The sequence below is a fragment of the Trachurus trachurus genome (assembly GCF_905171665.1).
Source record: "Trachurus trachurus genome assembly, chromosome: 9".
Taxonomy (NCBI): Eukaryota; Metazoa; Chordata; class Actinopteri; order Carangiformes; family Carangidae; genus Trachurus; species Trachurus trachurus.
In genome coordinates this window covers 28,167,771-28,295,052 of record NC_139895.1, presented here as the reverse complement: position 1 = coordinate 28,295,052, position 127,282 = coordinate 28,167,771, and the positions used below count along the sequence as shown (strand labels likewise).

Genomic DNA, 127,282 nt, shown 5'->3' with positions numbered 1-127,282 from the left:
CTGTGGCAGTGCTGTGTGCTCTTGTGTTGTTTTACTATGCAACTGAATGAGTAACATTCTCTGCAGAGTGACCCAGCCCCTTACTACAGTATATTACCTTTATGATTCTGCTGTTTACCATCAAGGCACGAGTCATTTAGTCAAAATAACAAATAACAAACCAAACATAAAACAGCAGTCACTTATTTTCACACTGACTGTATGGGGATTTGACATTGAGCTTGAGATTGCTTTTTCAGCTCAACAATCAACAACCTGGTCCATCAGCAGAGAGTCAAACTATTAGACCGAGCCTGAGGCCACTTGCTGGGGTTTGGAGGAGAACAGGAGCAAAATCTGAACTTTAGAAACTAAGTACTGATTGGAGGTTAAAGATATATTTTAAGTTTGGATTTATCTAGATGAAACATTGGCATGGATCAGATATTAGTCATAGACAGAAAAGGCAGAATTCTTGTTATGTTATAGAGGTGAAAGAAAGCAGGTTCGGTGATATCTTTAATGTGCTGCTCAAAATAGAAGGTATAGGATCAAACGTAACACTTAGCTGACAGGCTAAGAGAGATCAAAAATGTTTCAAATGTATTGACATTTATTGAACAGACTAACTGACTTTTAATCAGAAATATGGATTTGAACAGCCAGCACACTGTAGATCTTTGTTTTTCATTAATGGGGCTTTCAAGCAAAAATGGGAATATATTAGATCAAGCTTGTAAAATATATATATCTATATTTAGCCTGGTTTTCTCTCTTATGCCAGATCCTCAGCATCTTTTCTTGGCTGCAGGTTCATGTGTGTTGGGGGTTCGGTCCTGAGCTGAGTGGAGCTGTGATCAGTGAGACCACTTCTGTGACCATTTGTTGTCAAGAGAGCAGCAGCTTGGCCCGTGTCGATCTGTTGCAGTGTATTATGGGATTTGTAGTGTGAGTGCTATACTGGCAGGCCATTAATAATAGTAAAGTATTACATTTTTTTGCGGGCCACATTACATTGTATTGCGGGCCTTGAGTTTGACATGTGCCTATGATGGGCCGGGTCAATTTTGCCAGAAATAAGGAGCTAAAAGTTTTGAGACATCCAGTTTCATGATCTGGGAGGAATCATCAGCCTGTGTGGCCAATGATTGAGCATAATCAGCATAACAGTAGAAATAAATACCATTGCCATGGATACTTTTGCCAATAGGTGAGAAATAGAGGGAAAAAAAGAGGGCCAAGGACAGAGCCCTGAGTTACACCATACTTCACTACAGAAGTAAAGGTTATAGTGTTAATGTAAGACACACTGTGTTCTGTTCTGTTAAATGTGTTGATGAAAACTACAAAATATACAGTATACTATATAACAGCCTTTTTTCAATGACTAAGACGATGGTTTACCCCACAGGCAGCCCGACAGTATCCAGAGCCCCAAGCATCTTGAGGCCAATCTCATCCCCCATCTTGCCACTGAGGAGCTTTCACTACCTCAGCGACCTCTGCCAGAGTCTCCAGACTCTGCCTCCTCCATCAACCCAGATGATGTGTTGGCCAGGTTCAGGAGATAACTAACTTTAACTAATCCTCTCTAACCCGAGTGTCCAATGATACGACCATGAAGTTTATCTTTGACCTTTGGCCTAAGGTGCTGTGATGCCAAGTACACTTACTGTATGAGCAACCCTATGATTGAACTTTTTTTTCAAGCCCAATAACGCAACACTGCTGTGGTTCAGGAAAGGGAAGCCATTCACCCAGTCATGCCCCTCCAGGTTTCTCCGTCTTTTCCTACATAGTGGAAGTCCCCCCAGCAGAGCCCCTTCAAGGACAGAGGAGAATGGGAGAGCAAAAAGACAGGCACATGTGAGAGTACCCTCCAACTTTGCTGTGGTTGTCCTGTAAGTAATTTTAAGTTGGACTGTAGGCTGTTCACCAGTCACCATGCTCTGAAATGCATGCATTTGAGACTGTTTACTGTTGACAAGCATGTCCCGTTTTTACAAACAGCTTGTCTCAAAGGTCTTTACACAGCATCATACCAATCCTCTGGCCTTAGACCCTCACATCCACTGAGGAAAAACTCCCAAGAAAAAACAGTTGAAAGCTCAGGGTGAGAGACAGAGGAGGGATCCCTCACCCAGGACGGACAGACGTGTAATAGATGTTGTTACAGACAAGAAAACAGTTTACAACATGGAATATGGGATAGTTCAGTCAAGGAAGAGCTGATGAAGGCAGCTTCTGATGGGCGGGCTGGGTCGTATACAGAGCGAGAGCAGGCCAGCTTAATGGGAATACTGGTGTAAATTTAACATCTCTGAGCATATTAGACCCAGCAACACCCCCAGACAAAAACTGGTTCATCCCAAGGACAAGACACCGAGGCACAAGCTGAGCAACGTTATGCATGCTGTGCAGTGCAGTGAGTAGTGCTCAGACCTATATATAGAAGATAACCACTCCAGTGGTGCATGGCACAGTTCAGAAGTGCTGGCTCAGCAGAACAAGATTCAGCTGTGCATCTGCATCTTAAGGACAGGTGACACTCTTTTGAGGATGCTAATGTCCACATTTTTGATAGAGAAGGCTTTTCGTCCTCTCTCGAACCATATATGTCCAACCAGAACAGCCATCATTGATCAGAGGTGTTGCCTAAGACACCAATGATCAGATACCCATTATAGAGCCATTCCCAGGCGGTTTAACCCCCATTCAAACTTTGATTCTAACAACTCACAGATCGAACAACGACTCACTCGCTCCCGTCCAAAGTCCACAGTGTGGTTTTTTCTTTCCCCCAAGCAGATCATCTCCATCTGCTGAGCAGCTCTGTGATGTTTATCCTCAGCAACCTGGCATACAGGGGGTTGTTATGTTTTTCATAAGCAGTTATTCTCTGGAACTTTCCATTTCCCGATCACAAATTCATCACCAGAGTTAAAAACCTTGTTACCTGAACCATGTCTTTTCTCCTGTGTGTTTGTCAGGCCCAGCTGTTTCCAGCCTTTGGTTCTTCTGCTGATCTAACTGAGTCCCTGCTTGTTTCTGTTACTCTGTCCCTAACTAGGGATGTAGTGCTGTCCTGGTTATCACCAGGATCTTACCCTTTTTTTTTCTTCAGGACACGTCATTTTCCTTCTTCTGCCCCTGCTTCCCCCACTCCTTCCTGGAGTCCAATTATAATTTTTTATTCTTCCTCTTCAATCTGTCTGCCTCTCCGTCCTCTTATGAGGAAGGTCCAACTAGAGATTCATAAATTTCCCATGTCAGGAATGGAGCTACTGTGAGTGTGATAGTGGCTGCTATCCCATGCTGATACACCACTCAATGACTGGTATTTTCCATCTTGTTAAATTAAAACTCTCTTTCTCTCTCTCCCTCTCTGTCTCTCTCACACACAGAGACACACACACACACACTCATTTACACACGTACTAGGATTAGGGATTGTGTATGTGTGTGTGGGACAGAGAGCGTATGAGCCCTGAGGCCTATAATCGCTGTTTGATCAACGGCTATTTCACTGACTGTTACTCTTCCTTTGAGTTGTGTTAAGTGTCTGATCTCATTCAAACTGTGGTCAGTCACTGGAAGAGTCACAGGCCAATGGATACAGAACATGAAGGAAATCTTCATGTGAATGGGAGGAAAGTTCAGAATGGCTTGTGATATAGGGGGAATATAATACCACTGTCCAATCAGGACTAGGACCAGGGGAGGAGTGACTGCAGTATTGTTATTGTTTTATTGTATAGTATTGTTCTGAAGCTGGGTGGGTTGATATATTTGGGTTGTTTTCACTGAAGTCAGCTCTCACTGTTTCACTGTTGGTTTTATGCTTCAGTTAAGTTGATAGTCAACTCTTTAACTCTTTGCTTGTAACCATACTAACATTTTGGTTTCCTATAGGTTTCTTGAATCCTGTGAACTTTCCCAGGGAAACAAACTCTTTTCCACATCTGTACACCAGTGCTTTAGTGACTGGTCCTGAATCAGATGTGGTTGGGAGTATGTATGTTTCTACACTTGTTTTTAACTTCTCAACTTTACTGCTGTTTATTCTTAACATAGGTTTTATTTCAATTACGAACCCACATTTCACACATCCACAGGCAATGAAACCACATCAGGATCAGGTTCAGAACAAAGATAAAGAGACTTTTGACTCTGTCTTCATGAAATCTTGAATAGAAATTTCTTCATTTCCTGAATTGTGCTACTTTACAGCATTGAAATACATGAAAATGTTAAAGTACCAGTATGTTCATTTTATCCATATCAGGTTGAACTTGTCCATAATGAATACGGTACCTTTTTTTTCTCTCTTTAACCAAGTCAGGCTCAGACTTCCTGTGGAAATGACTTGAACTATGACTGTTTGAACAATATGTCGTGTTTGATGATTTATTTAGGCTACTGTTCTTCCCTTGATGTATGTATGCATAATTGTAATTTCTCCTTGGGTGTAAATCTTTCATTCTGTGTGTGTGTGTGTGTGTGTGTGTGTAGCATTAAAACAGAAAGCTGACCTTGGTGTTTCCTTGTAGGGAGTGGCACAGATCAGAGGTATATGTGCTGAGGCACTCGGATGGCTTAAAGACACACTGCCTGCACCACCAGCAGTCTGACACTCTATGCGTGTGTGTGACTCCCTCTCGTCACCAGGTATTCCACCAACAGACACATAACTCTAATAACATAGATCAGTATAAGCAGTCTCACTAACTAATGGACTACTGACTGCCAGGTGTGCACTCTGATAGACCTTATGATTTTCTGTTTTCTGTTGCAGTAAACAGTCACCAGTAAAAAAAAAAAAAAAAACGTCAGTTTTTATATTTTTTCATACGAGAAAGTGACGGTTTAGATCAGTTCATCTGTGGACAGTTTATCCAACTGAAGTCTGTTAGGAGATTTGCTCCAACGTTTTGGGAGAAGTGAAGCTCCACCTGTGGGAGCAGCAGGTCGTCTCAGAAGCAGCAGCTGGTCTCCTGAGCTGCGTCGTCATCCTGAGGGAGAAAACAAACCGGGTAACCCACAGGTTTTTAGAGGTTTCAATTTATAAGAGATGTTGGTCTCATTGAAGAAATCTAACAACTGTGGCAGTCACACTCACATTAGTTTGTTTGAATGTAAAGTGAAGCTTCAGGACAGATGAGCAGCCCTGCTTTAGGGCTCTGTATGTACACAAACCACCACATTCACATCAATAAATATTTTTCTTACATGAACCGATCAGTCTACAATCAATTTTATTTTATTAAGTTATATAGCATGGTTACGGTACACAGCAAAGATATTTCACTACTCTAAACCGTCTGTGGTTAGGGCTAGAGGTCATGGGCGCATTGCATTGTGGGACACAGGACACAATGTAGACTGGTCAGATGCATACTGGAGATATTTTCTGAATCAGTACGACATCCGGGAATCTTTCGCATGCAGCAGATTTACTGTAGCTTTTGTTTGCATATACTACATACATTTTGGCCAAATCAGTAGGCTAGGTACTAGCAGCATAGTATGCGGTTTGGAATACAGCCACAGTGTCACAGTATCAGCTGCACTGCTGTGGAGAGTTCCCGCTCCAGCTTGGCTGATGGCTGCAGTCACCCTAACAGCCACAACGGCCGTTGTATCGCTAATGAGTCTTATGTCTTGATCCTGCCCCAAGTTCCTTTAAGACTCAAAATATGTTGTCAGTTTATCCAAATGATGCCCACTTGGAAATTTGCTTGTGAGTTTTTGGAGATGTGTGCACCATAGACTCAGCAGGGAATATCAACAGCAGCTGTCCAGTCCTGCAATGTACAGCTGGTCAGAGCACATCTGCAGTGTTGAAATCTGAAAATTTTTGTAGTTATTCTGAGTAGATGAAGCTAAATAAATAAGTGTTATAGCTCAACCTATGAGCTACTGTACAAAGACACCAACACATTTCAGTTGAGGTGTAATATTGGACTTACTGCTTGTTTCCTGTTGGAATTGTGAGTTTAGTTGAGAACGGTGCAGGTGTGTTGAAGTGAAACCTGCTGATATCAGGAACTCTGCTGCTGTTTGTTGCAACAAGAAGAACTGGTTCCAACTTTGGCACCGGCTCTAAACCAGCCCCAGAACTGATACGGTGGAAAAGAGATGAGTAATGTCACAGAGGCAATGTCCATCTTTACTTGCCCTTTTACTTAGGGCCTACAGTAAGTGCACCAGACGGGGTGAGGATGGTCTATATTGCAAACTTTTCTTCCTCTTAAGTAACAGCTTTTTTGACAGCCTGAACAGAATGAAAACTCACGAAACTTTGCACACACATCAGGCCTCATTAGCACCCCTTGGACCACTCTACAACCCCCCCCCCATATTAGGGGTTATTGTATAGTATTGGATTTGGAGACTTCCTAGGGATTTCATCTGAAGAACGACTTAAGACTTTTGTGATTAAAAGTTGATAAAAGCTTGACTTATCATCAGAGACCGTGGCAGTGCCACTAATTTTGATCATTTGCCATTAAAATCCAAATTGCTCTCATTCCAGTACACATTGTTCAAATGACTCAAAGCCTTCGCTGTTTGATAAGAGTCCTGCCCTGAACGTACATGCAATCACCAAGTTTTACTAAAAGTTCTGCCTTGATCCTTCATGAAACATACTGCATTTTTCCTGATTTTAACATACTCTAGCAGCTTTACTTTTTGGGTGGATAAAAAAATCGAGACGCAATAGAAAACGTCAAGATGCACAAAAAGCATCATGCAGCCAAACTCTAAAACAAACAGGAAGTCCTGTATTTGGATTTGAATGTGCAATTATGGCACAATTTTTGCAACCATATAATTTAACAAACTACTCCTGGCAGTGTCTGTGGTAGCCCTGACATTTTTTTGTCCACTATGAATGCGTGTAAAAGGGTGAATGCGACATACAGTACATTGTAAAGTGCTTTGAGTGGTCCTAGAGACTAAACTAGAAAGGCGCTGTATAAAGTGCAAGTTTACCATTTACCAATAATCCCTGTCCCCCAAAAACATCAGCAACCCATTGCACAAACACCAGTGGTGGTAAATTGCTTCCACAGACCTGTGTGACTCCATACTCTACCTTTGACCCGTATCATTTTGCATACAGGGAAAATATATCCACTGCTGATGCCATCTCCACAGCCCTGCACACTGCTCTGAGCCATCTGGAGCACCACGGACCTCCACCAGGATGCTACTAATTGACTACAGTTCAGCTTTTAATACCATCATCCCTGACATCCTTGTGGACAAACTACTTGCCCTGGATTTCCCCCCTGACTGGATCAAAGACTTTCTCACAAACCGCTCACAGACTGTCAAGCTCATCCACCCCCATGCTCAGCACTGGCTCCCCACAAGGCCAGAGCTGCTGCAACCACACGTGCTGCCATTTTGACGTGCGTCACTGACTTCAATTGCTAGATTAACAGAACAAATTGGGAGAGATTTGTTCCATTTTTCCTGCTCCTGTTTGTTCATGATTGATTCTCATCCTCCTTGTTTGCAAGTAAAATCTACAGTCACATTACTTCCTTCGACATGTCCGTTGGCTGCAGTAGATTGCCCTGCAGCCAGTCAGATGCAGCCCCTGATACAGAGGCTGGGCCTGCGTTGGCTGTGTACCCACACTAGATGGAGGCAGTGTTGTTTTACTGTCAGCTTGGGATGTGGGGCGTGGTGTGATAAGATAAAACACACAGATGGATGAAACCAGTCGCATATTCAGAGCCTGCAGAGTCTCAGTTGTTTTCACAAGGAGCAGACAAAAATGTCAATAGATATCGGTCCTGAGAATGTGCAAAAAAGATTGAGGTAAAACATGCTGTAGCCTATTACTGTAAGGAAAACACAACGTTAAGAAAAACTGAAGAAAAAAAAAAGAAAGTGATCATGGGCCCCTGAAGTGTTGTCAGACCGGTTTTACCAGGATGTTATTGCTGTATGTGCCAGTGTCAGACACCAACAGCAAATGAGGCAGATGGTAAGGAGGAAGCACAAGATCTTGCTTCAAGGTTGCACCATGGTATCAAGAGCAGGGAGGACTGATATAATATTTAGTGATACCCACTGCTCCAACCCCTGTATAAGTGTCGAAATATTTTTTGCATGATTGTTATGGCCACAAGACTTATAGTCAGTGCCGAAAGTAGAGACGTCAGTCATGGTATTTGTTTAAAAAAAAAAAAAAAAAATCTAAATAGGCCTACATTCCATTTGTGAAGACAGAAGATAGTTGTGTGATTTATAGCAGCCCTTATCTTGTCCAACCATGGACATGATGATCTCTGGAGTGGGAGGATCAGAACTAACATATTTTTACTAGCAGAGATATCCATGCCTCTGTTAATGTTTGAGGGTATGCCTGACTCCAAGGTACATGTTTAGAAAACATGGTAGAACATGATGGTAGAACAGTGGCTCAGGACTTCTCCATTTTACAATCAGGTCAATAGAAATGGTATTATTTAATATGGACTCACTCAGATACTCAAATGCAGGATGAGAGTCATGCTCAAGCGCATTGAATATTCTGTAGGAAACCTTATCATGTATTTGTAAAATTGTTGGTAAGTGTAAAATTGTTTTATCATTATACTTGATGTACACCCATTAGGCTTTTTAATCTCCGCAATCAGTTGTGAGGATGCTGCTGGTCTAAGATTGCAGAAAGGAATCCTATTGATTTTCTTGACAAATTCATATGTTTGGATTTCAAAGAAAAAGCTGGCTTCAGAATATGATGAAGTATGAAATTTGTTTTTCTCAAGAAGTGGCTCCTTCAAGTATCAGGTGAGGTGGATTTATTCTATTCTTGGCTCTCTGATGTATTATGTATGCCATCCTTTGGTTAACCATCTTTTTTGTTATCAGACATATAACACTTGAAGTCTTAGGTGACTCAGAGGTTGTGCATGATACATCTGAGGTGAGCTTTGGAGGGCTAGGCCTGCTCTTCAGCCAAGAGTCTGGGCTGCATGTAAAATGAAATACCAACCAGCCTCTCAACAACATTCTGCAGGTCAGACAAGCAGCTGCAGCTGCTGCAGGACTGTGAGGTTCAGGAGGTCATCACACTGGAAAACACCTGAGCCAAAGGAAGTTGCACATGAATTGACTCAATACATTTTATTGTTTATTATTAGTGTTATTGTGAACTACTACCATGATTACTAATAAACTGCTGGGATACATTATCTATCTATCTATCTATCTATCTATCTATCTATCTATCTATCTATCTATCTATCTATCTATCTATCTATCTATCTACGTATCTATCTATCAAACATTAGATTCAGTGAGACGTGCAGCCCAAAATATCCTCAAAATACACATGCGCCACGAAAGTTTGAATAAAAAAATAAATAAAAAGTATAGGCTACTATCTGCCTCAAACGTTTGGTGCGTTACAAGTTTTACACTGGGGTAAGAAAAAAAGTTGTGCAGTCAGAAGCGTTGTCCCGGAGGTGGAGTGTGGCCTTCTAGGGCCGCCGGACATACAGTAGTGGTTGACTACAGCTGTGGTCGTGCTTCCAACTCTGGAGGAAGCTTTTCTTCTTCTATAGGACTGAGAGCTGACAAGACGCTACACTTTCCCACACACCATCTAGTGTCTTCGTGTGGAACAACAACAAGAGAGTCCGGCCCTGAAACCTTTCCTGCGTGTGGACTTTTACTTTGGTCCGGATTCCCACAGCTGTGATTGGACATACTACGTGCATCTGTCGTGGTGGCTGAGCGGCTCGGGCTGTGTTTAGCCTACTGTAGGAGAGCAGCGACCAGGAAGCGGAACTCTCCAGGGCTTTGAGAGCAGCAGTGGGACCGACAGCGGTGCTGCTCGGACGGACCTCCCTCTGCCTGACCGCTGCCTCCAGTGGGCTGTCCGCTCCCAGGAACTGGAGCGACGGGGGGCGGAGAGATGTCTCATTCCAGCGACTAGCCACCGCCGCGCTAACGACCGCTAACCCCACGCCTGGCCCGGGTCTCACTGCGACGACACACACACTACAGCTGTGTGCAGCCGATGAGAAGCAGCAGGATGCCGGTGAAAGGCGCAGGAAGACTGGCTTCTTACCAGAGCAGGAGCGACATCGCCGGAGTGAGTGTCACTGTGTTTGTGTGTGTTTGACGTTGAGTGACGTTACAGCTGGGAACAACTCCGCCATAACGACAACACCTCTGTGCTAATGACTGCTGTTCAACTCTCTCTCTGTTTGTGTGTGAATGCGTGCGTGCGTGCGTGTATGCTCGCGCGCGATTTAAACCTGCAAGATGTGACTGTCCAGTCCAGCCAATGGTGAGCGTGTCAATACACCTGTTGTACTTCAGGAGAGCCAATAGAAAGGCTGTTACAGGAACCAGTGGTCTGACTGGGTGAACTCTGACATTAGTCCAGTGTTGATGGGACCTGCTGTGATTCTGATCCTCACTGACTTCTCTGAGGTTAGGTCACTGGATGTAATCAGACAAGTGTGTGTGTGTGAGAGTGTGTGAGGGGGATATTCAGCCTGTGAACACTGATGCCCTGTTCAGTAGAACTGTGAACATGGAGGAGGATTCTCTGAAGCTGAATTAGATTAAATGAAACAACGACATAACTGTAGCCTACTCATGTTTCTGTGACCACAGTGGACAATTACAACTCTGCTTGTGGGTCAGATTTGACTGGTTGTGTGGTTCTGTGTGTGTGCATCGCACTGAAGCTGCACGTCTGGATGGCTCTGCTCGACAGGAGAGAGATAGGCCTACAGTTTCTCAAATCTTTTCAGTTTAATTGTGATCCTTAATGGGAAATCATGAGGGCTGTGTGTGTGTGTGTGTGTGTGTGTGTGTGTGTGTGTGTGTGTGTGTGCGTGTGTGTGTTATTGCAATTGTGATTGCCTATGAACACGTCACAAAAGACTTACTGCAAGGCAGTGGACTAAAAAAAATGAATTTATGCACACATGCGATGCAGTCACACAGGGTTTTCAAGGTGCAGCACCTGAACCAAAGGAGCAGAAAACGCAAAACAAAACTGTAGTTTTATATGTTCATAAATAAACACAGGTTCAGAGACCTGTAGCAAATCTAAACACATAATAATAGCCCTGTCCAAATTAATACTCCATATGAAATAAGGAGGTTGTTGGTACAGTTTCTAAGCTGAAGGTAAATCAGAAGGTAAATAAAGGAAATAAAGTGAGAACTTTCATGATAAAATCAGACACTAACAGTGACGGACTGCAGATAGCGATTAAGACTGTGGAATGCAATCTAAGCCTAAAACTGTGATCTTTTCAAGAGTTGTTCCAACAGATTTCATACCCTGAGTTGGCTCTGGAGCTGGTTGAAGTGTGTGAACTGAAATGATACATTTTAGTCAAACACTGACAGAATCAGAAGCTTCCATCAATGTATTAGAGTGGAAAACATTTGAAATGTCAATAAAGAGTAAAAAGGTGAAAGCAGTTTAATGTTCAATTGGTTACTTAAAGGGATAGTTCAACATTTTGGCAAATTGGCCCATTGCCATAATCCCTATAGTTTTAGGATTAGGATCTTTACTTTTAATTGTCGGTGCAAGTTATTTTTAGAACGGTGGAGCAGAGCTGCGAGCTGCTCAGAGCTACGCTACGTAGGCTAATGGGATTTCTTGGTTTCCCTCATCAAACTCATTAAATACACAATCCAACAACTCTAAAATGCTCTGGTGGACAAGTTGTGACCTGCACATTCACCACGCTATGAGATAATAACGGAACGTTACGAGACGGAGTTGTTTTCGAGGCAGAGACTGCTTGCTGAAAAACTGTCCCCGACAGGAACGCGCATCAGCGGTTTTGCATGAATTTACCTAAAAAACAACTCCATCTCGTAATGTTCTGTTATTATCTCATAGCGTGGTGAATGTGCAGGTCACAACTTGTCCACGAGAGCGTTTTGGAGTTGTTGGATTGTGTATTTGATGAGTTTGATGAGGGAAACCAAGACATCCCATTAGCCTCTGTAGCGTAGCTCTGAGCAGCTCGCGGCTCTGCTCCGCTGTTCTAAAAATAGCTTGCACCGACAATTAAAGGTAACGAACCTATGACTATAGGGATTATGGTAATGGTCCAATTTGCCAAAATGTTGAACTATCCCTTTAATACATACAGTACAAAAGTGCAGGTGACTTGAGTTGACTGGGAGATGAGGTGAGACAAAGTGTCTGTCCTCAAACTGAACCTGAAGCTTCAGTGCTTTCACTGCTGATCTGAGTACAAAGGAAACAAGTGAGGGAAGTAAATGAACGCTCAGTGAGTTCCTCTCTTCTTGTTCATCAGAAGAGCGTCTCTGTTCCTAAACAAGGTCTAATGTTAGTCAACTCGCATTGTTCATTCATGCTGGAACACCTTCATGTATAATGGAACAAGAAGTCAGTGACAGCTGCCTCCTCTCCTTTCTAACAGAGAGTGTATCATCACACACTCATCAGTGCATCATTGTCACCATCACTGTGTCAAAGACCAGTGGTTCTGAAGTATCATTTCTCCCATGATTCAGTGGGGTCTGTTCATCAGCTCTATTCTGTCCTCTGACGGTTGCAGGGAGCCCGAGTGACCTATTCATAGTAACACAGCTGCTGACAGTGATCAGAGCTCTCACACATATCAAATATAGATGGCTGGCACCGACAGTCAGACACACACTGATGCACCACACTCAGATGTTACATTATTAGCACCTAGTCGAGCATCGGGATGATAATGTTCAGGTTTTGTTGGAATATATTAATAGTTTCATGTCAGTTATAGCTAAATCAGTTACATAACAGTGGAGTGATATATTGCCTTACATGTGATCACAGTGTTTACAACCAGCGGGAGATGAGCTGCCCTCTGGTGGCAGCAGCAGGTTGTTGTCTCAGCACGTTCAGCTCTATTTACCTAACTATAAAAGTGAGGACGTGCTGATTCTACTTTAAGTTGATTCAGTAGAATGTGGCTCATTGAGCTGTCGAATTCAATAATGTTGACTGGTGTTTGCATCACCTTGCTCAATGAAATCTTGCACCCTCAATTATCATAAGTAGCTGCGTCAAGCCTCTGTGACTCCATGTGGAAGTGGGAGGTTGAGCCACGCCCTGTTAGGCCAACACAGCTGTACAGTAATTCCTGGGATAGGAGCAGTGAGAACCACAGAGGCTCAGATAGCTGCTGGGAGTGGCTGGCTGATAAAATTCCTGCCTGTCCGTTTGTATCTCCCTCCCTGTGTGTGTTTACTAGCAGTGCCCCCCGACTGGGGAATAGGTTCAGAGGCCAAGGGGGAGTGCTCTGCTGAAAACCAAGCTAACTTCAGAGAAGACCACATCAACGCAGCTCTGGTGTCTCACTGGTTTGTACATGTGTATGTTAAATTTTGATTATCCCCAAACCCTGACTGATTACTGTGGTTAATTACTGCAGTCGGTTCCCTCCCTCCCTCCCTCCCCCTGTCCTTCCTTCCGTCTTTTCTGTTTCTGTGCCTCCCTGCCTTCCTTGATATCCCACAGAAACATGATCCTTCCCCCTGGAAGTTCCAGCTCACTCCATTTCTTACACTTCTGCAGACAGCTGCAGGTCACTCACCAGGCTGAATGAGTCTCCCACCCTCATCTTTTTCTTTTCTTAGAGCAGTCTACAGTATGCAAACCAATGTGACAGTATGGGAAATAATAAATATGCAGTGATGTTGGTACACAACCATAAAAATGTGAAAGAACACAGTAAACTCAACTCTCCATGCATCCTAGTAACACACTGCATTTTCAAGTTCACCCCCAGACGTTACCACCACACTCATCTGGAAAACAGATTTCCTGTTTGTTAGTGCAACAGTTCCCATGAACAGTCACTGTTTGTGATCAAAACATTTGTCTGACAACATGTCACTCCTCCCTCTGCACCTGTCTCCTGATGTGTCTGGGGGCGGGGCAGAGCTCTCACATACCAGTGCACACAGTACCGTGTGTGCACAGTCATGTGATGTGACATGTTAATTTAGCTGCTACCACAACAACTAGCCATGACGGTTAAGAACCTCATAGTAGTAAATACACTCGTGTTTGCACAGCTCAGAGGCCTCGACCCACTGTTGTTCTCCTGAACAAACCTGTCCCTGCATGGGTTAGGATGGCCATTCAACCACGCTAATCTAGTCCAGATACCATTCTAATATCCAATATGCAGTGGATCCTGGTGGTGTGGGTTAATGAGTAAATGCTCCTGCTGTTTGTCTGGCTCACACACCTGCCTGAACCCTTGGATGAGCCAGAAGAGCACAAAACATTATTTCATACAGAAGTGAGTAAATGTCTCCCTCACTTCTGGTATACAGCTTGACATTGGGCCTGTCCCAGTATGCACACTCATCACACTTTTCTCCAACAACCAAAAGTGCAGCGCGCTTAATTTGCACTTTACACTTCGGTTAAGACCGCATTGGAGCGGTATTTGGCCAAGTAGAATATTTTATATAGCCCACTTTTATCTTATCTCATATTTTTCTGTTTCAGTTTTGTTGTCTTTAGGCTTCGTTTACTTCTACATCTGATCATTTTTGACCTGTTATCTTTATGAATTATCTCTATTGATTATAACTTATGTGAATATTTTTCATCACACTAATCCTGTGTTTTTCTTTTCTCTTTTTTTTTTTTTTTACTTATGGGCTTACACATTTATGATTTGAATCTTGCGCATAGAGACACTTTTGGAGTATACAGTATGAGACTGTGATCCAGCAGCACTGTTTATTAAAACTGTTGCTGTGCTGTTTGTGTGCGTCAGAGTTGTGCTAGTGTGCACAATGGCACTCGGATGACAGGCTGCGCTTGTCAAGTATGTCCTGATTGCTTCTAAATCTCCCCACGCGCTTGGCCACTTAATACATGCTCTCACACTATATGCAAATGTACGTTCCACCAGCAAAACGTCACCGAAGTGTGTAACCAAGCGAACTCGGCCAAGTGTGGAGACATGGGAAAGGCCCATTGTCCATGTAGAGGCACTCTCTGAGGTTGCTCCAGTCCGTAGCTGGTATCTAAAGCCACTCATTGTGGTTGTGTTGTTTCTGATGGGGTCCAGGCCTATGCAGTGCAGCAGAGAACAGAGCGTCCCTGGTTTTCTATACATAGACCCATTTAGTTCTTGATGAAGGCTCTTAGTGTTCTGTTGGTGTTTTACAGTTCCAGGCATTCGAGGGTCCATAAGTGAGGCACTGAGTTGTAGGCTTAGTAGTCAGTCCAGGCACCTGGACCTACAGTCTTCTTGTCTGTTCATGACTCATGCATTGAGTCACGGTCACGGGCCATGCACATTAGCTGCCATGATGTCTGACAGGAGCTTACATGTTGTGCAGGTGATCAGCCTGTGGTTGGATGGAATTGCTCGCTTTGGTTTGTACAATCCCCCAAGATCAGTTGACCATTCAAGATGGATCATATCCATTAGCAGCTGGTTGTGCTGCCAGGCATTCATGGATCAGGTCAGGGCCTGGTGCCGTCCAGCTCTTCATATTTGAGACCCTTTCTTGGAGGTCTGTTACTGTGTTGCCTTGATCTTGGCTTCCAGCCCCTGTCCGTCTCAACAGAGGACATCTCCTTGTGGACCCTGCTGTTCATCTTGTGGCATCACATCACAGTGACCACCGCTTCTAGTGCTGTTCTTGTGATAAGACTGTCAGTTGTTATTGGGGCCTGTTATGCAATCTCGTAATGTCGGGATGATCATATCCCCCCCCCCCCTGACCTGTAGTCCTCTCCCAACCATGTTTAGAATTTGTCTCGTATCTCATTGATCTCCAGTTGTAGTAGCAATTCTCATCAGTAGGATATCTCCAAAATCATCCTGCCAGATTTACAAGTGGCTGTTACTTCTATAAACAGACCATGATTACAAGTTTACATGGGTAAAGTCTCCCTAGAAAAACTTTAAAAAGTGACCTACAGTGTTATTGGTGCATACTGTAACAGCTTTCAGTCTTCTTTAAAATACATACCAGGCATCGCTGTGGCTTCCAATCTGGATACTTGCATTCTGGGAGTAAACAGTCAGCTTTGACACCTTTGCCGGACCTCTTTCTCTTTGTCTGTCAGTGAGTTACAGTAGAACGAGAATGTGAAATTGACTGTTGAATACTTTAAAGACAAGATTGTACTGAAATTTTGAGAGGGCCACGGGGGCCATGCCGGGAGAGACAGACAGACACATGATCATCTTTCTATAAGCACTGATATTGAGGAGCTATAATTACGAAAAAAATGAAAACAGCACCCCCTTTTTCTTTTTTCTTTTTGAGAAGTCTGAGGAAAGGGGCTTGGACTTTTGTCTGTGTATTTTCAAAATGTGGCCTAGAACTATTTTTTCCAGGATCTCCAATCCTACCTTTAAAAACCCATGCTTAGGTCATGCATGCAAAGTTATAAAACATTTCAAAATACACCTGCATTATTTTGTGACTCTATGTGACTCTGTCCAGTCATATATTTTGTCATTGTAGTTTTCTTAAAAGTAATGTTAAAATATCGTCTTGTCTTGTTCTCGTGAACCCAATATCGTTTATCGTCTAGTCTCGTGAGCTGAGTGTATCGTCACACCCCCAATACACACCCTTTATAAACTCAAAATTTCTCCAAAAATGATCATGGTCATTGAACAGGGATTGATCAAAAACTATAATATCTATCGAAACGGGGAGTAGTACACAAATAGACAAGACTACATTTTAGTTTCATAATTATTTGTTTTTTTGTTTTTTTAAGTATATTTTTTGGGGCTTTTTCGCCTTTAATGTACAGGATAGTCGAGAGAGAGACAGGACACGGGAGGCAGAGAGGGGGGGGATGACACGCAGGATAGGGCTGCTCAGCACGGGATTCGAACCGGGGTCACCTGCAGTGAGGAGCCTCAACACATGGGGTGGTGCTCCCACATTTTACAGTTTTAATGACCGGAGCGTTAGATGTTTGAAAAAAGTCCAATAATTTTTTTTACCTCATCCCATTCATTCTCTATGGGGAGTTTTTCGTATTCTGTAGAGAAAAGTAAGAATACTGATCCCGATCCAACCGCACGGTTTGATATATAATTTGTCCAACAACTCGAAGAGTTCCACATCTAAATAAGGTACGGAAGATGAATAATAATTATAAGAAAAAATTCACAGTATAACAATAGTGCCTCGGTGCGTTTGCCCCGTGGCCCTAACAAGACATGACAAGAATATTTTTATTCTGACATGTTCTCCCACTCTTCCTGTGATACGAGCCACTCTAACCTTCTCCCATTGATGCCAATTATAAGCTCAAAAATTGCCAAAAAAGTTTTAAAACTTAAATTGTTGTAAAGCAAAAACATTTAGTGCAATTGTTTTTTTCTGCAACACAAAATGCTTTTCTAAAATGACACAAATGTTTTAAAAAATAAAGAGCATTTTAGTTTGTTAGATGCTGATGCAGCTGTGTTTAAGAGTGACAATGGGAAGGGTTGTTATAACAACAGCAACACCCACTGGTCCTTAATTTACATTTCACACAGACACACATACACCAGCATGACTCACCAGGCCCTAATTTTCATATCACACGCACGCATGCAAACACACACGCACAACTGTGAGAGGACAGACAGGACTCACAGGATTCAACAGAAACACAACATGAGATCATTTTTACAAACCTTAAAATCAAATAAAAATCTCTAAATACTAGTCTTCAACCCTGAACTATGAGCCAAAATAAAGTAATTAAAATAATTTCTTCTACACTGGACATAATGACAACCTTATGTGAAGATTATCATTAATGAGACAAAATAACTGAGAGATAAATCCACATTCCTGAGGCAGACAGTCCGTGACTGCTGAGCTTCATCCACTGTTAATGATGATGATAAAGATCATATCTGATCAGATGAGTTAAAGTGAGGCCAACATGTCTTTGATGTGCCATACACAGTGGTGGTGATCTAGTCCTGGCCTGAGGGCTCAGGGTGTGGTGAGATGAACTCAAAGGGAAAAGGAAGCAGTCTGTAAAACCTCCCTCCCTCTTCCTGTCATTCCAGAGATAACGTTCACTCACAGGATGGACGGACACACACACACAAACAAACCACAAACTGCCTGCATCACTCTGCAAGTTTACTTGATTGTGTCTCTGATACTGAACTGTTTATACCTGCAGTTTATTACTGGCTCAAACAACAAGTAAAGAGGATTTCCCCCAGTCTGGTCAGTCATTAAGATCATGTAAACCAAATTTGCAGTTTCATTTATAAACATATTACAGACCTCCTTCTGAAAACATGTAAAGAAAAAAAAAGAACTATGTTTTACTGAATTGTCAAGATAAACTGTATTTAATTGTTTCTGAGTTGGAGATATTTTGGGTCACTCCTAAAACCAGGAACCAGTGGCACACTCCGTACCCTACTTAGCAGATCCCTCCTCTTACTGTAAGATATAAGAGTACAGAAACATGTAAAGCACCAGCATCAGTACTTTTCCTGCTCCTCCTCAAGTCAGATAGTCAAACCCTTTAAGCATGAAGTTAACTGACAGGGATACAGAGCCGTTCCTGAGGCCGGCTGTGGTTTCAGCTTCAGCAGACACGACCCCGGCGTTCCAGAGGGGAGAAGGCTGCTCAGTTTTTCATGTTTGAAACCTCATTTTATTATATTTGACCACATTGTTATTTATTCAAATTTGGCATGGTGTTTTATGGCAAATTTTTATGTGTGGTGACAAACTTAGAACTCACATATTTTTCAATTTTATGAAATCTGTAATAGCTGAAGATAGCATACTTGTATTAAATGCTTAGTGATCAAAGTTTGATATCCTGAAAAGAATGGTTAGGAGTTTATAGCTGTTATAGCTGTTTATATATTGCAGTTTCTTCTCTCAGTATGTTACTCTCTAGCTGTGTCTCAATTCAGGTGCTGGATCGTTCAGAGGACACAGCCTACGCAGTCGTTACCGTTGGTAAATGGGAAGGTCTATAGCTGCTAGGGTTTTGCTAGTCTAATTAGAGAATTTGTAAGTCTTTCCCTCATTCTCTTATAATAGCAGCACCTTGATGATAGGGTCAGCTGGGCTAAGCTACACCGACAGTGGACCTGTTTATTTGTGTATAAAGGGGGGGAGTTGTCACTCAAGACTATATGTTGAAACAGAAACACATATTGAGGCAGATGTGAATACAGTAGGTGTTCTTATAACCTCACTGAAGACACATGGTCCTGGTCTGCAGGTGTTGTTTCCCTTAAGCGCCTCCTGCAGGACACACTGAGGAGGAGGTGGTTTTCTCCTGACATCAGCATAAGGACACAGGAGACAGTGTCCAGATCTGTCCTGTAATCAGTGTTGTGGCATGTTCACAGAGGAGCGGCTGTGTGTGTGTTTGTGTTTTAGCTTCATGTTCTGACAAGGTTATTAAATTGACCAAGGAGCAAGCAGTTACATAAACACTGTATAGGTTCATGACGCTGAAACACATGTTTAGAGTCTTGTGGTGAACACATGAACGAGTCTGAGCTGTTTTCCCTCACTTGTCTCTGATGAATATGCAACTTTATGAATTGTGTGTGTGTGTGTGTGTGTGTGTGTGTGTGCTGTCAGCAACTGTGCTTCAGTGGAGCAAACTAACACAATTACACTGGTGAGGTTGTCCTACGGAGACACAGCTGTCCTCCTCACCAGCTACACACAGCAGCTCTTTTTATAGCTGTGTAGTGTCAGTGGTGCTTTATGAATTATAAAACAGTGTGAACTCGTCATAGCAGTAAGGTTCAACATGAAACGGTAAAGAAATCAAGTATTATGATAGTGACAAAAGTGATCCAAGTTATCATCAGTATCACCATGTCGTCAAACCTTGCTGAAAATGTTCAAAAGAAGTAAGACGAATGAATATATACATTTAAAAATGAAGCTAGAAAAAGCATTTTTTTTTATGCTGACAAGATTCATGGTTTGGTTCATGTCACAGTTTAGGGGTCACAGTTTTTGATTTGGTTTGTTATGTGTTGTTTTTGTCTTCAGCTCTTCAACTCATCAGGATAGGATATAGATAGAAATAACAATCCAACATTTACAGTTTTAAAGAAATATGTTCTGGACATGTCATGTAAAAACTATCACGCTCTATCCCACACTATCTATCAGGCTATATATTCATTTTATTTTTTATTCAAAGTAAAGATAATGCAACCTCAACATCTATAGGGTTTTCTTGGAAGTTTTTCCTCAGTGGACGTGAAGGTCTAAGGGCAGATGATGTTATGCTGTGTAAAGCCCTTTGAGAGAAACTGTTTGTGTCAATGACATGAAGCTAACTTTTTTGTGTATATATGGTTTAGTCAAATTTAAAAGGGTTAACATTTGAAAATATACTGTATGTATGATTAATTTGCATACATTAGGCCTATTTTTTCAAAATAAAATTGCATCAATAAAATTAAACTTATAGATAGTTCAACATTTTGGCAAATTGACCCATTGCCATAATCCCTATAGTCTTATGAGTAGGTTTGTTACCTTTAATTGTCGGTGCAAGCTATTTTTAGAACGGTGGAGCAGAGCCGCAAACTGCTCAAGAGCTACGCTACGGAGGCTAATGGGATGTCTTGGTTTTCCTCATCAAACTCATCAAATACATGTCTGCATTTTGGTCTTAGACTCTAGCCCTTCTGAACTTCTGCAACTTTTTTGGCCGTACAACACCCATCCCTTGGTCCAACTCAGGTTGCTGCCTTGACTTACTCCTAACAGCTGCTTTTGCAATAGAACTCAGAAAAAAATGTAATTGTTGATTTGTCCCAGCATCTCCTTCTCTTCTCCATCCTCTTCTTCCTCCTCATCTTCCTCCATCCCTGCTTATTTGCTTCCTCTTCTCACTCTGCCTCCAATGCATTTCCTGCTTTGATTGCTCCCTCTTCTTCTTCCCTTTTCTTCTGGTTCATTCTCTTCTTCATCTTCTCCCTCTTTATCCTCTTCTTTATGTGCTTATTCTTCCTCTGCTTCATCTACCTCCTCCTCTTTCTGTGCCTCTCGTTCCTCTGCTCCCCCCTCTGAGTGAGCTGACAGTGATCTGACTGTGAGTGTCATGTCTTGTGTCTGACTCCCTACAGTCTTCTCTGTGGTTGTTGACTCATCTCCCTCTGGACTGTGAGGCCACAGCTCTGATGAGGGATGCAGCAGCGCCTCAGATTTAGTTTGAAAACGAAGCCTCCATTTAAATTGAAGCCTTCTCTCTCATTTTTCCTCCCCCCTCTCTTTGTGCATTGTGGAACAGTGGCTTTAGTTTTCACAATCCTGCTTTACTCTCTCTCTTTTTTTATATAGACATTTTTTGGGGCCATAATTAAAACTGTAACAGTATGAGAGGGACAGGAAGGAAAGGGGGCAGACCTGCAGCAAAGGGCCATGAATCAGATTTAAACCTGGACCACTGCGGTTGGGATAGTCTTCTAAAAAACATTAAGAAACTGACTGACTGAGAGCAGAGATGTAAAACTATATTATATTCAGTCTGTTGCCAGCGTGCTTTAATGCTGTGTAACTGCTGTGGGAGGTCAGTACGTATGTTGCAGTGTCATCTTCTTCTCTTTTCTTAGTTGTAGTGCATTTCTCATCTTGTATCATCTCTGAGGAGCTGTGTTCTTTATTTAGACTGGAAAGATAATGTCTGAAATATTTACAACGTTGGGAGGAACTGTTCCAGTAAAACATGTGGTAAAACAATGGCAGCCATTGTCCTCGGCTTTTAAGAATGATGATGAGCTGAAGGTGGAGGAGTGAATGTTCAGGATTAATGAAACAACAGACCACAGTCATAAACGCCACTGGACCATTTCAAATGGAAGTGAACGGAGTACTGTTTGATCAGAGGGGACAACATTTTGTGGTTAACCAACAACAACTTTACTGTTGGCTGCCATGCTCAACAACAATAACATCAATAGCCAAACATCCCCTCCAGGACCTGCACGATAAAAACACCATAGGGCCCTATAAAATCAGTTTTATTTTTTCCCAAATTCCATTTTTTCCATTGTAATTTTTTGAAATTCCTTCTTTCCCATTTAAATTTTTGGGAATTCGTTTTTTTACCTTTTACTAAGGGTGTGTTTTTAATGTTTATGTCTAAAATGTACACAAATTAAATTGAAATTACTTTAAATTTATTAAGGTAACAAGCAAACAACACTTAATACCTACATACCTTAAAGCTGTACAGAAAAGAAAATTGAATTTGAGCCCACTGTGGGTCTTAACATTAGTGTAATAACTCATCTATCAGACGATGTAGGCCAAACTTTGTGCAAAATTCTATTTTCGAGTAAATCCAGGATGAAAGTGTGGCATTTTATTTGTTTTCCTTACTCGGGTAAACTCGCGGCAACTCGGACAACTCGGCGTGACGAACAGGACAAACGGCCATTTCTGCACACCTTTATAGATATACACACAAGGCTTAAAGGATAGTTTGGGTCTTGTGACATGAATCTATATGGCAATCTGTTCATGAACTTACACTTATAGATATTTATTAAATAATATTTTTTTGAACTGATGCTATTTTTTGAATATATATTTGAAAAAAAAGCATCTCACATACCCCCTGGAGTGCCTTCAAGTACCCCAGTAGCCTACCCTCATTTGAGAACCACTAGGATATTGTGGGCCCTCCAGATGACTCAAGTGTTGTAGTCCAGAGTGATGAGCAGGCTGCTCCACAGATTTAACTGTGCAGTTTTTATCACACTAGAGTCTTTCCCTCTTTCTCTTAGGAATGTCAAAGAAGAAACTATTGATAGATATCACGTGACGTCACACAGCGTTCGCAGCTGGTCACAGCGCCATCTTGGGTACCGACTTCCAAAGGCAGTCTATGGGCTGTGACCTAATACATCCATGGCTGTGACATCAAATCTCACAAAAATAGTGGATAAACCTTTTTTTTATTACATGGCTCTATTCAATGTCGTATTCCGATAATTTATTGATATTTCTGATATTTATTTACATCTTGATTTTGCATTTAACAGTCTGTTATTCCTGTTTAACAGATCGTTGCTAAGTAAAATACACTAGGTAGGGACGCCGCTCTGATCAGCGCAGCACAGAAAAGAGAAACTATCCAGGATATTTACTTTGTTTCATTTTTACCGTCATTAAACAGCTTGGGAGACATGTACGCCAAGGGAGGCTGCCTCACTCTACTGAGTGTGAGCGGCACGTACAGTACGTTCACGTTGCTTTCGTGAATTGTAAACACACAGACGCCCCCTCGGTTTTAGCGTCCAGCAGTTTAGCGGCTAATTCAACAGCAGTGATGGATAACTGTACCGGAGAGGCTCCACAACTTCATGAGCTTCATTTGAGGAATAAACGGCAGCTTTTACCTGACGGGAGACCGACGCCTGAGCTACGGTAGCTAACAGCTAGCAGCTTTTACCTACTTTTTCTCTCTCCCTCCCTCCCTCCCTTTCTTATACACGCACACACACGGCCCAGGTTGTCTGTCATATCTGTTGTAAACCTTGTAATAACAGCTTGTTGAGTACAGTTAACACTATTGTTGCTTCGGTTTGAGTGTGGATTAATAGTTAACGGTTTGTTTAATGTGAGTGGTGGTCATTGCGTCCTGATGAGTTGGGTTTTAATAACAGCTGATAACGTGTAGATGGCGTGGATTGTGATGAGAAGGTGTTGCGCATATTTTAAGACTTATCTGTGCAAACCATTGTGCAAAACCTGTTTGTTGTGCCTTTTTGCGTGATAAGATGATTTGCCGAATTCTTCTTCCATTCCTGCAGCCTTTTGTCTCAATGTTAACGATGGCAAAATGTCCAGATATTTTATTACTTTATGAAAATAAATGTCTGTGAGTTAAAAAAAAAAAAGAAAAAAAGAAAAAAGAAATGGGCTACGCATTTTTGATTTGATTTGGCTTTTCGTGTATTTGGTTAAACACATATAAGTAACAGGAGAGAGACAGTGAGCGAGAGAGAGAGAGAGAGAGAGAGAGAGAGAGAGAGAGAGAGAGAGAGAGAGAGAGAGAGACGAGGAGAGAGAGAGAGAGGTCCACTGGGTGAGCTAGATTAACTTTTAACGGGAGAGAGAGCGGCGCACCGCAAAGCTCGTCCAGCAGAAAGGTGCTGGAGGTGTGTGCTTTCAAGGCAAGGCCATCAAAATGAGAAATATCCATATCCAAACTACATCAGGCAGCAGTCTTCTGGTCAGAGAGGATGTGGCTGCACTGATCTGAATAGAGGTTAACTCAGAGTTCGGTACCCAGCATGGCGGCGGCCAGGTGGAACGCACCGTGACGTCACCTACTGATATCTATCTATAGACGAACATGGTGATCAGTGGGTTTTATGTTCTGTGATAGGGTGCCATTATCATCACTCCATCATCTCCCTTTGTGCTGCAGGAAGCCATCAGATTTACTGCCAGGTAGAGGTACTGTAGAGGTCCAGGATGATGAGCTGGTCTGTTTTGATGACTGATGTAGTCTGGGTTTGTTATTCACATGGTTCAGCAGCAGAACAGAAAGAGAAGTTCTGATCCCCTGTCAGCCTGTAAACTGATGAAACATGAATTGCTTTTAAGTCAGTCTCTCAATAATTCATACATCAGAAGTGCTCAGTAAGACCTCTGAGATTTAACCACATCCTGCCCTCTGTGATAGACATAGAAACAGTAATATGACTATGCACCTTAAGTCTGGTTTATGCAACAACTCCAAGCTGAACTATGCCGGTGCCTCGACCCTTTTGTGCATCTTTCAAAGTTCTGCATCAAGGCAACGCGTTGCTGTGTGATTCACCGCCATGATGATAGGCTAGTGGTCGACCATTCACAGCCCTTGTGGTTTGCCTGGCCTCGTGTGTACACTCTAACAAATGATGTGCTGGCTCAACGTAAAAAAATTGAGGTAACAATTTCCATGGATATTTTTAAGTTATTTCAACTTAGCTAGTATTAAGTACATGCCACAAGACTTCTCTAGTTAGGCCAACTTAATTACTCAAGTACAAGCAACATGATTTCCCTTGCCCTCTACAAGCTTACTTAAGTCAAACCAACTTAATTTTAATTGTGTTAAAATTACCCCTTTTAGTTATTCTAACTTATTTATTTTCATTTCATTCTACTCAGAAATGTCCATGGAAATTGTTACCTCAATTTCTTTTAGTAGTAAGAACTTATTTATCTAAGTCAGAATATATCACACATTGAACTTTCAGTTTGATTAACTGTTTATTCAAAGACAAGTCAGCATCTCACTCTACAGCAACAGGACTGAGTGTATATGATATATAAAAAAAAAAGTAGCATTCATAAAATAAATTAAGAAACTTACAATATAAAATATCCCTTTAAAACAGTCTTTTGAACACAGCATACAATAAATTAGGAAACTTACAATATAAAATAGCCCTTTAAAACAGTCTTTTGAACACAGTCTGAACATTTTGACAGTCATACTCTTGAGACTGATTTTCCCATGAATGTTGACTCCAGGGCAGGCTGACAGTGGTGATCTGTCTTAATTCTTGGTTTATCTAAATAAAAAGAAAAGGCACAAATAAGTACAACATGCTAATTTATACAATTTGCACACAAACTACTGCAAAGAAATGGCAGTGCACACTCATGCTATTCTAACAACTAGCTTATAACTAGTCCTGTGGCATCTCAACAATATTTGTTTGACAACTGCTGACAGAGAAACAGCATCTAGTGGTGAAAAACGATTTCTTGTAGCCTACTAACTGTACTGATAGCTGTTGTGAATAAAACGAGTCAAGATTGTACTCACCAAGCTGTAAAGTTTGCAAATGGGTGTCTCCAACTCTGTGCTCTGGTCACTGGTGTCTTTTCAATCCTGTGCTTCCAACAGGCATGCCGCATGGTTCGCACTAAACATGTACTAGCAGTTAGCCTGTACTCAACTTCTAACAAAATACAGACACAGATTTTTAAGTTGTGCTAACTGAATACACCTCTATGTTAAGTTAAGGCAGAAATATCTGTTCAAAATTCATGTATTATTGAGTTACGGCAATTTTATTTATTTTGATTTAGACCAACTTATCAAATTAAGTTATCAACTCATTATAATGTATATGCATAACAAACTTAATTTTTTAAGCAGAAAAAGCTCTTGATTTTGAGCTATACAAACTAACCCTATGAATCACTTTTTTTGGAAGTGTGCGTCAGGCTGCGACGGGGTTTGCGGCGCTGCAGAGGGCTCTGAGGAGATACGCCGCCAACTTAACGCAGAAGCATAAATCAGCTTTTAGAAATGACATATAACTAGACGTATGTGAAATTGTAAATGTTTTGAATAGAATAAAATAGAATATCCTTTATTGCCATTGTCACATGTACAACGAAAACTAAGCTGCCAAACCAGACAGTGCAACCGTAAATAAAAAGAGACGATAAATTAGCATAAAAAAAAGAATAGCTGGAATAAATAATGTTGATAATAAAATAAAGACAGAAACAAACACATACCATACATTGAGTTCGCTCTGCAGCATCATGGAAGCAGCTCAAACAGGGAGTGACCGGGGTGAAAGGTGTCCTTCATAATGTTCTGTGCTTTTTTTGAGGAACCATGTAGTTCTTCCAGAGTGACGATCTTCTGGGCGGTGTTGATGACCCTCTGGACCGCTTTCCTCTGAGCCACTGTGCAGCTGGTCAACCACACACGCACATACAGTATGATATTATGCTCTCTATGGAGCACGACACCAGCAGTCCCTGTGAGATGTTATTCTTCCTGAGTGAGCACCAGGAAGTAGGCTACAATCTCTGCTGGGCCTTTTTCAGCAGCTCAGAGGTGTTCACGCTGATGATTAGTGGTGAAATGTCAGTTTTCCTCTTCCTGAAGTCAATTATCAGCTCCTTAGTTTTTGAGGTGTTGAGGAGCAGGTTGTTTTCCCTGCACCACTCGGCCAGCTGCTCCACCTCACACAGGTAACACAGAGCACAGAGCAGGGGGCTCAGCACACTGAGGGGAGCCGGTGCTGAGGCTGAGGGCAACTCAAAGAAAAATCTGGGCATTTCTTCAGTTTTTTATGAGAATGAGTGCACTACTGTAGCAGAAGTTAAATGACCTTTAACATTTCAACACTGTTATAGTGCACAGAAAGCCCGGTTGTTTGAATCTGAGTTTGGTTTTGCCAGTTTCCTAATTTTTAAACAAGGGGGAGAAAAAAACTTCTTCGTCCCAGTCACATGTCCAGTTCCACTCTAGTCAAAGTATATTGGAAATGTTTATTCTGATTCTGTTGAGTGAATATAGTCCTCACAAGTGTGGTATAACGCGCGTGTGTGTGAGGGGGGGGGAGAGACAGACAGAGAGAGCAGGAAAAGCAGCAGGCTAGTGTTCAAAGTGATAGACAGAGAGTAGGAGTGTTGACCGCTGTCAAGTCTCTCTGCATCAGCTTGCCGGCTATGTCATCTGGCCTGCGCAAGAAGTGGAGGAGTGCTGTGCGAGCACTTAGGACTCTGCGTGGGACGGGAGCAGGAGGAGGTCCGGGAGGCCCCGTGAGTCTGTTGTTATTTTTAGTCTCTCCTCCCTCCCAGGGCTAGGCTAATCCGCTACAGCACGGGCTAATCCAGATTGGAGGTAGGACAGCGAAGCAGGGAGGTTAAGCAGTGGTGTGTGTAAAGCGCCCGCACTGTGCAGACCATGCTGAGGCAGGATTTCAGCGGTCAGGTCTGTGGTCAGTTTGACAGGGCAGGTGGACGGTGGACACTCCTCTGATGAGTCTTGAGTGGCTGGGGACCGGCTGCTGTGCTGGCTGCAGGCATGTGGAGACCACTAAGATCAGGGCCTCAGATGGCTGCAGGGAAGGGGGAGCCTGCGGTGCTGGAGGGGGTGCCAGGATCCAGCTGAGGGGGTTGGACACCGAACAGCTGAAAGGCAGCCTGGTGGTCCTCTACGCACCTGCTGGGAACTCCTGTCTGCTCCGATTGGTGGGAATTGGATGAATGGTTGGCTGAATGGATGGATATAAATAGCAGAGAGCAGACTGTGCTGATGTATGTGTTGTGTCTGCTGCTTTAAATTCTTCTGTTTAACTGAGTGTGTGTCTGTGAATGTTTTATAGTGTCTTTAATTTATTACATGTTAAGATGAAGTCTTCCATGGTATGAGTTCTAACATCAAGGATTTATACAGTACGCTGGGTTGTGCTGCATCGTTTTCCATTTTATTGAATGTGAACTGACAGTATTTATTTCGGTAGTTTGGTCACGCGACTGTAGCCTAGTTTTCCAGATCCGTCATTATTTCTACTTTACTTGTTCACACTGAACCAAACATAGTTATGATGCTGCTCAGTGTGTGTTTTCATATCGGAGTCACACCAGTGTCTGAGACTGTCCCAGTCCCAGCAGAGGTAGATCCAGTTTGTGACTAATCATTTATCTTAATGGTCCTGATGTTTAGGCTGAAGTCACAGTAAGATGAACTTAACTGAATGTCTGCGCTGGAGTCAGTCGACATCACAGCTGTTAATGCTTTGTGGGTCAGTTCAGATTTGACCAGCACATCTGTCAGTTTATTTTGTTAGTAGATGTTACAGACATTAGTACACACCTTCTTTATAATTTACTCCGACTTATATCTATTTTTAGGTTCCTTACTTTGCGTGTCTGTGTGTGTGTGTGTGTGTGTGTGTGTGTGTGTGTGTGTGTGTGTGTGTGTGTGTGTGTGTGTGTGTGTGTGAGAGAGAAAGAGCGATAGAGCGAGAGAGAGCGAGAGCATGCCAGTATTTGTGAAAAGCTGTGTGTTTCTGTCTTCAAAGTACAGTAAGCGGCTCAAAAACTACCCTCACAGTGAAAGTGTGAACACTAAACTACTGATGTTTTATAAGTCTACACTAGAGCAAGACTACATCCACAATCTAAAACAGGAAATTAACATAAAACTAACAAGTAATAATGAGTGTTAGTCTGAATTCCCTGGGTCATGATGAGCATGTCAGCTGGATGGAGCTGGATGCGACCGCAGCCGGGAGCAGCTCTTCAGTCATGTGTTTCCATACTTGATCTCACTCTGACACTGAATAGGTGAAAGGTGTGGACTTGGTTTGTGTTTGTGAATGTTTGGCGATGCCCACAGGCCAACACTACATCTGTAAATGTTTGTGATTTACTTTACACGACTGGTCAGCCGAGCGTTTGGTGCTGCTGCTCTTTAGTCCTCTGCCTCCTTCACAAGTAATAACATGGTAATAAATAGTGGTAGTAGTGGTATATTTGCTGTACTGGATGTTCAGAGAATTAGAAGTGACACTATCTACAAACAACGAAAAACAACAGCATTTTATAATGAACAAATAATTCAAGTTGAAAATCAAATCTTTATTGACACAATTGTGTAAAATGTGTGTGCTGGATTTGCTGTGAAAAATTGAAATCACAGGTTGATCCAACATGAATTTGATCATGGCAACGTGACTCAACAGTGTTTTTAGCCCCGTGTGCCTGTGTGCCTCCACATAACATCAGAGTATTCTCTGATGATTTAACACATTAGATCTGCCTCCAGAGCTGGAACAGGACATCAGGGAACTCCAGGGCAGTTTGTGTGCAATACTTGGTGGTATTGTAGCACTTATACATAGTGTCCCATGGGTAAATTGGATTTTGGTCAGAGGAACACGAGGGCCAGTCAGTGGCATCAGTGTTAACATCCAGGAAGTGGCTGGCTACACTCTCTGGCCGAGGATGAATCTAGGGGCCGCTGCACCAAAGATTTTGACAGATTGTCAGAAGCATTCTCACCAGGAGCCTGCTGGAGGTTTAGTAGAGATCTGGCAGTGCTCCTGCTGATCCTCCTCACACTAAGAAGCAGATACTGGTCCTGCTGCTGGGTTGGGAGTGTGAGGATGGGTAGTACCTCCTCCATGCTCTTGAACCTGTACTGGGAGACAAAGCAAACCTTCTTGCAGCCGCTCATATGGATATACACAGTTTTGAGGAGTTAGAGTACCTGTGCAATTTCCATTTCGCTAACACAGATGGGACACCAGCAAAACACAAGACAGAATCAGTCAGGATCTTCATTGCATCTGTTCTCACTCTGATTTGCACCAAAGCAGGTTAAATTGATTGGCAATCACTTTTGCTTCCTAAATGGACAGACATATCCCTAGGGTTGAAAGAATGTAAATATAATCTAATACAGTCACTATTTACTCGTGTCTGGTTTAACATCTTTGGCCATTGAGCGTTATAAGGCATAATAAAATGTAGGATGTAATAGGAATACAATATTATTTATTTTCATGTTTAGTATCTGACTGAAATCTTAATGTTGTTTGACCTCCACTGGGTTTGGTCATGTGGTGATGTCAGCTGTTGGTTTACTCTCTAAAAGGAACTCACAAAATGTTCACTATTAAAACACCTGCTCATCACTCATGTATTGCTGTGGTGCTACTCACTGACTCAAAGCAAGGCAAGTTTATTTGTATAGCCCATTTTTCCAAACCGTTTGTCTCAAAGGGCTTTACACAGCATCATAACAACATCCTCTGCCCTTAGACCCTCACATCAGTTATTTTTACAATGATATTGTTTTGCTTCCATTTACATATTTATCAGCATTGTGATCCTCCACAGCAGAAGGCTTAACAATCTGAGCAGGGTTAGGGTTAGTGTCAGTACAGCAATAAGGAGATGGTTCTCTCAAAAGCCGACTGACACACACACACACACGCACACAAACCAGGCCATGCTCTTTACTGGAGGATATGACAGAGAGACAGAAAATTAATGAGTGGAACTTGGGGAAAACATCTCCCCTCGCCCACTCCAACTGCCTCAGTGTTTCCTCCTGCTCTCTGTTGTCACTCATTCATGATTCTTGTTAGGAGCAGATGAAGCTGAGCAGAGCTGCCTAACTCCATCAGCATCATCAAGCTTTGGCACACATACGTGTGTATGTGTGTGAGAGAGAGGGCGAGAGAGAGAGAGAGTAATGAGGTGGTAAAGGATGATTGCAGATGCCTGCTGGAATAGTTGGCTGGTGTGTAATAAAACTGACACACCAGCCCGGCAGTGAGACAGACAGGGCAACATGCAGGCTGCTGTTATTGACATGGTACTGACTGTGCTCCCGCTAAGGTCAGTTCCCACACCCACACATGTTCCTCTTTGTGTGTGTGTGTGTGTTGGTCTGGTAATAGAAAAGGAGAGCTGTGTGTTGCACTAATGGCTCAAAAATTACTTTTGCATTTTGCGAGTGTGCTTGTGTGTCACTGCACCAGGGGTATGCCATTAGGATGAAGAACTGTGTGGAACTGTGTGAAGAATATGTTTATGATAGTGATTCATTAATCCATTGAATAAAATCCACTTGAATGGTGTGACTGGTCTCAGACCTTTGGACCCTGCTGTAGATTATAAACAATGCAGGTGTGAAGAAACTTGTGTTGTATATACTGTAGCAGTGATTTAATTAATTAATTATGTATGGGATAATGCCCGACGAGGTGTCCAATTATCAGGAATTAATGGATACAGAGGCATGTCAAGAAGATTGCTTCTGTGAAGTCTCGCTTGTGTGAACAACCATGAGGTGTAGTAAATGTTTGTAGCTGTTGTGTGAGGTAGTGGTATAGTCTTCATTTCAAGATAGTTTGTGATTTTACTGCCTGTCTGTGTTTGCTTGAAAGTTCCCTGTAAGGTAGTCGTCGGGCAGAGAGAGACTCTTGCCACTTTGTTATTTTGCCTTTCTTATTTTTGGTGGTGATACCTGGGTGTGGGTACGTTTTCTGTGTGGCAGTGGGCCTTGCCTTGGGTCCATTGTTCACTCGCAGAGTTCAACGTTTAAAGAAGCCTCCCGGGAAGCCACCGAAGACTAGCTAATTAACCATATCACAGGGTGCCTCTCTACAACGTCACTCTCTCTACAGCTTTGCACAGCAGCGTAATCACAATCTCTTGTGGGTTGACTCTACCTTTAGTTTTGCTTCGTCTGGATTCTGTGTGTTTAATAGTAACAGTTCTTAAGGTAGCCAGACTGGGTGGAGCTATGAGGGAACAAGGAGGGAGAGAGAGACACACAGACACAAGGCCAAACCCCTTTCGGCCGTGCCCGTAACAGTTACGAAATAAAATGCTGGGTTTCGCAGCAATGAAACAGGAGCGGGGTAGGGGCCGCGGATCTGGTGGAATGCCTCACCCTCCTGTTTTCTCACGGTGCTGGTTTCCTGCATTTCCTCAAATGCTGAGCTGAAGAGACCTTTGGTGGAGGTCATAGGCAGCGCCCATGACCTTGTAACATCTCCACAACAACACTTAGTAACCTACCTCCTCAATGTGGCTGTGTCGTCTACCTCGCTTGTCTGCTGTTTTGCTAACCCTCCTCCAGGCCATGTGCATTTGTTTACAACAAAGCTGGCGAGAATTCAATCGATAGAGTGATAGCACGTTAAATATACGATGTTACAATCCTACGATGTATATCTGTGTAGTTACGGGTTAGGGGGCGTGATTGTGTCGCGGTGCGCAGAGACGAGAGCTGGGACACCAGGGCGGTGGCCCCAATCTTGCAATGTTGGTTTTCAACCAAGAGACACAATAAGCGATATGCAGTTGAAGGCAGAGAGTCTCCATTCTCCGTCGTAACAAGTTAAGCCATATATTAAACCATCACAGTTACTCCAAAGCTGTTTAATTAAGGTCAAAATGTAGTTGAGCTACAAATCCTGCATAGTTCTTCTTTAATGCATAAAACGCTGACATACGACTCCCCAGAGAGTGCATCTGTGAAGTCTTGGAGTGGTTTGACAACTTTATTTATGGACTCTAAAACGTCAAGGTCTTACCAAGTGGGCACAAGATGCCGACATTTCTTGTCTCAACCCAGGACATGGACTATGGCCTTCTCCTATTTGAGAAATCTCTCTATAATGTTTTGGTGAGAACGTCATCTGGTCGGGGACTCTGTTACTAGCTGATGAGTGGGTAGACCAAGCCTGTACTTCAGCCATTTCCTTTCTTTTTTTCCAGTCGTAAGAATAGGCAGACACAGCTTTTTTACAAACCCCAATGGTCCTTCACACCATTCTCTGGAATAAATAAAGAATAGTTACACAATCAAAATACATTTTAGTGGAACATGACATACATTCACAAACTCTTTCACATATGTGCATTTTATTAATGCACACAACTGACACGGCATGTAAACCATTATGATTAATTATGCAAATTTTGTGAAAGTATATGTTGGTTTGATATAATGCATTCACTTCATCATGTTTGAATTAGGCTGTTCATGTCTTTTGCAAATTAGAGAAATCATAGCCATTACACTCTTACCTATAGCATTGTGGAGTCTGTGTCCAAAGCACTGAAGGTTGACCACTTGTCTTGTCTTTCAGAGCTTTGATCATGTTGGTACCACTGTCTGTAGTCATACAGATGAGTCGGTCTTGAGCGAGGTTCTGGGCAATTATTTTGCCTTTGTGATCTTCGTAAGCCGTAAACCAATCTTGTAAACCGCCTGGAGGCCAATGCTTCGCGGAGTCCAGTTGCCGCTAACAAAATGGACCGTTAAACTGATGTAGGGCTGCATTGTTCGGCTGGACCAGAAAAAGATATCTGTAAAAAAAATTCTGTTTTTCCAAGTGTGATTCAGCATTTGTGGATCACCAATCACACACATTCATCGCTTTTCTCAATGACGTAATTTACAACGTGTGTATTTGTCTAGTTTAATCTGTCATAAACAAGAGATTACGGGTTGCTGGGCGTGTTTGTGTCGCGGTGCACAGAGACGAGAGCTGGGACACCGGGGTCACAGCCCCGATCTTGCAAAGTTGGTTTTCAACCAAGAGATGCAATTAGTGACACGCAAATGGAAGGCAGAGAGCCTCCATTCTCCCTTGTACCAAAGTCCTTCTAGGCAAGTCATGCCACTCGGCGGCCATCTTGGCGACGCCTCGAAAAGCCCAAAGAGACCAGACCCCTATCTAAATAAATGGGGGCATGGTCAAATCCACGCTTTAACATGATAGCAGGACGGAAAAAACATATATACACGATCACCGGTGAAATTACAAACCGAAACCAAAAAATCGTCTTGAGTCTGAAGATTTTCCACCAAAAATAAACGCTAGATTTATACAAATGAAATCCGTCTTCATCATCACCTATGGGCTCCTAGTTCTGTGTGGTGGTGACTGTGTCTGCCCCCTGCCCCGCCCCCGCGAGCCCCACTACCGTTAGCTGTCCCTGATGCTGCTGAGTGCTAGCATGTATCTCTCACGGACGTCTGCCTGAGTATGTGGGGGCCTTTAGTGCATTACAATGTTTAATATGAAGCTCTCTGGAGCGCAGAGTAAGTCCTGGATTATCCTCAGAAAAAACACACTGAATTTCTTCCTTATTTGTCAGATGGAACCTACAAAAGTATGTTGCACTAAAAGATTCAACAAAGCCGAACAAACCATTTAAAGCAAGATTATTATTAATTATACTCTATCCAGAGTATAATTAACCCTTCTAGTGTAGGTCTAGTTTAACACCAAGAATTCAACTCTTCTCAATTTGCTGTAGCCATTTATTAAACCATCACAGTTACTCCAAAGCTGTTTAATTAAGGTCAAAATATAGCATAGTTAAGCTTCAAATCCTGCATAGTTCCTCTTTAATGCATGAAATGCTGACATAAGACTCCCCAGAGAGTGCATCTGTGAAGTCTTGGAGTGGTTTGACAGCTTTATTTATGGACTCTAAAACGTCAAGGTCTTGCCAAGTGGGCACAAGATGCCGACATTTCTTGTCTGAACCCAGGACATGGACTATGGCCTTCTCCTATTTGAGAAATCTCTCTATAATCTTTTGGTGAGAACCCCATCTGGTCGGGGACTCTGTTACTAGCTGATGAGTGGGTAGACCAAGCTCAGCCTGTACTTGTCATGTTAACAGAGGGGAAAAAACGTCTCGGTACCTGGGACAGTCAGTCTGTCAGCCTACACAGGGAATCCGCTCTGGGAGGATGCTGGGATTCATAACGGCAACAGCGGAGATGCAGAAGAAAATGTAGATGGAAGTTATGAATGCCTTTTAGGGGTCTGGGTTGGAACGGAGGAGCTCAAACGTATACGGTGTGATTTGAACGGCGAGGATTGATAGCTCACTGCATCCACTACAAAGTTACTGAGCATGGGAGCTCCGACACTTCCATGTTCCACTGTCTCACGTCAGGTGAGGTGGAGAATTGTAAAAACGGCACCATTAACCTCCCGGCGAATCGGTGCTGCACAGCGGGATACGAGGGCGTGTCACACTCCTCCCCAGCTGGAGAAGCCTGCACGTAGGAGGGCTTACTGGGGAATCCAGGGAAATCCTCCTCGTTTCTTCCCAGTACAAACACTTTGGTGTTTTCTCAAGCTTTCCAAGCTACAACCAATCAGGATTTGTCATAATGCTTGTCAGCTGCTTGGTTGGAGGACGGGGCGAAGCCTTTTCCTATCGTAAAGGTCCCTTGCCGACCCCTCTGTGTCCTGAGCTGTCAGCCAGGGGATTGTCTGCTTGGCTGTGGCTTGTTTGCATACCTCGTACAAGTTGTTATCCACCAGAGCAGCTGCTTCGGATTGAGTGGGGAAGGCAGAGTCATCCTCTTCTTCCTCCATGTCATTAATTTCAAAAATGTCAGAACCGGTCTCGCTGTCTGCATCATTGTCCTCTACTTGTCCAAAGATATCTATTAGATTTTCATCAGCATGGTAGAGCAGTGTGCACAGACCTGCGGGTCTGCAAGCGATGCACACTATGCACATAGGATGTGGGTCTCTGCTTGAGACCGTTGCTCCACATGACATAGGGCACCGGCCCTCCTTCTGCCCGGCTCCTGTGGCAGGGGCTACGGGGGCAGACATGCCAACTGGGGAAGAATTGCAGCACTAGGGGTTAGCCTAGCTAGATTTTCTAATCTGATATGGTATTAGCCCATTAATTATAACCGTGTTGTGTGGAGTATAGTCCTCCATTACACGTAAACTATGCTCCGAGTGAAGGTGGCTAACAAGCTAACGTGGCTAACAAGCTAACATTAACACAATCCCATCCATATCTGTCTGTGCCTCGCTAGGCCACGTATCACCTTGGTGGGATGTTTAATAGCAGAAGCAACTGACTCGACTGGATGTACTGAGGGAGCTCTCATAATTTCTCTGAGGAAGAAAGCGAGAATGACCCGGACTGGGCAGTCGACCGTGGCGTGGAGACAGACGTTATTTTAGCTTCCGTAATGTTCTTGCCAGGAACGATTTCTGTAGTGAAACACTGAACGGAGTTAGAAAAAGTCTTGTTAAGGCCCATTTATGCTCAACGTGAAATACGCATATGGATACGGACGGAGCCTTTCGTCCATTTTCTGCGCGTTTCCACAAAGCTTACGGATACGGACCAAACGGAGCAGTACCACCGGAAACCGTGGGGCCAGTGTTGCTGTCACTACCCGACACGTAGCCTAGCTCCAGTGTGGGGCAGAAGAACAGAGCTGCCAAGCGTCACGCTTTGAGTGTGACAGTCACGCAACTTGACCCATTCTCACACCACACGCCATACTTGACATTTGTCACGCTTATATTTCCCCATTCAATACTCTATTTTTTTTTCATGATAATAAACTTTGGTCCCCGCGGCTTGCCGTAGTTGCCGGTGGGGGTTGAGAGTCTTGCCCTATGGTCTTGCCTTACCGGAGGGACTGTGTCAGGCTGGAATAAACTGATGATAAACATGTCGGACAGCTTTTATTTTGAAACGACATGCGGGAAGTTATCTGATGTATCGATGGAACGCAGAAAACTATGATGACAGGCGCCTTGGATAAAGCGCCTGTGTAAAAAAAAATTGTAGCGATTTTTTTTTTTTTTTTGCCGTTAAATACACCCATGTGCCGCGAGCGTTGTAATCTTAACGGTTAATAATCATTTAAAGAGTGTCGGTTATTGGTCAGAAAAAACGTACATTTCGGCTTTATGCTCTGAGCTTCTGTTGCCATGGTTACAAAGTAGCAGTTGAGCCAGCCCAATTGAATCCAATTGAATTGTGCCATGAGAAAAAAATATGACCTCTACCGAGAAATCAGAAGTTTATTGTAAAACTATTGTAAAATAAAATTTGGAAAAATCTGTAACCAGAAAGACTCCCAAGAGAAAGACTACAGGTCGCGTAGGTGACGCCACACACCACATGCCGCGGCGGCTTTGGTGTGGAGCAGTGCGTCTCTGAATGCAGCGGAGACAGCTCCATGACACTACTGTGTAGGCTGACTACCGGTGAGTGCTCGTGGCAGCACAGCTGGTCGTTGAAAACAGCTGTGATAACGTGCTTTCAGGTCCGAGTCTCCAAACCAGAAACGTTTGTAAAAAGTCGCTAGATTTGTCGCTAGTCGCTTTTGACAAAAAAAGTCGCCAAGAGGGTTTGGAAAGTCGCCAGATTTAGCAAGAAAGTCGCCAAGTTGGCAACACTGGCTGTTCATTGTCACTCTTTAAGGACACCCTGCAGCCAATCAGAATTGAGTATTCACCCAGACCATGGTATAAGGTATACGTAATGGTTAATACAGTAGGTCTATACATAGGAATGTTGACAAAACTTTCTAAATCACCACACTTTTAATTTATAACTGCTTAATTTAACAGCTGAATGGATTACAAGGCTCTTGTCTTTGAATTTTCTGACGTGTCACAGGGAATTCTGATTGGCTTAGAAGTGAATGATAAGTTTTTTGGTCAATCAAGGTGTGATGAAGTGGATGATCCCAGTTTTACAGAATTCAGTGTTCATCTCTCCTCCACATCCCCCAGTGTGTTCAATCTGACTCCAATCACAGAGAAAACCTTTTTTTAACTAATACATCCAGCCACCTATGTATTTAACATAACATAACATTAGCAAATGTGTTTTTTTGTTTTTTGATTAAAGTGTGACCCTGATTTTTTTGGTTGGATTCAGATTTTGGCAGGCAGCTGCTGTCCCCTCCAACTGAGAGCCTACTTTCACTCCTGCATACGCCCACTAAGAAAGACAAGGATACGTAACAACATAGTTTTGTGACAGATCCTACCCTTCAGAAACTTGTTTTTATTTTATTTTTTAAAAAAGGAAAGTTACTGTGTAAAAAGTGTTTCTCAAATTAAAGCTACAGTTGGTAAGTTGATGAAAGTGAAGGTAAAGTTTGTGACTTAGTCGGAAATTTCAAGACAATACACCGTCAGGTCCCTCTACGATGTCTGCCATTGTGATGGTTGCTGGTTGCTGTTGAGAGGTTATTGTGGTCTGATCTCAGATCCACCAGCCAATGAGCTTTGGTTTTATGTAACACCTTCAGTTCAGTCTGCAGCCTTGGTGGAGCTGTTATTACCCTGCAACTAAGAACTAAGGCACTAGGCCACTGGACTGGAAGCATGAGACATAAGGCAACTGAGCTAAGGCACTTGGCATTGATGAGTAACATGATCACAGCAGCTTTATTCCTGGTGGATGTGCATGTTTCACGGGTATTAAACTCACATCTGTGATGTGGGACAAGCTTTGTTTTGGTCTCTGTTTCCTATAAGTTTCAAAGATTGGCTGTGGGACGACTAATTAAGTGTCAGTTTTGGGTCCATAACTGTGTATATCCTTACTATGAACTTAGTGGCTGGTGGTGGCTGTTACCAGACCTGGTATGTCTGCTACGTTAGATTGGTGAGATTAATTAACTTTATTCTGCTGTGTCTCCACAGAGCTCGGGGATGGAGGAGATGGTCTGGGAGCAGTACACAGTCACTCTGCAGCGGGTGAGTTCATCTGATCCATCTGACCACCCTCAAGGATCTGGAGCCAAATCATGCACTGAACACTTAGGGCTTAACCTTGATAAGTAATGTTGATATTGAACATCAAATTACAGAGTATTAAATCTGTCAGTATACTGTGTCTGCAATCTTAATCCCTTGGGAAAGTTATACCTGATAAACACAGAACATAAGACTGACTCCAGCAAGAAATAATTTACTCCCTAGTAGCAATATACAAAAATGTTTAAAGCTATAGTGCGTAACTTCTACATGTCTGTAAATATCCAGATTAAGGGGTTAAATGGCTTCAACCTACTCTTTTTTTTCATCTTTGAAATAATATCAAATCCTAGGTCTGTGTCCTATGTGCACATGATTGAATAAACTAAACTAAATCTGTATCATCCTCAGTCCTTCACAGTGTGAAAGTGCTGATAATACAGCCAGCACCAGCCGGTATAAAGGCACTGTGTGTCACCAGAGAAAGGACCAGAGCAAGGTCTCACTCTGTACTGTCATACTGTGCATGGTCACACTGTCCACCACAGTGTCTGTCCAGGTGCAAGGTCAGGGATCTACCATGGAGATACAGATAGTGAAACAACTACCTCTAATCTAGATGACACTACAGAGGGTCATTCACTGCTGTCTGTGCCACATTACTGCAGCGTAAATGAACACACCTCGCCTAAAAATAGACATGCACTGAGCCTCACTAACCCACCCTCAGGCTGCCTCTCCTCACTGAACTCTGTGATCAATGCCCTGTATTGGAATGACCACACCACCACAGAGGACAGCACCACTGATATATCAGGAACTCTCTGATAGAAATTCATTTTATACCAGGGCTGTAGATCAGTCAAAATATTATATAACAAATAATTGCTTGAGTGCTCATTTTTTGCTCATTTTTTAATTAAAGAGATATTTTTTAAATGTTTCATGATGGACAATTCTTATTGCTTTATGCAAATTTAAATATTACAGAAATCTTCACTTCTGCCTCTGAATTTGGCATAGAAAAATACACTCAACTTGATGGTGTGGTCCAAGTGGTAACTCACAGCAGTGATGGTTTAACTTGTTACTGTGAGCTGAGTGATTCATTCATTTGGCCCAGGTAGACACTAAACCTACCAGTGTGAGTTCTACTGTGAACTAAGAAAACCATGAGTCTGCCTGTCCAATGTGTGATAATCAGCTTTCAAAACAAAAATAGAGGGATTAAAGGGAAGTTGCATTTTGAAAGAAATGTATGCTTTAATGATTCTTATGACAATGATAACTATAATTTTCATCAGATTTCTGTAATGAAAATGTAACTTAATCAAACCGCCATCTGCCCCTCCCTCCCCCCTCTGCATGTACCCCTCTCACTGTGCACATGCTCAGAGTCTTCAACAGTTTATGATACAGAAAAGACGCCAGAAAAGACAGCCTTGCTAAATTTAATGAGACTGTTGCAGCTCCGTTATGGCCGAAAAGAACAAGCTTTGTGCGTTCCTGTGCTCTGGAGGCGTGGCTTTGAAGAGAAGTCTGAGGGGCTGAGACTTTTGAATTGTGTATGTTCAAAATATAGCATGCTCAAACCGTTTTTCGAGGATCTCCTACTCTACCTTTAAGAGGTTTTGAAATAAACCTCCTGTGAAACCCAGGAAGTCTCACCATCCATCCATCCATCCATCCATCCATCCATCCATCCATCCATCCATCCATCCATCCATCCATCCATCCATCCATCCATCCATCCATCCATCCATCCATCCATCCATCCATCCATCAGAGATCTATAAGAAATAACTGTGTTCACTTCCTGGCTTCTCTCTCTGCAGGACTTTAAGATGGGTTTTGGAATTGCTGTGTCAGGTGGCCGAGACAACCCCAATGTGGATAATGGTGAGACGTCAATCATCGTGTCAGACGTGCTGCAGGGAGGGCCGGCTGATGGATTACTCTTGTAAGTCTGTCAAACACTGACCATAATCCTCCTCAGTAGAAATACCTCAATGGACTGAGCTGCTGCTGTGTACGGATTAAACTGTCCAATCCACAACTGTACTACTAGAAGTTCCCACTGTTGCTTTAGTGAAGTCCCCCACTTCACTCACACTACATGTAAATGTACCAAAAGTACTTATTCTGCTTGCTAAGGAATGTCTGTACCATGTCTATTCTACAGAAAAGGCCTCAATATCATAATAACATGAACCTCAGATCACTAGTTCAGCATCAGAGTATTCTAGTAAAACGACTAAACAGGGAAACCACGGAATAACACGCATTTCATTATCCCTCAGATTATCTTCTCTTGCTAGCCAGAGGTCAGTCATGGTCAAACACTCTGTCATCTTAGTGGAAGTAAAAAGTGTCACAACAGAAGATTGTAATTGTTTTTTCTTTTGACTGTGACTATATACTGTGACTAGATATTACCTTACATTATTTGTGTATGTTTTTTTTTGTCCAGTGAGAACGATCGTGTCATTCAGGTCAACTCCATCCCCATGGACAATGTGCCTCACTCCTTCGCCGTGCAGTCGCTGCGTAAATGTGGCAAAGTGGCCAAAATAGTGAGTATAACCCACTCTTCTTAGGATTTTCTCAATTGGTATTGGAAAAAAAATCATTGGTAACACTTTACAATAAGTACACGATAAGGGAAGAATTCAGTATTTATTAATGCTTAACTAATGCTTAAAGCCTAACTAATGCTTAATAGTGTGTACTTATTATAGTGTTACCATTTAATTTATTATGTTTGCAAATATATGCTACCAAGCAGCAGTTGTGCTGTTTCTGACTCACAGTTGTGGGTTATCGTAGTACACAACACGTCATAAAAATCCTGCAATTCAGTGTGTGTGAGTGTGTTTGTGTGTGTGTGTGTGTGTTTTAGCATCAGCTGTCTTATATGTTTCTGGACTAATGTGACTGCTGTGCACTGAGCCTGAATCAGTTTATTTGAATCACTAGCTCAGCTGCATCTGCATCAGAAATAGGAACCACTTAGTTTGAAGCCGGTGTCTTTTAATACACATCTCTTGAACTGAGACTGTCTCTGTGGACCTCTGTCTTCTTATAAAAGTGTTGCTTCAGCTCTCATGGGTCTGGTCACATGATAACAGGCCTTGGTCTCCTGTGGGTGGAGGTGGTGTCTTCTGTGATCATACCTGTGGCTGGAGGCAGAGACTCTTGTGATCTGTTCAAAACCTGTAAATAGAGATGGTGTCTCCTCTGTGGAGACCTTCCTGTGCTCTGGCTCTTGGGTGGAGGTGTCTCAAGTGTTTAGACCATTAGGTGGACACGACTGAGTGCACAATAAGAAAGGTTTTGGAAAAGGATGAGGATCCAGAACCTGAGGGTGTAGCTACTGTCACCTAATTGTACATCAGACTTAAATTACAATTACCACATGTATGTAAACACATTCAGTCTGTTCCCTACACAATTTACATTACTTATATTTAAAAATATATGATATACAGAAATGTAGATGTAATAATTAGGGCTGGGACTTTAACACATTAATTACCATTAATTAATTACACAAAAATTAATGCGTTAAAAAAATTAACACATTTTAATCGCGCTTATTAAAAAAAAAATTCAAAATTTTTTTTTTTTCTCAAAATTTTTTTTTTTTTCTCACGTGTGTCTACGTGCGGTGCGCCCGCACGCGAGAGAGGCGGCAGTTTGAGAGGCTGACTGGCAGAGATGAGAGCTGGTGAAACACTAGCATGGTTATTTAAAACACCATCTCTGATCTCTGCCTGCACATAGATACACAGACACGGGCGCACGCTAAATGCGCTATATAGCGCTAATTGCTCAGCTGCAGCGCTATATCTATGACCTGTCACTGTCACAGGTGCAGCTCATCTCATTATGATAGGACTTCACCCTCAGAGCTCTGTCTTCAGACTGTCCTGACCTGTCCCTGAACATCACACAGGGACAACATGGAGCTGCTGTGTGATTGGTTACTGAGTTTTATTAATGTTTACATCAGGCTGAGTTCAACAAATCAGTTTATGCTACTGTGATTTAAGTAGCCTAGTTAAATACTACAGTAATCATCATAGTGTATTGGAAGGAAAGACCATTTAATCTGTATGTATCAAATATCGATTAATGAATTAATGGATAATTTGCATCCCTAGTCTGTTGGTCTTGGTTAAGTACCACCTTGAATGCTTAAGCTTATGTATTCAGTCATTCAATGGTATACTAAAATCCATGTGAAAAAAAATGCTTCTCACTGTTCTCAGGTCAAATATTTATATGCGATTAAAATGCGATTAATTGCGATTAATTAATTACAAAGCCTCTAATTAATTCGATTAATTTTTTTAATCGAGTCACAGCCCTAGTAATAATGTGTGGCTTTGAATATTGCAAAGAAGTGTTGAAGGAGTTAGAGTTCAGGTAGACTGTTTCACTGCCTCATGTCTTCAGAAATAATTTAAATGTTCAAGTCAGGCGATCTCAGCAACTAAATATGTTTTAGCCATGTCAGATCTATAGAATGGGCCAGAGCCAATCAATGACTTAAATTAAGTAAACTTATCACTGGGTTAAATCTTTATCTTTGTGTCTTGCCACAGAAACCGATGGCTTTCATCAACATGCATTCTTAATATATAATAGTATATTTTATATATTATATTACTGATATTTTTAACACATTCTCGTATAGTTTTTAGCATAACATAGAGTTTAGAAATGGAATGAACGGTGAACAGCTGCTCTAACCCTCTAAATCCAAGAATTACTCTGTATTTTTTTATTATTTGACAGACGGTAAAGAGACCTCGAAAGGTGGTTCATTCCACAAAGCAGACCCCGTCCCCGAGCGGAGACAGCTGGGAGTACACCCCCTCCACCCACTACTTCGACACTGACAATGACAACGGCTGGTACCGTAATGAAGGCCGGGACCACGTCGCTGACAACAAAGACTACCTGGACCCTCACTACACGGGGGGACAGGACTACAACCAGAGAGGACGGAGTCGTGGGAGGAGCAAGGAGAGAAGCTCACCCAGCCCAGACAGATCCAGGAGGGAGGGCAGCCGCGACCGGGCCCTGGACACCAGCGCGGACCGCCAGAGGTACCGCAGCCCTGAAGACACCTACCGCGTGGAGGACAAGAACAGGCGTGGAGAAGGAGGAGGAGGAGGAGGAAAAAGAGGGAGATATCGGAGCAGGGACCAGCTTAATGACCACCCTCCATCCCCAGAGTCTTCCAGAGAACTGGAAAAACCTGTCAATGTCCTGCTGGTGAAGAGCAGACCCAGCGAAGGTAACACACACCAACACACAGCTGCCCACTGTTGTGACTAAATATTGTCTGAACATTCCCTTATTTTCTATATTTATTGAACTTTTGACCCCTGACTTTCTCTGTGATCTTCTCTGTGGTCATTGGTCTATTTTAGTCATGCTATAAGCTCTGTGGGTCCAACACTATGGTCTATGTTTGAATATTCAACATCTGTTGGATGAATTATCATGACTCAGTCTGATGGTAACCATTCAGGTGATTCTCTAACAGTTTAACATCATAACAAACATTGTTGTGTTGTGTATTCAGCTCAGTATTAATTAATTGTTCTAAATTAGGCTCAGACTCTTTTTCAAGGATCTTTGCACACAGTTAAATATACACTGAAGCTCTGATACAGTTTGAACATGAAGCTGTACTTTGCGGTTACCAATAATAAAAGTGAAGCGCAGTGGGCTTAAAGTTAAACCCTGTTGTACTCCATAACCTTTAATCTTAAAACAGGGAGCAGGGCCTCTTACCTGACCTCTGACCACCAGGCAGCTGCTGGAACTGAGAGACTATCCCTGGTTTCCTACTGTATCTCTATGTGTGTGGTGAAGACACACATTAACATTACAACCTCTGGACTGTCCCTTCAACAGGGGTGTCAGTGGAAGAGCAGTACTAAACTACGTTATGTCATGTTGTGTTTACATACTGCTTGGATAGTGACTGTGTTGTGTGTTTGTAGAGTATGGGCTTCGTCTGGGGAGTCAGATCTTCATAAAACAGATGACAAGCACGGGTTTGGCTGCAAAGGATGGGAACCTGCAGGAGGGAGACATCATTCTCAAGGTGCTCACACATTCACTCACACCACAGCCTCATCATTATCTAGAGCAGTGGTTCTCAGCAGAGGGTCCTGGGACTCTTGCCTGTCTAGACACCCGGTGGACCAGTAGACTGCTAGAAGAAACCAAACAACAGCACACCTTTGTTTTAGTGTCTGTGTAACTTGTTCAATTTTTTTAAATTATAAACACTGAATATTTGTGTAATAATTGGCCTGGCAATGGGCCAAAAATGTTGAACTATCCCTTTATAGGTAAAATATATCACAACATATTTTGCATGCTTAGTGCTAGTATGGTTGTTTCCTACAAGACCCAACAAAAATCATGACATCTTAAAGGTGTACAGAAAAGAAAATTGAATTTGAGCCCACTTTGGGTCATAAAATTAATGTGATAACTCATCTTTCAGACGTTGTAGGCCAAACTTTGTGCAAAATTCTATTTTTGAGTAAATCCGGGATGAAAGTGTGTATATTTTTTTTCGCATTGGATAATGCAGGCGCACGGATTATACGTCAGCCTGTACACGATTCACCAGCCACTGATATTGGATCCGTCATCCGTCATTCAAACGTCTGAGACATGCACACACACACGGAGCTCGGGCTCGCCCCAAGCTTTGAATATCCCGCCCGCTCGATAACGACCAATCAAATTCGTTTTCCTCACTCGGGTAAACTCGTGTTGCAGCTCGTGACAACTCGGCGCGACAAACAGGACAAACGGCCATTTCTGTACACCTTTAAAATGTTTTTCAGTGAAAATAAAAAAGGGAAGAATGACTAGTCCAATTGAAGTTCTGACTTGTTTCAAGCACAGTATCTGCATATTATTCAGCCCTATCACCATATCGAATCCCTTTAAAAATAACCTTTTTGTCAGGCTCTTGTTGCACATGTGATTGGTTATTGGATTCAAGAGTTCAACCACAAATAGATTTTTACTGGAACAAAGTTAAGATGTCTTCAGACCTGGTTTGAGTATACATGAAATAAAAATAATCATTTCATTTGTGAGATAAACCAATGCACTTTTTACAGCCTCGTGGAGATCTATACAACAACTACACATTGCATGCAACAGATGCACACAACAGTGCAGTGTGTATGTCGGTGTAATAATAGTGGGTGTTTGTGTGTGCAGATCAATGGGACAGTGACAGAGAACCTCTCTTTGCACGATGCTGGGAAGCTGATAGAGAAGTCCAGAGGAAAGCTGCAGCTGGTGGTCCAGAGAGACCACTGCCAGATCCTCGTCCGCATCCCTCCTTTGGCCGACTCTGACTCTGATAATGATGGTGAGTCAATAAGCACGTGACGTGTTAGCAATGAAGCTCATGTGGTGGACGACTATGACCAGGTCTGAAATGTACCTTGTACCATGTACCTTTGGGTCTGTGGATGGGCAGGCCTCAGATCTCAGACCTTAAATCAGATGTAAGACCTCAAAAGTCAAGACCTCAGACCTTAAGACCTTTGACATCAGACTTTAAGACCTAATATCCAAGATCTCATCAGACCTCATGACCACACACATCAGACCTCAGGACGTCAGATCCCAGATGTTAAGACTACAGACCTCAGACCTCAGACCCCAGGACCTCAGACCTCCTGACTGACTACAGTCTGTATGTTTGTGTTACATCATCAAACTCTGATCAGGATCAGCCAGTTACACACACCTGTGTTATATACACTGTTAACAATCAACACAATCATACCAGCTCCTAGCTGTGGAAGTTGAAGTTGGTCACCAGAGCAATTACAGATGTTAAAGGGTCAGTAGAGTTAAGTGTGATTCATGTGATTCAACCAATTAGATTGAAATGGTCGTCCACATTCAGCAGCGTTGGTCCTGGGTTTGACCTGGACCTCACTGTGGCCAGTAGTAACCTTGATGTTTGAATCTGACCAGAAATGGATGGTATTGATGTGAAAGTGCTCATTGAGGAGAGGCAATCCCTGTAATCGCTCAGTGCATCTCTGTCTTTGTTTTCTCTTCCAGATAATATGTCCTACTTTTAGATGAAGGACCCCGACACACAGCATGTGTGACAGTTTGTTGCCTTTCTGTAAAATGACTGTGATACAACCTGACTAAGTTGTAAAACTTTCTCTTTATAGTGCTTTAATCATTAACATTTAATACCATTCATTTTCCTGAATAAACACATTCTAATCCATATATACTTTGAACTGTGTGATTCATTATGTGTAGAAGGTAAATAGAGCCAGAAGAAGAAGTCAGTAAGCTCTTTTGTCTTCTAATATTTTCTGAATGTTGAATCATGGGACAAAGCATGATGGTTTATTAATGTGAATACAAATAGTTGCATGTCAAAACGAGGCTCATTGAATTTTCAGTGTAATAGTTTATTAATGATTTGTCCTAACAGTGTATAACTTACCGTTGTCTGTCCAGGTGGGAAATCTGAACTCTCATCTCTCTGCTGAATTTCTATCTCATGCAGACACACACACACACACTCATACTGACATGACATCTCTCACCTCACTGTCACTGCTGGATCAGTTACAGGTGCTCCTGCAGCCTCCAACACACACTGATGGATCAGGTCTGTAGAGACGCTGATACTCCCTCTAACACCCCATCTTTATTAACATAGATAGACTGTATATTAAGGGAGACTTTGCCTCTTTAATGTCACCTACAGGTTTTTGGAGTACTTGACTCCGCCCCTAACTACCAGCTGATTCACAATTAGGCAAAGAAATGGGGAGTGTGTGTGTAGAGCATGTGGTAAGCACATGCTTACCCACTTGTCACTCTGATATGCAGAACTTAAAACTTAAATAAAATTCAAACGGGTGAGTTATAGAAAAACCCAGCCCTTATACAGTTGACATGAAGGAGGAAAGTAGATGTAGAGATCAAAATCATTTTTTGTAAGCTGCAAATGTTTATTTCTACTGTAAACTTGGGCATATGTGTGATATGTTTCAGAGATAGTGATATAGTTCTCATCATTTTGGACACTGTCGGTGCATATTATTATATTTAGTTATATTGTTAGTACTTTTATGGATTATGAGTATACCTGACAATGGACCTAGCTGGTGCATGGGAATGTACACTGCTTATAGTCATGTGGTACAGAAGAGGGAAAGTGGGACTAACTGAAACCCATCACATTCAGTTCTTTGAAGTTTTTAGTTAAGAGGTGGAAACTGGCATAATAGTGAGATCAGGAAGCTGTGTCTGGTCCAGAAGCTGTTTCCTGGATAATTTACTGACAGTAAAACTGGCAGAGAATAATTTAAATGAAATATTAAATCATTACACGAAATATTGTCCTTCATGATTGCTGAATCGGTGGTCTGTGCACTAACAAACAGCTCTATACAAATACTGTCTCACACCAGAGACGTTCTATATTGAAACCCAATGGTTCTTCACTCCGTAGGTTTAAAGCTCTGTAACCTGAAATCTGAAATCTGGCCGTTCCACAGAATGGAGGATCAGAGGTAGTCCACATCCTGCTGCTGAAAACCAGCGTTTTGACAGGATCAGTGTGTCAGCAGCTGACCCATTTAACACACAACCTTCCTCTGCCAGAATCTCCAGTTTTTAGGAAGGACAAGATATTTAGTCTCTAAATCTCTAAATCTCTACTGTGAAGTCGCCCTACCAGCAGAGCTCTAGATTAGATTGTCATGGATTAATCTTCAGAGTTGCCTTAACAGCGTTACAGCTGTCTGTCTACTGCACCACCACTACACTGTTCAGTCGCTTCAACATTGCGCATTAACATCACAAGAACAACATTAAACTAGCTCTCATCATATTATATAAAATATTATAAAATATATAACTCACTAGCACCAAAACACAGTTTTCACATCCACTGTTGGACTGCATGGAAACAGCATATGAGTCTCCACGGGCAGCAGCAACACAGAGTATTTAGCTATTTATCTGCAAATATGGACACTGGAGGTGGTGGGACAGGTAGAGGAGAGGTCATGGACTCGTTATACAGCAGGTCTTGTAATTGGTTCTGTGGGGTCCTGGAGTGTTTGGTGGAGGACTGACATAGGACTCATTCTGAATGACTGATGCTGATTCAGGTTTGACACATTTTCCTCATATTTCTCCTTCTCTGTCTGTCAAACTCTCTGTCTTTCATTGTCTTCCCAAGTCCCACCCCTCTCTCCTGCCCCCTCCACCCAGCCTGACTCTGATGGATAAAAGCAGCAGAATCAAAGACTCTGCCATCCATGCTTACTTCTGATGATACAATCTCAGGGACTGAATGAGTGTGTTGGTATTTTCCACCAGCTTGTGTTTGGGTTATGAAGCATGTAGAAGCTCCCATGAGGCTAGAGCTGCCCTCAAACCGGTTCTCCACAAAGCTTTTCTTCAGTTCAGTCACGTATCAAGAGCCATATCAAGAGCCTTTTTGAAAACACTTAGTCTCCCCACAGTTGTCTAAACTTACAGGATATAAGTACAGACTCCTGCAACTTTTGCATTTAACTCAATAATGTTTGATGTACATTATGCTCATTATGGGAGCAAACTACACTGCCACACACTTCCAACACCACACAGTCCCTCTGGTGTGGTCTGGGTCTGACAGGGGTCCAGGAGTCCAGAATAGCCTGTTTGACAGCATCTCTACGCCTCAGACAAAGTGCTGGTCAGATTGTTGAGTGCAGCTCTGCAAACAAGTTCCAGCAGACACTTTGTGAAAGTAGATTATGTTCATTTCATCCGTCTCTTGTCCTGAATGTGTATGACTGGCTGATTAGGCCACTTCCTGCTGACTTCCTGTTGACTTCCTGCTGACTTCCTGTTGACTTCTTACTGAATTCCTTCTAACATGCTGCTGGTTCCTTTCCTTTTTCTTTCTTTTTTTTTTTAGCTTTATGAAACTTGTATATTCATAAACAGAGGATACGAACAACCCATTTATTGCAGAGATATACTAAACTTTGTGTGAGCTGACATAAACATTATAATATCATTTAATTTAACCTTGAATTAACTTCTTAAGAATATGGTTTGTTAAACAGGGAATGGATAGCATATTTGTGCATATTGTTCAAAGTTTGGTTTGGGGTTGGCCTATTTTATCTTCATGTCCCATATGGAATTTTTCCATCATTAGAATCACTGATTGATGGGAAAATTCCATCTACATGAAGAAGTGTCTTTGCCCTCCATGCTGCCTTGAAAAAAAAAAATCCATTGTTCTCCTTGTGTAATGTTGAACATCAACCCGAGATATTTTAGTATAAAAACATTGATAAAACAAATGATAAATGATTTCTCCTTCAAGACCACAAAAATATTCACTTTAAATCTGTGTGTGTAAAAACTCTGTAAGTAAATCCTAATGAATCTACTTACTAATATTTTTTATATACAGTTTATAAAAAATACCACCATTAAATAAATATTAATTGACACATTCCTTTCCCGTTGACTTTCTACTAACATCCCGTTGACTTCACACTGATTCCATATGGACTTCCTTTTCACTTTCTGCTGACTTCCTGTTTACTTCACGCTGAATTCTGATTAATTCCTTTGTAATTCTAACTGAAAACTACACATTCATGGACAGTGGTCATCAGGTGGCCTGCAGGTGTGATTATAGCCACCACACTGTGTCGCCAGGCGTTGTTATTTTGTGTTGTTGTTATGTGAAGGAGTTGTTTCTTGGTGGTTTTCATTTGGAGTTGTGAGGCATTAAAACGCGCATGTTCTTTCCACCACTCACACAGGAGTCATCAATTCTAACCAAGACAGAATTATATAACTAGGATTGTAACTGTTCTATACTGGTATCATGGAGGATGATTTTCAATGTTTTTGACTTATATAAGAAGACCAACAGTTTATCTGTCTAAATGTCCTGGTTGTCTTTGTGGATGCAGTGAGTTTGAGTGAAGGCTGCTTTTATCTGGAGGATCTTTGTACTCGTGATTCTGACAAACATCCTCACCCTGTCCTACATGGTAATCAGCTGGTGTCTGGGCTTCCTAAAGCTACCTTTCTTTGGTGGTGGTGGTGGTGCTGGTGGTTGGCTTGCAGTCTGGTTGGTGGGATTCCATCTGAAAGAAGCCTTTGTCTAACTATTGATCTGTGTTTGTTTGTCTGTCTGTGTGTGTGTCTGTCTGCCAGACATGTCAGAGATGGAGTCATACCATTCCTATTCTCCCCCAGAGGAGAGGAGGTCCTGCCAGTCTGACCTGTCCTCCCATTCCTCCATTGATAAAGACAACCCCAGGTAAGAAGACGTCGAGTCAGTACAGGTGAAGATTGACTTGACCTGAAACTCGTCAAAGAAATCAACTGCATTTACAGAAAACTGGTCACGGACATTTTCTTTGAAAGTTAGGAGGTTGATTGGGGACTCTGATTTCTGAAAGGCTGGTTTACGAGACTATGTTCTGGCAAGACTTGACTCAAATGTGACTTCTTAACCTCAGCAGACCAGAGAGTTGTGGTTAAAGTGACTCTGGTCCAGCTAGGCTACTGAAAATGTCTCTTGAAATATCTTACAGGAGCTAAATTCTGCTTCAGGTCCTCACGCCTTTAGGCTCAGTTTAGAGTTGGGTTCAGTTTGTGACTACCTGTCTGTGTGTGTGTATGCAATAGGGAAGAACCCATGACAGCCTTGATGTCAGCCATGGCCTCCCCATTCAGAGTTCCCGAGGAATCTCATGCCTCAGCCGACGCCACCCTCGTTGAGGAGCCTCCAGGTTAGACTTCACCTCAACACACACAAAACACCCCACTACAACTCACCAAGAAATTGCAGTACCGATTTGAAGACCATCCCTTGACCATCCCATCACTTAAATACCACTATACCAGATGTGAAATGTCATGAATGACCAGATGTGTAAAGCTGTTTTAGCTGCTATTTTTTGGGGAGAAGCAGGAACCAGATCTTAGTCCAGTGTTCCCTCACTTTTAGCTCTGTGATTGGTCTCCATCGGCTTCTGAGGGAAAACTACTAAATGCCTCACTATGTTCACCAGCTGCTATCTGACTATGTCCATTAGCTGAGCAGATAGTGAACATGAGAAGATAGTAGTGGGCAGTAGAGGGCAGTAAAAGACAATAGAGAACGGAAGGAGGTAATTGAGGACTGTAGAGGGCAGGGAGGGTAATTTTATTTGTACAGTATAGCCCATTTTTACAAACAGTTTGTCTCAAAGGGCTTTACATGGCGTCATAACAACATCCTCTGTCCTTACACCCTCACATCCACTGAGGAAAAACTCCCAAGAAAGAACAGGAGACACCTCAGGGTGAGAGACAGAGGAGGAGTCCCTCACCCAGGACGGACAGACGTACAAAAACAGTTTTATAGCATTGAATATGCAAAACATGGAAATGTCAACAAGAGTTGACGAAGGCAGTCTGGTGGGAGGAAAGGACAGCAGTGGAAGACAATAGAGGACACTTGCAGGCAGCTCATGAAGCCAAATCAGTGAAGTAAAAGAGGCTGAAAGCTCTGTGCAGCTGAGCTAAAGTAGATTTCTCTTTAGGTTCATGATCACAACATTTCACCTGTTAGTTGCTGCTGGTTCATGATGTGAATGTTCAGTCTGTGCTGCTTCATTCGATCTTTCTAGTAGAGTTTAGATATAAACATTATTACAATGTTTATTACAATTATTCATTGTACTTTAACTTGTACTGTTGTAGCTGGTTCTTTGCAGCTGTGATCACATAACAGTCTGATTCTCACCTACAGTCTCTGTAACCACCACACCCAAGATCCTCCTCCGGCCGGCTCCAGAGGACGAAAAGATTTACGGGTGAGCTTCTCTCTATAAAAGATGCCAATGCTGCCCTCTTACACTTGTGTGTGATCAGCCTCATTCTGTCTATACTGTGTGTTGTGTATAAATAGTATGTGAACCTCTGTGAAATATAGGAACAGACAGGTCACTACAGCATTTTTTATTTTTATTTAACCTTTATTTAACCAGGCAAGCAAATTAAGAACAAAATTCTTATTTTCAAGTGCAGCCTGAGGGGGAAGGGGGAGGGGAGTGCTAAAAGTGAAACAAGGTTAATAAATTACACAGAAAATTTCTATACAATACAGTAGGCTACATACAATATATCAATATAATCAATAAAATACAATACAATACAATGTAATTAATCAATGGGGCATGACAAGAAGCCTGTTAGCAAGTGCAGGAGTCGACTGTGATTTGTAGTAAATTTTGTTTGAAAACAGAGAGAGACGTGAGGACAGAAAGTTTAAGGGTGTTTTGTAAGGTGTTCCAGTCAAAGGCTGCAGCGAACCGGAAGGCACTGCGTCCAAAGTCGGTGCGGACTTTGGGGATGGAGAGGTTGATGAATGCACTGGACCTTAGATTGCGGGCAGGGTGAGAGAGGTGCAGAAGGGAAGAGAGGTAGAGAGGTGTGCATCTAGGGGCTCATGTGTGACCATTGCATAGGCACAAATTGGCAAAGTAGTAGCTCTGTAGGGAGGCTGGTCTCAAACGGCCAGACTGGTTGAGGAGCTTGAACAACTGGAGGAGATCCTTCATATCAAAAGGAGGCCGTTATGGTAGTTTGGGCATCGGATGGACAGAGTGCAGAGGAAACATGCTACAGTGTTGCCCCGTATGCTCAGTGGACCCCGTATGCCCTGGACCGTGTTGCTAATGGTGATGTGGATCTCTCCCTCTGCAGGCCAAACACAGTGATGGTGAATTTCCAGAAGGAAGACAGTGTTGGACTGAGACTGGCAGGAGGAAATGATGCCGGCATCTTCATTGCTGGTGTTCAAGACGGGAGTCCTGCTGAGAAGGAAGGCCTGCGCATCGGGGACCAGATCTTAAAGGTGCAAGTCCAGACACAACTTATATAGAAGCTCAACTTAAAATGCCAACGGGAGTGTTCTAATCATTGTGCCCTTTCTGTTGAAGGTGAACAATGTTGATTTTCAGGGTGTACTGAGAGAAGAAGCAGTGCTCTTCCTGTTAGAGATTCCTAAAGGGGACGTGGTCACCATCCTGGCCCAGAGCAAATCTGATGGTAAGACGTCTCCAGGCACAGTCACATCAATGACACTTCCTTCACACTTTTGTCTCTGATTATACAAACCTTCTTTATTAGTCTACTTGCCAACAATGAGTAACCGGAAATGTTGAGTACCCAAAGTTATATGTTAGAAATATATAGTATGGGTCCCCAGCATTCAGAAACTGTCGGATGCTAACTTATACTGTATATACAGTATAGGGCAATTAGCATAAATTAGCATAATCACCATTTATGGGCAATATTTCAACAACTGCTTGGCTGATCTGGGCAATATTGGAGTGGTTTTAGGGGTTATTGATGATTAATTGATGATCAAAATTCAAAATGGCTGTCTAAACCGGAATTGACCAGATTTGAACCGCCAGTTGGCCAATTTGATGGATTTTAAGCCAAATCTTAAAGGATAATTACCGTTTTTTACAATATGGACCTTATTTCTAGCATAAAATACGATCATTTACTCATTTACCCTATGGGCTGGCAAGTAGACTCTATACTGACCGTTGGTATTTCATCAGGACACATTTTATGCTTTAACACAATATCAACAAAGGGAATGGCGTGCTCGACTCTTAGTATATAAAGATGAACTGGGTGCCGGCTCAAAAATCGAAACAAGAAAAAACTGGAATGTCAGCACTCACAAAATAAACTTGAAACTTTTATTTCAGTGTCTGAAGGATGCGTTTCGCCAAGGGCTGAAACGCATCCTTCAGACACTGCTGTGCGTCTAATAAAAGTTTCTAGTTTATTTTGTGAGTGCTGACATTCCAGATCAGGAGATGAACCCTGGAACCGTTCCTCTCCTACCTCGTGTGATGCCCTTTCATTTTCATTTTATTGTTTTCACTAGTGTCACTTTTAAGACAAACTTTTCTTCAGTTTTATCCCATCTACGTTACCTGATCATCATGAACACACATTTAATGATACCACAAGTACAGTACAAACTGGAGCACCACTTCCTCTGCATTAATCCACCACTGAACATAGTCCCGGCCTGCTTACCTGCTGTTTGTGTGACAAAAACTCCAGTGAGCAGCTGTGATGAGCTTAGGCTTTTAAAAGATTTCCATCTTCAGCGGGGACCGAGCAGTGCTACTGTAGAGCAGGAAGTCAAATACCACTGAGAGAAGGACACTGGTTGTTTGAGTCATTTATAGGATTTGTTCACAGCAAGCCTTCGTCTGGGCCAAAATGTTCTGAGTCAGTAACGAAGGAGAGAAAGGACAGAAGGTGTTCATCCAATGATTCTCTGCCAACTGTCCCACTCACACTTATGTTTCCATGTAATGATAAAGATACCAGCCCCCCTCCCCCCTCCCCCCCAGAGGTTTTCAGGCCAAATGAGGCTGATTTTCAGCCAACCATAACACACGCGCCCACACAGATCTACTCTAGAGCATCAGTCAGAGCGCAATACAAACTGTGCGTGATAATTAGCCAAACAAACTGTGACTAACACTACCATCAGCACAGTCCGTATGCATTTAGACTAACACAACCCTCTGGCTAACGCAAATAACATATACACTACTTTCAAACTTTTGGTCTTTTGAAGTTAGGCGAGGTAAGGCAAGGCAATTTTATTTGTATAGCCTGTTTTTACAAACAGTTTGTCTCAAAGGGCTTTATATGGCATCATAACAACATCCTCTGCCCTTAGGTTACCGTGTGAACATTTGACAACAGAAGCCTAACAGAAGCTTGTACAGAGTATTTGCATCTTACAGACTGGCAAAGATGTGAATTTGTTTTGATTGTCTTTGTCATTGATTGACATGGTCTTTTTACATGTCTTCCAATTATTTACTTTGTCTCCAGTTTACAACGACATCTTGGTGTCAGGGCGGGGAGACTCCTTCTTCATTCGGACACACTTTGAGTATGAGAAGGAGACTCCCCAGTGCTTGGCCTTCAGCCGGGGAGATATCTTCAAGGTGGTGGACACCCTGTATGATGGCAAGCTGGGCAACTGGCTGGCAATCCGTGTTGGCAAGAGCAAACAGCTGCTGGAGAAGGGCATCATCCCAAACAAGAGCAGGTAGGACCAGAGACTGGAGACAGAAAACATGTTGCACACCTAAGTTCATTCAAAGCACAAAGACAGAACTCTCCATCCCCTGATGATAGATTAACCACACCCTCATCATCATCAGTCCCCAATTTATGGAGACCAGGGACAGTTTTTGAATGTCCAGCCTCTGTGATAAAGGTCCACACATGAATTTGAGATGGGGTCAGAAAACAGTGGTAAAAAAGTATCAACCCTGGGACTGACAACAAGTCCACACATTCCCATTCAGCTGAGCTAACTCAGTGAATAGTCATGGACCAGGACAGAGGACAGCTGCTCTCTTTGGACATTTAGTTTCTCTCACATTTACACAGCAGTGATGCTGTGTAGCAATGTGTCTGAGTCCAGCTGCTGACCAGAGAATTACACTACAGCCTGAAGTGATATATGGTCACCACTACACTACATGACTGTGACTCACACATGCAGCAACCTTAGAGGGACATAATGTCTCTTGTGGACCGTGTGTCCAGTGTGTTAGACACTTCTACGTAACCTCAAATACCAAGAGACCAAATAGAATATGAGGTCAGTGTGTAGAGTTCAGTTCAGTGTGTGTGTGTGTTTGTTTCCATTAAAGACTGTAAAATACAAAAGTTGAATGTTTAAAATTAGAAGGAAGACAGATGCACAGCTCAGCAGTAACATTACACTGTGGCAGCTGTTATTACAGAAACAGAATCAGTCTCCAGTGGGAGACATGTCCCACTTCTATGCTGTGGTTTGGCCGCCCACACCATATGTTCACACCAGGAAAAAGTGTGTACGGTAAAATGTCTGCACACCTTCTAGAACAAGGCAAGGCAATTTTATTTGTACAGCCCGTTTTTACAAACAGTTTGTCTCAAAGGGCTTTTACATGTCATCATAACAACATCCTCTGTCCTTAGACTCTCACATCCACTGAGGAAAAACTCCATAGCAAACCCTTTTAACAGGGAAAAATCAGAGAAACCTCAGGGTGAGCAACAGAACAGAGGGGGTGTCACAGAGTGGATTAAAATTAAACAAGAAAATCTAAAAAAAAAAAAAAAAAAGACGGTTCACAGTTGTCCGAACAATGCAAAGATTAGCAAATGGACATATTTAAGGCAGGTTTGACCAGGACCAATCACAGGTCTCCTAGGTACAGGGACAGACTCATAGACAGTGTTTCTGTACTTTTATTCTGCATCACTGAACTGCTGCTGTTTGACATATGTTAAAATGACTGTCACCATCATTCTCACTACGGCTCAGGCTTATTTCAGACTCTATTTAACAGGAAAGTCTTCAGTTCAGGTCTGTGTCAAACAGCTGAGTGGGTTCTACAGCCTGGTGGCCACAGTCTAATGTCTGAAGAGTACAGTCCATTCTCGTCCTCAGCTGGGCATACAAATGAACATGTGATAATGAGTGAGTGAGTGACAGGTGTCTGTCTCCCTATCAGAGCGGAGCAGATGTCCAGCGTGCAGAGTTCTCACAAAGCTGTGGTGGGCGATCGGGCCGACTTCTGGAGGCTGCGAGGTCAACGCTCAGTGAAGAGGAAAGACCTGAGGAAGGGCAGGGACAACACCATCAGTCAGACTCTGGCCACCCGCTTCCCAGCATATGAGCGAGTGGTGCTCAGAGAGGGTGGGTGATCCATGGTGGTGTCTCAGTATCAGGTTCCACAGACCCTCCTCAGGGGTCTCGGAGTTCAGGGCACCACATATAGGAGATGTAGAGGAGAGTTATGTAGTTGTTGTTGTGAGTGATTCATGGCGAAAGGTTTTTCTGTTGTAAGATTATAAATGATCAATTATTCTTTGGATTCATGACATTTGAAACCATTGTTGTATGTCTTTGGCCACCTCAATGATATACTGCATAAGCCTGACTAATATTATTATGCTATTTAAAGGGATAATTCAACATTTTGGCAAATTGGCCCATTGCCATAATCCCTACAGTTGTAGGAGTAGGTTCGTTACCTTTAATTGTCGGTGCAAGCTATTTTTAGAACGGCGGAGCAGAGCCGTGAGCTGCTCAGAGCTACGCTACGGAGGCTAATGGGATTTCCTGGTTTCTCTCATCAAACTCATCAAATACACAATCCAACAACTCCAAAACGCTCTGGTGGACAAGTTGTGACCTGCACATTCACCACGCTATGAGATAATAATGGAACGTTACGAGATGGAGTTGTTTTCGAGGTAAATGCAGAGACTGCTTGCTGAAAAACTGTCCCTGACGGGAATGCGCATCAGCTCTTTTGCATGAATTTACCTCTAAAACAACTCTGTCTGGTAACGTTGTGTTATCATCTCATAGCGTTGTGAATGTGCAGGTCATAACTTGTCCACCAGAGCGTTTTGGAGTTGTTGGATTGTGTATTTGATGAGTTTGATGAGGGAAACCAAGAAATCCCATGAGCCTCCGTAGCGTAGCTCTGAGCAGCTCACGGCTCTGCTCCGCCGTTCTAAAAATAGTTTACACCGACAATTAAAGGTAATGAACCTCCTCATAAGACTATACTTATGGCAATGGGCCAATTTGCCAAAATGTTGAACTATCCCTTTAAGCTATTCACGGGAATATGGTTCAGTTACAAACTGTGATCTGTGAGCAGCAGCATTGTAACTAACTTTGTATCATTGCAGCTGGTTTTCGGCGTCCTGTGGTTCTGTTTGGGCCAATCGCTGACGCTGCCAATGAGAGACTGGCCACTGAGATGCCCGACCTGTTCGTTGTTGCCAGTGAGTCTCTTGTTCTCTTCCTGTGTTTGTTGTCTATGTGTCTTTGCCTTGTGCGGTGTGTGAATGACTTCTCATTGTTTGTCTCTGTCAGAAACCGAACCTAAAGATGCTGGTTCTGAGAAGTCCTCAGGTGTGGTCCGTCTGAACACCATTCGACAAATCATAGAGCAGGTACACACACACGCTGATGGTGTCTCCTTCCCTGATCTGAAATAATCTGGATAAAATGAATCCTCTATCATATGATCCACACCATCACTAGGGCTGGGACGATATGCTTTTCTCCCGATTCGATCCTTCTACGATCTTTTGGATGCCTATTCGATTTAAATTTCAATTCTACGATATTGCCGATTTTCTCAATTTTTAGTCTGCATTTTTAACACCAGTGAAACAGTTGAATGATTATGATTGTCTACAGACTATTCCAGGAACCATATTTCCCCAAAAAATACACATCACATCAGTTTTTAAGATTTATTCAGCAGCAATATGTATGTTTACTCTCTTTTCAAAAGCCTGGACTGCATAAAAGAGGTAAAAATAAAAGTATACATACAGTATACAAAAAACAGGCTTCTGAAACCTTTCTGACAAAATGAGATATAGACTGAGGCAAACTGCTACATTTTAACATTTATCTGCACACAAATACTGTAGGAGCCTATAAATGAACATACTCCATTATAAAGTGAACTTAAACCCTTTTCAAAACCTGGACTCTCTGTGTGTAAAAAAAAATGCACATTGCACAATAAAAAAATAAAAAAAATCGAATTTTGAAAAAAGAACTCGATTTAAAATTTGCCAAAAAAAATATTGCGATACTTATGTGAATCGATTTTTTCTCCCACCCCTAACCATCGCCCTGTGTTCCTGCTCCACACAGGATAAACACGCCCTGCTTGATGTGACTCCCAAGGCGGTGGACACCCTGAACTACACCCAGTGGTATCCCATCGTCATCTTCCTCAACCCGGACAGCAAGCACGGCATCAAGGCCATGAGACAGAGGATCATTCCCAGCTCCAACCGCAGTGCACGCAAGTTGTACGAGCAGGCTGTCAAACTGAGGAAGACCTGCTGCCACTTATTCACTGGTACAGTCACACACACACAGTCAGGTGCAACATAACGCACAAGCTGGTCATTTACTTCATTGAAGTTTCTTTGCTGAGTTTGGATGAATTTCTCATCCAGCCACCATCAACCTGAATTCATCCAATGATGCCTGGTACGGCAGCATCAAAGACTCAGTCAGAGAGCAGCAGATGCAAGCTGTGTGGGTCTCTGATGGCAAGGTAACATTCATACACACACACTCACACACACTCATACACACACTAATTATTATTAGTGAACTGAGGAACTGTGATTCTGAAGGACATTTGTAAGGATAGATGTCTGTGGATTGATATTTACATTGTGTTGCCTTTCACAACTTAATATGTCGCTGTAGATTCAACTGTACATTTCAACTGTGTGACGCTGGTGTGGTTTCACTCTTCTCAGATTAGGCTTCATGCATGTCATTAGAATGGGTCAAGGATGTTACTTCTGATATAACATGATCCAACTACCCAGACTAAAAGACCAGGGAACCTGAGGGCTTGAACCTGGGTTCCTGTTTTATTTTCATTTTTTTTATATATATATACATTCAGCTTCTGTGATTACATGTTAAGTATGTTGACTTCACAGCTTCACTCCAGGAATGTCTATGTATGAGCACATGTATGAGTCCAGTTCATAATGTCCACTCAGCTGACACTGGGTCAGTCTGGTCCAGCTGTCCTGAGGCTGGATCAGTCCTGATTCAGCTGGATACAGATTGTCATAATGTTTGATCCCTGTTTGATCAGTGGCTGTAATTGCACTAACACCACCTGAGACCGGTTGAACATTAGAGTTCACTTATGCCCAAGGCATAAGTGAACTAAGCACCTGCTTGGGTCCCCGTGACTATTGGGGGGGCCCCCAAAAGGCAAGTAACCTTTTTAAATTGTAGTGCGTAACTTTTGTAGATCCTTTGTAGATCCTTAGAGAAACACTGCGTAATTACAAAAAACTTAAATTATTGTTGCATTTCAAATTGTTGTTGCACTTTTCTGTTGCAGTATACTGTATTTAAAACCAAAAATGTTAAAAAGCAGATGATGTGTTTACAGTAAATGCATTGTCTATTGGTTTATTTTGTATCCCAGTACCAGTTTGAAGATTAAATGTAAATCAACCCCAGGCTGCACTTTTAGCTGAATTTGGTGCCATTTCAGAATAAAAACCATAGATGGGTAAACCTGCCAGGATATGATGATTCGTAATGACAGAGTAAAAAATGAAATAGTATTATTGGCAGTAATAGAGGGCACCAAAATAAAGATTTTGCTTAGGGCCCCATGGAGGCTTGGGCCGGCCCTGCATTAGAGTCTTGGTGGAGGTCAGGACTGGTGGATCAGACTGAGCCAGCTTTATGGTGTTCCTTATAAACTGGACTTCATAACTATTGTTGTGGGCTGACTGCCCCTCTGTCTTCCTGCTGCCTGTGTGTGCACAATACTCAGTGTTCTTCTACTTCTTGCTACTAGTTCTCTACAGCTTGGCTTTGTCTCTTCTTCTTTTCTCTCGTTGCTATCCGTCTGTCCATCCTTCCTTCCTGTACACCCAAGATCCATCATGTGTCTCTTCTAGCTGGAGGGAGTAGAGACTGATCTGGACTGCCAAGACGTGGAGCGTCTGTCCTTTCTGTCCGCCATGTCTGCAGACTACCTCAGCATGGACAGCCGGCTGACCTCGGACCTGGACGACACGGCCGACGAGGGCGGGGCTTACACTGACAACGAGCCAGATGTGGAGACAGTTCACATCTCCGCCATCAGTCGTTCATCTGAACCTGTCACAGCTGAGGAGGTCTCACACACACACACACACACACACACACACACACACACACACACACACACACACACACACACACACACACACACACACACATACACATACACACACACCACACACACACACACATAAAGAGTGAGAGAGCAATTAACACTGGTTTAACAACTGGTGCTGGACTGGAAACAGGCTAACAAGATTAGATGAAGTCTTAAAGTAGAAACCATGTGTGCCAGATAAATGTAATGAAATATTAACTAATACAGGTTTATTATTATGATATAAAGAAAGAGACTTTATTATTAAAACCACAAAAGTTTTTGTGCTTTAGAACATATTAGACAACAGAAATTGAACCATTAGAAAACCATTAGAAATTAGAAAACTTAAAAAAAAAAATCAGCTTTGAAATTCCCTCTGTGTAAAAAGATGTTGAACAGGATTAACAGATCAATATAAAATTAACAGAGCAACTTATTTTAAAAGAACTGAGAGCAACAACAGACCCATGTTGGATCACTTGTTTCTGTCCCATGTGACAATCAACTGTTCAGTCCCAGCGTAGTACAGTCTTGTTGATTTTAAGTTAAAACATAAAAAACAAAACACTGAACTTTCATTAACTACATGAACAGAATGTGTGTGTGCTGAGGGAAAACATGTGTGCTTGTGTTGAACTGTGGGCACTTTTATTAGAACAGTTGCAAGGAAAAACAATGGATGTGCACATTCTATGGGTGGAAGAAGTTTTTTTCTGTTTCCTTCAAGTTTTTTGCGAGAAGACTTTTGTTTTTGAAGAAGTGGTTGCTTGTGTCCCATGTTTGCCAGCAGCAGCAGCAGCAGCAACAGTGGCAAGACACATAAGGAAGGTTAATAGAACCTATTGCTTTACGTTGTTAGGAACGGTCAGTGGGAATTGTGTGTTACTGACTGATTGAAGAGAGGAAACTTCTAACTTTATCACTCACTGACTGATCTCAGTGCAATAAGGAGCTAGGACAAAAAATCCCCAGTAGTTTCTGAGAAGGCTAATCCTGGCTTACCTGGAAAGTGAAAAAGTCTTAGGATTCAAGGATGCAGGATCATACTGTAGGTGCTTTTGGCCACTAAGCTACATCTACAAACAGGGAGGGCCCTGGTTCTGTGTAAAACATCATGTATTGTCCTGGTAGCCGAAGATAAATGACTACCGGTACTGACTGGAGGCCATAACATTGCATAAAATTGAAGATCCTGGAGCAGCTCCTCTCTGTTTTCTAAGGGCCAGAGGTTGAACAAGCACTAGACCCCTGTAGTTTACATGAGTTTATGTTTGGGTGGATGATGTCATTTATATGTGCTACTGGGCCCATTCTTTCTTATTTGAGCCAGGTGGTTCAGCAAGGCAAGGCAAGTATTTGTATGGTCCATTATTTTTTACAAACATTTCAAACTGTGAGAATTATGTTCTTTCACTTCTCAAGAGCATTTACCACCAATCCCCCATCTTTAAAGACAGGCTCAAAGGGATGCTGGTGGATCCCTGCTTCACATAGTGGATTGTAGATTAACAGAGAAGACGACCACAGTAGACCACCATGTATCGTTGGCTGACTCAGGCTAATCCAATTGATTTTAAGGAGACTGACAAAAGGAGATTAGTACATGGTGTTTCTCCAGTGTCATCACGGAGGTATAGCATCTTCCTGCACACACGCACACACACAGAGACTGCAGTTTCAGGACCAGGTGGTTTTTACGACAGCACTGCATTTTGTCAGATGGATGGACAATTGGTGTGAGCATGACAGCTATAATAATAAGTTCGTCAGTCGAGCCATCTACAAAATTTATATCACAATTTTATAATCTAATCTGATGCTTTTTCTTCATATTAGCAACATTAAAACTAAATTACACACACAGGCAGGCAAATCTGAATTAAATTAGTATGAACATTAGATTATTTTAATCTGCTGCTGTGCCTCACTTTCTGTTCTATCAATATAAAACATGATCTCATCAGTTTTGTCAATGCAGTCACTGAAGTGATCTCATGCATACAGATTTGTTTCAATCCTCCTGTTGCTCACATTCTGTAAGTAAGATCAGTTTATATAGTGATGTGACATCAGACTGGGAGAGGAATTGGGCCTGGGTGGTATTTAGCCAGTTTTCACTGGATCTCCAGAAGAAGAAGAAGAAGCAGTCTACTTCAATAGACCAGTGTTGAAATGACAACAAGTACATGTTTGCAAAGAGTGCATATACCAAAGTAATACACACATCTCGCTCTCTGTCTCTCTGACTCTCTGTGTGTGTGTCTCTCTCTCTCTGTTTGTCTGTCTCTATCAAAACTAATCTTCATGTCCAATTCTGTCTACAGGAGACTTTATGTTGATATATGAGGTAACTAAAGGTACATATTACTGGCAGCTTGATTATAACATGGTGGTGAAATTAGCTGGTCAGGTCTATGTAGGATTTTCACTCCCCTTCCTCACTGGCTCAAATGGCTTAGGACAGTGATTCCCAAACGGTGTGCCGTGGCCCCCTGGTGGGCCGTGAAAGTTTTGCAGGTGGGCCAAAATCATTTTCAAAATAGTATGATTTTTGTTGATTAAAAAAAAAGATATCTTCCATATCGCCCATCGAACCAAACTGTGGATTAGTGAACTGTCCACCCTGAACTCATCTTCCCACACTGAAGACATTCTCTGGTTTCTTCAGGATTCAGTCAGGATGCTCCCTGAACTGGCAGATTGGAGCTTCCTGCTGCTTTCAGTTCAGTCCTGAATGTTTTGTCTTTATCATTAAGATAAAAAGAGTGCTCTGAGAACGCATTATTTGGACTCTGTATTGTTTATTGTTAAGTTTGGGAACCGCTGTCTTAGATTAGACTGAGGTCAGTGCATTTTTAACTGTGTGTGTGTGTGTGTTTGTGTGTGTGTGTGTTTTTGTGTGTGCGCATAGATCTTGCGTAGGTACAGTCCAGACATCAGGAGTCGAATGAAGAAGATTAGCAGCCGTGAAGTCCTCAACAGATCCAGTCCTGTGTCTTTTCCAGACAACAAGGTGAGACACCAAGCTCTGTTTAGAGACTGTACATACACTGGGAATCTCTCTGGGCTTTGGACTGTGTCTGATCCATAGTGTTGAAGAAGCTGGAGAGATGGTTAATGTCTGACATTGTCTGGTCTGAATTATATTTCTGGTAATGTTCCAGATGACAAAGACACTGTGTGTCAGGGGCCTTTAGGCCAGGCAAGTCCATCCAAACACCTTATTAGCATTATCATTGCTCAACCCTTTTTTTGCGCTTAATGGGCTATTTGGTCACCCAGTAGTGGACTGGATACAGTTGACCACCCAGTGCAGTTGGTGTGACTCAAACCTCATACACATCAACTATAGCCTTGGTATTTGAGTGTGCTCATGAACGCAACACCAGGAGGATGACTCATTTACTGTATTTTCATTGCTGTTCATCCCGTGTTATAAAGGCAAACATAGTAGCCTCATTATAAAAGAAACCTGAAAATACTTCAGCGTACTTTCAGCTACAGACTTCATTCAAACTTGAAAACGTTCACAACATTTTCAGCTATTCAGCCGTTATTCAGATGACAGTTTAAAACTTAAGATAACCTTTGAGCCAGAGCCATGGCTGAGACCCGGACTCCTCTGATATTTCTTCAGTTACAGTAATCTACCTCTGACCCTCTTGCAACACATTCCAATTTAAGAAAGTCATTAGTTAAGAAACAAACTGTTTTGTGCAACAGAAGAATTTAAACATTGATCTGAAGAGTGAAACTCATGTTGTAGAACGGCCTGTCTCTGTCACTGTCAGTCTGAGCTCAGCACTCTGGTGGTTTCCCTCCCTGCTCAGGTGAAGCTCTCTCTGAGGGACGAGCCGGTCTTTGTGTCCGGAGCCATCAACCCACAGCACCATCCCCGCCAACAGCATCCTGCACCACCGAGTTCCAGCCGGAGTTACGACTCTCCGTCCAGCAGCAGCCCAGCCAGCAGCAACAACGACCCCCCACCGCCTATATCCCATTCGGCCGTCCTGCCCAGCCCGTCGCCCCCTCCTCTAATTCACCACTTCAGCTCCTTCAACAAACTGCGGCCGCTCAGAGCATTACAGCCCCCCGCTGCACCCATGGAGACGACGGTTCACCCACTCGTGGTCCCACCAGGTGTGGTGCCCAGCAAGCAGCAGGAGGAGGTGGCCAGTGACGGTCCTGCCGATGACCCGTCCATGAGGTCCTTCCTGGGGAAGATCAAGGCCTTTGAAAAGATGGATCACTTCGCCCGAGCCCACAGGATACTAGAGTTGCAGGAGGCACAGAACGCCAGGGTGGGTACATCCACAGGACTGTTATGTATTCAGACAGGAAAGATGTTTGTTTGAATCCCAGTGATCACAGGGTTTAATCAGTCTCCTGTGTTTCCAGCTGGAAATTGCTCAGAAACATCCAGACATCTACGCTGTTCCTCTGAAAACAGCCAAGCTGGACCACAGTCGCCCTCAGCCTATCGGGTAGGTTCTCTCTAATTCATCTAGACAAAAAATAAATCCTGCACATCGTTCTTATCACTTTCAAATTTCACTTGTCCCAACCACAATACATTGCTGTCTGTTGATTGGCTAAAACGACATATACATTTTTATTTGCATATCAAGCAGAGAAGTGAGATCTGATCACACCAAAATTCAGGCGTGAACAGACATACAAAGAGCTGACCACTTGTGATCTCATAACAGAAGACTCAGGTGAAGCATGTCTGGACAGGCTTTCTCAGAAAGCCAAATACAGTCATACAAATAAATGTAGATATATAAATATGAACAAAAGATTTGTAGTAATTAGGTGAATGTTTGTGATAGATGTGGAAGTGATGGCAAAGCAAGGCAAGGCAATTTTATTTGTGTAGCCCATTTTTACAAACAGTTTGTCTCAAAGGGCTTTACATAGCATTATAACAACATCCTCTGTCCTTAGACCCTCACATCCACTGAGGAAAAACTCCCAGGAAAAAACTGGAGAAACCTCAGGGTGAGAGACAGAGGAGGGGCCCCTCACCCAGGACGGACAGACATGCAATAGATGTTGTATACAGACAAGAAAACAGTTTATAACACAGAATGTGGGAGACATAGAAATGTTAACAAGAGCTGATGGTCTGAGTAAAAAAAAAAACAGTTGGTTAAAATCCTAATTTTGTATGTAGTCAGCCTGGAAACACTCCACAGACACCAACCTGACCTCCATCCTCACCCTCCTGCTCACTGCTAACACACCCCATGATGACAGTCATCAGAGAACCTCTACAGTAGGTGGACATTTGAATTGTGCCTAAAATCTAGGTGTGCAATGAAACAGGAGGGGAGAGAGGACATACCGTTGCAGAGCCCATGTGTTGCTCACAAGAGTCTTAGAGACACAGTCATGCAGTCTCTGTTACTGTTTCTGAATGCGTCAAACTGAAAGAACACAGACTTGTTGAGGCTGATAGAAGAACTGGAGGTAATAGGACTCAGTGCACCTTGTGTCATCTGTGTTTTTCCAGCTCCAGCTCCAGCTCCCACCCTGAAGCGAAGAACCCTCTGCCCTCCACAGAGGAATGTCCCTTCTACCAGCCAGAGGAGGAGGCAGTACCAGGATACTACACCACCGCCTCCCAGCAGTACCAGGACACGGAGCTGTAGGTGTCTGCACCGAGCCTCGTGGACAGACATGTACACGTGCTGCACATGCAGTCGACCTATACACTCACCATTCCATCATGCCCTGCACAAGTCAGCTGCTGACTGCACTGACTGCTGCTTCTTTTTCTTTGAGGAGCTGGATCTGAACCGTTCATGTGGATGGGAACACGCCTGTCTTCACTTTCCTTTCTTTGGAATGGTCAAATGATCAGGAACCACTTATTTTCTTGCCTATGCAACTCCTCAGTTATTGCACAGCAACTGAAACCTATAGCCACGAGTCCTGTCCTCAAACCTCAATGTGCTTTATCACACACCTCTTCCCATCTTTTATCAATCCATACATACATACAGTATATATACCTGTGTACACACACACACACACACACACACATAAACATACATATGGTGGTGTTGGAAAGTGCTCACTCCTGTATCTCCCAAAGTTCACCAAGACTGAGATCAAGAGACTGTGAAAGTTACACAACATGATTCACCAGTGTGACCTGTGGGTGGAGACACTCTCACCAAGAAGACACTCGTCTCTAACGGGACTAGAGGTACTACACCAACTAAATGCCTATGGACAGACCTGGTGTGGACATATGACCTCAGAGAATACGGTGAAAGAAGACTCATCTGACGTCACTTTGTTCCACATCTCTGTAAATTAGACACAACTGATGTGTGCGTGTGTGTGTGTGCATGCGTGCGTGAGTGAGAGTGTGAGTGAGTGAGTGTGTGTCTGTCTGCGTGCGTAAGTATTTATACTCTGTCTTTGCATTCCTTCCTATATGATGATGTCTGTATAAACAGTATATATCTCTATATATTCTCTGTAGTTACACTGGAATTTGTTACAGTTTTTTGAAGTGCCTTTTACTTTCTTAGTCCCATGAAGTTTGGGTTGTCTTTTGTCCGCCCCTCAGCCACCCAGCTGGACTAAAATCTCTGCTGCTGTCAAAGGTAAACCAGGGAACCAGTCACACCAAAACCTTAATGCTGTCCCCACATGCTCTACTCTACTACAACACGTCACACACCCCTCTGCCAGTCTAGTCTCCCAAGTGTGAAGAGCCAGTCCAGTCCAGAATAATGTCTATGAATACTCTCAAATGTTAAACTGAGTTTATACAGTTTACCGCGCAGGCCCTGTCACTCCAGCATGAACCCACATGTCAGTCGATACAGTTGTACAAATGTGTCCTCAGTCCTGTTAGCGACCATGCCGACCAGCTTGCTAAACTGAACTAGTGAGTAAACCAGCTGGTTAGAAAGTTAGTGCGTAGAGCATTTGTGTCCGACTTCCATGTTTCTGGCTATGGACAGCAGGATTGTTTTCACCATATAGTAGTTAAGCAATAAAATGACAGCTCAGCTCGGATTCCCTTTTCAAAGTAGCTACTCCACAACCCCGAGTGGACCAACAACAGCAGCCTATAGATACAGCAGCAGCTCCTACACTGGAAAAACTTTCAAAATCTTTCCAAGAATATTTGTCTTATTTCTTGTCAAAATGTCACATTTCTAGTCAAAACTACTCTCTTTCCACTTATATAATAAGACTCCTAACCTAAAAAGTAACTTGTTTTTAGATCATTTTCAGTTTGTTTCGAACAAATTTTTACTTAAAACAAGAAGAAAAATCTGCCAGTGAAAGCAAGTTTTTTTGTGCGTGTAATATAAGAAAGAAAAACTTGCTCCACTATTAGATTTTCCTCCTTATTTCAAGTGAAAGTATGCTTGAAAGAAGTAAAAAAAAAAAAAAAAAAGTGCCTAAAAACAAGCTACTTTTTATGTGACGAGTCATATTTTAAGTCGAATTAGATTTGTTTTGACTAGAAATAAGACTGGTAATCACCAACTTATGCTTTTATCCTCCCATCCCATCTCACACACACCAGAGTGCAGTGGGCCAGAGTTGACTCATCTCTACATCATCAGTGATGATCATCAACATCAACAGTGTGGTGTGTGGTTCATGACAGCAGCACTCACTAGCAGACATGATGAGTAGTTCCAGTGATATTCACATGTCTGTGTAAATCAATAAATGCATCTTTGTATGACCAAGCAGAGAAACTCTTGAGCTGCTGATTTCTTCCATCTGCAGCTGAACCTGGAGCAGCTCTGCAGACAGATGAAGGGCTGTAGGTGATATAGATGTTCCAACCTCAGAAACGACTTGTGTTCAGCTTTATAACACAACATTCAGGTGAAAACCATCCTTTCCAGTTCATTGACAGTCTATGGATGACAGGGTAGCAGCAGTGTCATTCCTCTTGTCTTAGCTGAATGAAGACACCTGTGTTGGTGGACGGGGCCTGTATCAGTCAGAATTATGCACAGTGAGCTGATGGTCGCCCAGTGCCTCAAGCCATTGATTAGTTTATCATTGCATCTTCATGTGCAGCATAGATTACTGACAGTTGTCTGAATGGCACCACACCTAAATGGCAAGACAAGCTGGTTTTATTTGTACAGCCCATTTTTACAAACAGTTTGTCTCAAAGGTCTTTACACAGCATGATAACAACATACTCTGTCCTTAGACCCTCACATTCACTGAGGAAAAACTCCCAAGAAAAAACAGTTGAAAGCTCAGGGTGAGAGACAGAGGAGGGATCCCTCACCCAGGACGGACAGACGTGACCTAGATGTTGTATACAGACAAGAAAACCTAAATTCTGACAAACCCGTTTCCATCCAGTTCTTCTGCCTTCGTTACACATTGTATTGTCCCTCACTGAGTGCATTAATCTCCCTCTCTCTAGCTTGAAATGAGACCATGTATCTATTGTGTATTCAGTTAATCCAGGTATAAAAGCTGTGATGACTTCAAAATGCACAGTCCTGTACTTATTGGCCCTGTTTGACTGTCTGATGTTAGATATGGGGCAGAGGTGGGCAACTAGTGTCACTGCAGCTGAGGGCTGAGGCTGGTGGTCACATCATGTGGACTCATTGTATTATTGTCTCAGTCGGCGGACATTAGAGTGAACATGCTTTGTGTTCCTCTGCTGCTTCTTTTTGTTGGAGAGAGCTGAGAGCCCCCATGTTTTTTTTGGGGGGTGCACAGAGATGCCATTATAATTATATGTTGAACCCCAAAATCATCCATGTGTGTCAGTGTGATTTCTACTGGAAACCAATTTTTCAGTTATTGTTTCTAGATAAGATAAGATGTAATCATATTATAAAGGAAAATGACATTAAGTTATATTAAGTCTGCATGCTGGCTTGTGCCCTTAGCATATGCATTGTAACATGTGAGTTTATGGGGACTGGCTCACCTTTTGGAGCCAGTCCAGAAGGTTTTAGTACTTCAGTGATGGCTTCACTTTTCATCCTTGCAGGTTGCCACTTGGTTAGCACACGCTGCTGCTCCACTAACTGGTGTGACTGGCCCTCTCTCAGGTTTGCTCTGGTCTCAGTGGTCTCTGGTGTGATGGGCTCCAGAAACCACCTGCCTGTCAGTCTGCTGAGTCAGAGAGCTGAAGACTGACTCTCTGAGTTTCTTTCTGCAGGTGTCCATTCAGCCATTCAGCCGGCTGTCACTGCCTATAACACAGTTGCATTTAGTATTTTTAATTATTATTTTTAGTTTAAATATATATATGTATATATATGTGTGTGTGTGTGTGTATATATATATATATATACACACATATATATATTTATTCTTCTGTGCCATACAGTTAAACATAAATCAACCATCACAGATCCACTACAGTTCACTTTTATTTGTACAGAGCCAAATCACGACATAATTACCTCAAGGCACTTTACAGAGTCAGCCCAGGACCAACCAAGAAATCCACCATGAGCATTTGAGCATTTACGAGGATGAGCGTATGAGAATTATCAACTGTCATTCAGATGTGAAAATCTCTCATGTGACTGGACAGAGTTACTGTCTCAACCTGAAGGTCAAAGGTTAAACGGCTGATGAGCGGGTCATCTCCATTACTTGTGGTCATAGTCATAGCAATAAATTTTACTCTTTACTTCCACATGAATTACCAAGTATTAATAGTTTCAGTGGGAACAGGTGTGATGTACAACACTGTGCTGAGACAGAGGAGTGTCTGAACTGTGTCTGCTATGTAATAACCCTACAACACCAAATAAAATAAAGTCTTAACCACATCTTCATTTATTGTGATTATTGACAATGTGATTGGCTAAAACTTGTTTTCTGAGGTCACTGTGACCTTGACCTCTGACCACAAATATCAGTTTGTTCTCAATTTTTTCTTTTTTTTCCAAAGATGAAGTGACCACCATCCATCCCCAGGTCGGATGGTGGTCACTTCATCTTTGAGATCCAGGTGAAGGAGTTTGGGAGATAAATTGTGTCCACAGGCAGGGGTGTTTTTTCCTTAACTTAGAGACCCTAGCAATCAGAGAAAAGTCTCTTAAAATGCTCCGTATCATTCCTGTGGCAAGCCGTCACTCGCTGGACATTTATTTTGTTTTTTTTTGTTTGTCTGTTGTGATCAGCATTATTTTTATGTTATCTACACAATGTATTATATATATACTGTATATATGTTATGTATTGAATTCTTCAGCCATAAAAAGTTTGTTTAATGAATCTGATTTTCTTGTCTAACACATCAACTGCTGTTATCTGGTAGCTGTTTGGTGTTTTCCTAGATTCCTAAAACTGATCAGAATTTCACTCCCCCGCCTGATTGATGCCATTCTTGAAATCAGGGTTGCTCTCATTTTTAATTCAACTGTTTCTCCAAATATAGTCCAGTCATTTTATGAAAAAAGGTTGAACAAATTGCAACTTTAAAACTTGTAATACATTTTTTGTTTGTCTTATTGTAAGTAATCAACTGAATAATTTTCATGGAGATATCTAAAGGTTAAAGATTTTACCCTATTCATGTGAGAAAAATAATTAATAGACGTATTAATGGGCTATATTTTGGTCTTCTTCGAAACTTTTCCCTAATGGGATTCTTCGGGGCTTTTTTTTCCCTCACTCAGGACATGTTGAGGTTACAAAATCAGTTAAGTTTGCTTCTGTTGCAATTTATTCAAGGTTGACCCCCAATTTGGCTTAAAATTACTGGACTAATACTGTTGGTCCTCCCTTCCCATTCTTGTTGCCTTCAGTGCATTCCTTCAAATCTCATTATTCAGTAACTGTTGTGTTATTCAAACTAGACTTTGTTTTGTAAACATGTGGAATAGGCATTTATATATGATAACCCTTCTTTAAAACAATAACACAGAATGTACATCTTTAATGCATTACAGCTGTTTATTCAAATATTCATATTATCAATAAGACATGATTAAGAACCATACAAACCATAAAAAGAGTAGAAGATTTTAAAACACACAGTTGTGAGAAATACTGTTAGTTTGTGATCCAGTAGATCAGCACTATGTTGCACATTAATTGACCCTCCATCAGCCTGCCAAGATGCAATTAACTAGACCACAACAATGCTCCGAAAAAACTAAAATGATGACTATACTGCTGCCTTGTGATCCTTTTGTCAGGTTGCTTCTGATTTAACACATGTTTTTCAGAGATCCTAAACACTTTATTTTACAATTGTGGTCCTGACCCAGGGTCAGTTCCAGGGTTTACCAGTATAATCCAGATCATTTCCTGCAAAGTGCACAGTGTAGAATACATTAACTCATTGAGTGCCAGACCTTTTATAAAAAGGTCAGTGCCAGGTGCCAGCGTTTTGGGGCATTCTGAGTAATATGTCAAGACCCAGAGAGTATTTTGTACTATGACTCTGAAAACACCAAACAGCTCAAAGGAAAGAGGAGACTCTCTATTTAACTAGGGAAAAACCATTTGTTTGTACCTTGTTCCATTCTTGATTTATCTTAAGTTGAATAGAGCCTGGTTGCACCAAAAAGACCACTTTTTTTCTAGAAAGCTGAGAAAAATGCATTTTTGTGAAAGAGAGTCTCTCAAGAAAAATATTGATTTATCCGTTTTAATTTTGGCTTCAAAAATATGTAAGACATCTGAAAATTTCATTTCACATGTTTTTTTCACCCCCCCCCCCCCAAAAAAAAAAAAAAAAAAAGACTAAACAAAAAACAACAACAACAACAACAACAACAACTAAAATACAACAACTACGAGCAGTTGCTGCCTCTCCTACGCCCCCCTCCCCCTCCCCCTCTCCCTCCACCCCCTCCCCCTCCTCCCCTCTCCTGCTTCTCCTCCTGCTGCTTTCCCTCGTCTCTGAAGGAGGGAGGGAGACGTCGTGGCGTCTTCAGCCTCTGTGCTGGACGCGGCCGCGGCAGCGACGCACCGCGCTGATCTCTCGGTTCATCGTCACGTCGGTTAGACAGCAACTGGTGAAACTGACTCCGCGATCCGCTTCGGCATTTTGGTGCTGATCATCTAGATCAGTTTACTTTTCCTGCCTCCTCTGATCACTTCATGCTGGAGCTATGCTAATAGCATCGGTGGCTAAGCTTCTGCAGCTCCACGTTACACTTGTTCCAGGCTCTGCACGTCGTTTTTCTCTAGAAATAGAAACTTTTTTCCGACTTTTTTATCTCTGTACCGATCGCGCTCGTCTTCTCCTTCTTCTTCACTTCTTGTTCTGATCTACAGTCTTCTTCGTTCTACACATCCCAGAAGCCCCAAAATTACTCACAGTGTGCGCGAGAGCGTCCCCATTTACCAGCCGCAGAAAAGTGCATTTGACGTCTATGAACGTCAATGGCACTCAAGCGTTGGATTTTGATTGACGTCCATAGACGTCAATGGCACTCAATGAGTTAAATGACCTTACTGCTTGGCAGACAGTGCGAGGGTGACTGAAGTTACATTTACAAACAAACTTTCATAGAACAGTGCAACTAGCCCATGCAGCTCAGCTAAGAGCTATAGAAGGATTTCACTGGTTAACAGTTAAAGTTTCCTAGGCCAAACAGTGATGATCAGTGGATGCGACTCCAGTCCCACTGCAGAACTGCACTTGGTGAGAGTTCATTGACTTAAAAGACACAGTATGAAACAAATTGTTCATTAATATGTATTATGCTTAGAGAACATGTGGGTAAGAGGTTTTTTGGCAACAAATAAAAACACTGAACTCAACAAAGGTAACAGACTTAATAACAGTATGAAGTTCAAGAGGAGACAAGCTTCTTTTTCTGGCACAGACAATATGGAATCATTCAAATCATTGTGGCATTTACATATTTTTCATGTCATACTTTCTCTAATGTTTCCTAATCAGTCAAAATGCAAAATATGCAACAAATATTATGTAAATTACATTTCTTTTAAAACATATATAAATATGAATGGAGGGGAGCATTGGAGGGATGTTTCAGCAGGGGAAACCATGCTAGAAAGAACTCCTACTCACCCTAACAGTGATATCGTATGATGAAACTCTGCTGTGTTTTGTTAGGCTCAAATTAACTTCTTTAGTTTGTAAAGATGTCAGCACCTGGAGGCAGAAAGAGGCTAATACTGTATATACTGAGTGGCATTTGCTTGGTGAAGTGGGGAATAGCAGACAGACCTCCTGCTTCACTGCTGTGGAGCATTCTGGGATGTGGACTCCTGAGAAGCTTGTGCAGTTCCCGAAGTAAAGTCCTGAGAGAGCAGCTGCTCCAGCGGACACAGGAACACCAGCATCACTGTTATGTTATCACTAGAACCGGCTGCCTTAGCATGACTCACCAGGTGCTGAGCCACTCTCAGCCCAGGCTTCTCCTCAAACTGTGGAGCGCCTTCCTCAGGCTCACCAGTCTGCTGGAGAGCATCCAAGACCAGATCTGGGACCATGGAAGGCTTGACCGCATCGAAGAAGCCGTCACATGCCAATAAAACATAGTCTTCATCTCCACACAGCTGGATTGTTGAGCTGTCTGCATCTCCAGACACATACGGCTTCTGATCAAAGTCGCCTGGAGAAATGAGGTGTGGTTAGCAGCTGCAGCTGATACACCAGATCAGATTGGTCTAAATCAATACACCAGGTAAAATGTTGCTCATGACTGAAGTATTGGTCAGTAAGGCACAAGAATAACACATACACATGTACAGCGTGTCACATCAATACCCGTCCGGGTTGCTCACCGCGCTATTTATCAGTTCCCACTCATACTACTGCATACCATCCCCCCTGTATCCCCACTTATATTAATAATTAACATGAAGGAATTAACACATTATTCTACATTACATTCAGTATTGGAAATTCAATGATATATGTTGAATACCTTGAGAGCATCTCAAGGCCCACTTGAAAATCTCAAAAATATTGGCAGCTCACATCTGACCAAAAGGCAAAACAATGCCCTCACAGAGCACTTTTTCTTTAAATGGTAAAGATCAATCATTCAGGGTTGAAAGGGTGGCTTGACTCTTATTTTTTTTTATTTCACTCTAATTCTACCTGTTGCCACCCATTTTGATAATCCAGATTTTTGTCATGGTCTTTTAATGCTCAAACTGAAATAGCACACAAGTGTACAAAGTGGTCTGATGACCATAACATAAACATCCTAAAATTGGCTCATCAAAGTGATAAGTGCTGGTTTGTGTAGAATGTGTATGGAAGAAAATATTAATTGATCCCTAATACATCTGGGTTTTCCCTGTCTCCTGTTAAAGCAGAAGTAAGTGATCCGGTCGTTTTGGCTAACTTCTTGTCAGCCGATCACTTACAGCCCTTAGTCAACATGAGGGTGAGTAGATAATGAGCGAAATATCATTCTAGGGTGAACTATCCCTTTAAGTAAGTTGTATGTCTCTTGGTAATTAAACTGCATGTGTGACCCAGTAGGACCCCTAAATGTAAACACCTTGTGTGACCCCCCTCCTGCCACAGCTGTGTGTTCACTCTGCATCAGTCTCTTGTCATGCACCTGCTCTGTGACACTGGGCTCAACGTTCACCGGATTACTAATAAACTCTGGAACTATGGACTTTAGTGAATGTTCTACAACATGTAGAGACCATGTTAATCATGATGGTTTGTTAGAGACTTACCAATAGCTCTCGACACAGCATAAGTGCCATTAACACGCCAGCAACCCATGAATGTGATGCAGCCACCAAGATCTTCAATTCTTTGTTTCTCATCCTGGAGGACAAAAGAGACAAAAGAGACAGAGCTGAACAGCTGATCACCTTCCTACCACTGACAACACTGACTGCAATGTTCATCACATTTTTATTCCATATGCGACAGACATGTTGGGCTGCAACACATACTGATTCCACAGCCAGTATGTGTGTGTGTGTGTGTATGTGCGTGTGTGCGTGACATCCTTACTTCTCTCTCTGGTTTGTGGGGGTCCATGAGAGTTACGTCCTGTCCTTTAGTGACCAGCATTGCTTGAGAGTCTCCGAGCCAGGCTATGGTCAGCTCTTGACCCTGGATGAGCACAGCCACACCTGTAGAACCACTCCGCAGACGCTACAACAACACAACACACACTCTGCTTACATGTCTTTAAGTCAAAGGAAAAATTACAAAGTGAAAACTGCAAATGCTGAAGAAAGACACAAGAATAATCTGTTAGACTAAATTAGGCAGACACATTAATAAGAGGAAGGTTCAGTTACATTTTTCTAGAAATTCACTTGAAATTTCATTTTAAAATTCAAGTTAAAAATTAATTATAGAATAATTAACGGGTAAATAGCTATATTTGTATGTATTTAGAGTTAGAGTTGACTGAATGACTGAATGTTCTGTTTCTTTAAGGGTTGCCACTAATGATTAATTTCCTGATGAATTATCTGCTGCCTATTAGTTGATTAATTCAGATTCAGACTATAACATTTTCTCAAACACTTATACATTCAGCAGCAGACAACTTTCATGACGGCATGAGATGATTTTTCAGCAACAAGGACGACACATATTTTTTTTTAAAAGAAGCTCTGCTTACTAATGAACAAATCGCGTGAAGTAATCCTTCACATGTGTGACTAATCTCATGCTTCTGTCTGTTATCCCAGACCAGCTGTTTGTGAAGAACAGGCTATACAAATACACTTGTCTTGTAATCATTCCAGTGTGTGTAATTGCTGCTGTGTGCTGAACCCAGAGCTGCTGTAGTAGCCTACCTCTCTCTTGGCTTTTCTTCTGAACATGTCGTCTGTCTGTTTGAAGGCAGCTTTAAAGGCCGCGGCTGCGTCGCTCTGAAGTGTTTCCTGTTGGCTCAGAGCAACATGGAGGTGAGTGGCAGCGTAGTTGGCAGCATCCACTCCTCCATGTCCATCAAACACAGCAAAATAGGCACGCTGGACTCCGTCCTGGACCATTGTAGAAGAGAGAGAGAGAAAGATCAGATATACTGAATTCATTATCATGAAATCTTGGAAACAGTAGCAACACAAGGAGACCAATGAAAGCCTTGTACCTGGATTCCAAACAGCTGATTAAACTCAGCCAGGGCCATGTGTCTGTCCTCCATCTTTCTCCTTGTGTTCTTGATGGCATGAACAAAGCACTGGTGTAACTGGGAGGGGCAGGGGGGGGGCTTGGGGAGGCTCTGATGCCATGCCAGTCCTACATCTATGAGCTTATTGAGGAAGAGTCGTTGGACTGCTTCTGACTGAAGCACTGATGGAAAAAAAAAACAGAAATACACAAGGAATAAATGAAATGTCACTTGGTTCATGAATTGGGGACCAATTCAATTCAATTTGTTAGTTGCACAGTTGTGCCATAGGATCATGATGACGGTGATCCACAATCATCAGAATGATTGTGGATCAAGCCTTTCTAAATGTCAATATCATAGAGAAGTATTTGAATATAGTAAGACTACTAGCCTAGGTAGAAGTACTCTCCATATGCACCAGCTGCAACTGCCTCTGAGTAAAAACCCTACAATACAAATGCCCACATGTCACAGATGTAAAACACTCACAGGTAACTCTCTGTTCTTCATCCTGGGCGACCTCAGTCTCTTCAGGGCACTGGAAAGGTGAAAGGTCATTCTGCAGCAGCTGGGACAAGGCAGCGTGGCACAGGGCGGCACTGAGGCCTGCAGGAGCAGCCCTGAACCAACACACAAGCAACAACACCGTCTCACCAAACAGCTAAATGGCACACAGCTGCTGTACATGCAGAGTTTACAGAGAAACAAGACTCTTCAAACACAAATATGACTGAAAGCAGCTGCACATTTACACTGAAGCTGCTTACTTCACATGTAACTGAGATCAACTTGTCATTTCCTTCATAGCAGGACATGTTGGTGCAGGGAGGACTGGGCCCACAGAAACAGGAAGTGGACACAACAATGGAGAGAGAGAGTCTTTCCTTCAGATGAACAATGTGAGCAAGAAGAGTTAGTTAACTTTAGCTGAGCTTGAATGTTCAGTCATAGAGACTAATTATAACACACACATATGTAATTGTATACACACAGACACACACGTTGCACCCTGGAATCTGGTGGAGCCACTCTCTCAGTTTGGAGGTTACAATGAACACTATTATGTTCCATTCATAAATCATTCTGATGGAACTCATAATGAAGTGGTACTCAATTATTAGCTATCTGAATACATAGCAGAGACATCAGCATATTAAAGAAGATACCTACTAATAGAGCTTGCTGCAGAGAAGACTCTGACGCTTAATTACATTCATTTCATTCTTTGATTGCAAGAGTTGATAATTAAATGAAGACTAATGAAGTTCTACGATCCATAATGAGAAAGGCAGGATGAGCTTTTGATGGAATGTAACATAAAAGTTTTATTGTATCTTATGATATTGCAGATTTCAGGTGGTGCTGACCAGATGGAAGCACTGTTTGTCTTGTTGTGTGTTGCGTTGAATGTTGTGTTGCTATAACTCTTCTCTCTCCTACAGGCCTGTAATACATGGAATAGTCTGTGTCCCTCTCCGTGCCGGTCTCACCTGGCAGCCAGCAGCCTCAGGCCCAGCTCCAGGCTCTCTCCTTGAAGCTCCCCCTCGGTGACTCTGCAGCTCATGGGGCTGACAGGCAACGGGCTGCCTTCCTCCAGAGCAGCTGGGAACTCCTCCACAAATCTACCCAAGAAACTCCTGGCCTCCTCCTCCTCCATCCCGCTAGCTGTGGCTGCAGTTTGCTCTTAGGCGAGGTCAGGGCCCAAAGGTCACAGGTGGAGACTGAAGAGGGCAGAGAATTTGAATTACCAGTGGTAAGAAATCAAATCAACATTATAAGATTATCATTGTATATAGCCTATGCCTGGCCTTCGCTGTAATCCAAACCCTGCAACACTGAGCATTCAATGTCAAGCATTTCTCTAATCCAGCCAAAAGGTTTACCAAGCAGAGAGAACTGAAAACTAGTGACGTCATGAGATGTTCAGGTTTTGAGGTTTGTGTGGAATGTGGCTGGATCATTTCATACATCCTGTATTTGATATGTGAGGCCTTAATTCTCGTCTGTATCACATGACTGTGTGCATAGGACCTTCATGACAAGAGATTAAGTTATAGTTGCTGGATTATAATAGTGATGGACACTGGTGATTGTAATTTCAACGGATTAGCCAAGGTATGGACAAGACTGATAGGCTACCTGATGAGCATAGTTGTGTAACATTACCATAAATGCTTTATTTAACTATACTTAAGGATGTGTTGATTGTTTAAAATAAAATAAAAAAATATCTACAAAATCATGGTTTCCCGTGTACTGATACTTCATAAAACACTAATGTTTGCATTGGTGTATTTCACATTCTGGCCAGTAGATGTTGCTCTGTCATCATGAGGCATCATGAACCCAGCCTTTCCTCAGCCTCTGTGCAGGAACAGTGGAGTCTCGTGGAGCTTTAATTATCTCACTAAACTGAGAGTCTATCATCACACTGTCTGCTCGGACTAGGACTCAACATGGTGTTGGTTGTGTTAAATCATATTTAGTTGAGCTGTTCTTGTCAAACCTGCGGAGTTCCGACATGACCAGTACATTGTAGGGTTGTGTCTTAGCAGCAGGCTAGCTGAAAGCTTCTTCCACCACATGATGCAGTAACAGACTTTATGTGTCAGGTTTTAACTTGAAAGCCAAAACAGTGAGTCGGGTTTGTTTCTTGTCAGTCTGACTGGGCCCAACTTTACCAGACATGAAGCAACACAACTTAGCATCCGGCCGAACAGTGTGTGTGTGTGTGTGTGGCTGCTGGGAGGTGTCCCGTCTTCATTAGACAAAGATAATGTACGATACACACACACACGTACACACGTTTGATGGATCAACATGTACAGACCGGTACACACACTGATTTGACACAGTCTGGTACGGGTGAAGGAGGTTCCCGCAGTCCACATCACTCAGCTTCAGAGTTTTACTATGTTTTGTAGCTACTTTGTTTTCGCAGATAGTTATTTCATGCACACATCGTAAACGGTCTGCTGCTGGTTTCCACTGTTACGGGCGATTCCACCAAAAGAGTGCCATTTATGTCCCCAGCATATTAAATGTATAAAAACATATATTAATATAATATAAATTGCATTTAATTGATAAACTAATCACCATACACATGAATCACTGTAGAAATTAAAGATATATAATTTTTAATTACTATAAAAAGGCTTTCAAAGCACTGAAACATAGCCTTTGTTGCATGTCCCCAGAGCCAAACGCTATAGTTTACCACAATGCATAATGACTAAAATCCTTCTAAAATCTCATTTTTTTTGCATATTAGTGTGACTTTATATTATATCTACACTTATATAAAAAATTTTAAATTAAAACTTAATTATATTTTGGTTAAAATTCACATTTTAGTCCCGTCCCCAGGTTTTCACTCAGTGCTGTTACCGAACACATTCTACACTCTAAAAGTTTTGGACCATTCCACCAGTGACATGTTCTGCTGGAAGTGACATCATTTAGGTCTTTTGAAAGTCATGGGAAAACCAAAATTAAATTCTGTAATTTATTTTTCCTGAAATTGAATGATATTGTAGCTATGTCAGGGTCCGTCACTCTTAAAACTCATTCCTGTTACCAAAATTATCTCTAGACAGTGTTTGTTGATATCAAAAGTAAAATATTCAGTTAAATCCTAAGAATGTGCTCTGTGTGCTCAAGCTATTAGTATAGATGCTATTTGGCTAGATTTCACACAATTGCTGATTTTATGCTAAAAACTCATTGCTGTTACCCTCATTGCTGTTACTTTTTCTTCAAAAATGCAATGATAAAAGCAGCAATAAATTAAATATAGTAGCCTGAGATTGACCACTACTCATTTTGAATGAGTAAATGTGTATATTTAAAAATTCTATACTGAAATGGAATGAAAAATTAAGTTTAATTTTTAAGAGTTACAATGAGCAAATGGCACTCTTTTGGCGGAATGACCCTTACACTCAGTCAGCCGAGAAAACCCACTCATTCCTGTCTGGATGTGTTGAATCTTGACAAGCCCCAGGGCGGTTCATAGAGCCGTGTAGGTTAGCACAGTCCCGGCTACACGACGTAGCCTACACACAACTGAAAATACGACGAGACAAAAAGTACAAAATAATTAAATAATGAACACACACACACGCACACAAACCTGCGCTGGTTGGCCCGGATGGTAGAGAGGCTGTCCGGTAATAAATAAACAATGTAGACTAGTAATAATGTTGCGCGAGCTGCAGTGCGCTACACCCTATTGGACCTTTTTCCTGTACGTCATCATACTTCCGCCCTCTTTCCGCTGTGGCTTTAAAGGGCTGTACCATAGCTTTACATGGTCATACCAACCATAGACATACTGTATACCACACTTAGGAAATCACTATAGAGGATTGTATTGCTAGTAGTACTATGTCTATCCTGACATTGATGATGTTCAAGATTTTTTTTAATGAGGAAATATCAGGAAACTACATAAAACTATTATCAGATAATGAAAAATGCTTTGTGCCCAAATGCCCAAAGTATTCAGTTTCTAGACTGTCATCTAAACACCTGGAACCATTGAATATGGAGCATCATTTGTTTATTATTGGTGATTCATGTTTGTCTATGAACATTATAATGAGCTATTGACAAAAATAACATGAGTACATTTAAAACATGAAATTTCAATATGGAAAGTAATAAAACCTAATACAGTATGGAAGAGCATCAGCAGAAATAATCCACTTGAAAGCTGAAGTTGGAAAGCATAAAGTGGACTGAACATGAAAAATGAAACTGTTAAATCAACAGGCTGTGGAGGAGGACATTTGTTGGGCCCCAAGGAAGTTGTGGACCACTGCTCAGAGACTCACACAATAGAAGAAGGACTTGACCCTGGGGAGAACATCCCTAAGACTTACCATGGACCAGCCTCATCTGTTCCAGCCGTCTGCTCCACAGAAAATCACCCAGAAGCCTCTTGTTTCCAGTGAGGTGAATGATCCATTGCTTTTCCTGCTACATTCCACATAGGAATGTAGATCCTATCTATTCAATTAATTAATCAATCAATCGATATATTCATTAATTGTGGTCTGTACTCCTGTCATGTGGGTGGACATGTTTAATCTTTTTTGTCTGAATTAACATGCAGACAGGAAACATTTTGTAATGTTTTGCAATCAAATGTGTGAACACACCTTCATGTTCTTTCAAACAAGTAACAAGATTTACTATCCACAGACGTTATACAAAGTATGCTGCCAGGGCCGCCATTTTGTCTTTTGGTTTTTTAGGATTGCCGCGGCGTCCTCTGCCTCGTCCTCGTCCTCCTCGTCCTCGACCTCCACACCGATGCAAGAACCTCATGGTGGCGTGTTTCAGCTCCACCAGATCCTGGAACACGTTATCACAGAAAACACAGCCGGTGTGTTGGGTCTCGCCGGCGGGAAGCGGAGTGCGCGTCTTGTTGAAGTCAACTGCGACCAGAGAGGCCTCACAGGTGTCGCAGGTCTCCTGAGCAACCTGTGGGAAGAGAGGAACCTCAGAAACAGGATATAGCATCTTGCCAACTGTAATAACCCTTTTCAACCCAAATTAGAGGGCATAAGCACTTTCTAATGTTGGTAAACCTGCTAATTCACCGTCGGGTTTGTTTCTGGGTGTTAACATCAGTGCTGATAAGAGTCAGTAACAACTTGTGCAGACTAATTTGAGCGGGAAGAAAGGAATGTGGCCACAGAGAGTCCAGACCACCTCCCAATGTCCAGATCTCAGAGAAGTCCTGAAAGGTCCTGGAAGTGTTCACACCTGTAGCTGACAACATGTGATCGGATCATTAGAGACAGATTAACAGGGGCTCGGGGACAGCCCCTGTTGTCATTGCTTGGATGACAGAGATAATGTGGGCTGTATCAGGAACAAGCAGGAAGAGTACCGGAATTTGACAAGAACTGCTTTTTAGGAGATGGTCGATAGTGTCGGAGGACTTGTGGGGGGGGGTGTTCAGTAAACTGGACTGATCCCTTTACACTGACGACATCTAGCAGGAGGGGCAGAACGCAGTGCATGTGCACCATGTGCAGTGAAATGGTGCACATGTGCATGCACATCTGTCAGTCAGCAGTGGCCACTGTCCTACAGTCTATGTTTTCCATGTCATTCCATATCCCATGTTATAAACTGTTTTCTTGTCTGTATACAACATCTATTGCACGTCTGCCCGTCCTGGGTGATCCAGTTTTTCCCTGTTACGGGTTTCTGTGGATGTGAGGGTCTAAGGACAGAGGATGTTGTTATGATGCTGTGTAAAGCCCTTTGAGACAAACTGTTTGTAAAAATGGGCTATACTAATAAAATCGCCTTGCCTTGTTTGAGCAGCAGTTTGTCTGGTTAAAAAACAGCTGCTGCTGTGATTGACAGGAGTCTGGACTCACTGAAGACTGTTGTTGAGAGACACATGTGATGTAAGACGCAGGACGTCTCACTGTGATGCAGGACTGAGAGGTTCAGGATCAGGCTGCACAACATTATGATTCATTATCAACTACTGTTGTTCCTAATGAGCTGCTGGGGGGAAAGGAAGGCTGTTTTCTTACCTGCACTCTGTGTGCATGTTCAAAGAAGTGTACCACCACGTTGCATTTATTACAGGCCATCCTCCATTTTGGCCCAGAGGTGGGATCCAGCACTAAGACCCCACTCTCACACTCCACACACTGTCCGATGCCCAGAGCGTTGAGAGAGTGCTGACAGGACAGATGGGTGCACTCGTTGCAGCCCATACCTGAGGAGGAGAGAGATTCAAAGACTGTCAAAAGAAAATAGCTGCAAATGTGAATTGTGCTTTTCATTGATTTACTAGTGTTACTGGGCACCAGCTCATTATGCAGGTGACTCACTGACATTCAATTCATGTGACATTCGGCATAGGCTCCACCCAGCAACACCACATTATGCTTTCGGGGTGCGAGGCTCCAGCTGTGCCACTGTCCAACAACCACAAGATTTACTGAGTTCATGTGTTGGTCCTGTACCTTTTTTCATGTCCCTGAAGGGGGGGTTGCTGTAGCAGTAAGGGCACAGGGGGTAGCTCTTGCCCCGGGCCCCAGAGGTCCACAGGACAAGCTCAAACTCGTCCAGTGGACAGCGCAGCTCCTTGTACAGCTTGATGGCTCCATTCTGTGGAAGACTGTAGGTCTCGTCACAGTGGGAGCAGTGCAGTCTGCTGGGCTTGGCCTGCAGATACATGTTAGAGTCAGACATAACTAATTATTCACTTCTTTTAGTATTTATTATTACTGATACTACATATAATAAGTAGTTGTAGTTTATTTGATCTTGTGCACAAATTGTTACAGTCAGGCATCAATCAACACTCGATAATGCATTCATTAATTCAAATGTAATTCAGAACATAACTACATATTATCATTATTATTTATTACAGACACTATTGTAGCTCTGTAACTGCATAAAGAGAAAGGAAACTATTGATTTGCAGTAATATGATGCCATGGTGGATCAGTTCAGAGTGCTGTACAGTTCACACTACACAACTTGCTGACTTGAGATTGCTTTGAAGTCGTAAAGAGTTCATAGCACATGACTGAGCGGCAACACAGGCTCTTTCTCCCCTCATTATCCCGTGTCCTGCACTCTGATTGGTTGTTGCTGTTCAGCAACTGGGCCAGATATAAAGTTAGATATCTAGTTAGTATATGCAACAAGTCGGTGAGCCTCAATAATCACATCTTTGAAGTCTGAGTTATGAGTGCACACATATGAAATAGTTTTTTTTTACCAATCAACTGCCAGACAAATTCAACCTGGAGCTGTATTTTCATAATATTTTAGGTCTAAAAAAAAAAAAAAAAAAGAATCTGAAGATTTTCTTTTAAATTGCTCCTGTTCTGCAGCAGTTCTGCATATCCGTTTGTTGATAAAACAAACGGGAGCTTCAGACGACCTGTACATAGTTAGCCGTCAACTTGACTCTCACACAAGACTTGGCGAGTTTGCGAGACTTTGTATTCCAGCTCCGTTTACAAACATGTCGTCTTTCTTGAAGTGAACAAACCCCTCTGTGTATGTTTGAAGACATCTGACACTGTCTGTGGAAAAAAAAAGTGGTTTTGTGGGATGTTAACAGCCCAAACAACGTAAGATCTGTCCGCTCCCATTCTATGCTGCTGTGTTGATGCAGGGACAGACACAACTACTGCAAAACAGGAGACATTAAAAGAGAAAATCTTCAGATTGATTCTTTTGGACCTAAAATATCAAGAAGCTATACCCAGGTTGAATTAATACATGGAAGTCTTAAAGAGACGGAGTGTGCAGACTTTCTACAGCCAAAAGCACCAGCATGTGACTTCCAATACACGTGCTGGACACTGTCTACTGACCACTGACACTGACAAGGTTCCTTGAAACTGTAATGAGGCAAACTGACTGTGTGCACATCCCCCTCCTGCACATGGAGCACCAGAACACGCCACTTAGCAGCGATACACGACCCACTACGACATACATGACCTAATACGTTGGCGGTGACCAAAAGATCTGCAACCTAATGTTTCATTCATGAGCTGAAAAGTGGTTCTTTCATCAGGTGGAAATGGTAATACAGTTTGTCTGCTGAACTTTGAAGGCCAGGGCTGCAGTCAGACATCATGTGGTTCAGAATGGAACATGAGCTGGGCCTTGATGATTTAAAAGTTAAACCTTAAAAACTACATATGAGCAAAGTATCCTGCTGCCCATTGGTATACCACAGAGAAATAGCCCATTTCCAGGCCACCCCCAAAGAACAGAAGAAATTATCTTTGACCCAAAGGCAGTGAGAGTTCATGACCTGGTGGTGGTCATAGAAAACTGATCACATTGATTATCTATGTTGTAAATTTGGCCAAAGACTTCACTTCCTCAGAAGACACGGTCTGTTTGGTGTCCAAAAGACAATGAAGGCTTTCTATAACGCTGTTTCAGCAGTCTCTGAGGATATGGTATGGGGGTGTGGTTTGGCACTCTCCGTTTCTTATGCCTTACCTTATTCAATTGGTTGCTATAGGCACCATCCAATCTTGTGCATTTTTTTCCACCTCCATAATTGTGTTTGCCATCTCAGCTAATTCAGGGACATATAAAATAAAACACCTATCCCTACAGCTGTCACTATAAGTCTCGTTTAAACTGTTATTTTATGACTATTATTTTCGTCTTTTGTCTTTGTAGCTGATGACTACTCTCAAGGCAATCAAAGCAGCAGTCACAAAATGATCTACAAAAGCTGGGCTTGTCTTTTGACCATGCTGCTGACCTGAATGTACTTCATGAAGCGGTGGCACTTGCCACAGCGGGACAGCGGCTTTCCTGTGGCAGCGATGGGGGAAAAGGAGACCTCCATCAACTCATCCATGCCTATAAGAGAAAGTGGAGGTGAGAGTTACATAGGAATGAACCAAGCAGTATCATGTTTAAATGATATGTCCCTCAGTTTATTTAGTGTTATGACTGTGCTAGAAACCCCTTTAAACTTTTAACCCTTTCCTTTATTTCCTTTTGCATTTCCTTCCACCTTGCTACTGAATTCTCATGCATCCTTGTAACTGCCGTTATCATCCTGCATTTTTACCGTTTTTGCTCACTTCCATTAGTATGTGTCTAAAAGCTGTATACAACATGTCTAAAAGCCTCTAGGCAAAAGTGGATGATGGTGGAACCACGGTGGCCCGGGCATACTCAGTGCTCAGGTCCTAAATACATTGTTAACAAGGTCATCATGAGTTGGATTTAAGCTTGTGACACTGTGCTGGACGTGTGAACTCACCAGCAATGGAATCCACAAAGAAGTGAAACTTCCTCTTGAAGATATCCAGAGCATGCTGCAGGACCTGTTGGAAGTTAGCTTTGCCCAGGGAAATAAGGTTCAGTTGCTTCTCTACAGCGCTGCGAATGGTGGGCAGGACCAACTCTGAATCTGCACAATACAAATAGAGCCTGTTACTGGTAATGCATTACTATGCTAAAAAAAACACACACCTGTTTGAAGTCACTCTAATATTGTGACTCATATTGTACATCAGTGAATACCACTGGTCCCATGTTCAGTTGACATTGATTTAACAATGTTCCAGACACCTACAGTACAAATAATACATTTCAAAGAATGTAAAGCAATAAAGGGTAGATTACCTATCTTGTGATACCCGTGTACGAGGACAATGCCCAGGTTGGTGGGCTTCAACTTGCGGCCACTCTCTATGGTAACATAGTTCCTCTGACAGATGTTGTTGATGTGGACAGGGATGCTGGCATCGGTTCCTGGTGTGGGGGGGGGGGGGGGGGGGGGCACAAATCATAAGTGCCGATTCTCTCCAAATGCAGATCTTAACTGTAGCAAGTAATGAACTCTGACTCAATAATCTACATTTCCAATAATACACATGACTACAGTAAGGGCCTGATTCAATAAAGGTTTGCATGTGTATCTGCATAGACTTGTTTCTTCTTTGCTGTTTTTTTTTTTTTTACATTCCCGGGCCACCTTTGTAACCATGGTAACCCTGGGTTTAATGTAACAAAGTTTCAAACGGTCTTCGAGACTCACTATGAACAACCTGATTCCTGTCTTCAAACATTTTCAGTTACACAAAATAACCAGCAATTATATCCAAAAAGCAGCTCTAGGGTATACCAATGCCATGTTTCTCCATAAGAGTGATGAGTTCGGCCTCTGTGAGGTAGTCTGGAGGACAGGTCTGCTTTTCCACCAACTTGATCTCATCTACTGTGAAAGAGTCTCCATGCTCACATTCTGGCATGACCTCTTCCAGAGCGATGCTCTGCCAGGGCATCAGCGCTGTGAACCCTGGTGAAGAAAGTACAGAAAGAAGAAAACACTGATTAACCTGCACTTTCCTGTTCAATGTTTTTCACTTCAAAAGTCATAATAGGGCACCAAACAATACAAAAGTCTATGGGGGATTATTCTCACATTATGATGTAATTTCACAATAGCGTCATAATTTCCCATATATGTTTTAAATGGAACCCAAATCAGACCATCAAACAAGGACAGCAGGCTGCAAATACACTACACACACACACACACACACACACACACACACACACACACACACATATAAGCTGAACTGCTGCACACAGTGAACAATATTCAAATGTTTATTCAAATTTAAAAAGGAGCGGAATTCAACATTTCATTTTTAAAGTCTTAACCTGGTCTACATAAATGTAGACTAGATTACACTACAATTCCACTTGCATGCAAAAATGATCTAAATGAAAATGTAATTTTATGAGCAGGGCCTGAGCAGGGGAGAAAGTATGTGAAAATGAAAATGAAAATGTGCTTACTGAATTTGTTTGAATGTGACTGTACCTGGTGATATAGGTGTTTTGCCACTACATGAGAAACCCTCTGGTCCGATGGTGAACTCTATGGTGGTCTGTAGGTACTTGCAGTCCTGACTGATAGTGGCAATGAAATGCCGTGTAATATATTCGTACAGTCGCCAGCCATCGCTGCCTGTTGAACAGCAGGAGAAGATTTGGATTAATGGTTGTACATTACATGGTCTGTGCATGAATCTTGCAGTCTGGGTATGTCACATAGAGCGTGAGGGGTTGTTGGTATGAATTCAAGATTGTCCACAATCATTGTTACAGCTCAAATGTTTCCCTAAATTCTCCCATCCAGAGAAATCTGTGATTTTAATCATGGCAACGCTCAGTGTCATGTGTTTGTCTTTTATCTTATTCTAAGCCACAGACACTAGTATGTTCAAGTCCATCAGTGATCACAGAGTTGCCTATTCGTTACCTGTTTGCTGTCAGAGTAGTTATTCATTACCTACTATCCATTATCTAATGAGTTACTTGACCCACCCAGTTCCGCTTCTGAGGCAGCGCGTGTGGGAGTGATAGGTGGATGGTCTCCAGCATCACTTCCTTTCCTAGGTTGGTTTATTCCAGTGGAAAGCAGAGATTTCACCTGATGAAGAAGCAAATTACATTTTTTTATAAAGAGATTTTAAAAGTGCATCCACACTCTGCCTGCCTAGGAGCAGAGGTCTATTGAATTTGTAAATGTATGCATACACAAGGCATTTATTCATGTGTCCTTGACCCCAGAGTGGCCCTCACCTCTTCTCCCCATATGGAACTGTTGGCCTGCTGCTTTAGTGTCCCTTTCAGATCAAAGTTGGTTGGGTAGTGGGTTGTCTCCGTGCGTGGGTAGCTGATGTAGCCCTGTGTATACAGGCGCTCTGCAATCTGCATGGTATGCTGAGGGCCCATGCCTAAAATACAAAACATGTGAATTATTTATTTTATTTTTGCACATTCACAAAACTAGGACATATTATGTCTTGATCATTGTAATGGTTAAAGGAGCTATATGTAAGAAATGTATGGCAAATAGAATAGAATCACCCAATATGTCACCAGAGACTAAGGGATCATGTTAATTTGAAATACTGATCTAACTGACAACAATAGGGCCAAGCTATGGAGTAGAGAGCCAGGGCTGACGGCAAAAGCCAGAAGTTTACGGCGCTGGTTCCAGGAAAAGAAAGTGAATGGGATTTTTGCATTGCATTTTGGATTCTGTCAAAAAATCAGCTCTATGACTAACACAAGTTTATGGTACTTAATAGGTTTGTTCAGCGAGATAATCTTCACATATGAACACCTTTTATACCGTATCTGAAGCTTAATGCGATGGCCAGAAGTAAAAAGCTAACGTTAGGCTGTAACGGACTACTACACAGTCACTAAGCTTTCCACTAATTTCAGCTGCTTTATTTTTAAAAACATTGTCTAATGGGGAAATGGGACTGTTTTTACTTGTTGAAGAGCCATAAATAACATTAAATAACCTCCATAAGAACACTCTGGCCTGTGGGAGTGAGTGATGATGTTTAATGTCCCCGACAGGGTTTGTAGTCGTATTGAGCAACTTGTTATCAACTGCCTTTTTTACCAGACGTAAAAGCTTCAACATTCACCAGTAGGGTATTTACTGATGTGTTTTATGTCCTAGAACAAAACCTGAAACTCGTTTAAGCTTTTGTTAACCACAGACCTGATCTGAGGGATTTTACCAAAATCCCATTCAGAAAACGTATGGACTTTTAGATGAGGGCACCAGAAATGCTAAAAGCGCTGACAGAGTTCAGGGTTTACTGGCAGACTCTATTTGCAAGCCAGGTAGCATGTTGCTTTGGGCTGGAGCGTGGCTGCATTGAAAGTTATGGATTTGTGCGCACAAAAGATGCAACATTTAAACATCCCCTTTATACATATCAACGTTATTCACTAAATTACATAGAGGATATAACATAAGTTCATAGCATTTCTAATTATGGTTTTATTCAGACCTCATCACTTGAGGGAAGTTGTTATCACTGCTACTGTAAGTGGTAATCACACACTTAGAAGGAGATGCGCTACAGAGCACTACTCAGTTGTTTGCTTTCTACTACTATACTGACCACTAGACAATACATGTGTACATCCCAAATATCACAAATGAGGAGAGAGGAAGTGATGCTGATGTTGGTGTAAATGTACCTAAAGCAGAGCTAGCCACTCGTAACATCTCCACTGTGTTCAAGGCCTGGGGCCTCTGTTTGGTCTTCTCTTTCTTAGTCATTGACTCCACCTGTAGAGTGAGGTATTACACATGTCATGTCAAATTTGAATCAATCTGGTGCGACATTACAAATGTTGTAATCATATATATTCTGTGGTAATGAATTAGGATGCGGACACACTGACATACTGATATATCAGTGACTCCCTAGAGTCTATTTATCATCAAATAGGTGGCCACTTGGTTTGGTTACAACTAGTTCTAGCACTTCTGATCATCTAAAATACTAAAATAATTATCGGCCTCAGGAATGTCAGTGCCAATGTCAGTCAGGCTGTATATTCTTATATTTCAATGAACCATTATATCTAATGCAAATACTTAAGTAATCAGTCGTTAAATTGATGGCATTCTACAATGCACTATAGTTGACATTCATGTTAATAATACTGACCATGGTTAGTGTGCTTGGCATATTTAGGTTTTATGTTCTTACCTTGGCCTCCCTGGATGTCTTGGTCAGATTGACAAACATCTGACCCACCTCTCGGTCAAAGACCCTCACCCTGTTCCAGTCCAGTGTCAGTGAGCAGTCCTTGCCTTTGAACACCTGACAAAAACACAATATGTCTGTCAACACAGCAAGAAGGAGGAAATGACTGAAATGGTTTCAGGCAGCATCTGAGATTTACCTTTGCCTGGATGATCCAGTAAGTCTCTGGTTTGAAGGACTGGATCTTGTCGTGGCGTTCCACACAGAAGCCAAGCGTGGGGGTCTGGCATGGTCCGAAAGAGATCAAGGAGGAGTCCAGATTGCCGTATTTGCCCTGAAAATACTTCGTCTGGAACCTGTAAAATATTTGACCACCAAAGGTCAGGCTTTCATTTTTAGATGAGCATTATTACCTTAGAACAAAGACCCTCACTCTCAACCCTTAACTCATTAGGCAACAGAAAATCTACCACATATAACTCCATAGAGAATCTTATCAACAAACGAGACTGGGTCAAAACCTGACCAGGCCATATAATCAACAATTTAAAATGAGGATGTTGTTGGAAACTGTTGTGGAACCGACAGTAACACTACCAACATCAGCTGGTTTGAGTCTACTGTCAGCTGGGTTCAGCTCTTTATCTGTTATCTTATTCATACGGGACTTTAATACAGCTAAACTGCAATGAAGCTGTTCTCATTGACATGTTTTTTCGACTGACACATGGGTCCTTAGGACATTAACGTCCAAGCTGCTGCTATGCCGCTAAAGTCTCAGCTTCATTTACATCCACTTATAAGGTCCCTGTGGAAAAGTTCAGATTAAGTGGCATTTTTTTAGATACTTGATGTTTTCTGTAATTCTTTGTATAGCACATCAATATATAAATATGGATGAAACATGATTGCAAATCAAGTTTCCTCTAACATTCACACACATTACACTATTCTGTGGTACTGTGCCTCCAACACAATCCAACCCCATCTAATTGTATTAACAAAATCAACTAATTTATACTTGAAATGTAATTATTTTAACAGACCATGCCAAAGCCAGTGTATGGCTGCAGAAATACTGTACCGGGTGAAAGCACAGCCAACGCGCAGATCCAGCTCCTGTCGCGCATCCACTGACAGCGCTTCGTTGCGGTTGGGCTCTCCCAGGCAGTTCATGGCGTTCCAGATATCAGTGTCAGTAATGGAACTGAATTTGGCTCGGAAAACACTCTGCCCAATCACACTCCCCATGTTCATCACTGGCTCGATGATATCCAATACCTTGGAGGCAAGAGAAACATGACTGAAGGAAAGAAGCATTTCCTGATCAAGTTTGAGGGGGGTCTGGTTAACATTCTAGGACTCAATCAAATCCTGATCGTGACGTTTTGTTTGGTGTTCGATGACGCAATGATTTAAAATGAAAGTTGACATTTAGACGTCTTGAGGCGAGATGAAATGCAGCATGTTTTTTTTTAAGTATATTTTTGGCTTTTACGCCTGCGTTGAGGACTGTATGTAGCCTTTAACCACTGCGCCACGCACCGCCCCAAATGCAGCATGTTTACTGCCATCTCATGTGCTCAACCGATTTAAAGATTGCGATTGGGGTAAATGCAAAAACGCTATCCACACATAGATCAAATATTAATTCCATATGTACATGGGGGTTGAATTACCTCAAAACAGATGTTCTCGCCTTCTTTATCACAGTCCAACCATAAAACCACATAGTCACAGCCCCGTGCCTCAACCTAGACACAAAAAAATGAGTAATCAGCAAAGATATTAGACGATACATCTTGATCCCACAATAAAGACATCCATCCATCCATCCATCAAAACCAAATGCTGGGTCAACCCTAAACCTTGCCTGGAGGAATTTGACCATGTTGAGTTTGGGGGTGGCTTCTTTCTTTTCCGTGGGAGCTTTGCTAAAGAGTTCTGCAGGGTCCACCTTGTCCCAGTTGTTGTATTTTCCTTGAAAAAAAAAAAAGATTTTAGAAGAAAAGAAGATTAAAAAATTTTTGTATGAAAAATCCATGAAATCCAAATCACGAGTTTGGGAATTGTAGAGGTTGAAACCATATCAAAATGTACATGTTGACAAACAAAAAGTGATGTCACAGAGTATATGCATAGTTGCTGTACATCACTGATGCCCAAATCATGGATTTTAGAGTTAACCTTATGATCATTTGTACTACACTAAGCAATAAATGGTAAGCTCCATGCAATGTATTATAATACAGTTCAATAAAACACAAACATGTCCTTATTGTCTCTATGGTGGTGTTAATAGTGTTTTTAATGAAAATTTGGTAAAGAGACGTTTTAATCTCAAAGAGAATGCTACCTACCAATGAAATCCAGACTCATCACATGTCCACAAACAGAAGTCATCCTAAAGCGTACACTTTGGCCCTGGAAGCTGCCAGTGTATTCATGCACTGAGCATGCTCCATTAAGCCCCTTGCGACTGCTGCAGGTTCCTAAAAAGCCAACAAGAGGTTACATGTCATTAGTAAATGCAGCTATTTTTGTTTAAATCACAGGACACAAGGGTGTTCAACATCTCAATTCCCCTCTTTGTAATAAAGCTCAAGAAATTACATTGGTCTAAACATACATGACCAATAGACACATTTAATACTGGTCAAGATCCAGCTTGATCTTACACAGAAGAGTTGCATTGCATGTGTACTTCTTTTTCTCAGATCAGTGAGCTAAACAAATGCTCTCACATCGACTGTTTATAAAAATGCATATCGACTTTGGGTCTGGAAAATGAAGCCAATGCAGAAGACTCAAAAACCGGATTACAGCTGTTTACTCTGTTGGTTTAGCTGAAGTAGGCTGCCATGTTCTCAAAATGCATTTCACCGTTTTGTTTTTCTTTAAGATATTATATAACCAATTTTCAAATATGAAATGATGCTGGCATACAGCTGGTTCATGAATACATTTCATTGAACACAGTGACATGTCTGCATGTCTCCAGCTGCAGCTTTGTGGAGCTTTTTGGAGGGATGGCAACTGATAAGATTTTATTGACACTAATGCCATTATCTTTTAAGCCTTTTTGTTGATAGATACTGATAAAGATTTCCCATCTGTGCGGAAAAAGTAGGCCTTCACCTTGGCAACAATTGTTTAATATTCAAACTTCAAATATATCTTCTTTTTGTTTTAGATTACCAGTAACTCTCTTTTATGGTCACACCAAGGATTGCATTCAAATGTGTTGTTTTGTTCAGTGACAGTGTTGCTAGATCTGTGCTTTCTTGAACCACAATAGTTGTACTGCTCACACACTTGCAGGATTAAAGTAGGTCCTACTGTGTTTTCTAAGAGTGAAGACCAGTGGGACCTCGTTGTTGAACTTTCAAAACGCACTCAAACATTTACATAAAATAGCAATGAGTCAGACATGGAGTTTAACAGAAGGTGGAGTGGTAACACATGACCTCTGACAGCCGTGTCCCTTTTCCTGTAAGCAAAGGGCCTCCCTTAATGACTCTGGCTCAATGCTACGCAGTGACGTCCTCTCTGCATAAAATGATTCTGTCAAGGACGAATACAAATGAGGAGAACATAGACACAAACTGCTTTTAATTGACGTGTACAACCGACTCACCGATAACCCTACCAATCCAGACATGCACACGTAAGACAACCACAATACTGACAAGAAGCAACTATATAAATGGAGGCATGAGCAGATGCAGGTAGATCAACTTGAAGCCAAAGAACGCAAGGACCAGAGACGAAAAACTAGAACAACAAAAAAAGAAAAAACACAGAACCAAGACCAATCTCCAGTCAGAAACTTCAACCATGGAACATCTGCAGGTAAGAGACTACAGTCTTTACTATGAAGCTGAAGCTGACAGCGACACGGGTTACACTCCATCTGCTCTAAAAGTAAGGATTTTTAATGATGTCAAAAGGATGCAACAGGTCCGTTGTTGAGGAGGCTGATGTTCAGATTTGTTTAGTCAGACCTGGCACAAGACGCAGAAATATTCTGTGATTCTCCATTCATGGGCCCAAAGGTCCCAAAGGTGGAGCGCCTGTGAATATTCTCATTTGTCCAGGTCATAGTTATCTCAAGGAAATTTAAAAATCAAACGCTACTGGACTTGGTTATTTGTCTAGGAAGATGTTTCACCTCTCATCCAAGAGGCTTCATCAGTTCATGTTCGCATCTGACCAGCTGAGCCACCGTTCGATTTTTAAATTTCCTTGAGACAAAAGGTGGAGTGCTATTTGTTTAAGTGCAGGAGCTCAGCTATGGCGTGTGCCCAACAAGCACACATCCTGTTAGGATGAAAGATTAGAGGATACATGTAGCAGGTTGTATCAGTGCAGGATTCAGCAGCAGGTAGTTTGTGTCCTGACTTGAGCTGAACAAATGAAGCCACATTGGGATTCTCCATTAGAAAGTAGTAGTAGAAATCAGTCAATACGCCTTACCATGACAACTTCAGCTATATCATTTGTTCTGAAGCAACTCTTTACGTAACATACACTTGAGTGATGATTTTATCTGCAGACTGCAACTTTTTTTAACTGCAAAAAGTTAAAAAAAAATTGAGTTTTTAGTTATGAATCGATTTTCCGTCTGTAGAGACAGAACCGTGATTCTAATGCGAATCCATTTTATTACACAAATATCGCTTTCCTTGTTGTTTGTATTGCCAGCACTATGTGGTCAATCCATGCACAACACTGTCTAGGGGAGCGCTGCACCATATTGAGCAGTGTTTATTAAACTCAGAGGACTACAGTAACAGTAACTGTTGGACAAATCCATATCCAGGTGAGCAACAGAGAGAACTCTGTCGGTCCACACTAACACCATCCTGGTTCTTTTGTGTTCAGCTGCTTCGTGTCTTTCTGCTGTGCCTGCTGGCCTTCCACCAGTGTCCGGCCATCCCACTGGGCAGTCAGTGCGTGGACGAATCCTTCTGTCCATACAGCTTGCACGACTACTACAGCCAGCTGGTCAACCTGCCCAGCCACATCAACGAGCGCAGCATCGCAACCTGGACCTACGTGTGAGTATCCATATGGAGGTTGTGGCCCCCAGAAACCGCTCCATCCCCATAGACTCTCATCTTAAAATGTCAGTGGAGAATTTCCTATTTCTTGGCATCTGTATCATTCTACTCACAGATTTGAATTTTTTTTTTTTACAGATTAGTGTCATGAGTTAAGGGTAGTGGATCAATAGATTACTGGGTTACTTGAACAAGACCAGGTCAGAACCTAGTATTTGGCTGACCCAGATCACAGTCAATGTGAACATGAACGACCTTGTTGTGGAGCCGTTGTAACAGTAACAGCCAAACTTCTACATATTCTGTGTTCCCATAAAATGAACTATGAGTCAAGTGAAAGCCTGTCTCTGATCTCTCATCACCAGGGAGAACATCGACCTGAACCGGGTCCCTCAGGTCATCCATGAGGCCAGCTGCCACACCAGCCACTCCTGCAGGGGGCTGGACAATGCCTTCGGTCTAGAGACCATCCCCGTGTCCCTGAAGATGCCCGTCCTCAAGAAAAACCCCAGCTGCTTCCCCACGGCCAGCTACTCTCTGGAATTTGAACTCATCACCATAGCTTGTATATGTGCCATCTCCAGGCACAGCTGAACAGGACTGACTGCTCCGACGTCCACGTAGGACACCGATAAACAACCTGTTTGTAAATCTGGTAGTTTCTAACAAATAGTCCATTTCACTCTTATTGTTTTCCAGTTTACACTCAAGATGTCACAATTCAATGCACATTACATGGAATAAAAGTTATTTTACATTAAATGGTATCCTTGTGTCTATATTAGTATTTTCACAGTGTGACTGCCACAGTTTTCTTTCTGAATACTTTCTGTGTGGCCTTCGACCTTCTGTAGGGGTGGGCTGATAGATCCCAACATACAGATACTTGCGGTATTACCTGGTTTGTTGGTATTGCTTTTGAAAGTAGAAATGTCTATGGAAGCGATGACCACAGTCTTTGTCACTGCTGTGACTGTCACATCACTCTCAAACATGAACCAACCAATAAAGTCAGCAACCACATAGGCTACAAGCACAGAGCTTTTATGCTCAGTCCGTAGGCTACTGCAGCAGCCCAGGTGCATTTCATCCTCTCTCTCTGTCTCACTGTCACTATCACATTAGGAAAAAGCTAAACTACCATAAACTAACTTTAAATAATAAATGATGCAGTGATGGTTTTTACAAAGTTCTGCATGAAGCCACTGGTTGTTTGTTTCACTTTGGGAACCAACTCCAGGTCCCAGCCAGGTCAGTTCTTAACATGAAGACTAATCCTACTGATGATGAACATGCCTCACAAACCATCCCACTGTTGTCCCCAACATGGATACATAGTCACTGTTAATAAGCTGACATTGGATCGATTGTACAACAAAATACTTAGATATTGTTCGATGAAACACATTAGAGATGAACTTTTAACAATGCTGTAGTATAGGCTATAGTAGTAAAGGCAGGACAGCCCACACAGCGGGATCTGAGCCCACGGTTGTCGTCACGTGTTAAAGAAATGTCTCATTCCACAGTCACAACTTCATAACATACAGTCTATGGTTCATACTCACCTCTAGACAGGATTTTGGAAATGGACTGAGCCAGTGATGGTTTCTCTGCCACCATCAACACAGTCCTCATGTTGACACGCTGTCAGTCCGTCTCAGCGCCAGTGCTGTTGTTGTTGCGCTCTACTGAGAACCGCTGCACTATGGAGATATTCTCACTGCTGCTAAGAACTACTTGCTTATCCTACAGTTCTTCTGATACAACTGTGTTGCCAACTGTCTAACTTACAGCCTGCACCGGTACCATGACAGTCGGCTTCTTTCTTTCCTTCCTTCCTGCTTGTTCTTCCTTTGTCTTGATTGGCGGTTTAGCGAGTCATATGAAAGGACCACTACCGCCACCTACTGGACTGGAGTGTGGTTACAGTAAAACAGGAACAACTGGACAGGCTACTATACACTACAAACTACTAGTTGTCAATTAAATAATGTGACTGAATAATGTGATCGCTGTACTTTACCCTCTGTAATGACTAAAATACATTATTCCCTAATCCCTACACACAAGTAGCTACATGTTCAACTGTCTCTGTATCATTTCAGCTTGTGAATTTTCCGGTTGGGTGCTTGCTTTATGGTTGAGTCCCATTCTCAAGTGAGGAATTATATTTTTCCCCTTCATTTCCTCAGCTCTGCATGTTATGTGCCATCCAGTCTCACAGTCATTCAAATAGTAGGCTATTCCATATCCACTGACTGAGTACGTATATGTTTTGGCTTTGTTTAATGGAACTGAGAGTTGTAGGCTACTTGCTATTCTGGGAGTTTGCTTAGCCACTATTTTCGCTTCAAAGTCAGCAGCATGACGTTCACAGCAAACGTGAAAGAAAAAAAAATCTCAATATATTCTTTTTTATTATTATTATTGATGCAATTAAAATTTTTACAATAGTAAAGTACTAGCTCACAACAAGCAATTTTGTTTTAACTCCAGGCAATAGGTGGATAGATGACTCAAAGATAAGCATGGCATGGTAAGACCTTTAAAATAATGCACATACAAAATATTGTATTTTCTAGATTGTATTTCTCCTCATCTTCCTGCCAATTTGCTGTTTGATCCCCTTGTGTCCATAGCCCCCCAGTGTGACCCACCCCCATTATGAAAGGACATATACACTTCCATGTCTAGTGCACATCAAGAGGATTTCCAGGTTCAACTATTTTCTATTTTTCCTTGAAATGCCTCATCCTGTTCGATTCTGTCTTAAGACACATGAATGGATTTTCAAGATGATCAAAGAATCATAAGGACATAAGAGACTTGAGCAAACCACCAAACAATATCATTGCTGACGTTGTTGATGTCAACAACAACAACAACAACAACAACAACAACAACAACAACAACAACAACAAAAATTGGGACACTGGCAACAAGACTGTAAAAGTAAGGAAACACCTGGCAGAACATCTCACAAAGAATGAAGCTACCTGGCAACAGATAAGTAAAGTCTCAAGTGGGCGATTCCACCAAAAGAGTGCCATTTATGTCCCCAGCATATTAAATGTATAAAAACATATATTAATATAATATAAATTGCATTTAATTGATAAACTAATCACCATACACATGAATCACTGTAGAAATTAAAGATATATACATTTTAATTACTATAAAAAGGCTTTCAAAGCACTGAAACATAGCCTTTGTTGCATGTCCCCAGAACCAAACGCTATAGTTTACCACAATGCATAATGACTAAAATCCTTCTAAAATCTCATTTTTTTTGCATATTAGTGTGACTTTATATTATATCTACACTTATATAAAAAAATTTAAATTAAAACTTAATTATATTTTGGTTAAAATTCACATTTTAGTCCCGTCCCCAGGTTTTCACTCAGTGCTGTTACCGAACACATTCTACACTCTAAAAGTTTTGGAACATTCCACCAGTGACATGTTCTGCTGGAAGTGACATCATTTAGGTCTTTTGAAAGTCATGGGAAAACAAAAATTAAATTCTGTAATTTATTTTTCCTGAAATTGAATGATATTGTAGCTATGTCAGGGTCGGTCACTCTTAAAACTCATTCCTGTTACCAAAATTATCTCTAGACAGTGTTTGTTGATATCAAAAGTAAAATATTCAGTTAAATCCTAAGAATGTGCTCTGTGTGCTCAAGCTATTAGTATAGATGCTATTTGGCTAGATTTCACACAATTGCTGATTTTATGCTAAAAACTCATTGCTGTTACCCTCATTGCTGTTACTTTTTCTTCAAAAATGCAATGATAAAAGCAGCAATAAATTAAATATAGTAGCCTGAGATTGACCACTACTCATTTTGAATGAGTAAATGTGTATATTTAAAAATTCTATACTGAAATGGAATGAAAAATTAAGTTTAATTTTTAAGAGTTACAATGAGCAAATGGCACTCTTTTGGCGGAATGACACAAGTTCAGATGGAGAATCGTTCTGTAGGCCTCTTTAAAAGTGTAATGATTACTGTAAGAATAATGTTTCTCAATGTAAAATGTCAAAGAATTGTTGGGTTTCAGTGTTTACAACACATAATATCAGATTCGGAGAATCTCAGTACATCTTTGTTAACAAGGGACAAGCTCCAAAACCATTCCTGAATTAACTCTTGCATTCATGCCATCTACAGCCGTGCCTTTAAACACACACCGTTCTGTAGAGGACATCATTGCATGGGCTCAGGTCAAATCAATGCAGAGGGAATCTGATCTAACTCATCACCCTGTTCTGATATACAAGTGTTGATTAAAGGAGAAACATCTTTGGACCTGAATAGGATATTAGACTATCTGACAAAGCTATAGTCTGTGAGATCAAGTTGGTCTAAAGACTGTTCCCAATTTTGACCAATAGATGGCAGTACATGACATGAAATTCTAAGACACAGTAGTAGACCACAGGTCTACCCCCCAGCCACCCTTTCCCCACTGATAATTATGTTGTGTTTGACTCTTTTTATAAGTGTTGGGCTGAGAGAAGTACAAATCATCAAAGTACTTTATGGCTTTGAACAGGGATGACAGGTAGAAGTTTGTGATCCACAATTTACAGCAAAAGGCACAAAGCTGGAAAAGAGGGAAGGGGTCGATTGGGGAGGGTTGTCTTTTTGGGGTGGTGCAAGGATGCAGACATATGTTTTGAGGAGAGAGCAGAGTGTGTGTGTGTGTGTGTGTGTGTGTGTGTGTGTGTGTGTGTGTGTGTGTGTGTGTGTGTGTGTGTGTGTGTGTGTGTGTGTGTGTGTGTGTGTGTGTGTGTGTGTGTGTGTGTGTGTGTGTGTGTGTGTGTGTGTGTGTGTGTGTGTGTGTGTGTGTGTCATTTCATTCATCCCCTCCTCCACCCTTCTAGGGGGGTAATCAATTAAATGCATCTTAACCACAACCATCCCCCTCCATGCCATCCATTGAATCAGCAGACCCTGAGCAGATGCAGTCCTGTGGATATCAGTGGACTGAATGACCTGGGGAGGGGAGGGGGGGTTGAGTGGGAAGGAATAGACTGCTTCCAGGGTCCTGCCACACACACAGAATGTGAATATATTATTCATATGCCCAATTGCCCATGTGTGCTGGTGGTTTGGTTATATATACCAACCCCACGTCTTATGGCACTATTATTGTAACAGCTTCCATTCTGTCACAGGCTAAAGTCCCACACAGCAAGTCAGCTTTCTTTTTTGGATGGTAAATGAAAAGAAAGAAGAGGTTACCTAGACAACACATACACACTGAGTGAGGCAAGTCAACATACAGTACTTAGTGAAGCCAGTCAGGTGAGAGTAGGACCCACACACACACACACACACACACACATGCGTGTCTCTCACTTGTTGTCAAGGAGGCTTACACTGCCTCAGCTGCACCACAAAGCTTGTGTACTAAGGCAGGCTGCTACCACCTGTTCATTGAGGAACCAGACCCCAGATGCCACTGAGGGACAGATTGGGATGTGCTGCTGGGGTCATAGAAGACTGGTTACAGCAGGGACACCTTAACAGAACGGTTGAATTCACCACATTCTACATTAACCTCTGTATGGACACATTACCTACAATATATGTATGTTTCTTTCTGAACAACAAACTCTCCTCAACCAGAAAAGGGAGGCCTGGGAGGATGGAGACAGGGAGAAGCTGAGGTGTCGTGTGTGCAACAGGACCTGAAGATGAAGGTCTGAAGAAGAGAAGTACAGAGGAACCTGCAGTACTACATCACTAGGGAGGGGGGAGCTGGTGAGGACCATCACTGGCAGTAAAGGGAGGAACAGCCAGGCAACATCAGGATGTGGACAAGGCCGACAAGTTCTGCAGTGAAATGCTACACATTTCATCAGTCAGTGGTGGAATCCCAAAACCTGACATGATGATACAAAAATACTAACATCTCCATTACTCCTGGAAGTAAAAGGCCTCAGAGGTTAACCCCACAATGGCCATAGCCACAATGGCCATGGCCATAGCCATAGCCACAATGGCCATGGCCATCAACACTCTGAAGACAGTGGAGATGATAGTGGACTTCAGAAAGGACCCACCTGCCCTGCCCCCTGTCATCCTCTGTGACTCTACAGCGACCCTGGTTGAGTCCTTCCCCTTCCTGGGCACCACCATCTCCCAGGAGCTCAGATGGGAGCAGAACATCAGCTCCCTCACCAAGAAGGCTCAGCAGAGGATACTTCCTGCGGCAGCAGAAGAAGTGCCGCCTCCCTGAGTATCTTTTGCACTACAATATTTTAATTTATTCTATTTTATTTTATTTAAATTCTTAATTTTATTTTTATCCCTCCCTTTAAACTATTTTTGGCCTTTATGTTTGCACCTGACACCAAGACATGTTCCTCATGCTGTAAACTGACCTGTACGGATCTTGCCAATAAAAACAGTTCTGATTCTGATTCTGATTCTGGTGGCCGCCCCAAAACCCTAAACACCGCAAGTGTATACTGTAGTATGTGACAGTTGAGGGTCCTGTCACTATGCCTCCAATTGATCATGCGCCCTGGCTACTTGGCCAAGGGGATGTCCCTTTGGCCAAGTGGTTAGCGCGCACAACTGTTACCCAGGAGTCTGGGGTCGAAGCCCGCTCGGGCCCTCTTCACCTTGCCACATCAACACACCCTTGAGGAAACTGCACACCATCCACAGCAATCCATAAATAACTAGTGTCTGTATGCATGTCAACTAAGGATCACTTCAGGCGGTAGGGGGTACGGGTTTTATTTATCTATTGTTTTATTTAAGAGGAACAATGCAACACTAATCAACAGTAGGCTATTAAAAGAAACTGCAAAAAATACAACTTACATACAGTAAGAATTTACATGGACATGCAATAGCAAGCATTGAGAAACAGGACATGGACATGTACATGAGACAATAACATGAATGCGATTCACAGGATTAGTGGTGATTGATGATCCACTAACCACTGCCTTAACTGTCTTTTAAAGGAATACTGATGCCCTGGTACTGAGTTCCAGTCCTGTGCTGCTTTTACTGAGAAGGCAGCTTGGCCAAAAGCACTTTTTCTCATGGGGACAACACAGTCTCTTCGAGCTGATCCTCTGGTTGCCCTGTTATTTTTTGATCTCTGGGTTATGAATGTTTGAAGAGGAGGAGCGGCAGACAGAGATTTGCATACTTAATTAAATTATCCCAACTCGGAAAATTAAGTTCAGTTCACATGTTAACTTTGCTTTCATTCTTCAAACAGTTCGTTCATTTCTCCTTTTTATTATGAGCTGTTCTTTTTCACTACAACCTCCTGCTATTTTCAATTTTCATATTTTCTCTGAATTTATTCATAGCAGTTGAATTGTCTAGGGGCTAGTGTATAAAACTGGTTGAATGAAGCCAATTCGCATTATAACTATTATAGTTTTTTTTGTTTTTTAACTGTCGTCTGTCATCTGTTTTGGACAAAGTACACAAAATTCAAGAGAGAACCTGATGCTTCCATGCATTGGTCCACCAGCTCCAGGATGCATCATAAAGAACCGATGGGACCACTCAAAGGGGGCTGAGCTGCTTGTCAAATCTGTCACACTGCTTTTGCATCTCTTATCCACAGTCGGGCCATCCACCACCACCAGGACTTTCACATTTCTGGTGTTCACTGTTCACTCCTCATGCACAGTCTCTGTCTGCCCCTCACTATCTGTCCCTATCTGCCTCACGTAGGAAACTCCTCCTCACAATAAAGTTTAAAGGCTAGTTTCCAGGGAGGGTTGATGACAGTCACAAACATGCACAGTAATAGTATGAAATACCCGGCTGCAAAACTAACAAGTTGACGCCCCTTCCCAGAGTTTATCCAGTGGTGGAAAGCCACATGGAGAGGTTCTATGGGATGGAGATAAAGATGACTTTCTGGGAGCTTCAGCCATCTCTTTGTTTCTATGATGCTATGCTGTAGTGTAACTTCAAGCTCTGGAGGAAGCTCTTGTCCTTCTTCAGGACTGAGGAGATACACTGACTCACAAACCATGTAGTGTCACAAAGTGGGATTATAACATGAGACGGTGAGCTTTTCAATTTCATTTGACTGTATGTCTGAATTGCAATAGATGTCTCAGTCATCACATTATCACTGTGGCTCCTTCACACACCTTTAATGTTCATTCAATTTCTGAACATTTTAGGGTAAACGTATGCATTGCACCTGTGTCTGCTGGGATAAAGCTTCTCATCTATGTTAGTGTAGTGTATTCTTTTGCAGCAGCACATCTGCTGACAGTTCACACTCAGCCTTTTTTTTCTGGTTGGTCAATAAACATATCATTGACTCATTTAATCTGTTACTCATGTGGTGGTCCAGAAAATTTGTTACATGTCATCCGGCAACATAACAGCAGCAACATCTGCATAAATGCTTTCCTTTGACATGCTACAGCTCAGAAATCTTACCAGGAAGTGTATGTCAGCCATCAGTCCAGATACAGTTCAATGAGGATTTGATGTCAGGAAACATGATGAAGCTACTTATTTCCTCCCATGTCTGCAGCTCACTGAGCCTGCTCCTAATGGCAGTGCTGTTGGATCTTTCATGTTATTCAGACAGTTGATACTAAAGAAAAGCTGCTTCTTGCAGTCACCTTCACTGCGAACAGAGTCTGAGCTGCTCACTGCATGGGAAGCTTGCAAACTGAATGTACATTAGCCTGCACCACTGCTTTCTCTTTCTATACCATATGAGCGGCTGCGACAAGCAGTGTTACTATGGTAACATGCTCGCATTTTCCTCCATGATGCCAGATCCATTCAGAATGGAGCTCAGACTGCGAGCTCAGATCTGGAACTGCAGGAGAATAGGAGTATTATGGTATGGATTCCATGTAGACAGAGATGGGGAGGTTTTCTGTGATAGTGCAGCGCAGGCAAGCAATGATTTCTATGCAACATGCGTCCACACACAAGATCGCACACACAAGACTCTTTACACAGCAAGTAGGGCAATGGTGATGATAAGACAAACACAAAATAGCATCTTCAATGACAACAACAACAAGATTTCACAACATTAAAAAAAACACTGCGACTACAGCAATGCAGTTTCACATGACTAAAGATAACGGTGACAATACAATCACAATAATGAGACATGTTGGGTTTGTTGGTAAAACCTTGTCCTGGTCCCCAGAATCACCTCAGGCAGGCTTAACCTTCTTTTTGTCTTTATATCTTGAACCATCATAACTTTGAATACATGTTCATTAAAACACAACCTATCTATCATCAACCAACCGGCTCTTTTGTAAATGGGACATGTTTTAGGCTGGATCACAGGAGTGGGGCCATTAAACACAAATGTCCATGACTAGTGGTCAAGCACTGGTCAGCCACACACCACATGTAAAGGCTGCGGAAGTTTCCCCTCTGCTTATTGGTGTTTCAAAATGAAATGGATCCATTGAAAAGCAGGATATTTAGTGAATGGTGAACATCTGAGATAGCAATAGGTTTAGAGAGTACATGGTGCATGATAACATGTAATACAGCCTGAGACACTCAGTGCTTCAAATTGTCCACAATCCTATACATTGGCTGTTTTTGCAAAACAAACAAATGAAGCAATATTTTAAGGGCCCTTGTCAGTAACAGGCCCTTAGAGTCAGACAATGGATTCTGCATCACCACAGACTGCAGTCATCCTCTCCTGAAACCTGGAGGTGTCTACAGGCTATGATCAGTCAAGGTTTTGTCAACACAACAGAAGTGAGCCTGCCATCATGAAGGCACTACATAACATTCGACTAAACACAGGTAAAATAACTGTCATGGTCTCACTGGATCTTGGTGCAACGTTTGAGACTGTTGATCATTAATGTCAGACAAATTAGAGAACTGGGTTGGATTCTGAAGAACAGCCCTGACATGGCTCAGGCCATGTAGAGGGTGGGGGTTTGCTTTGCCTCTCTCTTCATGAACCAGTGAAAAGATAAACCACTATTACTAAGAGCACAGAGTGGTTTGTCATATATGTAGATGAGTCTGATTTCTTTAACTCTTTCACCTATTGATTTCAGTCCTAATGAATCTCTGCAACAAGTCAAGACTGAGGTCGTTCTGATAGTTCTGTAAACCAAGAAGGAATGTCGCAACTTATTGTCTACTTGGAGTTTACCAAATACTTCAACCCATGTTAAAAAGTGTAATCATGACAAATGTGTATGTTACTGTGCTATACTGCCCTTTACTGTATGATGGTAGTAGTTAGGGGAATGTCAGGCAGAGCGTGAACTTCCCTGAAGATAGTGCCGACAGACTCAGGTCATAAAGGGAGTCTATTTGTTTCCCCAAAAATAATGCTGTGATTAATTGTTGTAGAAAAGTACAACAGGTTGCAGTGGTTGTAATTAATTGGGTTCATTCAATTAAAACATATATTTTCGTTTCTTTCTTTTCCTCCACCAGCAATGGAAAGATGAATAGCGCCCTCACAAACTACAGGCATCTGTCTCATGGATGTTGAAAGTGCATAGGAATGAATGGAAATGTGTCTGAAACATGCCTTCAATATATTTTGAAAAGGTGTTTTATTGTTGTTTCTGACAGAAACGGTAATTGATTTTGGACATTTTTGTACTTTTTATGTTTCCAGGCCACCATTCCAAGGATGCTGATCTGAAAATCTTAAATGTAATGATCAACACAAGTATGCTCCTGACAGGGGAAACCTTTTGGTCAAAAAATATTTTGTAAACCTTGGAAATTCCTTTAGCACCACCATCAGGCCAAAGGGCAAACTTTGCCCGTAATCCTTCTGCATGCCTGTCTCAAGGTGAAAAAAAATCCTGATCACATTTATTAGAATAGCCCTCGTGTTATTCAACTTCAAGGGATTTGAAATGCAAATAAATAATAATTTAAAAAATAATAATAAAAAAGATTTGACAAGTTGCCATGTCTTTTACAAGCAGTTGACTTCAAATTTTCAAACATGCCTGTATTGAAGCAGCTGAGGCATTTGATGTATTTTTCTGCACCTGTACAAAGGTGTGGCCCTTTACAGCCACCGTAGACTGTGAGAGCTGAACTGAATTAAGATGGTCTGGACTAGCGAGGATTTATGCCTTGTGTCACTATTTGTGTCTGCCATTACTGTTATGTTGCAAACTGCGACTCCTATCATCTAGTATCCATGACAATGCACTTTTTTTTTTTCTCAAAACCTTGAAATTTTAAGGCCCCTGGTGTTAACAGCTGTAACCTTAGCTGTGCATAATGAATCTTGGATGGGCTGGGCCACTAGGATCCACCCTGCTCCAGTAAATAAGGCTGGAGCCTCCAAATGGGACAACATTGTCATGTGACACAACTGGTCTTCAAATGCCTCTGAAACATACGATCCATGAAATGGGACACGGCTAGCATCTTTGAAGTCTTTCGAGGTCACACCTTCGTGGACTGTGTCCTCTGAGAGACGTGGAGCCTGAATTGGAACAAGCTTGTGTTATTTCTACTGCTCTATGCTGAAGAAAAATCACACAAAGTCCATGATATTTGCACACGTGAAATTTATAGTCTCAGAATGAATGAGGAATTAGATGTGTCTCCAGTCCTTTTCAGAGTTTATCAAAGAACTAGTCACGTGGCAAAAACATTAGAGAGAAATATTAGAAATATTGAGAATGATAAATTAAAATTAAGCAAGTCGGAAGCACCCGTGCGGCAGCTGTGTTTCATGCTCTAACTGGCTTCATTTCTGAACATGGTTTAGATTTGATTTACTGTAACACATAAATACAACCTTCAGTATCAGGTGTTTCCATCCTGTTCAGCTCATTTTCATCTTTGGCAGTTTAAAGTTAAAGTTGTCTCTCGAAGTGGGGCTTTAATCAGCAATGCTACTGCAGAGATTTCACATTTAGATCTCATTTCTCCATTGCCTTTCCTTTGTTTGTTAGGACTGCAGTATTTGTATTTGTTTCCATACAGAAAAGTAGATTTGTTTTTAGAAGCTGGAAATATAGTAAAGTGTCTCCACAGTGTCTAACTGCAATAAGTCCAAAGTACCATGAGTTAGAGCATGACCTCTCCCTGGGGGAGGTGAGATAAACTGTTTGACCTGTATGAAGGTGTTTGAGAAATTCAGTTTAGTTTTTTCACAGACATTAAGTTGCATTATGGTTATTGTAGTTGTATACGTTTCTTTTTGTTATTATTTTAATGTTGTAATCTGCCAAAGACTCCTGAAAAATTATTATTATTTTTTTAATCTCTGTCTTCAACCCAATGGAGAGTGTGTCCTTTAAAAGATATTGAAATCAAATACCTATTGATCAGTGGGATGGACATGTGGAGAACAGATGTGACCTTTCAAGACACATTTCAGGACAGTTAATTGGGGATAAAAGCCACAGAAGTTTGGGGAAAGCTAACATATTGTGTTGTTTTGACATCTCTGTATTCCATGTCTGTGCTCCAGCTCCTCTGTCTTCCATGTGCATCAAACCTGGAATTCCATAACTGTTTTAACACAATACTTCTCCTATCATGGCCGTCTCCAACCTTTGAACACTGTCTGTCTCTGTCTCTTTTCTGATATGTAAATTCCAAGTGAAGGAACCATGCCTTACTTTACACTGATGAAAACACATAGACCATATGGCATCAACAAACACAACATACGAACGACTGTGACTTCTGTTATGTTAGCCTATGTAAAGATGGATTATATGTATCATGCAATAACAGTATTTTAGAACTATGTTAGGTACTTTTTTACTTCCTCTACATTGTGTTTCAAAGGGAAATATTGCACTGCTCCACTACAATTATCTAGTTGCTCAATATTACTGTACAGTAATATTTTACATACAAAGAATAGGCTACATTTAATCCGACTGACCTAACAATTGATAATGTTCTTAAATTAGACCCACCCACCCCCCTCCGTCATCTAAAACATTTAAATGACATGATAATAAATGATAGCAGCCTGATGTGCTGAAAATATCTTTAACAGCAATAGAAATTCTATATGGATTTTTTAAATAACATGAATGCACAACACATTTTATATCACCATAACCAACAAATGTTTCTTTCAGCAAGTAGCCTATGCCAATATGAAATATCTGATAGTTCTTACTTCACTCAGGTTTTGTGTATAATTTAATATGAGAAACTGGTGTCAGTGTTTCTGTCAAACAACAAAATCAGTTAATGTTGTAATGTAGGCCTGTGTAAACACACATAGGCCAATTAGATCAGGTAAGATTAGCCTATCTGAATAAAACAATTACACTTTCACTATCTAAATAAATGAATAAATCAATCAAATTGAATTAAAAAAATATCACAAACAAAATACAAAAATTTAAAAAAAAAAATCCCAACCCAAACCCAACAAAAAACATCCAGCACCAAACAATAGCCTATTATCTGTCCCTTTTTACTGTGTTAACAAATTTAATCAATTATGATTATGATGCCAAATCTCAGCAAATGTTTTTTGTTTGATTAATTGTTTGTTTTTCACATAATAGAGAAACGGAATTGAAAATAGTGCTGATGTTTTTCATTTCCTGCATCACAAAGATTAAAAACTAGACGTAGGCCCAACATCACTGTGTGATCGAAAAAATTCGGACCAGGATCTTGGAATTTAAAAATTCGTTCAAATGAATTAAATGAGACATATTGACGGTGAAATCCCGCCTTGGAAGCTCTGCAGGAATGATTTTTTGATCTCTCATAGTTGGGTTTGCGGCGTTAATCCTGTCAGCTCCATTAGTTTGGCCTGTCTGCAGCTAAATGAGAGTGTGCTTGATGTAAACTGGTTTGGTCAGCGTTCAGCTCCCTCCAACATGTGTGGTCCAGCGGCTCCGCGGTTAACCCTTTCGGCGGCGGCACGCAGCCTCGGCCTGCTGCGACGTCAGGAGGGAGGGAGGGGCCGGGCGGGGGGTGTTCTGTGTCAATCAGACATAAACAGACTAAAACGACTGCCATTAAACAGTGGAGTTGACTGGAGGATTTGAAGGTGGCGTTGTTGGCTGTGGAGTTCACTTGAGTAGGCAGAGCTGCTTCAACCCACTCCTTCTCCAAGAAGGTTTCTATGGTTACGGGCTCTTAGGTCTGTATCTGAGCTGCAATGTATAGGACAACGCGGTCTGTTTCGGTGGTTGGGTCCCCCTAGGTTAATGTTGCATTCAGGTAACACGGGATTAACCGCGGGAATGGGACACAGATAGGCCTATTAGAAGAACTGGTAGGAGATGACATGTGGACTCAGGGAGTGAACTGTTGTGTCCTAATAAACCATATGTTGAGTTTTTTAGAGCTAGAGATCCGAGCTGAGCTCAGCTACAACGTGGAAATCAACACCGGTTTTAATTTGACTAGAAGAGCAAATATTTGATGACTTTTATCTTGCTACTTTTGTCATTCTCTTCACCAACTGAACAGTAACTGTTAGCTACAAATGAACCAGCACACAGCTCGGAGGAAGCGTCTTTCCCCGTCGGCCTGAGGACCTCTCACAGCTTGGTTTAACGACCAGGAGGAAGTTTCAACCTGGAAGGTTAGCCTATTGCCTCCAATCCCCCACATTTCCTTTTTCACTGAATGCATCACAGTGCTTCGATTTTAGGCCCCTCCCTCTGGAATGCCAGGACCCTGAGCCCTGCCCCTCTGCAGGAACATCATTCAGAGCACTGATAGGCAGCTGTGTGTGTGGGAGGGCGGTGTCGGGGGCACTGAGTGAAACCCTGGACTGTGACAGCAGCAAAAACTGCTCGTCCAATAAAGAAACATAGGCCTACACTGCCATATTTGAGGTTTGTGGCTCTGTCACAGCTGCATGAAACATTTTACACACACATTTAATGGTAAACAAAATGGCAATAAATTATGGTTATATAGGCTATGCTCAACAACACATTCAAATCTTTAAATTTCTTTAATTTAAACGGAATAAATTTGAATAATGAATGCATAAATGTTTCCTTTTTTCTAAGTTACATGCACAAAATTGTAGATGCTCTGTAGACATACATGATTATGTATTTCACAAAAATAGAAAACAAAATTATTCATCTAATAGGCCTATTGTTTCTTCCCTGCCCCATTAGCCATCAATTCAATTCATTTCAGCTCAATTCAGTTCAATTCAATTCAATTCAATTCAATTCAATTCAATTCAATTCAATTCAGTTCAATTCAATTCAATTCAATTCAGCTCAGTTCAACTCAATTCAGTTCAATTCAATTAAACTCAGTTCAACACAATTCAATTTACAGTAATTTAAAGCAGTTCAACTAGCTATATTTGGATAGCACCAAATAAGCATAATACTTATTATCTCAGGGCATTTTACAGGGTAAGGTCACTTGACTTTATTAATGAGAGAAACCCAGCAGAAAGAGCAAGAACTTGGCGACAGGGGGAGGAAACCTCCAGTAGAACCAGGCGCAGGGTGGGCAGCCTCGAGTTTGCATCGACTGGGTGGATTTGAAAGGAGAAAGAGAGAGGGAGGGGGAGGGGGAGGAGAGAGAGAGACTATGAACAGCAGTAATAATGATTGGTCATTGTAACAGTGCAAGTATGAAGTTATACCCAGATAACAGAGGCACTAGTAGTAAATTATTGTAATGGCCCTAGTACAAAAACATAAATAAATCTGGAAACATTTTCATTATTGTTGTTGTCTTATCATGAACCAAAAATATTCTGCTATTTCACATGAATACAGTAGGCTACACAGTGTATTAATTTGCAGGAACATTGATAATATTCCTGTGTGTTAACTGGCTAAAAAAAGAACAACAAATACCAGTTTATTTGCATATAAAGTGCGTGATCAAACATAGCCTACTTCAAAGCAAATTTGCAGATTTGTTTCCAAAAACCTCGTTTATGTTAGAATAAAAAACAAAAACTATGTGGTACTGAAGTGTGGAAGTACAACATTAGACTGTATGTCATCATTTTTGAGTTGATGTGATTTGTCACATCAATAGTCAACTCTGCCTTCTCTCCCATGTGCATTGTCCCTGGATGCTCCAGTACCAACAGTGACGTGTTGTTATTCACATTTCTGCAAGATTATGAGAAGAGGAAGCGGTGGTATGTTTTTGTAAAAAGTAGAGGTGGAGAGGAAGGGAGGTTTACCACCGAAAGTCATATGTGCAGAATGTTTTTCACGCCTCCTGTGGCAAACAAGGTTGCCACAGGGGTGCAAGTAGTTTTTGCCCGTACAACCACATCCTTCATCAATTATACTGTTCATCTGTCTCTTCAGCTCCATGCACCCCTAACAAGTAAAGCTTTTAATATTTTAATACCTATGATGTAGGAAGAAAAGACAAACACTTGATATTGTGTATAGCAGTGATTTGTTTAGATCCAGGGCTGTTGCTAGGAATTCTGGGCCCCCTTAAAGAATCCTAAAGTGGGCCCCTACCCCCTGACTTTTCCACTTTTTTTTTATCGTTTTTTATTTAGCCTACTTTGTTTTGATGCTAATGCAGCATTACTATGAGTATTAGTCAGGGTCTTATGCAGAATAAATCAGTCATACTAAGATTAGACTACTGAGGTTTTTTGTGGGCCCTGGGCGCTGGGCCCTAGAATTATCATCACCTTTCTCCCTTATACAACGGCCCTGAATAGATCTATGGTAATGTTGACAAAACTTTCAAAATCCTTACAACTAGTTTTAATTCAGAGCTGCTTAATGTAACAGCTGAACAAGTCTTTGACATTCTGATATATTTGTCACATAAATGAAAGAACAGATGTGTTCAACACTGTGGGCACTCTCAGGTGTGTGATGCAGAAGTGAAGATGTGCAGTCGTCACTGATATGAGTTGCTCCCTAACCTCAAACAGCTTGTCCCTGTTTTGGAATAAAACTTAATATAATGTATAAGTTTTATTCCAACTTATTCTACTGCACATTTTAGATTTTGTAACACATATCTGCTTAGTAAAACTCCACAACACTTTATATCAGTGAGCTGTAGCATGTTGGCAGAAGCTGGAGCTAACATTAATTAAAGGTGGCTGGGCTCACACCTACGGGTCAGATGCAATGCTGAGTGACTGAGAAGCAATTAATGACCACACTAGGTGTTCTTTAGGATGACATAACATTAGGACATGTTTTTTGTTTGTTTTACCCAAAGTGACCATGACTTTTTTAAATGTGTGTTTTTGCAGGCAGCTGCTGTCCCCTTCTGTGTGTGTATGGTTTTCTTTTCTTTTCCATTTCAGTGTTCCAGAGTTGAGAATACTGCTTATTTTTTCACATGTTTGAAACATTATTTTGGCATTGAAATTTGACATTGAATTTGGCATGGTGCTCTTTGTCCCTGTGTTTGTTTGTTTTGTGGCAAACACAAAACTCACATGTTTTTCAGTTACACAGAAGACTCTCACATCACTGGAGACACAGGTTTATACCAGGCCTAGAGTCATCCCTGTAATGGACTCCTGGACGTTCTCTGTCCCTGCCCAGTGTCGGCAATGACTGGCTTCAGACCCCCCACATGGATTAACAATGCATCCAATGGATGGATGATCATCTCATGAACCCCCTGGTAACTTGTGACCCTTCAGCCCAAGGCTGCAAACTACTTGATAAACTGTTTGCTACGCACAGCTATGCACACTATTATATTTTAGTATTAGCAATTCATACCATACATCATACTGTATTAATTCAAATATATGAATAAATATATGATCCACTATTCCAGAATGATTACTTCTACTTTGATACTTTGTGCAGATGGTAATGGTTTGTAATGCTGTGTTGGTACATTGTTGGTACATTTAGACAAATAAAACGGAAGTACTTCTGGTTTCATCACCACCGTTTACTGTCATGTCTCACTGTTAAGAAATCCTTGTGATGTGGAAGACATGCTGACATACAAAACTGACACAACTGACAAAAAACATTTCTACTGCTGCAAATGCTGCTGCTTAGTGTTGTTTCGTCAATGTTATACGCTGAAAGTGAATTGAAATCATGAAAATATCCACCGACTAAAAAGCAAACCCGCAAATAAGCACCAAATCGACCATTAGACACTGGTATATGAATGCACTTGTTTTCTAAAGCATCTATTAGTGTAGAGCTGTGGTTCAGCACGGAAAGCACCATGTGTGAGAGCTGGGATCAGCAGCAGTTGAGTCGAGTAAATAATTTGTAGTCAGGGTTTCTGCAGTAAGCACATACAGTTACTGTAAGTCCACAAGTAAAGATTTGGTTCAGTCCAACGGTGTGCAACAACCCACACTGCTTAACATACTCATGAAAGAATATAACACATGTTTTTATTATTAAGACTATAGCAGTTTGATGACATATAAAATATCTAAATCAACACTTTCTTAATCACAAACTTAACATCAGCATGGATTCCAGACTGAAGGAGGTCTGCCTCCTAGATTCATTACATCCAAAAATAAACAGAAGAGCAGTATACATCAAAACTATTGCTCATATAAGTGAAACTGAGTCTCACTGAAACTTGGTTGAAGCAGGAAGAACATGCTGCTCTGAATGAATCAACACTCTTGAAGTCTTGAAGTCTTAAACATAACTTATAACTTATAACAATGCCTCTGTAAAGACAAAGCTTAGAATTACTCATCACTAGACAATAAAACAACTGGTTTCTGCCAGGCTGACAGAAAGTCGCAGCTGAAGGTCTAGTCTGGTCTAAGTTTCCTTTACCCCTCAGTAGTAGTGATTTAATGAGCTTCTTTACAAATAAAATTGTAACTATTAGAGAACAGATTCATCATCTCCTCCCCACTGACGAATATGTTCTGTCCTGTCCTGTCCAGTAGCCTCAGAGTCAACTATAACTGGTTTATATAGACTGATACTCTTAGGCAACACTTTACTAAATCTGACCAACCCATCATTATCCACAGGCTTTTGGGGGTGCAGTAATCAAACTTATCCTTAAAAGGTCTACTCTTGATCTAGATGGTTTAGTCAAGTTAGCACTCCCATCTCCCAGCTAGAAGTTTCTAGGTTCCATTCCCAAGCCAGGGACCTTTCTGGGTGGAGTTTGCATGTTCTTTCCATGTCTGCATGGGTTCTTCCGGGTACTGCGGCTTCTTCCCACAGTCAAAAAAAAAAGATTGGTTGGTCTATTATGAATGTGATCATCTCTATATGTGGCATAGTGATAGATCTTACTCTCCCTATGTCAGTTGGGATTAGCTCCAACCCCTGTGTGACCCTGCATTAATAAGACAGGGGTTGCTAACCATGTGAGTATTTGGATAGGAATGCTCTGCTTGAAGATTTTCAGTCAGGATTAAAAAAAACACTTCTAGTTAAGGTTCCTAATGATCTACTCATGGTCTGAGACAATGCACTCGTCTCTTCATTTGTGCTCCTACATCTCCTACATCCTACATCATAAGAAATTGTAAAGAAAGTAAAGTAATTGTATTTGGCCTTTAACACTTCAGAAACACATAATCTAATGATATCCTTACTCTGGCATTACAGTGGTGCTAGTGTAAAACCTTGGGGTAATGGCCATGGCATGAGCACCAAGTCTGGAGGACAGCCTTCTACCTTTTGTGCAACGTTAGGAAAATTAGAAACATATTGTCTAAAAAGCAAGCTGAAGAATTAGTCCATGCATTCGTTACCTCTAGACTGGACTACTGTAATTTTTAAATATCAGGATGTGCCAATAACTCGGTGGAAAGCCTCAGGATGATTCAAAATGCTGAAGCGCAAGTACTGGCAGGAGCTTGGAAGATAGATCTCTCCTCTCATGTGTTGGCTTCTCTCTAAAATCTTCCTCCTCATCTACAAAGCTGTTAATGGTCAGTTATCAAATCTTACAGAAGTCGTAGTTCCCGATCACCCTAACAAAGTCTGATTGACGAAAGCCAATCCCCCCAAAACAGGATGACAAGCAAGTATTTAACCAAATGTCAGCAGACCTACCTACCAACATCATTGTCCTCTCGACTTTTGGCATTCTGGAAGTGTCCGACAACAGACCACAGTTTGCTTAACAAGCCTTCATTTCCTTTGCAGCTTCATATGGGTACAGTTATTTCACAAGCAGCCTGAGGTAAGTATAGGATAGAACAGAAAACCGCCTGGTGAGCCCTGAAGCTCCTGAATAGTCTCTATTTTTTTCATAAGGATGATGGAAGTATCAGGGACAGCCTCAAGAGCTGATATCAGCAGCTGAGGTTGTTTACTGAACGATGTGTAGGCGACTACACAATATTTAATGGACATTTACTTTTTACTCAACTTATTTAAAAGGTACAATTTGTAATACACAGAAGTTATTGTTGAATAATTCCCCATACATCATTTTATGCATTGTAGTTCCCAAACAAGCCAATGATATATATTATTTACAATAATTTATTTAACAATATACGAAGCACCATTTTCCTTCTTTAATGTTTCATTGATGCACAACATCTGTAGGCTGCACTATTTCAGGGGCCACCCCCATCGGTTGTATGAGACCATTGAAAAACAAGTTTGAAGGACTCAAAGGCAAGCTTCTGCTCATAGAAGAAACCCCTACTGTGAGTAATGAACCAATAATTCATAACTATTATAACAACCACAAATGTTTTGTACATTGAAATTCAAAGTATTGTCCATTTGATATTCCCTCTTCATTTTAATTGTTGATAGAAAATCACTGCTCGCCATGTTAAGGTTGTGAGATGGAGCCTCCAGCTGCAGCAGGTCCAGTCTTTAAGGCCAGGTTGTTTTCCTGTGAGAGCCTGTGAGAGGTGTGTCCTGCTGCTGCTGACAGGTCACATGACCTGCGCCGGGGATGTGGCCAGGACAAACACAAGCTGTCTGTCTGAATTCTTTCAACTGTGACTGGTGCAGAGTAACAGTGTGATACATTGGTGCCTTATTGTCAACCCGTTGTTGAGTTTATTTGTCCTCTTCTTTTAATTCTATAAATCACTCAGTACTCTCAGCACGACGGTGGAGGCTTTGAATAAAGGGGAGACAGGAAAAACAGCATTGAGGCTACACAGACAATTTTGAGAAACACACATGAATACAGGGTCTGAGGTTTAAACATGTGGGGCATAGCAGAGGAAGAACGGAACAACATAATACCACAAGGCCGGGAGTGGCCCATGGCACAGGCAGTCACTTGGGGTGCAAAAATGTACTGTTTTTTTTTTCTTCTTCTTTTTTTCACAACAGTGTTTGAATGTTTAAATCACACAAATTAATATACTGGGCCCCCCTGATCTGTCAGTCACAAGTTAACAACATGATGAACACTTATGTGATGCATGTAACCGATGCTGGAATATTATTTTAGGATTTACTAAACCTAAATCACAGATTTGTCTTTAATTTAACGTTTGATCCCAATTGATATTATATTTGCCTTACTCTACAAATTAATATGCTTGAATAAATATTTGTATTGTGCTCTTTGTGGTTTTGTTCCACAAAATTGTTAAAAGACGACAAAATGAGCCACAGTACTTTTTCCTTTTCTTTAGTCAATTGTCAGCACATGCCTCTGTTACTAAACACACGTATTTTTAAGCCTGAAGAATCGGTCTGCAATGGTCTGATTCACATTGTACCAAGGCTGAATAACTGCGTAGAAAAGCTGGTGTATTGTTGTGACGGGCTAATCGTTTTTGTAAAAGTTTCTGTAAAAAAAAACTCTCTGCTGAAATGAAGCAAAAACAGACAAATAGGGCCTAACTTCCCTTGAACACTTGGATCCTGGAACAAACTCTCCAATTAGTTTCATCACCAGCTACTTTCATTTTGTGATGTGAAGTGTTAAGTGTTAAGATTCTTCTGAATGTCCCTGAAAATGGTTACTCTAAATTAATGAAAAAAAAAAAAAAAAACTGCAAAACAAAACTAGCAAAATGATAGTTAATGTTGAAGGTATGAATACAAGCTCAGCAGGTACATTGTTGCTACCATTGTTGACTTCTGCTTTGGGCAATGTGTTGCACAATTTTCAGTAAAAATTAACCAACTGCTGGAGCATGCACTGACAAACAAGTTTGGACCATGGCCATGCATGACACAGCCTGCAATCACAGCGGCACACAGTGTATCTGTGCTTGTTTCTGAGAGTCTGTGCAAACACTTCCTTTTGTTCACATCTGATTTATTTAATCCAACGTTACCTCATGTGTTACAGAGAGGCCATATTTAGATTTGATGTAAAATTGCAGCTAAAATCATGGTGCTCAATGACAGATGTGCCACAACAGTGTGGGTGAATAGTAGGCTATACATAAAGAGCCAACCAAGTATGCTGATGAATGTTTAAAGACCTGATTATAAAAATCTTTTTATTTTTTAAAGCATATCAAATGTTTTGAGGCAGGGAGGGGAGACCAGTCATGAATGTGATGTTTTATTTTTTTTTAATTATTATTATTTTTTATAAATGAACACTGCATGAACCATAAATGAACAAGTAGCCTATTTAGACAAATGAAACTCTTTTGTTTTCTGAACTGTCACTGGATCTTTTTTCTGTTTCTGTTGTGGATTAACAGTGTCCACTGATTACACATGAATAAGTAGCCTAAACTAATTCATACTGACATTTTTATTTTATTTTTATATTGTACATGTTTCAGTGGGTTCCCTGTTTGTAGGTTCATTTAATCATGTTTAAGTTTTCAGACATTTCAAAAATGTAATATGAACATTTTATAGGCTAGCCTGCACATAATATTCACACAATACAGTGTATCTTCTGCTCTTCATTGAACATGTTCAACCTGACTGACCATTTTTGTTATCTGTTCCTCCAACGTTCACCCTGAAAAGCTGTTTAAAAAAATAAATAAATTGGGATCTATAGAAAATTGCGACATAATATTGTGTGGCTGTAAATGTTGCCTGAGCACATGTTGTTTCTGTCCCATATGTGAACATGTTATAGCCTACATTCAGTGGAGACGATTCCAGCTAGAAACGCGTAGGCTATGTTGCCCAGTACAGGTCTTTATAAAAAAAAAAATACCGATCAGATTAAAAAAAGACAGACATGTTTCATACCAAAGCGATAATGAAAAGCATTTCTTTATAACTGAACAAACATAATCACGCGCCGCGCGTTCATGTGCTCATTGTTAGATATGTGGCTGTCTGTCCTGTAGCCTACAACCCCATAGGCCAGTAGACAACACAGGAAGAGCAACACTCATCTTCAGTATGGTCAGCGTGTCAACTTTACAGCTCGGCCATCACTTCTAAATATGGGCATAGCGCTTCCTGCGGCCCCACAGACTCCGCTCGGCACCTCTTATGCACTCTACACTACACACGAGCAGCGGTAACGTGAACGCGCATTCCTTACATAGCATCTACAGCACGTCATGGCAGACAGGTTTCTTCTGAAAACCCGGTGGCAAAGTTTTAAAAAGTGGTTTTGATGAGAGAGAGAGAGAGGGATCAGAGTCCACCCCGATCTGTGTCCTGCAGCACGAAGAGAGTTTTCATCAGTCATGTAAAAAAGTTGGCTTCTTTTCTTTATCTTTCCATGGCTCATGTGAGTTGCGTGCAGCTATAGGCTTCCTGACAATAAAATGTATGGGCTACTATTGCTCTAGACCTGGGGGAGGGGGCAGAGAGGGGACAGGCCTTTCTTTCCTTAACTCAGATCCAGCGGCTTTGTTGACATGAAGGAGAAAAACGCGGTGTCCCCTGAGCCCCGGGGGGCGACAGACTCCAGGAAACTGCATTATTGGAACTGGCGAAGGTGACTTTTTTTTATTCTTTATCTAGTCTTCCTCGTGATAAATCATATCTGTACACGTTGTGTCTGACGCCCACACCACACCACACCACACACCAAACGCGCAGCGCAGAGGTGGAGAGGGGCTGGCTGATGTAGAGGCGAGTCTTTCCCGCCCGGACAATACAATTATTTCAGCTCCAATGGCCAGGAATGCCAGATTTCACAGGCCGCTGCCCTCCTCCAAGCGTCGGCCGCAGCACCTCCAGTTTAGCCCCCGTTGCCTTTAACCTTTTCTCACCCTGGCCGTGCCCTAGCTGCCCTGCCCCGCGCTGGCTGCCCCGCCACCCCGACACCGCCACGTATGGACGGTGGGACTTCCTCTGCTGCTGCCGCCTGCTGCTGCTGCTACAGCCAGAGATTTCCTGTGTGAGATGTAGCTACATACACACGGACTTGTCCTACAGTTCACTTTCCACACAGGAGCAGTGACGTGTAGGCTTATTGCTAAACTCAGGGTGGTCCCCACTGTGGACGAGCCAGTCCATGTTGTGTTGTGTGCAGGCTCCAGGACTCCTGCAGCTGACAAAGTGGCAGAGCCGCTGAGTCTTTTTCGTTCAATTGAAGCACAACAACACGATGCAGCACCTCAAAGGCGGGCGATGAGAGATTTGTGAATGGAAGAAGGAATTTTTGTTCATTGTTAAAATTAAACTATACAATGTCGTCCCCTTGGTATGTGACCAATCCCGAAGGTGATGAGATACAATTTCTACCAATCAGGACACAGACAATCGCAGAAACGGACCAATAGCAGACTGGCATGCAAATAAGGAATGTGTCTCTGCAAGAGCTGAATGTCAACTAGTCAAAGATGGAGTCCGAAGCTTGGAGGCCGTGAGGTTGCCAATGGACGAAATCCCGTGCTAAAACCAGAGGAGCCGTGGAGCCTCGAGAACCGTTACCTCGGCTGAAAGGGACGCGCGCGTGGGAGACGAACCGAAACAGCCCGGATGTTTTCCCCTCGTTAAAAGTGGCAACTTAGCTCCATTGTGCTTCCTCTGTGTGCTGAAGTGCACGGACTGGCCTGCATCCGCCAGGTACCGCTCACCAGAGCCCTGCCTGCCCGGGAGGAGAGCGCTGCTGCCGCGGAGCTGGCGGCCCAGACGTGGATGTGTCGGTGGGTCTGACTCTCTGCTCTTAGCTTAAAATGTAGGTACAACAGCCAGTGTGTGTGAGTGAGTGTGTGTGTGTATGTGTGTGTGTGCGTGCGTGCGTGCGTGCGTGAGTGAGTGAGAGAGAGAGGGGGAGAGAGAGAAGTGGGAGCAGAGTAAGTGCGCGTGCACGTGAGGGCATGCGTGATAAAAGGGTCTGAATGACAGGTGGGTGAAAGTGATTATTCCTGAGTTATCAAAACTAGGTTATTTATCAATATCAGTGAATCCAGCAGTCCACGCGGGGGTCCGTCAGGGGTCCGTGGACCGGAGCACATCACAAATGAGTCATCAGTTAGTACACACAGGCAAATGTAATTTAACCTGTGTAGACATGGAGTTCATTGTGAGAACTGTGGCAGCCGATATTCAGACCCCTTCACACCGAACCATCCCATAATCAACTACTAGGCCTGTCTATTTGTTACTGATGAGTGTTTTTCTTTTGACATGGAGGCAGTTTAATCAGTGTAGCACCAGGCTGAGCTATTGTGTGTAAAACGTGCTTTTGACCGGGAAACGCTTCCTCTTCAAAAATGCATCATTTCCACGGCTCCACAAAGAACAGAGCAGCTGTGTGTCGTCCATGGCTGAAGCTGTGTTTACCGTGGGAATGTGTGTTGGTCTGCAGCGTTTCGATTGAACCAATAGGCCTGTAGTGTGTGATGACTCCAGAGCAACACATTATTGTGGCAGGAGAGACGACAGCACATTTCTCTCTCCGTGGGCTTTTTTCACGACTGATTCTGGCTTTTTTCCCCCCCGTATCGGAACCAGCAGAGTAAAAACGACTTTGTCTTTCATGTGGCTGGTGGTCGAGTCGCTTGTTCGTTCATTTTGAAGCGCCATGTCGTTTCTGTGTGTGAGAGTGTTTTCTCAGAGTCTTTGGCAAGAAAATTAGACTAAACTTCTCCGAACACTGGAAATAACAAAACCCCCTAATTGGCCCCAAGCCCCTGGTCTGCTAAACCAGCAGAGTTTCAGATTGCCGCTTTGGCCAAAGGGACAGGAATAGCAGGTATTAAATTAAAGTTTCTGCTATTCTGTTGCTCAACGTGCTCTTTGCCCTATATATGTTTTCTCCACCCTTGTTTCCTCTAGGCGAAGTCCTGCACACTGCCTGTCTTCAGAGAGGCCACAACCCACAGCAAAGCTTTGCTTTAGATCTGTGTGAATGTCTCCCCCTCCTCTCACTTTACCAACACAGATTAGGTGATATTTTTATTTTAAGAATTAAATTCAGTAATAAGCTTTTTACACCATATAGGGTGCTTATAATAAACCCATTGAGTATAGTTTCACGGCTGCTGGTTTGCCTCCAACACGTTAATAGCTGTGTGGCGGTAGGCTCACATATACAGCCTCATACTGTCCACATGATTTAGTAACGTTGGAGCTGACAGCCTGCATGCTGAGTTCTCAATAGAAATTGAAGGGATTTGGGAAGCAGCCATGTTGTCCAAGGCCCTTTTTCTGTTGTACTACTGTGAAATCAGATGAGCAGTGCAATATTAAAAGGGCATTGGCTGACAACCCCCCTCCCCATTCCCACCCCTCTACACACGCATACTGACCCCTCACCCTCCGTCTCCCACTTCCTCTTCTTTCAAATCTTATTTAAATGTGACAAGAGAACACAGAGTTAGGCTGTGCCTATAGCCACCATGTGTAAAACTACGTCTTGAGCTGGAATGTATTCATGGATGTTATAGCCCGTGGCTCCAATGTGGTTTACGTTGAGATATTGTTGGCGTAAAATTAATCTAAGTCCCAGTGTGCAGAGGTCAGCTGCTTTGACGATGTTGCACTACTGTACCATCCGCTAAAGCAGTGCAATAGTATTGTCATAGCATTCGGCCTTCGCCCTTTACTACAACAGCTAAATGGATAAAAACACCAAAAAATATAGAAACCACAGAGGAGCCTTATTGGAACTAGATACACACCTTTCCCCAGATCAACACACACACAATTTCCAGCAACAATCATATGACAAACATTAAGAGTAGAGTGGAGCAATTTTCACCACAGCTGCTTTTTTTTTTTTTTGTAAGGTCATGGTAATACTTCAGAAAATCCCTTAATCCAATTCCAATTGTCTGTTAACACCAAAACTTTTGTTGATGAATAGAATGAATTTCTTACAAGTGCAGCGGTGACACGAGGGAGTCAGTCCAATCAATAACTGGATCGCTGAAGGTCCCCAGTCCACAGCTTGGGAACCAGTGGCTAAGCCCAGATGTCCTTCTGACAGGAAGAGCCTGTGGCTTTACTGTTCAACCATGCTGCATTATTAGGCCGTATTCTACCCTGGGAGATATAGGGTTTCTGGACCACTCCTAAAAAAAAGAACATTTTGTTCACTGAACTTCAGAGGCTGCATTGTAGACCATGTGTCAGATTAAGTAACATACTTTGAGCTCGACTTACCCAGCTTACCATACATTTTGTTAGATGGTATAATGCACAGCTACATGCTGACACACACTGTACTGGATCAAATTTACCTCCAGTCCTCCTGCTGGACCTTTTCACCTTTACTGTGATCCTGATTTAACACAGCGCTGAGCTCATCCACAAATTCACCTCAATATCAAAAGTGACTTATTTTATTTAGCCTATTTAATTTTAATGCACATTATAGTTTAATATCACATTGTAAAAATAATGTATTTATTTGTATTGTGATTTAAATTGTCAGAGTGCAATGATATTCACCCCATTTTAATATACAATTTAACTATTGCAAATTATTTATCGGAACAAACAAATAAGGCCTTATTAGGGGAAAAATCTGCTTTGATGCATTTTAAAAGGTGATAATGAAAAAAGACTTATCATGCACTCAGAAGTTTAATAAGACTGCTCAGAATTTTTTTAGAACCTCAATTTTTCCAGTTGTTGCTGAAACTTACACATTGTGATCGTCTCAGTGATTATTAAACAAACAAATACTAAATAATAATAAAAAATAAAAAAAAATATCATGGAATCTTGAATCCTTAATTTGATCTTACGGTTTGTCCAATGAAACGTTGTTTTCCTAACAGTGTTTCAGAAAGTTCCCACCAGTGTGTCACCTTCACCATGGTCTCAAAGCAGCTCTATAGGCAAGGCAATTTTATTAGTATAGCCCATTTTTACAATAGTTTGTCTTAAAGGGTTTTACACAGCATCATAACAACATCCTCTGTCCTTCCACTGAGGAAACCCCCCCCCCCCCCCCCAAAAAAAAAAAAAAAAAAAAAACCGGTAGAAAGCTGAGGGTGAGAGACAGAGGAGGGTTCAGGTCTGAGGACTGAGCTGGTCTTCATCATGTGAAGCCTCATCATGCTGCTGTAGGATGAAGCCCTGACCAACTAGTCTGTCTTCATTAGCTACTGCTGACAGCAACATACAGTCCTACTTCCTGCTCCGTCCAGTGAATGCTAATGATGATCAGAGGGTGTAGGGTTTGTTATCATCCACCTGGACTTTACTTTAGATACTTGATTTACTTCGCTGCTGCAGGGAAATATGAAGTTCACCATTTCCCTCTGTTTTCTATCAGATTTACGTGGTGTTTCAGTTTCAGATGACCTTTATACCATTTAAAGTTAAATTTAAACTTAGGTTTCGATAAAATCAGGAAACAGAGCGTCTTCAGAAAACTCTTAAGTGTATACACACGGTTTATTATATATAAACATTTAACTTCAGCACATATTATTTTCTAGACATAATAAGAGTAATGTATGTGACATTCCTGCAGAGCAGCATGTGAGCCTGTAGGTTAACGCTGCAGTTATTTTTGCTATGGCGGTGCAGCAAGGCCTGTGTTCTCTTTTCTTCCTCTGCCTCAGTCGGCTTTTGAAAGCATAATTTGAGTGTGCAGGCTTGAAGAAGTCACGGTGTGGGTGGGAAAAATGGGGTAAGTTTCCTATTTGGGGCAGGTCGTAGGGGGGATGGGGCTCCTTGTGAGGAATGTGGAGGGCAGGGCCACTTTGTGTGTGTGTGTGCATGTGTGAGCGCATGCACGCCTTGGAGCACTGGAGCCTGGAGCGTCATATTTAGCCACTGTTTTGCAAGTGACTTTGGAATTTGCAGTTTGTTGTGTGTCTTGAGTTTTGTAGTGAGGAGGGTACAACCGTTGAGAGTAACGCGTAGAGCTGCTTTTTTAGCGTCACGCACATCTAATCAAGTCATGCAGGGGAAATAAGGGGGAAAGTTTTAAAGTGATTCACTTTAAATTCTCATGTTGATCCCAGTGGATGTTCACCTTTTTATTTGAAGAAACTTTGCTATGTTAATAAAAACTATTAATCCATTAATCCTAGCAAATGATATTAAACAAGAACAGCTTTTTTGAGACCAATATTTCTCATATAGAGAAAGTTTTTACTACCTATTTATTTTAGTGTCTGTTGGTTGAGGGTTGAATTTTCTTGTGTAGTTCATCTACACTGTGAACTGTTCTGGAACAGCAGCCCCTGTTATTTCAACCACAGCTTCACATGTAAATCGTTAGACCCTCTGCCAGGCGATTGTGTTGTGGTATCAAATATGAATGACTAAAAAAATGCTTAAGTGCGGAGTAGCTGGGAGAGTGTGGATCATCAGCATGCAGATGCTTGTCTTTTTCCACTGTGCTGCAGGCAAATACCAGAGCAGACATGGTCTATATGAACTGTAGCCAGTTGTGATGTTAAATAGTAAGTGGACTAATACTGCAGTTACAGATACTGTTAACGTGTCTGGTCGGCTGTAGCAGTATATAGATCCTAAACTACACAAAAACACTGGTCTTGTTGTTGGCGTAACGCGAGACGTCTAAACTGAACTTCATCTTGTCTCATGTGCTGTAATGATGGACAGAAAATAGTTCAGAGCATTATATGTTCACGTTGCCATGTTTTACACATAGTATTGAATGTTGCATCTTCCTCCAGTTTGATTGTCTGCAAGTATGTATCACAAGTAATGAAGCAAATTACCATTATAAACATACAGGCAGCAGAAAGCGTTTCCTGTGCATTTTCAGAGAACAAAGGCAGTTTGTTTATTTTATTGTTTTGAAGTTCATGGTGAACAATCTGCACTGGTGGAAGTAGGCTATTTCATTGGAAATTCACTATTTCAGTAATTAAAAAAAAAAAAAAGAACTGTTACGTAAAGCTAAATGACAAATAAAATCACCCAATCTAGTTTCTCAAATGTAAATATTTTCTTTAGTTAGACCATAATCTTTTATTTTGGACTGTTGACCAGATAGTGAGTCTACTTACACAATTATTCATTGAGGCAACAGTTGGTGGATGAATCAGATAAGAATGATTTTGATGCAAAGGTAATCAGGTGAAACTTTAACAGCAGTGAGACTTAGAAGAAGACAA

At 41.9% G+C, this 127,282-nt stretch overlaps 4 protein-coding genes across 6 annotated transcripts; 2 read left to right on the top strand and 2 right to left on the bottom strand.

The window, feature by feature from the left end:
- The first annotated feature begins 9,760 nt into the window (after window positions 1–9,760).
- Window positions 9,761–71,528, top strand: LOC310991560 (tight junction protein 2-like). The gene is made up of 23 exons (XM_083979310.1): window positions 9,761–10,099; window positions 38,787–38,840; window positions 40,676–40,800; window positions 41,311–41,413; window positions 43,641–44,145; window positions 44,861–44,964; window positions 46,107–46,260; window positions 51,114–51,219; window positions 51,591–51,694; window positions 52,699–52,762; window positions 53,655–53,805; window positions 53,891–53,999; window positions 55,833–56,052; window positions 57,515–57,699; window positions 58,707–58,802; window positions 58,894–58,973; window positions 59,692–59,902; window positions 60,003–60,103; window positions 61,491–61,709; window positions 64,647–64,748; window positions 65,566–66,036; window positions 66,134–66,219; window positions 67,251–71,528. Exons 1-23 carry the CDS (start codon window positions 10,025–10,027, stop codon window positions 67,387–67,389), a joined length of 3,564 nt encoding a protein of 1,187 aa, XP_083835436.1. The 5' UTR covers window positions 9,761–10,024; the 3' UTR covers window positions 67,390–71,528.
- Window positions 71,529–74,172: 2,644 nt separating this feature from the next.
- Window positions 74,173–82,050, bottom strand: ppm1f (protein phosphatase, Mg2+/Mn2+ dependent, 1F). 2 transcript variants are annotated; one of them, XM_083979576.1, is made up of 8 exons: window positions 81,932–82,050; window positions 79,293–79,523; window positions 78,292–78,422; window positions 77,779–77,981; window positions 77,483–77,671; window positions 76,683–76,826; window positions 76,397–76,490; window positions 74,173–75,309 (listed from the first exon to the last, which is right to left on the bottom strand). In XM_083979576.1, exons 2-8 carry the CDS (start codon window positions 79,457–79,459, stop codon window positions 74,930–74,932), a joined length of 1,308 nt encoding a protein of 435 aa, XP_083835702.1. In that variant the 5' UTR covers window positions 79,460–79,523; window positions 81,932–82,050; the 3' UTR covers window positions 74,173–74,929. The 2 variants fall into 2 exon arrangements, with proteins under 2 accessions (XP_083835702.1, XP_083835701.1); XM_083979575.1 differs by having other exon boundaries at window positions 81,938–82,037.
- Window positions 82,051–82,731: 681 nt separating this feature from the next.
- top3b (DNA topoisomerase III beta) lies at window positions 82,732–98,774 on the bottom strand. Of its 2 annotated transcripts, XM_083979312.1 has the most exons (18): window positions 98,509–98,774; window positions 94,238–94,369; window positions 93,751–93,857; window positions 93,557–93,631; window positions 92,962–93,158; window positions 92,077–92,233; window positions 91,881–91,994; window positions 91,363–91,453; window positions 89,935–90,089; window positions 89,677–89,782; window positions 89,171–89,317; window positions 88,466–88,639; window positions 87,964–88,092; window positions 87,599–87,748; window positions 87,089–87,189; window positions 84,804–85,005; window positions 84,366–84,553; window positions 82,732–83,292 (listed from the first exon to the last, which is right to left on the bottom strand). In XM_083979312.1, the coding sequence occupies exons 1-18, from the start codon at window positions 98,576–98,578 to the stop codon at window positions 83,014–83,016; spliced, it is 2,574 nt and encodes an 857-aa protein (XP_083835438.1). In that variant the 5' UTR covers window positions 98,579–98,774; the 3' UTR covers window positions 82,732–83,013. The 2 variants fall into 2 exon arrangements, with proteins under 2 accessions (XP_083835438.1, XP_083835437.1); XM_083979311.1 differs by lacking the exons at window positions 93,751–93,857; window positions 94,238–94,369 and having other exon boundaries at window positions 98,509–98,767.
- LOC310991852 (uncharacterized protein) lies at window positions 95,715–97,534 on the top strand (the record flags this gene model as incomplete). Its single annotated transcript, XM_083979783.1, has 3 exons — window positions 95,715–95,729; window positions 96,762–96,937; window positions 97,306–97,534. 3 exons carry the CDS (start codon window positions 95,715–95,717, stop codon window positions 97,532–97,534), a joined length of 420 nt encoding a protein of 139 aa, XP_083835909.1.
- Window positions 98,775–127,282: the final 28,508 nt, after the last annotated feature.

Excerpts from the sequence above, each read along its gene's own strand:
- LOC310991560 (XM_083979310.1), top strand. The coding sequence starts at position 10,025 with ATGAGAAGCAGCAGGATGCCGGTGAAAGGCGCAGGAAGACTGGCTTCT. Across the intron at positions 40,801-41,310 it reads CCGGCTGATGGATTACTCTT|TGAGAACGATCGTGTCATTC; the intron begins GTAAGTCTGTCA and ends TTTTTTGTCCAG. Across the intron at positions 64,749-65,565 it reads TGTCTTTTCCAGACAACAAG|GTGAAGCTCTCTCTGAGGGA; the intron begins GTGAGACACCAA and ends CTCCCTGCTCAG.
- ppm1f (XM_083979576.1), bottom strand. The coding sequence starts at position 79,459 with ATGGAGGAGGAGGAGGCCAGGAGTTTCTTGGGTAGATTTGTGGAGGAG. Across the intron at positions 77,672-77,778 it reads ATCAGCTGTTTGGAATCCAG|GACGGAGTCCAGCGTGCCTA; the intron begins GTACAAGGCTTT and ends ACAATGGTCCAG. Across the intron at positions 76,491-76,682 it reads CCCACAAACCAGAGAGAGAA|GATGAGAAACAAAGAATTGA; the intron begins GTAAGGATGTCA and ends TTTGTCCTCCAG.
- top3b (XM_083979312.1), bottom strand. The coding sequence starts at position 98,578 with ATGAGGACTGTGTTGATGGTGGCAGAGAAACCATCACTGGCTCAGTCC. Across the intron at positions 92,234-92,961 it reads GTTGGCTGTGCTTTCACCCG|GTTCCAGACGAAGTATTTTC; the intron begins GTACAGTATTTC and ends AATATTTTACAG. Across the intron at positions 87,190-87,598 it reads CTTTGTGGATTCCATTGCTG|GCATGGATGAGTTGATGGAG; the intron begins GTGAGTTCACAC and ends TTTCTCTTATAG.